We start from the raw sequence: 113,564 nt of genomic DNA, 5'->3' as shown, positions 1-113,564 counted from the left end.
GTTCCTCCTCCTCCTATATGTCATGGTGTCCTTGGACAAGACACCAACACCCCACAGTAGTGCTGTCGTCTACTGCAGCTGTCTGAACAACAATTTCCCCAAGGGATCAATAAAGTATTTCATTCTCATTATGATTGACTCATTGTGAGGACCGGTTAAAATGTCCCCACTTTGTAAAAATGTCTTCGGTCTAATGGTTAAACACACACACACACACACACACACTGTTTCACTCTGATTAAGATCACAGTGTTGACAGTGAACAAAACAGCACATAATATTGAAGCAAAATAAAAGTCTTCCTATGTGTGCACTCTGTGGTGTCACCTCCCTCACACTTATCTTTCTCTCTGTACTACACACACACACACACACACAGGATTTAAATATGTGTAGCTTGTGTTCACTGTGCAATAATATTGTTTGAATATTCTTATTATTTGCCAGTCAGAACTCCAAAGCTGCTTTTACTCCATTGGCCTCTAAAGTGTTTGTTGACTTACCAGAGGTCCACGTGGAACAGACTGTGAACCCCTTTTATTGCTTTCACACCATACTTTTAAAAACATTTTTCAACTGCTAACATACTTTGATCAACTGTTAAAAGTGCTATAAAAACTCCCTTTAATGGAAGAGAGATACCTGAGATACCTGCAGAGGAGTACAGAGAGGAGGAAGCAATGAAGTTATTCTAAAATAAAAGACTTTGAAGATGAAATGTTGTTTATTTATTGCTCTCTGTATGTTAGTATTTAGATCAGTGTACAAATTATGTCAGGGTTTGGTTCCTGAGTGAGACTTGTCAATGTGGAGGAATGAGCTTCTTTAGAGACATATACAGTCTGATGTGTAGTGTTGGTGAGATGAACTGTTTAGTTTGTGATGTGGTGGTGCTGCAGCTTAATCTCACAATATCTCTTCAGACATTAAAGAGACAGCTGTGCTTCGCTGTTCATGTTGCCATCATTCTTCATAAAGCAGTTCAACAATGTGCCACAGGAGAGCAGTACATGCTCAGTCAGGGACACAGACTACAGTGAAACATGCCTAATCTGTTACCACTGCTATTAAACTAAATCAATCTGCTCAGCTTCCTTAACTGAACTAGTGTCTTGAAAGATGAGTCAGGGATGACCTGGCCACGGTCTAAGTTCTGCCTGTAATGGATGATGCAGAGGCTGAAGACTCAGATTCTGTTTCTAACAACAACCAGCATCTTGTTTCATAATATCACAACCTGCTGGTATTACTCATGTGCTGACACCCTCAGGTAAGGGAACATGAATATTAACAAATTAATGCATGTTTTTATGCAAAAATCATCATCTTATCTCAATTCAATCATTCAGGTCTACATCCCGTCCCATCTACTGCGCTCAACCAGGGAACCACACAGGCACCACACAGTCGACACCAAGGAAAACTGTTCAGCTCAGTGACCCCGCGATGGTGGAATGAGCTGCCTATCTCTGCACGCTCAGCCACCTCACTTGCAATCTTTAAAAAACTGCTGAAAACAGAACTCTTCCGCATCTTCCTTTGAACTTAAAGAAAAAAAAACGTTTCTACCCTTTCGTTCTCACCTCTCTTGAAACAGAAACACTTTTTTGTCAGCTCTTTGCTTTGATGTTGTTTCTTCTTGACTTAGATTTTGTTTGCTTGCCTTGTTCCTCACTTGTGAATCGCTTTGGATAAAAGCGTCTGCTAAATGACTAAATGTAAATGTAAAAATCACACGTGCAAGTAATCTGTTCTATCACTTTATCATGACTTCTTTATGTTTGTGCCCCCCCCCCCCTATGTGTTTTAATGTGCTAATTCTGTTATGATACTTTTTGTCCACAGCACAGAAAAAGAGGTGATGACCTGAGAGAGTCTGATTAGGTCAATCAAGAGCTGCAAAAGGAGCAACTGCAGCCTAGGAAGTCTGTTGTTAAGCTTCAGTTTAGAGGCCACATCCAGTTTCCAGACTGTCATGGTTGCTCACAGAGACAAGTGATTAATTTAACGTGGAAAACAGCAAGCAAGTAACAGTTTTACTTTGTGCACAACATGGGCTATTTAAATTTTAACTTTATACTATAATGGGTGAAATCCACCAGAAACCAAGTGAGTGGCTGAGCAGGAGACAGGTAGAGAAGAAAATAACAGCGTTTTTCGAATTCCCCTGTTGCCTTCCAGATAATAAGCAGAAACATAAGAAGAGTGCAGATTGGCACAAAGTTGTGGTGTGTTGGGGAAAGTGGTGAGTTGTAAACTGCCTTCAGATCTGATGGGTGTTGTCATTTATGTGATAAAGGCACTAAAATTGTGTGATTGAAGAATGAGAATATGAACAGAAATAATGTGCAGTGTGCAGCAGTACACAGTATTCCTTCAGTGGGGTATTTACAAAAGTGTTTGCTGTGGAAAATCAATGTTTCTGTACTTACTTAATACGTATGTTGCTGTTTGGTTATTTACTGCTCGCCTGTTTATTCCGATAGAGGATTCTACAAGAAATGTAAGAATTTACGAGACAACACAAAACGAAGGGCCCGTCTTCAGAAGGAAAAGAAGGATGCCACGCTGGACTTAAGCCCACTTTGAAAGCCAACTACTTACAATAATGGAAAACTCAGCGGGAAAACAACACCATGAAGCCATTAGATGACAATGAATCCTTTTTGCAGGGCGTCCTGCCAGAATTAAAGAAGTCACCTCCAGACATTAAGCCTTTTATCAAATTAAAAACTCAGCAGCTGATGTTCGAGGCAGACGCTGTTGTTGATTGGTGAATAAGTCATATTGTGTTTACCTGCACAGAGTTTATTATTCACTCATGCCATGAAGAGCTGGTCTCTCCTGCCTCTCACCCAATTCCAGTGGGGATTGACTCCAGCACCCCTTGACCCTTAGAGGGACAAGCAATTAGGGTGATGGATGTGGGCCCTTTGCATTTATAGTCAAAAATGTTATTGCTGTTTTACTTTCAAAGAATGTGATGCACTAATTTACTACCTTACCTTTAAAAAGCAAACTAAAATAATTGTACAATATGAGGAAAACATTCGTTTTGTGAATTATAAATCATAAAACACTGGGTAAATCTCTTCAAACTTCTTGGCCAGTGCATCCAGGTCTTCCTGACTGATCTTCTCTAGCCCTGTCAGATTGGATGGGAATTGTCCATCAACCGTCATCTTCAGGTCTCTGCACAAATGTTCTGTGGGCTGGGCAGATGTGTGTGTGATTATTATAGGATCACTTTGAGATCACTTCTGGGAACATCCAAAAGGTTAGAAATGCCTTTATACACCTTCCATGCTTTATTCCTCACCACAAAATGTTCTTGTGGACGTCACAGTTTGGTTTTGGTCTTGAAATTGTTAAGTGTGTGTCTTTCTACGGTAAACTATGTTCAATCAATTCAGTTTACCAAAGGCTGACTTCAGTCAAGTTCTAGATTTATCTTGATAAAATCAGACAGGATGATCTAAACTAGCAGAATCACAGAAATGGTTTGAATGTGTTTGATTTGTAATAAATTTTCCAAAAAAACTAAATATTGTTGTAAATTAGTAGTAAGTTAATGAGTATAGAGGGACAATGGTGGCACCAATAGCAATTACACATAAATGTTAAAGATTCTGAGTATCTTCTGCAGCAAAGGTATGTCACACACCATAGCTGCCTGAGTAGTACAGTCTCCAAAAAAGTGCACATATGTCTAAAAATATCACATATAGTACCTATGAATTTTTTTGGTATCTTACTACCTTAATTTCATAATTACTTTATACATCACATCAAAAGGAGAACCTTTCTTTTCTTTTATTTCATTTGACTGTTTCATATTTGATTTATTCAGATGACTGTTGAAACACACGAACAGAGTTAATAAATATTAACAATAACTATTAATTATGTTTTAATAATTGTTATCAGAGACTCTGTAAAATCAAGGCCGCATACTGGAAGATAATGTCATTTTTGATTTGTACTGTGTAAACTCCACAGTCATTGAACCCTTACAGTCCTCGAAAAACCCTGACAACATGATGTCAGTGTCCTTTAATGGTTAAAACACTCTGTCCTCTGTTGCTCTTTTTCCCATTAAAGTACTTTTTTTGTTTTCATTTTTCATCATTTAATGTAAGGGTCTAAAGAGGGGGTGTAGTTGTACAGACCCTTGTGAAACTGGACTATATAAACTGAATGTGTAAACTGGTAAACACTCTTTTGCAAACTAACTTACCATTTTTTTCATGGGCACATTATGAATCCATTGGTCCCTGGACACAGACATGTAGAATAAATTAAAATCACATAAGACATCCAAAATCTGCTGAAACCAGTAACAAATCCTTTGTTAGTTCTGGGCACTACATTCTTGTCTGTGGCAAAATCTAGTAAGTCAACTGCATTTACAGAGGGAAGTCAGTGTTTTCAAAATAAAACAACTAATTTCGTTATGAAAAATAATTGGTATTAAGGAACTTTTTTCTTTTCTTGTTTCTGTATATCTGTTAAGGGGCTATAATGTGGGTTTCTGCATACAGAAGACAATGTTAGATCGAATTAGGCACACCAGGTGGAAAACCAAAAGTATGTGGACACCACAACGTTCAACTTGCGCCTGTTGATTGTGTGATTCCAGGAAGGTGAAGTGTTGTTGTTTTTCTGGGTTCAGGCTTTGCTGATGTTGAAACCTGACTGCAAGGATTTGTGTGGCTGAATGGATTAGTGAAGTCCGGTTCTGATGGTGGGTCACGAGGTCTGTACAGGCCAGTTGACTACTTCTATGTCAAACTGGGAAACATCTTTCTTTATGAAGCTTTGGCCTTGTGGATGGATGCACGCACAATTGCTTATAAGCAAAATAATATGAATTATTAAATGACTACATAGTTTGATATTAATTAGCTGTGTTCAACCACTGAGACTCTCAGAAACAATGTCTTAGAGTAAGACAATGTTTTAAAGATGGCAAACAAGTGACTGAGCTATGGCACACTGAATGTATGGATTCCATGTCCTTTTCACAACACATGGTCCAAAGCAGAACCAAACACACACAGGCACAAAGTGTTTGTTGGCAGAAAATGGCTGTGCCACTAAAAAGGAGGGTGCAACAGGTAATTATTTCATATATGACATGTCTGATTAAACATCTAGAATGTGAGGTCTTTAAATTACCCTTTGTGAACTGTTGGACCTGGTAACATTGGTAACACTTTATTGATCCCCTGAAAGTTAAATTCATGGATTTGGGACACGAGTGCTTGCTCTAAACTGGGTCTATTGTAATGCTTGTGCCACATTCTTACCTTACAGAAAGAGAATGATGGATCATTTCAGAGACAGAAGATGTGTTCTCACCTCCGCTCACCTGCCGACCTCGGCTATCTTCTTTACTCACCTGTGCCGTCGCCCTTGCCAAGCCTTGGATGCCATGTTGTTGACGTTGAGATTGACTTTAATTCCCCCTGGAAACCACCACTCACCTGCCATAGCCAGCTGATCCACTCAGAGCCCCCTTCACATTCACAATTTCCTTTTGTGACCATTTTATAACACACAACACAAAGTCAGGTTAAACTATGGGGATTGTTTGTTTTGTTCCCACTGGAAAGGTGACCTTTTCTGTGGGGCTTTTGCTTTGAAAGGCCACGCCGGAAGCTCGCGTCAGCATCACGGTGGTAGTCTTAACGTCGGCTGGATCCAACTCAACAATATTGCGATATAAAGCTGAACGCACTCCTCGGGACAAGCTAGCTGGAGCTGAGCCGACACACAGAGGATGACGGACGGCACGCTGAAAACATTCCTGTCGTCACTCACTGCCAACTAAGCTAAAAGTGAAGCGCAGACAGGCTGAATAGAGCTGATTATTTCTTATAAAGTCGAGCAGCGCAGTAGGCAGCTACGGACGGGATGCCCGGGAGCGCCATACAAACATGCTAATTTGGTAACGTTACATTTAGGGCACGCTGAAACTGATGTGGGAGGCTAAAATGGGATTCCTGCACCAGCTCCATCTATTGCTGTGGAAGAACATCTCTCTGAAGAGGAGGGGGCCGGTAAGACAGGACATTTGTCCACGGCGTGTGTGTGTGTGTGTGTGTGTGTGTGTGTGTGTGTGTTGAAGGGTCGTGTTTGGCTGTTTTGCTGCTGCATCGCCCGCGGCCGTTGTTTTTTTTGGGGGGCTAATTCTAGCAGCAAGTGTCTGTCTGCAAATGTTACCGTCACACATTAGAATAACACCGCAGTGAGCTTAAGATGAGAGTGATGATGAGGAGGAGGATGAGGAGGATGATGTCGTCCACGCAGGTCTACCGCCAGCTTGTTCTTGTCTGTGTGCTCATGCTGTCAAACAGGTTGTTGTTAATGGATGAACAACAGTTGTGTAATCTGGCTGTACTGAGCTCAGGCCTGCGCGGCGTTTATGAGCATCATCTGCACAAGATGAGCAGAAGGTGATGTTATCATAGGATTACAAGAGAAGTTAGTGTCACACTAACTGATTCATATTCACATCTAAACCTGTATAACAAGACATTTGTAATTATATATATATAAAATAAATAAATCTTATTTTTAATGTGAATAATTAATTCTCAACATGACTCAAAGTGGTCATGGGTATTGCAGTGATATGTTATTGCACTTCCATGAAGTTGGAAATCAACATTGATGCAGGAGATAGGCTGACATTTATTCCCTCATATGGGCCAAGCTTTAAAAGAGCCTACTTGTTTTTTCTCATAGTTTTGACTCCAGGTCTGATTACTTGAATTTTCTAATATTTTTACTGCCTCCCTGAGCTCATGAATTGAAGTTGCTTTATTGTCCAAGAGAACATTTGTCATCCCACGATCAATGTTTTCACTGGTTGAGAGAACAGAGATGAGGACTGCAAGATGCTGTTGAACACTCTTGGAAAAACTCTAGACAGTTGACTTTGACTTTTCCGTGTAGTAAGTACCAGTAAATTGACTTTGACACGTTAGATTGGTGAAGTGCCCCTTTGGCAACTGAACCATAACATAGAAGATATATAGTGGAGGACAGGACTCTTAAAAAACAGCTAGTGCTAGGATAAAGTTTAAAATATACAATAAAAACTGGTGTATACTTCACCAGTGTTATTACTAACTAAAAACAGGAAATGTGAAACATTTAGCAGGAACTTATTTTTAAGAGTGAGGTGCCTGTATTAAAACTAATTTGAGACTGTCCACTTCAGAAAAATTACAAATCTTCACATGTGCTGTTCGACTGTGTCAGAAATAAGATTTTTTTACAGCTCCTGCCACGACTGCTTCTTTCCAAAAGTTTGGAAGGAGTGGCAAGATGTAAGTCAAGAGTGTTAACAAATATAATGTGCCTAAAATAATACCACAAACAATTCTGATCTTTCTTGTCTTTATTGAGAACAACCATAAAAACCGCATAGTGCAAGATGAAAAAGTATTTGATCATCATTGGAGTGGCCAAGTCAGGGCTCAGACCTCAATCCAATAGAAAACCTACCTATGTCTAGCTAAAGCATTTCTGCAGGAAGAATGGGCTAAGATTCCTCCTGAACAATGTTCAGGTAGCTCTGTGTTCCACTATTGTAAGGCTCCTTGTTGGTGACCCTGACCTAACCACTCCCTTTTCTGCCTCCTTCCAGAATGCACCTGTGATATATATATAATGACTTATTTATAATGACTAAAAACAACATAAAGCAGGTGGAAACTTGGTGTACATATGCATCATTGGACACACATCCTGGATTATTTCGCTTCTGTCTCTTTTTCTGATCTGACTTGTCGTGCAATAGTCTACGCTCATGTCTCACTGGAGTGTGAACCCTACCTTGTATGATTTATTTTCTGTCATGTTTCTGCACCGCACTTCCCAGAAATCACTTGTCATCTAACCAGTTTAACCAAGAGAGAGTGCCACTGAGCCCTGACGTCAACTCCAGTGAAATATCTGTTCTGCTAGCTTCTCATTGAGGTATTCTTTGATTAAAAAAAAGTGTTTACTAAGGGATGAATTTTAACTGTCTAGCTGCTAGACAGTTAAAATTCATTTCTTGTATGGTACTGCTAGACTCTAGCAGTACCATACAAGAAAGGGAAGGCTAATTGGTATGATGCAGTGCCTACTATGAAAGTAGCTTATTATGTCCCATTGATTTTTAAATGCATTTTTAGTAATTCTATATTAAATTACTTCATTCTATATTAAAGTAGTAGCTGCATAATAACCACATCACAACATTTCTACTTCCAAATAATAATAAAATACAATCTAATTGCAGAATGTTGTAAAGAAATGTTCAGTGGCAAATGCAGTAAAGAAAAATAAACAATGGAGCACACACAAAGAAGCCTACTGTCATTGCAGCTAGTGATTTAGAAGATCATAACTGGCAAATAGCAGTGCCTAGATGGCAGTCTTACTAGGTCACACCTATTAACGCATCTGAAATATGCTTCCACACTAACAGGTAGGCACTAGGGTTATTATATAAAAAACCGTGTAGGTGGAAAACATGGGAGCTGTGAGACTATTTCAAGTCAACAGTGAAAAAACATGCTTCAAGAAAATTGGACAGCATAGTTCTGATTAGAGATGAAACTGTATGAAAATGTAATATCTTGATTATAGTGGGCAAAAGTAACATGGTTATCAGTACTCTCACAGTATTGTTACAATGTTCTGAAAATGTACTGTTACACATTGATATTATTGGTATTATTATTATTAATAATTTTCTCTCTCACATTCACACCTAAAATGTATTAGGGTATAGTATTTGGAGTATTTTAATACTGGGTGTTACACACCTTTCAAGCGAGTGTAGGTCACACATAACATGTAGAAATTAGACAATTTGCATCATTATCTTTCTCAGAAATGAAGCTGCCAGCTACACAAAACTGTGAATAATGTGTTCATGTACTGTTCTTTGGTTGTGTAAAGCTGCTTTGCGACAATGTCAATTGTAAAAAGCGCTCTACAAATAAAATTGAATTGAATAAAATCACTGACTTTATGTGATTTCATGTGTATTTTTCCAGTGTCCTGATCCTGCCCCAAACTTCCTGTCCCTGGCTTTTATTTTGACTTTCCCTGTCCGGTTTTTCTCTCTTTTCCTTCTTTCATTGTTTTTCTGTCCCTCCACACAGGGGAGTGACGTCAGGGAGGTACTTAAATAAAAGGGGAAAACACAGGTGAACAGATCAGGCAATCAGGGCAAAAAACAACCACACAATTTCCAGTGGGGAAATTTTCCGATTTCCCCACTGGACGAAACGCCCATTATTGCGAAAAAGATGCAGAGATAAATGTACAGAGGGAAATGTTAGTATCCAGGAGCAGTTGGTGCTAACATACTGAAAAGATTAGAGGAGAATGACCTTCTCTTTTCAACAGAAAAAAATGGTAAAACCCACTTATCAGTGTGTTCATTGCTGGTGTTTAGTCTGAGTATGTGACAGGCAAACTTTAATAGAATTTAATGATGGCTTTTATGCTGTAAACTGGCTATGTAGTTGGTTAACTGTTGTTGCTGCTTTATTAAAAAGGTCAAAGTTGTGTTAAGCCTGTCAAGACTTCTTTTCATTTTTCTGTTATTTGTCAGAGGCTCATTACCCGATCAACACAATACCTTCATGTTGGGCATCCTGAGTGCACTGAAACTTTATGTAATAACCCATTCTACATAACTAGCTTTTCAAGACTGTAGCAACTGTAGAAACTGTAGCAGCAAAAGCTACAGTTTGCTGGAATCAACCAGATGCAAGGATGTGCAGAGGCAGGTATTCACCCAATATCTCCCAAACTACATTGCCAGACAGACATTTGTATAATTTTTTTCTGCTGTCTGCTATACCTCCTTCGTGCCTGAATAACAGCAACCATCTGTGCACAAGCAGATTGCACCTGGCTTTCAAACATATTAAATAGCCACCACAACTGCTTTCAGCCTTGATAAACCTGTTGCATCAAATCAGGTATTACCATTATGTCCTTTATTTTGTTGAGAAACTTTTATTTTGTTGAGAAACTTTTCCAAAAGGGCAAAATCTATAATGTGTGCTATTTAGTTTATTTTAATTAATATGTGCGCAACCATAGTAGATCAATTTGCACCATTTTTTGTTGATATCAAGTAGTGGCTGGTTAGTGTGGTGGTAATATCGCTGCCTCCCATGTGGGAGACTGGGATTCAAATCCCAGCTGTGGCCTACCTCCAGTAGGGGTCCTTAGGCAGGACCTCCTCACTCTGCCCTGCCTACCCTTGTACCTTGTAATGACTTTTAAGTCGCTTTGGATAAAAGCGTCTGCTAAATGTAAATGTTAATCAAGTTTGCATATTTTTGTACAGGCAAAACTTTAGTAATTCAGCCTCTTAGTCTTTATCAGTGTGTCGAGACCTAGTCAGATTGAATTACAGTCTTGCTGTGTGCTGGGTATTCAGATACCCTACAGAGAGCTGGCAGAGAGAGTGATTTAAAATGAAGGGGAAACAAAGAAACACAACAAGGAGATGAGAAACCATTTGCAAAGGAGAGAAGAGAGGAGTGGAGTGAATAAGAAAAAAAAGAGAGTGTAAGCTTTTAGAGGCGGATGGGATGAAGGATGAAGCTGCTGACTGATACGGGAGAGTGGAAATCTGTAGCAGAAGGTTAACTGACAGCTAAATGAATTAAAAATGCTATCTGTGAAGTCTAATAGACTAGCAGCTGGTTCACTGAGGCCTGGCACAGGAGACAGGAGAGGTTATCTATAAATCCTTTGGGGTAACTGTGCTGCAGCTCAAACACAGAAACATCATCGACAGTGGCAAGACAAAGTATGTGAACCTTATGGAATTTCATGGTTTTATGCATTAATCTTCTGTCTTTATCCAAGTCAAGAGTATTAACAAATATAATTTAATATATAACAATCAATCTTGGTCTTTATTGAGTACCAAAAACACCTTATAGTGCTAGTGTCACAGCAAAAGGCTTTGTTAATGAAAAGAGAGAAGTTGTAGAATAAGAAGTGTCTTTATTGAAGGCAGGTTTATTATGGGGAGAAAACTCTGGGATCAGGTAGGAATCAGAAGATGAGGAGCGCCTCAGATGGTTCAGGAGTTCTAGGCAAAAGAATACTGTATGTCAGTAAAGCCGTTAACAGTATGAGGGCTGACAGACTCGGTACTCACAGGTAGGTGGAGGATGAGCAGAGTGAAAGCTGGACTATAAAGATGGCCGTGGAGAAATCCAAAAGGAAGGTCGGAGGTGAGAGTGATGTCACTTCCCCAAGATGACAGCTCCCACAGACAGGAATGTGTGCTTGCATGAATGCATACGGCAGAAGAATAAACTGTAACACAAGCACTGTGAGATGAGGTTAGTAGAAGTGAGATTGAGCCCTACACAGGGTTAACAGAGCCAGTCTAGAGTCATACACAGAGTAATCACAGGAATACAGAGAGGGATCGGGAAAAATTCACAATATCCAAAAGGGTGTCAGGCAAGGACAAGGTTTAGGTCATGCAGCAACTTGTTGACCCCACATTTGGCAGCAATAAACTCAACCTGGAGCTTCCTGTATCTGTGGATCAGACCTGCAAATTCTTCAGGTGGTATTTTTGTCCATTGTTCCTTGCAGAACTGTTTTAGCTCTGTCATATTCTTTGGATGTCTCATGTGTGGCTCTCTTCAAGTAATTCCATAGCATCTCAGGTCTGAGCTCTGACTTTGCCACTCCAAAAGGCGGATTTTGCTTTTCTGAACCCATTCTGTTGTGGACGTGCTTTGGTGTTTTGGGTCATTGTCCTGTACAGACATTCTCACATTATTCTGAAGAATTTTATGATACACTTGTTCCACCTGCTGTCTAGTGTCACTGTGCTCTTTCACAAACTTCAGGCATGCAGCATTGTTCTTTTTAGTAAACAGCAGCTTCCTTCATGGTGTCTTACCATAGTTCTTACTTGTTTAATGTTTGACCTACTGTAGACTCATCAACACAATTGTTACTAACTTCCAATGATGCCTTCAAATCTTTGTCTGTCTCTGTTTCTTTACCTCATTGATGAGTGCTTGTTGTGCTCTTGGGGTAATTTGATTGGCTGCCCACTTCTTGGTAGAGTACCCACAGTCCCAAAGTGTCTCCATTTGTAGATTGTTTGCTTAACTGTTGACTAGTGAATTTCTTAAGTCTTTGACATCACTTTGTAACCCTGTCCAGCTTTATGTAAGTCAACAATTCTTGATCGTAGATCCTCTGAAAGCTCCTTTTGGTGAGGTATGGTTCACATAAGCGTATTCTTCTTGTGCGGAGCAAACTCAAAACGTTTGAGTGGTTTTTGTCCAGCAAAGTAGCTCTAGTCCAAACCCCAAACTAATTTTCTTAACTCATGCTAACATTGTACTCAAATTAGCTTTTTTGAGGTTATTATTTTAACTTTTTCCTCTAGCACTATAAGGTATATTATATTATGGTTGTTCTCAATAAAGACATGAAAGATAAGATTTCTTTTGTGTTATTTTAGGCACACCATATTTGTTAATACTCTTGACTTGATAAAGATCAGATCACGGTTAATGGCAAATTAATGCAGACAACCATGAATTTCCAAAAGGTTTACATTCTCTTCTTGCCACTGTAGATGATGTTTAACTGTTTGTGTAAAGTGTGGTGGTGCTAATAATAATAGAAAATGACTCATGAAAATTAACTCATTAAAATCAAACATTGCTTTTAAGTTGTGGTTTAACAGAAGTTTTCTAAAAAACAAACTAAGGAAACTGGCCTGGACAAAAATTATGGTACTCCTAGAAAAGATGTAGAATATATTGAAATAAATAATTTGTGTGTCCTGTAATTAGCATCACAGGTTTCTTCACACTTGTAATTAGTCAGTCTGTCTATTTAAAGGGTAGAAGTAGTCTCTGTGCTGTTCATGGCGTGAACCACACTCAGCATGAATGAAAAATTGATGACAAATTGAAGAGACAGAAAATACAAATGGTAACTAAAGAACCCAGAACAATTTGCATAGAGATGATGTTAAAGGTCCAAGGTCAAGGTTCATCTGAGTCAGATCAGACCATCAGTCATGTTTAAGCCAAAGAGGACCTAATAGAAGACAACCGACAACCAAAATAGAAAACGCATTGACAAACCACAAAGCTTCTGGGAGAATGTCCTATGGACAGATGAGACCAAACTGGAACTTTAACTTCTGTTAAGCCACATCTCAAAAGCAATGTCTGATTTTCTTGAGTCAAGAGTGCATTGTGGGATTTTAAATCTATTCTCTGCTCTGTGGAGGTTGTTCGTGATGTGCTGTTTTTGTCTCTTCAAAGCTCTCACAGTCCTTCTGTCGTTGACTGTTTTTTTTAATACTGGTGTATTGAGCTTTGTAGCTGAGTACACCAGTGGTTTCTTTCTTTTTTCAAGACATTGATCTTACTCACCTTAAATTTGGATCATCTGATAAAAAGGTGGCATGTTTTATGTTGGTTAAGGTATGAAGGTGAACCTTGCATTAAAAAAGCAAAAATTCTGATCTTTCATTTTATTTTTATCTTTTGATCTTAAACCTAAATCTCTTCAGTTTAAAACAAAAAAACAACAACTTAGCCTAGCTGTTCCAGTACTTTTAGTGGGGCTGTTCCTAATGAAGATAGAAATATTTTGGCCTCTTTGTAATATTTCAATATGTCAATGCCACATCAACTGATTAATCCTCAACACCATTCATGTAATACATTTCAAATGCCAGTGTTTTATTCTATACATTGCTTGGATGGATTAATTGGGTGCTTTGAGGCAAGCTGGTCTGTCCTTCCAAAATACACCAATGATGAATCATGAAATGCATGAAATGCTCTGACCTAGATAATGGCCACTCCTCTTTAGCGCTGTGGTGTGCCATATTCAAATAAAGTATCCTCCCAGTATAAACACAATGTTTTACTGTACAGTGATTGATTTACTTTTTTCCCAAGCTGAGAATTAAAACAGGGAACCATTGTGGTTACAGAATCAAACCATGCTGTCCTTTGTGTGTAAGAAAGACCATTATATAAAATGTTGCAAAAATATTAGTTTAACCAACTCCCACTTTTAGTTTTGTCCTGAATTGACTCTTTTTAAAACTCTAATTACAAACCACTTAGTTGCTCTGTAAAACTTGGCTTATTGTTTCATACGAGCTGCTGTATCAAAGCATGAAGTAATCCAGTATTGTTCTGAAGTGTTGTATGACCATTTGAAGAACAACTATCAATGAAGAATTAATGCATTTATACCTTTCAGCTGTGCGTGTGCAAAAATGTATATTTTCATTTAGCAGTAAGAGTATATCTTTTTTTTTTTTTTTTAATATCACCAGGACACTTAGCCATAGTAAGTTTAGACACTTGCAAAACCTGTCAAAATTCTGCCTTAAGTGGCATATGTTAAGCATACATTCCAGGTAGGGAAGAGGTCGAGGAAGATAGGTGGGCCGTTACTTCAACAATTTATTTGTTTAGAACTCTGCATTACCATAGCTTAAATACCACAGCACAATATATCTTCATCAAAGTGTAACCAGGAATTTGACTGGACTTAAAATGACCGGTCCAGCTGGATTAAATGTGACTTTGATTTAAAGCAGAGGGCTTTTTCTGTTATAACATGTGTCCAGCTCAGATAAATCCTACTCACAGTCACCAAGTAGGACATCCACACAGCAAAAAGCACTTTTCATTATAGACCATTCTGTTAGAGCACAACTGCTGGCAGAAAGTCAGGGTAGTGCCCTTGGTTGCCAGTCAGTGCCAGTCAGTGATGGGCAGTAAAGCATTGCTTAGTAACACATTACAATAAAGTGATTACTTTTCAGTAACAACTAGTGTAAGGCATTACAATCTGAAATTCTGTATTTACATATTAATGTCAGAGTGTAGAGTTGTTTTGGCATGTAAGTTGACTCTCGCAGACTGATGTGGGAAATACTTATATCTATCTAGTTGTTGATTACACTTTCCAAATAGTGTTGGGGACAGGTGGAAGGTGGTAGTCACCACCAAAAGAGGAGAAATGCAAATGTTATTGGTGTGGCAAATGTGGCAAAAGTACCCATGAATACACATGTACTGTATCAGTGGCACAGGACGTGTGTGCTGTGTGCCGTATATAACACTAGGCTAGCAGTGAGGTTGTCTGCTGCAGTTTGGTTAAGGTAGTTACACAACATTTAGTGTTAATGTTTGTTAATGTTGTATTGCCTCTTTGTATCAGCTGCTGTCAGAACAGTACAAGTTGGTCTATTTATTATTTATTGTAAAACTAAAGCTTCATTATTAGGGAGGATAATGATGCAGATGGTTTAATTTTCACATGATATCATCATATTATGTTATATGTGACCTACACTCTTAGGTCACCTCCCTGCACACCTCCCTTCACACCTCCCTGGCGCATAGGTGGCCAATCGTACAATCGTGCTTGTAAACCATACATTTATCTACTATTAGTATTATATCTTCCTCTGTGTAAACAGAATGGCACGACTGCCACGGCGCGAGTGTAGCATATATGTGCATTTGCAGTGGGTGTATTTTTGGGAAAAACTACATTTCAGAGATCTGTCACTGTCAAGTCAATCTACTCCATAGCACATGGTTAAATAAATGTCTGGTGCTGCCACAGCTTGAAAGGTGTGTGTAACACCAACTATTTAAATACTCCAAATACTTTACAAATACTTCAGGTGTTTATGTGAAAGAGAATATTAATATAATGATAATAAGAATAAGAATAATAACCAATATGTATGTGTAACAGTGTTTTTTTTTATCATTTCTAGAATTTGTTAACAATACCATGATAATACTGATAACCATGATACTTTTGTCTGCTATTATTGTGATATTAAATTTTCATATCATTTTATTTCTACATGTAAGTGTGGAGAATTTGCATTTGCGGTGTTACTAATTGCGGTGAACAATTAGTAATGTGATTACTTTTATAATTGAAAATACGTACTGTGTTGCTGATCCCAAGTAACTTGTAGGGCTCAACAGTGGCAAACAGGCAGCAGTGGCGGTTGGTGCTTGAAAAAGAGGCTCAGACAGCCTATGAATTATTAAGAGCTTTTTCCTTCCTCTGGGAAAAGTCATGAGACACAGCAAGAAAGAGAGTTACCTACATCTACTAAATCTACAGATGGAAAGAAAGAAAATTTAATAATGGATAAGAAGGAAACGAGAGAGGTTCACATTCAGCTGCTTGTATTTAGGCAAAATATGCTATTGGTTCATCTACCAAACAGAAAAAAAAAACCACATAAAATAAAAAGGAGAATATTATTGGCTTATTTTATTGGCTTTATTTTCCCTGACTATAAATGTCAGGGAAAATATATTTTATTAACAAGAAATTGTAGTAGACTACCACTACAACTCGATTGCTTTCCAGACAGATTTTTAGAGGGACAAGTGGGCCATCTGAATTGAACTTGCTCATGATGCCCATGTTATCTATTGGATAGCTTGCATGACAGCAATGTTTTAACCATTTATATTATCTAATAAGTTGTTAAATTAAATAGAGAATATGCTGAAGATGATGAAGATACTGTTGTCTTCTACAGTATGTGAAATTTAAGTCAAGTGTATGTGTGTGTGCTGTGTTTTGGTCCTGCTCTTTATATCACCACCTATTAACTGTGTTTCAGTCCACCACAACATCACTTTGTGGGGTTTTAAAAACCCCCATCATTGACATGATTGTGTGTGTGTGTGCAGCTTTATAGGTTACTGTGTATTGAGCCATTTCCAATTGTGTTTAGATTAGAGTTTGGGTGGAGTACCAGCCTGAACCCGACTCGAACTCTTAGTACCAACAGGTTCCATCGGGTTCGGTTTGGGTAGCTGCACTGCAGTTTAAATAAATGGATAGGAAGCTGGGAATCAGTTAGTTAGAGGATGGACACAGCTGTGATCTCTTTTGAGAAGAGATTGTTTCTGTTTGTGTGTCTGCTGAGGTTGGGGAGGATACTGTTTGCAGATGGAAATGTAATCTTGACAGTGAGAGCAGGGGGGTGAACTGAGAAAGAAATGAAAACAAACATTTCACACACAAACCAAACAGACTGATTCACACGCTTCCCAAGCTGGGTTTTAGGATGTAGAGCTATCTGCTCATAAATACATCTTGATATCAATATTATATTGACACTTCCTATAAATTTCATTTTCAACTATTCAACTTCATTTTAAAATTTTTGCTTAAATCGCCTTTAATCGTAATAATGTTTATAATGGGATTGTACAAATAATGTCACAGTTTAGCGGTGACTTGTAGTGATAGACCTACTGTACAAGAAATTATTTTTCTATGGAAAATATAGAGTGCAGAAACAGAACAAATCAAACAGAAATAAAGCGCAAAATACACACGTAATTTATACTTCCTTTATATTTATACATTAGTCATAATTAAATTCAACAATTGTTAAATGACAAGTATTTAGCCCTTTGTAAAAAAGGCACTGTAAAGTGGAAGTGGAAGTGTTTTCTTATTAAAAGGAAGATGCTAAAATGAAAACCAATTAACTGGTTAAATGACAACATTGGGGGCAGGGTGTTAGGTTGAGCTTATTCGCAAAGACACAAGCTAATGTCTTAGCAGACAGCCTATCGTTTTGAAATATTCTGTGGCCAAGCCAGCTGGAATGACACTACGTCACGGTTCTGTCGTTTGGTCGTTTGTTAAGGCCTGTCCAGTCTGATTCTCTGGCTCAGGCCAGTTCCATGGCCCTGCCCCTAGATAACCTCACTCTCCCTAATTGTACCTGGCTTGCCTATTCATCCTATACAGAACCTTCCCACTTTTTCTGTTCACCTGACCTCTGCTCCACCAGTCCTCTCACATCTGGTTATTGTCCAGCTAGATTACTCCTCATTATACAAGACTGCCATTTTGTCTTTGCCAGATTGTGTAGTGTGCATTTTGGTTCCAGCATTCAAGTTGCTTTTCCAACCATGTCTAGTGTTTTTCCTGTATTATCCCAGTTTGATTCATTGCCCACTTTTATGGACTTAATTTGAATTGCAGGATGTTCTGCCTGCATTGTGACCCCTGTTTGGATTCTCTTTGTTGCCTTTGAACCCTTCCCGGCCTGCTTTTGATTACTCTGAATGTAAAATGTTGCTAACTCACAACTTAATGATGGAAAACACAAGGTTTTCTGATGGACTGAATCAGTATGTGGTAGTTAAAATCAACAGCTCCTGTAGCTCCTCCTCACACAGTGGAAGTCTGAGACAGTGTGGTGACACAGCGGGAATGCAGATGTCACCACTGAAGTAAAACCCTACACTTCTTACTCTAATTTGCGTGTGTACATGCATGTGTATCTGTCAACTAGCATGTAAAGAATTTGGAAGATGATAACTTTGACTGTTTTGTGTGTAGGACACATACTCAGTCACAATCACACATATGCAACTTAATGTCGTTCCTGCAGTAAACTTCAATTAAAAAACTATTCCAGAATGAAGAGTGCATCAGGGTAAGAAGAGATGTGGGTGAATTAGCACCCATCATGCCTAAAGGACAAGTCTGTGGGGACAGTACACATTAACCCCATTGAGAATGGATGTGCTGGAAGACTTTGTGCAGTGGTCTGACTCTCATCAATACAAGATCTAAAAAATAATATGAATAAATGTTGTGACATTGCAGAAGTGTATTGAAATGATGCCATGGTAAATATGTGCTGTAATCAAAGTTAAAGGCAGTTTGAATTAAATATTAGAGTGTGTAACTTTTTTTTCCGACAGGCAGTGTATGTGGAGTATACAAACTGAAGTTTTGTTTTGTCTTTGTTTCAGAACTGTTACACCCCTAAATGCCCCCTAAACAGCTTGTGACACCAAGATTTAGTGCACAGTGGACTGCTATCCCCACTGCACTTGTTCTATTGGGATGTTATTATAAGATATTTCACTCACGTCAGGTCCTCTCACTGTTTTGCTGTTAGCACACACTTATGGGTGTTTTCATGTGAGGTTGTTAAAACATAGTTGTGTTGCCGTCTGACATGCAAATAGTTATTTGCATTGCATTTCAGAAATTCAAACCAGCTCCATATTACTGGTGCTGAATTATTTTTAGAGATCAACACAGCCGTATTGTCAATCACCATGCTGCTTCCTTGCCAAATAGTCAAAACCACTATCTCCCAATAACGATAGCTAGAAGTTAGAGATTATTGAGTATGAATTTGTCCATTGCTGTCAGTAAATGTACTTTTTAAAGTTGGCCCCTTCTGCCTGGCTCAATAAAAGAGATTTGGTTGAGCAAGGTAAAGAGTGAATGAAGAGAGGAAGCAACGATAGCATGAACATGAATCAGAAATGTGTTCACACAACACTGTAGATGGATTATGTGCCTTCTCTGCTGTCCTCTCTTTGCTCAGTGTGTGTGTTTGTAACTTGCAGTCAAAGAGACAGGCACACACCTGAAACTAGATGCATGTAATGTTTATAATACCAGCGCTGTTCAAAGAGCTGTAATTCTCTACTGTGTCTTTATCTCTCCGTGCCTAAATCCTCCAAGGTAACAAGGGTTGAGAAAATTCATGTCCGCATCATGTTTATATTTGGTTTCCAGCTTGGCAAGAATATCAGCTTTATTGGACAGCAGATTTGTTACGAACAGGCTAACAAGGGGACCCAGTCGCAGTAACACAGCGAGCACAGAGTGCGCTTTCCCAAATGATTTATTAAAAAATAGAATATACACCAATTTGAAGAGCAGATAGGCAACATGCAAAGCTAGACCTACTGGGTACAACACAAAATCCTGAAAAAATCCTGACTAATACCTGCCTTATCTAGTAGGAAAAAGCAAAACAAAATCGCAGCTCCAGGCTGGAACTAACTATCTGAGAAGATAAACCAAAAAACACAGCTATAGCTTGAACTAACTAACTAGAAAACAAAATCAAAGCTAACGCTGGAACTAACTCACAGTAGGAAATCTGCCTGGACTAAAAAACGATGAAACAAACAGGCCGACTATTCTGTAGGAGTACTAGCAACCGTGATGAAAAAGCTACAGGTCGGGAAAAAGGTGAGTGGCAGGAACAAGGAACACACACCTGAAAACACACGAACCAGTTGAGACATGCCCCCGGTAAGTGAAAAGACAAAAGTAGTAAATAAAAATACAAAGGCTCTGGGGACACTGCCTCAGCTGGACGGAGGGAGGAACTGTAACAAGATTTTTGATGATAGTAATTAAAGGGATACCTTTGCTATTTTTAAATGCAGATTTACCACACAACCTGCTCCTCTGAACTCTGGGCCGAGTGACGACATATAGTAGAGTCTCTAACCCTTAGCATCCTGAAGATTTCTAAACCACAAATACATTTTTCTTTAATATTTATTATGCTTTATACTTGAACCTCAAGAAAGTAATGTATCAGAAACCATGCCATTTTAATTAGGATTATTTTCATAGCCTTTCACTGTGGAACCAAACGTCTGTTCATCTAGCGTGTACATAGATGGGAAGATCAGAACTCAGTAATTTAAACCATGTTTGTGAAACATTTAAAACCTGCATTGATATGATATACCTTTTATCCCCATGGTGTTGTTAAACAAACACAGATCAGGTTTGGCACTGTTCAGCCTCAGTGGTTTCTGAAACCCCAACCTAATTCAGCTTATTGCAGAGTCATAATCAGCCTTCTTAATAATTGAACTTCAAATGAGTGTCTGCTTAATAATGCATCAGCAGCAGGTCCTTTGTGTCACAGACATGGCTGAATGTGTGGATGTGTTCCTGCAGTGTTTGAGTGTGTGTAGCAATGTATGTAACCACTACTAGTCTTGACCCTGGCAATCTAATCTAACTTGGACTTGAACAGATGGGTTAAGATACATTTTTTTACAAATTCAACATCAGCCTCAGGGAATTTATGTAGGTCACTTTTCAGGAGAACATTCTCCATTCCACCAGACAGAGTAAGATCACCTTGTAATTTAATGTATTCTCTTTTTACTTCTCCGTGTCGCTCCCCGCCTCATCTGAACCACTTTCTGTTTTAGTCATGTGCTACTATTAGCATCTAAATTCCTGTCAAACCCTCCTTTCTTTATTACTGTATACATATACCTTCATACATATCAAAATCACCCTTGTTGTAGGCACTAATCATCAGAACATCACAGATGCTGACTTTTGCAATTATGGTTAACAGTCTGGAAGATGTCTTTTCCACTGTGAACCTGGTATTTGTTTTTCCTGAAAAGCAAGTGGAAATGTGGAGTTGTAGTCCACCAGGCCTCTATACTTGGCTCTTACAACTGCAATGTCATCTGAGAACTTTAGCACATGGCAGGACTCAGAATTGTGCTTAAAGTTAAAGATGTAAAGGGTGAAGAGGAATTGTGAGAGAACAGTCCCCTGTGGTGCTCCTGTGCTGCTGACCACCTGTTCACGCACATATTCCTGTAATACGTCTGTCAGATAATCCAGGAGGTTGTGGAGGAGTCTACTTGCATCTCCAGTGGCTTCTTTCTTCTCTTAATAGGACAGGCACTGGAGGTGAACAGGTGAACTGCAGTAGATCAAGAGGTTTTCACTCAAGGTCATCAGGAGTGGATGACTGGGAGTAGAATGCAGGCCACCCACTGAAAAAATTACCAATAGGATGATCTTGATAATTGGTAATTCTGTGTGATATAGCCTGCTGCATGACAAGGTGCAGCTAATAGGCATAGCAGTGGATGTTGTGCGCATTTCTGTAGACATCCTTTACCTTTTGCTGCTCTCCACCTGTGGCTTCTCTCATAATAGCAGCCTGAGCAATGAGTCTTGACTCTCTTGTTGCAGTTCTGTCAGTGGCTGCATTCTGAATAGAAATGGACTTGAAAAAAATGACATTGTTGTGGATATTTGGGTACTGTAACACAAGCACAGGCTGGGAGTGGGGGGAAATGTCAGTTGTCTCATCTGCCTGAATAGCAACAAAATATGTGTCTTTTTTTACTTCCTCCAGAATGTAAGCTTTCACAACTGACAGCATTCAAAAAGTTTTGTCCAGTTGTTGACGTGCTTTTAAAAACTGTAGCTGTTTTGAGGCGCTCCTCCAGCAAGAGACAACAAGATCTACTAACCCCCCGAAAAGTTATTGTCGTTAATTGATTACCAGCAAGTAATCCACAAAGATAAAGATCAAATATAACATGATTAAAGATATCTAAAATAGATGTTTGCTAGTTCAGCAGTTGAATTCTTAAGAGTGAGCCCTTCTTTTACCATTAGAGATTGTTGCACATTTGACTTTTGACTCTTCCATGTCGAAGCTGCACTTCCTGGTACTACCCTGTGCAATGGTTGTCGGGGTTGCTAAAAGGCACAGTGATGATGTCTTTTCACACAAGACAATGCCAAACCTGACATCGTAACATCTAGAACAAACTAGATCAGAAAGTGACCTGGGTTTTGCAAAATGATCTGTGTGGAGAAAGAGTCCTTGCTAATGTCCTGCATGCAAGTCTTTGAGAGCCACATCATCTTGGCTAGAGTCAACACCAGGGAACATCATAATGAAATGTGACTGGGGAAAAACCTACAGACAATTATTCACTCATTCATTCATGACTGAAACTCAATCAAAAAATCCACTTGAACAGGCACTATGCAATGAACACTGATGCTGGCGGGTATGTTGTCAAATTGCCCAGAAGAATATTTTGGTAAATAGCAGATAGAGGATTTAGTGCTGCATGGTCTTGGGGAAAGCTACAGTGATAGAGTGTTATTGTCTAGTAAATGGTCTGGATCAACAACCAAGCATTAGATAAGGACTGTTAGCAAATGCACGTTTTTTTTCTCTTTGATGGTTTTGTGAGAGTGCTCCTATGTGAAACAGACTAAGAGCATTACATTAGGAAACCCTGGTCAGACAACAATGGAAACATCTCTGTTCTCCGACACGTATTAACTGAGACATTTCAACACACTGAAGTTTTGATTCTCTGGTTCTTCTAAAAACTTGAAATTGGAGATTATTTGTATTCAAATTGAGATGCACAATTACCACTGTCTTCACAGTGTTGTTTACTTATGGATATAAACATTTGCTCGTTTATTAAAATATTCAATATTTAATCCCTAGGCGCGTGGTCAGCTCATGATTTTAATGACAAACATGTTTAGTGAAGTTAAGGGAATTGGAATGTACCCATGGTCAAAGCATTAAGCTTGGTCATTTTATTTGCCAGGGACCTAACATTTTCTATTGCGACAGCAATACAGACATTGTATTTGTTTTGTTAGTGTTGGTGTTTTTTTCTTACATTTTTTTGTACTGGCAAACGAGTGGGTGTGGGAGCAGAACTGCGGCCTCGAAACAAGGCCTTAGATGCCCACTAAACTAAGGAGAAGATGTGGGGGATGTAAGGCTTCACTCAAACAGAAAGTGACGAGTAGTAGATTAAAACCCTTTCCTCTTCCTGTTGCTACAGGAAATGTATTAAGGTGAAAAGGTCCTCCTGTGATGAGGAGTGTTAAAAGACAAGAAATAGAAAAAACACAATAATAATAAATACCTTACAGGAGCTACTGCAACGGGCAGCTATCTGTTTTTTCCAGTTCTCAAGAAATAATTTGTAATGTAGCGATATGCCTCAATACGGCAGTGGTCTACTAAAAGGACATTGACTTTCATCTAGCAATATGTACATGATAACAAACTCCTGTGAGATGTAAGTCTTTGTGTAAATCAATGATTAGAAATTGACACTGTCTCCTACTCATTTTGAATCTTCAAATCTCAAACACTGGGTCCATTGTAACTTGAAATGTTTTGAATGGCGTCACTGGTGTGCAGCACAGACGACACTCTGTAGATGATGAATAACAATGATTCTACACTGGCAGAGGCTTGTGTGCATTTGTTTGTGCCAGGGTGTGTCATATTTGCATATTTGAGGAAGTGCATGGGATTGTTAATGGATAATGCAGTGTGTTTGTATGTGTAAAAAGGTCATATTAGCACAGTTGTCCTCTATCCTCTTTGACTTGAAACTGCTTTGTGTTTACATACTATAAAACTATTTTGTTGTGTAGACTGAGTTTGCAAATTGTTTCTTCATGCATTTATGCCATTCTATCTTTACCAAATATTGGTAAAGGATAATGCACGCATTTGCCAGTACTAGAACAGAAATGGCTAAGTAGAGTTTGGTTTTGATGTTTGATTATAGTTTGTTGTGTTTCATGTTGGCTAAATACCCAGGCATGGCAACTTGTGCTATTTCATACTGAAAAAGGACAATTGCTTGGCCTTAACCTACTGCTTGTGTTACACTGTGTATGAACAGATTCTGTGAACTCTAGCAGCAAAACATCCAGAGTTCACCTTTAGGTAGTGCTACGTTGTGCAGCAAAACATAAGCTATTTATTGGACTAGACTTTACATAGAATTAATACTATTTGCACTGTGTTGTTTTTACTTTACCAGCTGAATTGAAGAGAAAATAATTGACTAAAGTGTGACTGAAATGACTATGACTAAAGCTAAATTGATAGAATTTAAATAGAAAATTCCTTTCAAAATGAACACTGGTGAGGACAGGGTTAATGAGCATCACAGAATAGTGAGAACATGTGTAAAAAAATAATATATACCGTATTTTCCGCACTATAAGGCCACCTAAAAGCCTTCAATTTTCTCAAAAGCTGACAGTGCGCCTTATAATCCGGTGCGCCTTATATATGGATCAATATTGAGTCAGTCACGCAGTAGAACATGGGAATAGACGTTTAACATTAACGAATCAATGGTGCAGAAGTGGAGACAGCAACAAGATGGCTAAATAAAGAAGACTAAACAGAGTTTCCGAGGGAACAAAGCGAGATGGAGTTGGAGGACAAACTCCTATCTATTCTTTATGTAACTGAAAGAAACTAAATTAACAAATAATACACATCGTTACACATTTTGTATGTTACACTCGCACACGCTAGCTTGACTTGAATGAAGCTAATTACAATAACACCCACACATAATTTATCACATGTAACAACTAACATACTTCTAATGACAATAAACATGTTAATACTTACAAAGACAAATGCTTTCCAAGGCACAAACGTATAAAGCACACTCAGCATATACATGAACCAGTTCGTTTTACTGTGGAAACTAAACTAGTTTAATTTACAGACAGAGAAAATACTTCAAACCTGTACTATTGAACAGAGAGTGGAAAGAGCGCTCACTCTGCAACTAATTATCTAAACTAAGATCAACTAAAATACACAACTCTCACTCTGACAAATTTTAAGAACAATACTATAATACTTTTTAACTGCCTTTGTCACAACTTGTTATTCATCTATCACTTGAACTGAAAGGCATGATGGCAATCTATTAATAAAGTTTGACCGACCTCTCTGACTGTTTTGTTGACATTCCCTTTAGCGCAGCTCCATCTAATGTTGCATAAGGCAACGCCAGCCTCTACTGTAGCGTCTATTCTATGCGCCTTATAATGCGGTGCGCCTTATATATGAAAAAAGTTTTAAAATAGGCCATTCATTGAAGGTGCGCCTTATAATGCGGTGCGCCGTATAGTGCGGAAAATACGGTACATTATTTTGTAACATGATTGTGTGTTTTGTAGTTAATGTAGTTTGTAGGGCCATTGTTGTTTGAAGGTATGTAAAAATTATGGTTTTAAAGGACCCAGACATAATGGCAGACACGCAAAATATAAAACAAGGTTCAATGTAAAAACTGGAGAAACAAGGTAGGACACAAAGTAGTAACAAAATTTGCCACAAAAATACAAAGTAACAAAAGAACACATCAGAAGAAGTGAATGAGCCCCAAAACAAAGTGACAGCCAGAAACTCTACGAAAGTAACAATGAAAACTTGAGTCAAAAACATTAAAGTAACAAGAAAAGGAGCAGCCAAAAGGGCAGATAAACAAGAACAAAGGCTGAGGTTTGGCAGAAGTTACGAGAGGTAGGGGGCAGGGTCCAAGCCAAGGCTTCAGAGCACCATGAAAACTGTATCAATACTGATGATCTGGCAAGGTGGTGTTGACTGAGTGGAACTTATAAAGGGAGACTGGTGCACAGGTGAAACAGATCTGGAGATTAAGATGAGTAAGCAGAGGGAGAACACAGGTGAGACTGATCAGGGCGACTATTGCTGAGGAGAGTGGAGAGACTGAGAGGACAGGAACAGGAAAATGGACCAACAGGGGCAGGGCCAGGCAGGCATCATGACATGGTATCTTTAAAAAATACCATATTGTAGAAAAGGAAATAGGTTACTGCTGTTATTTCAGTCTATCAGAGACATGTACAATAGTAATAGATTGTGGTTATTCAATTAGGATACAGTATACCTACAAACTGTAGCGTTTTAAACCTCACCATACTATAGGGCTCTGTGGTGCAAAACACATTTGAAAAAAGAACATTTCCAAAAACACAACTGACAACACAACTTGTGGACAGATAAGTCCCTAACACCCCAGATAATGTCTTCGAATCAAACAGAAGAACACTTGTGAGATGCAGAACAAATGAAAAGATGCTAGAACAGTGCTTAATAACTTCAGTCAAGCATGATGGAGGCAGTGTGATGGTCTGGGGGTGCTTTGGAGGTGAAGATTTGTACAGAGTGGAAGGGACCTTGAGGAAGTAAAAAGCTATCACAAGATTTTTGAAACGCTATGCCATACCCTGTGGCCAATTCTTATCCCATAGCGTGATAATGACCCAAAACTCACCTCCAAAATGTGTCAGCACATAACAATAAGTAGTCATTCGAAATTCTGACTGGTATGGAGTAGCCAGCACTGTCACTTGATCTGAACCCTATTAAGCTGTTGTGGAAGCAGCTTGACTGGAAGGTAGGGAGGAAGACTTCATTAAGCCAATCCACCTTTTGGGAGATGCTCCAGGAAGCATGGGATGAAATCTTTTCAGATTATCTTGAAAAAGTGACAGTTGGCTAGCCTAAATTCTGCCTGGCTTTAATTTCTGCATAATTTTTTTTTGAGTAAGGCAAAGTTTGAAGAACATAGTCATTATTTTCATCAAAGTAATTATTTCTAACTCTACTACTACTTTGTACAATTTTTAGTAATCCCGGTAACAGTTGAAGTTACTACAAATGGTAAAGGTCAGTTGTGACTGTTTTTATAATCAGAATACAATTCAATATTATTTTGAAAGTCTAGAAGAGCTGTGGGGTATTTTATCTTATCCCATTCGTGTGTGAGCAGTGAGAGAGCAGGCAAGGCACTTGGTTCAATTCAGATGAAGGATGTTTTAAATTATAAATCGAATTGAACTGAATTTAAAAAATGCTATGACATTGCCAAGTATTCAACAATTACATTTGTCATGTACTGATTTGGTCAGACTGTGTTGACCAATAATTGTAGCCCCACTGTACCTTTAACTGTGCGAGCCAAAATATAGTGACTACTGCATGTGAGCTGCCACTTTGCTTTGTGATATATTTCTAAGTGACTGCTGGGGTCATAAAGCAGCAATGATGCTGCTAAATGGCAGCTAACTACTTCCACACGTCCCACATCAATTCAGTTAACAAATAGTTCACATAATCATGCTTGTTAACGCTAATAGTTCTGAAACCAAACTGCTGACCTGGTCGGAGCAGCTCTGGTAACATGGCTCGTCGCTGTTCCAGCTTCTTTTCAACTCTTGTTAGGGTTCAGGCATTGCTTTTGTGTTTATAATGTCATTGTGTTTGCTTTTTAAAATGTTTTTGTATTATATGTAAACTCATGTATAAAGATAATTCCTTGTTTTACCTTTTATTCACTATAAAGTTGTACACAAATGCACACATGGTCTAAATTGTTATCTGTTAAGTGCATTTTATTCCACATTACTTTGCTATATGATGACAGTTTGACAGTTATGGACCTTTTGTGTTATAGTAAAATGTAATGCACAGGTCTGTGGTGAGCTGAAATTAGTAAAGCACCAACTGAAGCCCCTCTTTGATGATGTCCTTCTGTTTGCTATGGTGCTGTATCACACTGCGCTGATGACTCATAAAGTGAGTGTAGGCACAGTGTAAAACATGCATGAGCAAATCTTTGTGTCATGTTCTTTTTTAGCAACATCGGTTTCATCTCAAAGGGACTATTGTTGAAGGGTATTTGCAGATTATTACAACATGGGCCTTTGTATTTGTTTGTCCATTGTTCATCAGTTATTAACCAGTGTTAGATGAAATAAATAAAAAAAATAAAATAAAAGCAGCGATACCCTAATGTAGAAATACTTCCTTACAAGTAAAAGTTCTGGTTTCAAAATGTTACATAAAAGGTGCCATGTATAATATTTAGAGTGATTTATTAGCAGAAGGGCAATACAATATTACCAAGACTTCCCTCTCTCCAGACACCTCCTCCAGCTGAGAGACATTGCCCCTCCAACATATTGAGGGTCTTCCCCAGGGCCACCTCCCCAGGTAGGCATCCCAGGGAGGTGGCCACTTCAGCTGAATCCCTTTAATGTGGAGAAGCAGCGAATATTCCAAGCTCATACTGGGTAACCAAGTCCCGCACTCATCTGTAAGGGTGCGCCCAGCTGTCCTGCGTAGGAAACTCATTTAGGCTGCTAGTATACGGGCTGTAAGCCTTTTGTCATGACCCAGAGCTCATGGCTATAGCAAAAGGTAGGAACGTAGATTGACCAGTAATATCACGCTCCATCCTTCCCTCACTCATGAACAAGACCCCAAGATATTTAAACTCCTCCACTTAAGGCAGGATCTCTTCTTCAACCTCGAGAGGTCAAGCCACCATTTTCCAGTTGAGAACCATGGCCTTGGAGGTGTTGATTCTCATCCCATCCACTTCACACTCAGCTGCAAACTTCCCCAGTACACACTGAAGGTCCTGGCTTGATGAAGCAAACAGGACAACATTGTCTGCATAAAGCAGGTTTGAAATCCTGTGGTCACCAAACCAGACTCCCTCCAGCCCTGGTTGTGCCTAGAAACTCTGTCCATAAAAATAATATACAGAACCGGTGACAAAGGACAGCCCTGCCCTAGTCCAACATGCACTGGAAACAGGTGTGATATATAGACAGCAATGCAAACCAAGCTCTTACTGTAGTCATACAGGAACCAGACAACCCCTAACAGAGAGACCCAGCCCAAATATTCAGGAACAACCCCCCGCAGAATACAACGAGGGACACGGTCGAATGCCTTCTCCAAGTCCACAAACACATGTGTACTTGTTGGGCCAACCCCATGAACCCTTGGGCACCCTAGTTAGGGTATAAAGCTAGTCCAGAGTTCCGTGACCAAAAGCATTGTTCCTCCTGAATCCAAGGTTCGATCACTACTTCTCCTCTCCAGCAGTCTGGCATAGACTTTCCCAAGGAGGCTGGGTAGTGTGATGCCCTATAGTTGGAACACACCCTTCAGTCCCCCTTTTTAAAAAGTTTTAAAAAGAGGATCCACCACCCCAGTCTGCCAATGCAGTGGCAGTGTCCCCAATTGACATGCGATGCTGGAAAGGTGTGTCAGCCATGACAGCCCCACAACATTCAGAGATTTAAAGTACTCTCATCTCATTCAATCTTATTCACTTACCGACTACCTCAGTGACTTCAGCAAGCTTGACCTCTGTGCACTTGGCCTGCTGATACACATCAGCTGCCTCAGGAGTCCCATAAGCCAACTAGGCCCGGTAACACTCTTTCTTCAGCCTGAAGGCACCAAGTTCCGGGGTTGCCGCCACGACAGGCACTGGAGACCTTACGTTCACAGCTCCGAACAGTCACTTCAACAATGGGGGTGGAAAACTTAGTCCATTTGGGTCTGCCAAGTCTTTCCAGCTTTCTCCTTTGCCTAACCCCCCAGATGGGAGCTATTTGACAGCTCGACCCTTCTCTTCACCTTCGTGTTTGAGACATATGGTCATAGATCAGATGACATAATCACAAAGTTGATCACAAACAGTGAGAGACCTATCCCCTATCTGAAGTCGCAGAGAAGCGACTCTCGTCTGTCGGGGAAAATTCCATTGCATCCCTCCCCCTCCCTCCAGCCTGCTGCCTCTCACCGTGTTCAACTCCAGAGTAGAAGATGGTCCAACCTCTCTCAAGGAGCTGGGTTCCAGATCTAACCCCGACTATCTCTAGTCGGTACCGCTCAACCTCCCGCACAGGTTCAGGCTCGGGCAACATCCGTGTTACAAACCAACAAACAGGGACCGACGGGGACCAAACGGGTACAAACAAAAGTATATTTATTAACAAAAGGTCAGGGGACACAAACATTAACAAAGTATCAACATAAGAAACCCTAAACCACGGTGGAAAAAACAACTAATGAGAGCCAGAAACAGACGGACAAAGTGTCAACTGAAAACAATGCAGTAATGCAGGTAAAATATAAATTAGCAAACTAAAGACACCACGACCCGACTAACTTAAAGAACTAAACCGACAGACTAAGACCTACAAAGTAACAAATGAAAACCACTGCCGAGGGCAGGCAAACACGAGCTAATACACAAACCAAACAATACAAAGTGACAACAAAAAAGGCACTGCAGTAGCAGGCAAAAAGGCAAACTCACATGTGGGGAAACAGTCCAACAAACAAAAGAAACTTGACTAACGGACAAACCAGAGCGGATGAGGAGCACACAATACAACACAACATAACATGCGACACAACATGACGAACCAGCAGTGAACAAAGGATTGAGGGGAGCTTATAAGACAGAGGGGAACACAGGTGAGTTGAGTCAGTAATTAGTCCGGTGAAGGAGGGTGGAGAGTGGAGGAAGTCCATGTATGGGTGTGGCAGGAGGGTGAGACACAGAACCACACCAAACCAAACCAACAGACAGGGGCAGAGAGAGGAATCGTAACAATCCGTCCTTGTTTAACTTTATGTATTTGTGACTTTAATGCATTTATGTTAACTTAACAGATCCTTATTATGTTCATAGAAAATGTTAATAAGTTGCAATTACATTCCCCACAAAAACGTAATTGGTTTCAGTGGAAACATATTTTCTTGGAAACAGGATTGATATTGTACATCTGGTTAGACTGAGTTTGTCTGTCACCTTCTCAATTAAATGATGAATACCAAGCAAGGTGGCACTGTATGTAGGATGTTTTTACAATCTATTGGTATAAAAATATCAATGTAGCTTTAAAGTCTCTTGTCTACTGTAAAAGGCCTGTTTTTTTGTCGTGACACACACAAACACACACACACACAAACTTTATTATCATAATTCATGAGAGAAGGTTCAGTGAGCTCATGTGGCCTTGTTAATCACAGGACGATTAATGTGGTTACAGATGATAGCAAATTAGGTAAATGAGAGATGAGAAAGATGAGAGCTGCAGCTGCTTCAGGTGAATCTAGGAGACTGCATGATGATGTTGATGTCCGTAATGTTGGCTAAAGCGAAGAAAGAGTTGTAATATAGTGTTCAAAGTAGTTATTAAACATTGTTTATATGAAATTCAGCTTACCAGCATGTTGGTTTAGTCTATAATCGTGCCTCTAACAAGTACACAAATTTATGTTTCTTCTTCACTTGGAAATCACTTGAAATTAACTAAAATCTCTCCTCTCCTCTGCAACGTAAATGTGATTTTATGGATTTATGCATTTCCAGTTGAGAGGTTGGATAATTGAATTCTCGGCTACTGACTGTGTTGTTCCTACACTGGGAATAATGAAATAAAGAAAGTAGGGGAAGGATTACAGGCTGAGGACAAGAGAGGAACACCATTGCATGGCTGAATTACACAGCTTCTGTATTATTGTTGTAGTGATCTGACCCAAGTGTATTAGGATGTCCACCTTGAACACAAAGGGCCGTGACAAATACAGCATATACAAATGTATGGTATGGAACACTATACACCCTGTTTTAAAACTCTGGTAGCCATGAGCATATACTGCATGTTTAGAAGATTGAACATCCTTCAAACTCCCTCCCTGATCTAATGCATCTGTTTTCTGTCTTTCTTTTCCTTCTAGTGGGTGCTGGCCTTTGAGCTCTTCATTCCACTGGTCCTCTTCTTCATCCTGCTGGGACTGAGACAGAAGAAGCCAGCTATTCCTGTTAAGGAAGGTAGGTAGACATACAGTACGAAGACAAGGATGAAGAGAGCAGAGGGATGAAATATAGGAATATTTGACCTGTCAGTATGCTTGGTTTTCTTCCTTCTTTTTATGGTAATTGTTTTTAATAGGAGGATTCTGTGTAATGTAGTTTAGCAACACTAAAACTCAAAATGCAAGTCAAGAACAAAGCCTCTCAAGGTATTAAAAAAATGGCCACATTTAGTCACACAATTCAATTACTTCTACAACTTTTTTTAACATACCATATCTTTAAATAGCTCCTACATTCAATAATGCAGTGCATTACAGAAATTAAAGGTTAAATATGATGACATTCTATATTAACAACAAATCTAAAGTGCAGCCTTAAAGATCCTATTAAGAAAAAAATTATATAACAAATAGAAATAATTGCTACAGACATTTACAGGTTTAGTTGTTCAGTGCTAAGCTCTAATTGTGTTTGCTCCATTGTAACTTTGATGTAACGTAATTGAATTAGTGTCTTTTGTTTGTTACTGTGTATTTAAGAGAATTTTCACTTTTGTTGCCCTTATAGTTCCTCGCCATCTTTGGTGTACTGTAGGAATCTTCTACTTGTGACAGGCAGAAGATATACCTGCCACAGCTCAGGGGAAAAAATTTAAATTTGTCTCAAATCTACTGTAACTTTGAAAGAGTCTATACAAATTAAAAATTGTTTAAATAATATTATTCTGATAGGGTTAGATACATGGGTAAAAAGATAAAGCTCCACTTTCTGTCCTGCTGACTTTAGATGGCTACAGGGATTTAATGAAATGAAGGAGAAACATTACATACAGAATAAAGCAGCTGTCGAAAACAAGAAGAACCACACATTAATTTATATTGTGTATCAGTGGAGACTGCTTTTTTCACAGTAAGCCTAATATTTATGCAGGTGTAAACACGTCTGAAGGTACTGTAGGAGGGGTGTGTTTAAACAGTCTAAATTTTATGTTGTTTTTTCACTGTTGATCCACATTTGTTGAAAGTATTTAGTTTTCCCTCGAAGTTCCAGCTAAGTGATGCACCAGAGACAAATGTGGGTCCAGGACCGGTGCATGCCCTTCTGCCACTCCAAGCAAGATTTGCTGCCCCTCTATTTCCAGCACACCACACTGAGAAGACATAAAGGCCAAACCAAGAATATTCTTATATCTTGACAATAAACCCCTGTGTTTTTGGAGTACTTGCTCCTTCAATAATCTCAACATGCTGCAGTATTGGGGGGCAAAGGAGGAGACAGTCACTTTAATATCAGGTTAACCTAATGCACCATGCATATTAGGTGCATTAGGTTAACCTGATGCTCTGTGCTCCAAAATGTCACAAACAGAGCACAAGGCAAATTCCAATGTCAGGAAACTTCTTGAGGAGTTGAGGAGAAGGATATTTACTAAGTGGTCTGGTACCATAATATGAGGAAGAAGTAAAAAAAGAAGAAAAGTAAAAAAGTGTGTAGTGGTTTGGAGGGTAGATTGGAGTGTCTTTTGTGCTCTCCATCTTAACTTGCAGTATTTGTTGTTTTCAATACACTAAGTGAACACTGCTGACTCATGTCATAAACCACATCATAGTGTTGTTCTATTCTGTATTGTTACACAAGAAACATATTTTTGCTAAACTTCTGCTTTTTACAAAAGCATGTGATCTACATCCTAACATGTGCTGTAGTGTTTAACTTTTTGTAGACACTTTTTGTAGCTTTTTAGTATGGTGTTGTGACGTCCTTAGTTGACTTATTTTCATTCTTTATTTACTTTACAGTATATTCTTAATGGTGCCTGTAGACAACACCTAGTAAATTTGAATGATTTTTGTATTTGTTCTGTTACTTCACCTCTGTTGATCTTTGTTTTTTTTTTTCTTTGTTTCTTTTCCAACTGTGTTTCTTTCTTTTCTGTATATGATGCATGTTCTCAACATGTTGGATGGGCCAGTTTGTAAGTGTCATCATCATGTCATTTTATTCTGAAACCTGATCCTGGCAAACATGATACATTCATGAAAACATTTTGATCTCCTGGTTAACTTAACCACAGTGTGCTAATCCTGTTTTGGGTTTGTGTGTTCCTCTTTGTGTATACATTATGTGTTTGCTTAACTATGTACCTGGAACCTAGATATGTCAGTCCCTCAGCAGCTACTATGGACAAGTGCATCTTAAGAGGAAACACAAATTATTGTGAACAAGAAAGGTCTCTTCCCTTAAAGTAATGGATGTCTTAAAAAGGTGGACACAATATTTGATACATAAATGAGAATTCCGTTAACCAGTGAACCCAGACCTTATATTCTAATAAGTTTATTTATCCAGGTTGACATTTGTGCCAAATGTGAGGAAATTTCCTTAAGGCCTTCTTGAGATAAAGTGATCATAAGAAAGGGATAGATGTATGGAAAATGGATGGACAGAGTATATATGTACAGATGTATGGACAATACACTGAAAATATATAGAGATATATGCTGCTCATTGGATTGTAGTTTGAATCCTTTCCCCTTATTTTACCAAGGGAAACCTTGTCCTGCTGAGCTTCTATCCTCACATCCGACCGGAATGGTAGAACTAGATTGGATTATCTTTAGGCCGACAAGGACATGCAAAAGTGTATGCGCATGCAAACCTTTACAATGACGTCACTGCACCCAGGGCCCTAACAAGCCTGGTCTGTGTTTCTCAAATCTGGAAGGAAAGAAAATTCTTCATCTTGTTGGTGATGAACTAATTGGTTGTAGACAACCACAAACTAATCACTTTCTAATCTGCCCATGCAGCAATAATAAGCTACATAAAAGATCAAAAAGAATTTACTGTAAAAGCAAGGAGGACTCAGCACATGCTTTGTATGATGGTTACATACTGAAACAAAGTTCTAACCCAGAGCCATCAAGGTTTGGTTTAGTCTAGTTTGTTCTTCTACAGCAGGCACTCGTGTACTGCTGTAGTCCAGCAGTGGCCCCTTTGGACCAGCAGTAGCAGTAACAGCAGTAGCAACAGTGTAGTCAGAGTCAGATCAGTGTTTTTTATTTGTAAAGAAGAACCTTTTCATTGTGTACAATGAACATCTGTCTTTGTAATCTTAGATTATTCAACCTTCAGAGATAACTTTCGAGATGCGTCTATCAGTAGATTTGCATTAGCATAAATAATTAGGTTAGGCAGCCGGCATGGTCAGGATTACAAAACACAAAAAACACTGCATTCATGGTGGTGTTTTATAAATATGGCTTAATTAGGAAATGAACAGCGTCATGCTTTAGTGTCTCATGTAGTAAAGAGGGATGTTTTGTGGATCCAATTATCCAACCTGACTTTATTGCTTTAATATGCCAACATACGTCCTCCCTTTGGTGTTGAAAATCAGTGACACCACAAGATGTCTTCCATACCTCTGACTAGAACATAGCCAAACAGCAGTGCACTTTTACAATAATATAACTAAATATTACTGTGGTCTCCTTTATGTGTAGGTTCTGACTATCTTTGACTTCACATTTTACATTAACTTCAATAGAACAGACCTTTTTTGGTCAGAGTAATTCATGTTTCCTACTGTAACCTGACAATTCAGCGAGTTCACATTTTCAACATTCCTCAAGTTTTATGAGCTACTGAATGACTGAAGTACCTGGGTCTCTACTGTGTGTGTGTGATGTATGTAGGGGAGTGTGTTCCTCTCAGTCCTGACATACTGTATTTAGTCTTGAGGCACGTGTGGTGACTGAAGTCAGATTTATGATTCTCCATACTGCACTTAAACAAGCTGTTATTAAATGCCTTGAAAAGACATTCAGTTTTAGTCTACATTGACCCTTCTAGCTGCTCCATCTTCCTTCCTTTAGATGAAGGTCAGATCACATTTTATGACAAATTAATACAGAAAATCATGACATTGCCAAAAGCTCATGTACTGTTTCTTGCCACTGTATATTACACACATACAGTGTCTATAAAAAGTATCCATCCTTCTTGGATCTTCTTCCCATTAGCTCTTGAGGGTACTTCCTGTAGTGTTTTCAGTATAAGAGCGTACATCAACAGATCGTGCCTTGTACAATATATTAGCACAGCTTACCTAGAACGTACAGCGGAATAGGGGGTAAATGAATATTTCATAGGCCCTGTAATTCCTGCGTGAGCCAATATTAGAGCTCCATCATCACTGCAGACAAGCATCCTGTTTCCCACTGTTCAGAACTGATGCCAAACAGCTTTAGTCTGCCCAGATCAGCAATACACTCTGGACAGAGAGGAACACACTTTTATGTATACTAAATATGGAATAATCTGATCAGTAATTGCATTGTCACTTTTTTTAACAAGTAGGTTGCACAATATGAGTAATGTGTCATAATATGATGCTGCTGAATTTTGTCACACACAGTATGGTTTCTCGTATTTTACAAAAGTATCTAACAAGCCCTTTGTGTGTGCTGTTTCTCTGCAGTGTCCTAAAGTAAGCTGAATAATCTCTATGCTTGTATAAGAGAACTGCCACTGACTTAAAATATGCAGCCCCTGCCTGTGAGTCTGTGAAAATAACTTGGTGAACTGTTATTCATTCCATTAACTCTCACTCCATACAGCAATCTGTGTACTTAAAGCTGACTCTCTACAGCTCATGTTTCACATATTGATGAATTCTGACCTGTGACACCTTTTCTTGATGACACTGACTCGCAGCTTGCTGGTCAGAGAGGACAGATGTCAGTGAGCTCCATAGATTTTCCTACCTTATGTCTATACATATTCTGGTACCTTACAGACTTTTATTATATCATTGAATCATCACTTAATAATTGGTGGACCCTCCTTTTGACAGTAACCTACTAGTAATACACTAGTATTACTCAGTTTATGAAGTCATGAGCATAAAGTCTAAACCAGATAAAGTAAATCTGAGTAGTAGAAAATGGGGTCTCTAACTTTAAAGGCCAGTATCTAACTTTAATGTTATCAAATGGTCTATCCAATCTTCTGGGGTTTAACAGTGGGAGTGCAAGTTCTGCCAGTTCAGCTTTAGTTTCTATTCTGGGAGCACATTCATGAGCTATTCTTTCCCTTTACTTAATTGAACTTTAATAGCTTTAATATATTTAAAATAAGATGTGCTACATAAAAAATGCACATAATATCTATTGCACTTTTTAACCACACATCACCAAAGTCTGTTAAGGCATATACAAAGACAGACTTTAAGTACTGAAACCTGCATTAAGATATGCAGATGAGTGAGTTAAATTTCTCCTGGGGGTTAATCAAGCTCCTAAAGTAAGCTCTGACTTTATGTTCCTACATCTTCCTGTTCTACATATTCTTGTGGATCTTTGGAGTTTGTGAAAAACATAATTTAAAGGACAGGTTTACAGTTTTTCATGTACAGTATGTTTTAAACAAAGGGCCAGGTGGCTGTATGAATGTCAAAACAGCTTTTGTACTGCTCTAATCACTCTTGTTCATACTAGCCTTTATAAGCATTCAGCAGGTCCAAGGTCAGAGATCTATGTAGTCCAATGTAATGCAATGTGTCCACTGTGTCTAATGTCCACCAAATTTTCTCAAATGAGCACTGTGAGATTTTTCCCCCATTGCCTACATTGAAAGTGCTTTTGTGAGAAACGCACAGGGACACGGTAATAAGGACACCTGAGTGTTGTTAAGAAACACTTGAACTGTGCCTAATCTGAGTTCTTCGTTATACTAGAAACCAGTTTCTCTGCTCTTCATTTGTCAGACCTTTCTGAAATGCTCATATTAGCACTGTAACACTTTAAATCCCTGGTTCGGTGCAGACCTCAATTTTTTTGCTGGTGTGGATTTGTTTGGCTGTGATTTGATTTGGTTTGTGGTGTTTGGAGGCTTTCAAAACATGCATGACCTATACTAGAGTCTTTACTGTCCTTAAACGCAGCTGCAATTGCGTCTTCTGAGACCATGCAGACGACTGTGAACTACTGTGGTTACAGCTTGGGACCCTTAACACTAAAAGAAGCAGTTGGGTGGTTCTGTTAGTTGAGCATTAATAGAACCAACAAATATATTAAACATAGTATTAGTTTAGTTGTATTCTGTATTCCTGTAGAACTTAAAGTGGATGATGTGAGAGACAGTGTGAGCTGTAGGACAATAGGAAGTGTTTTGTGGGTGGATGTGCAGGATCCACGCACACACACACACACACACACACACACACACAAGCTAAAGCAGCACAGTAACTATGGTAACACTAGGCTATTTGCAAAATGTGAAGTTTCTTTCTTTCTGGTTGGGAGAACAATCCATCTAGCATTTATAGACATGAGGAAAAACCCATCATGAGCCATTTTTGAGCAACCAAATGATGAAAGGCCTGTGTATTCAGCATTGACATATAGGAGCCTCTCTGGCCATTAGCTGTCTTTCAGGTGGCTGTTCTAACATCTGTTTTCCTTTCCAAAGGTCTAACATAGAATCTCCCCCTCTGCTTTTTTCATTCTCATTGTCCTGTTTGATCTTCTGGTTTTTGTTTCATGACACCCCTCCTCTACACCTTGGTCCTCATCTCCCTCTTTTTCTACATCTGTAAATTCTGTATTCCCTCGCCACACTCTGCCCACCTCTGCCACATTCTTGTCTTTGGTCTGTGGTTTGTCTATTCTTTTTTGTCCCTCCTTCCCCCTGCTGTCCTCCCTCATGTCCAGCTTTTTACAGTGCAGCCCCGCTCACGTCTGCTGGCATCATTCCCATCATGCAGTCACTGTGTCCAGATGGACAGAGAGACGAGTTTGGTTTCCTGCAGTACAAGAACTCCACGTGAGTAGATGCTGTCTTATGTTTTTAGAGCAGTTGTTTGTCTTCAGTAATCTGTTTCTTTGTGTGTTACATTACTTCTGTGACAATACTGAGATCAGACTGAGGCCATATTCAAGCATACTCTGGCATTAGGGAGCAAACACAGCACCCTTATCAATGGTATAGTGCGAGCCAAGCAAGAAAGTTGACCCAGGTTTACCTTCTGGCCTGCCATTCATTTGACAAAAGTACAAAAACAAGGTATTCACTGTTTTCACTGAACAACCTGATTGTGGTTTGTAAATATAAGCAAATTTGTGAAAACTATTTTAACCTCTTAAGACCCGAGCTTTAATTTGATATGCATTTTTTATTTCTCTTTGCTATTTCGGCTTATTGGTATATAATAACTATAAAAACTAAGCATCATCTTTTCACAAATAGTTTTAGGAAGACATCATATCCTACAACAACAAATTATAACACGTTCAAAACATTTTGCATTAAAACTAGCAATGCCCTTTTCTTTACATAACTATTTGTGAAAGGCTGTGTAACAGATGTGATCAGCTAGAACGCACAATAACCCAAAATGTGATGTACACTCGTGTGTCACCAGGTCCTAAGAGGTTAATTATAAAAATATATTCAAAAATGTATTCAGGCAAGGCATTGTATGAAAAATTGTCATGCTACGTTGATGGAGATACCTACATGGGTTTGGAAATACTGCTGTCATGCTGCTGGTTCTAGAAATGCAACATAAAACTCTTCTACACAAGACACATCACACCACCACACATCAAGTCTTTCTGTTAACTTGTTCCATGAATGTTCAAGTGAATTAACAAATCACAGCTTTTAGATTGTGTTGCATTTTAGAAAACTAGAACCCAACTATACACAAATTTTATAAAGGGCTCTAGCACAATACCATGTATCACTGTTGCTGTTAACATAACCTGAAGCTGCATTACATTCTTTCCACATTTGCTTGGTTGTATCCTATTATATATAAGCTGATATAAAACATTACTCTATAAAGTGCAGTTGCAAACTGCATACTTTGCCTTATTTATTTATTCATTCAAAAATGTCTTTAAGCTTCACACTGTCTGAATAAATGCAGTATTATAAATAATCTTGCTTATTCAGTTCTTCTGTTTCACAGTAGCAGGCACACACAGTCTGCCAACTGAACTGCAGCAGCAGAACTCACCAAACTCCACAGACAGCCATGCTTTACCTTAGTTTAACTTTCAGCATGACTCCTACGAGGAATACTGAGACATTTACAGTAAATACTGCTCTGATGTTTTTGCATTCAACTCTCTGCCCTCCTCTCCTTCTTGCTTCACCCACCATTACGATCACTTCCTCACAGTTTATTTATTTATTTAATTTTGGATGTGTGAATTTTTGTGCAGAGTTATTTTAAGTCCAGGACTGTTGCCGGACTAGAAGATGGATTAACAATAATAATGTTTCTTTCATTACTGCCGTCTAGCGAACGTGTTAACATCTAAAACTGCTTTTCTTAGTGTTACCCAGCTGCTGGAACGAATCAGTGAAGTGGTTGAACAGAATCGACTCTTCACATCTGACCGACCTGGTTTGGGTCACGAGCTGGAGACCCTACAGCAGCACCTGGAGAGTCTCAGTTCCACCCCTTTACCACCAGACTACAACTTCAGTAGCAACCAAGGTCGGAGGTTTTTGTTAACTATTAATAAATTCATGGGAAGTACAATAGCTCCGATTTCTCAAACTCATTGAAATAATTTGCTCAAGTGTTTAAACAGGCAAAAAAACTTTAATCTTTTAAGTTTTAATCTTCTTTTAAACAGTTAGACATGCTTAGTCTAAACCTGTAACTATATGAGAACTTAGTTTAGAGACAGCTTTTCATATTCTGTTAGCAGACAAATACACAATTGTTTATATAACTCATAAGTTTCTGTTCCTACAATAAGAGCTGACTGCAAGGACAGAGAATCTTGTAGGTATTTAATAAGATCTAATTCATTATGACTACAAAAGTAAATGTGACAATAAATATACTCATACTTCACCTTGTTTTATGTAGAATTCTGTTAACTGTATTTTATTTCTAACAGTATGTCTCTGTCTATATGTACTCACACAAACTTACATTGTTGTATGAGAATGACTGACTAATTTGGATTTGTACGTGTTTGTGACAGAGAGTGTCAAAAGCGGTGACTGCGTGAATATCAACAGTATTTATATGTGCTAGTCGTTCTGTCCTGATGTAAGTGCTTTTCAGGCACAGAAATTCCAAAAGGTAATATTGACACTACAGGGAGACTGTAATACAAACGTTCTTATAATTTTCAGCCACTTCATGCTACTTGACTCTTTTCCTGGCCACCTACTCACCCTTTTGTTGTTACCCTGTTCCTTCCTAGTATAGACGTTTTCACCAGTGTTGAGGAATAGGCTTAGTAAAAAGAAAATGCCGAATACTAATGTCTCTCATTTGCAAGTGAAAGCGGGCAGAGATATGTATATATCTATATGGACAATATGATATATGGACAAAGTAACACAATTAGGGAATAATGACCCAGATCTTTTATCTCTTTTTCACATTTTTATCAACATATTAAAATGTGGTCCAAAAAATGTACCAGTTCACAGTACACTGCCATGGCAAATACATGCTATAAACAAAGCAAAACGTAGTTCAAGAAATTGTGAGACAAAGCAAATTTATCTGAGCTCACCTGTCAATCTTATAAAGTACACTATAGTTATCAGAAAGAGTCTTTGAGATCATGGAATAGTTTGTGGCCTTTGTTTTCAGCCTCATTGCCTGCTAAGGATTTAGAAATTTCCTGTAAACTGATGCCAGATGAACATTCCACCTGGTCTCCTGGACACACTGTATGTCCACTTTCTCTGCATCCTATCAATCAACTCTCTAGCCTACCCTGTCATAGTCCCAACATTCAAAGTTCCTACTGTCAGTCCTACACTTTTGCCTTTCCTCTTCTCTCTTTGCCTGAAACACTCCTTTCTCCTGTCATTTCCACCGGCACCCTGTAGGTTAACAGCACCGGTGGCCCGGTCCGTGACTGATCCGGTATGAAAGTCGTGTTGATGATTCGCCTGTTTGATTTGGCAAATGTTTTACATCGGATGCCCTTCCCGACACAACCCTCTTCATTTATCTAGACATGACACTGGATTGTGCCCACTTAATGGTTGCATTCAGCCAAAGCAAAGCAACACAAAACAATGGTGGTTTATGGTGCTTAACTGTACTATAAATAATATGCATGGCACCATAAAACTGCACTGTTGATCAGAGGATGTTTTAACGTTCAGACTGAACACCTTTTGGTTTGTTTGGCTGCTCAAAGCTCTTGAATAAAATATGTATTGGCTAACAGAGGTGGAGGCCTTAAACACAACCTGTCTCCTATTTATCATGCATATTTTATCAATCCCTAGAAAGATGAGGCGCAATTCACACCTGAACCAGGTTGGACACACCTAATGACCCACTTTGGGGAATAAGAGGGGTTGGCAGACTGAAGAAACTACTTGAACAAGTAGTGAAATGTTTCGACCTAACAAGAAGGAAGTCCAGTTGCCATGACTCAACTTCCAGATAACTTCACCTGGACAACTGAGAATATTCACACATACAAAGATTGTTTAATTTTCTATATTGTGTCTGTTTGCACACAGGCTTCACACTGGCCAGTGTGTTAAAGAACCAGTCAGTTTTCCAGCAATTCCTGGTTAAGAACCTTTCTCTGTCCAACTCCACAACGAGCCTGCTGCTGAACACTCCAGTCAGCATCAGAGAGGTGATTCACTGCTGCTTTATTAACATTACCATATGACAGTCCAGTAAAGGCCATTAGCTTCATTTGGGTTTGTGCAAATAAAGGCCATAACTTGATATTGTATATATATAGCTTGTTTTCAATAGCTACTAAATACAGTATACTGTAAGTCAGCTGTAGGCTGTTAAGAAGCCACTATACTCCATCAGAACTTGTTGGATAGTTCAATAGCTCTGGAACCTGACCGTCCACCACATCACCATATCACATATGTTTTTGAATTATTAATTATAATAAATATTGAAATATTAGCATTACATACATTCAGTTTGCATAACTAGTAGGTATAGTTATCACATAAATGTAGGGTGGCACACTGTATGGCATTTCCACCATTGTTCATACTTATCTCTGTGTCCTCTGTGTCCGGTAGGTGCACAGTCTTATATTTGGTACATCTCTCAGAGATGGAGACAGGACCCAAAGTTGGATTCAGGGTGCAAAGGATGCCAGACATAAAACTGAAGATAAAGTTTCTCATCTGGAGGTATGTTCATACATCTGTCCTCAAACTGCTTTTTCCCTAAATATTTCATGTATGACATAGTGTTACAAAATGACAGCCTTCCTTGTTAATCCCTTTTGCTTGGTGCAAATGTCTCACTTTACCACCACCAAAGTATGCCCAGACTATCATGCTGACTTCACTAAGCTTGACATAAGATGCCTGACACAGCGTGATATTGGAACACAGGACTACTCTTTGCTGATGATGGGCCTCTGTACATTTATTTCTGATCATTTGATAATGATGGGTAATAGAAAATCTGCTTCTCATTTAACAAGGACATTTTTAAGTGACCCCAAACGTTTTTAACACCACTGTACACTATTTTGCTATTATTACAGCTCTGCATGCTTTATTGTAATTTAATTGAACACTAATCAAGTGTGTGTTCTCCCTCATCCATAGGAGAAGCTACTGGGAGATGTACACAGTCTGGGTGGAGGTCTCATACACAAAGCCCTACGTGACCAATTGAAAGTAGCCCATAGACAGGCTCTGCTCAAATTGATGTCCCAGGCTTTGGGCCTCACTGAAGTCACAGAAAACCAGGGAAATGACCAGCAGGGCCTGAAAGAGGCAGAGGTATACTTGCTAATTCAGGCCACCTCCATGATTTACATTTACTGGATATTGTTAGATTTGGAGGTTGAAATTACTTTTTAGAGCGAGGTGCATAACTGAGTAAAAGTTTGGATTTTAACTGCCTTGGAGACACATGTTTTGACCTATTGTACCTGATTATACCTCTGCAGAAACTTCAGTGTGTGTCAGGCCATTAAAATATTTCTGTGACTTACAAAAAATACTTTTTCGATTTTTTTAGTTTTAGCAATATGTCATATTTTTTGCTTCATGATGTGGACCGTGTCAGGAAATATCCAATAACATGTGCATTTATGTTACAGAACATCTAAATGTTTACATCACTGAACTTATTTTGCACAGGGGGTCCTGGTAACTGGTGCTATGTTGGAGGCCCTCACCTGTGCGAAGGGCGGGCCTAGTGACCTCAGTGATATCCTGCTGGTGCCCGAGCAGCAACGACCCATGTTGCAGGCCTATCGCAGTGCAGTGTGCAGCGGAGGGGAGGGTCAAAGGTCTGAGCGCTTCAGGCAGATGAGCCTGGAGCTGAGAGAACAGATTAACACACAGAGTGTCACTGAGAAGGTACAGAGAAATTTTAGATCCACATTTGTATGTCATCAGGTACAAAAAACAATAATTGTAATTTAAGATACAAATCACAGTATTATGTAATGTTTTTTTCCATTCCTTTACACTTTGTGTCCCGTGGAGGCTGAACATGTGGAAAAAAATGTTCCATTACATTTATTTTTAGTAAATGGCCTGCTCTACCTACTTCAAGGGAACATTGACTAGTTTTCTCTCTTCTGCTCCTCCATCATCCTACCAGCTTCACCTGGAGCAACCCAAGTCTTTGGTTCCTCTCTCTCAGTCCCACCTCGGGGCCTTATTGAAGGACCTGGCCGATGTAGAGAGGCTTCTCAAGGATGTGGACTTGCTGTCTGGCCTGGCCCGCTTGCTGCCCAAAGGAGCCTGCACTGGTCGATCTCTGGCCTCTCCCACAAACATGACCTTGGCCCTTAACACAACCACCCCGGGCCTAAACGCAACTGACATCTCTGGAGAGGAAGAAGAGGAAGGAGCAGAGGGAAGTGGAAGAGCAGAAGGAGGAAAAGGAAAAGAGGAAGCAGTAAATCCTCGTTCTCAGTTTTCAGCGTTTGTACAACTTTGGGCCGGGCTGCAGCCAATTCTGTGTGGGAACAACAGGTGGGTGAGATTACAGAGGTGAGGTACAGCCATTTCCTTTTTTTTAAATGAACAATTGGTTAGTGACGTCGGTCGATCTTGTGTCTCAGTGAAGATGGAACTGTGACCTGCAAACAGGCCTTACATTTAGATAGTAACACTATGTAAAAAAACATGGGTTATCTGCCTGTCAGCAGCCGCCCTGGTAAAAATCTATAAAGTACATGTAAAAAGAACTTCAATTAGTGCCAGATAATGTGTCAAAGGTTTGATTTTTCAGTAGCTTAGTAGTTTAACTTACTGCTGTTGTTGTAGATCCATCACATGTTTTTGTGGCTGTGTATGTTCCTGCATTTTAGCAATTAAATGGTTGGCTAATTGATATTGTTGCTAAAACTAAGATCAACTGACTTATACTCTAATTAGACGTCTGATTATGTATCTTCAACAATGTTTAGTCCTCACTTTCTTTTGTTTTTGTCATTTTTTGTCAAAACCTTTGATATTAGATTAAAAATTAATTGAGAAATCAGTCAATAATCAGCTGAACTCAATTTTTATTTTAACAACCTTGTGACTGATAATGTACACTATATAAACTTCAGGTACTATAACTTTGCTGCCTAGTTAATAACCTTCATCCATGTTGCAGGATCATTGAGCCAGAGGCTTTGAAGCAGGGTAATATGAGTTCTCTGGGATTCACCAGCAAAGAACAGAGGAATCTGGGCCTGCTGGTTCACTTGATGACTACAAATCCCAAGATCCTCTACTCCCCCATTGGCTCCCAGGTGGATAAAGTGATTCAGAAGGTAAGTAGAGAACAGTGTTTAAAGTTTATGTGTGTGAACAGATTATTCCCATTATACTTAATGTGAAAGTTCTTTCACTTGGTTCCAATGCCATGGTAAAATGTTGAATTCATTAATACTGCACACATTGTTAGGATTTTACCTTTGTGAGCTCATATTCCAACAAGACAGACTCAGCACCATCCAGCACAACATACATAAAGCTGCAATAGCTGCAGCACCAAGGGTCAAAATTCTCATGTTCTGTTTTAACCTCTTAGAGCTCAACAATTTTTTCAAACAGCAAAGATTTGTGACAAAATCTGCTTACTGTGGTCAGTAGCTTTATAATTTTGTTAGATGTTTTTAAAGATTTATGTCTTGAGTTCAAAACAGTGGATGAGGTGAGAGGCACAGACAGAAGGCAGAAAGTACTGGTTTTGGTCAGTACTGGTTTGCATAATTCACTTACAATCAATTCAATTCACACAAAGCCACCTAATGAATCTGGCTGTGTAGCGTTTAATGCTGCTGTTAGCAGTAGCTACAGCATGTAGATCTGTTATTTCAGCAAGTGGGCTAAAGTTGGTGAAAATAGCAGCAAGTGTAAAAGATGCTCAAGTTGGAAGAGGTGAGTAAAGGAAATAAGAAAAGAATAGCGGCATATCGACAAATGTTTGAATTCATAATAAAAAAAATAACTTTTTGCACTTAGGCAAATGAAACATTTGCATTTGTTGGGAATGTGACACACTACGCCCGGGTGTGGCTCAACATCTCTGCCCAGCTCAGGACTTTTCTGGAGGAAGGCAGGCTACACAGCCACCTGGTGTGGCTACAACAGGTACACCCACATACAGTATACTTCATCTTTTGACATTACTGAGGATGTGAAAAAAATCACCTGTGCTCATGAATGTGATCCTTCTCTCGCCAGCTGTCCTCAGAACTTCAGCAGCACCCTGAATTGCTGAATGCCACAGACAGTGAACTGATGCAGAGTCTGATGGAAGGAAACTACAGTCTTCTTAACACATCCACCCTGCTGGAGCAGCTAGACACCATTGACAATGCTGCCTGCGGCTGGACACACTTTATGTCCAAGGTCAGTTTAATGTATATAAGTCGATGAACTGATCTCCCTGAACAACAGACAATTCTGTTGTGTATGTTGTAAGCAAATGATGTCAAGTGCATGGTAATGATACGTAAATGATCATTTATGTAAAGTAATGACAAGTGATCAGTCTGTCTGACGAAAGCACAAAGAAAAGATTTCCAGTGTTTTCCCTGAACAACTTGTTTTCCCACTTTGAAAAACATGGGCACTCTAGTGCACCTAGCAACTCCCCAGTCAAATCCAGCTAGAATTACTGCCTCACAGTTATGACTCCACCAACCAGTGCAATACAGCAGTTTACACCCATCTGTTCAGACTCAAATTCTAAACACTTCATACATGAGTCAGAGTAGACATTTGTGCCAAATATAATGAAATTCCCTCCAGGCATGCAAGAGGTATTGTGTCACCAAGAATGGGATAGACATAAAGTTACAGTGACCTTGACCTTTGACCTTGGCCGGTGTTGAGCTGGTGTCAGAACATGTCAACTTAACATGACATAAGATTGAAAACTAACTTCTTTAATCAGCAAACAAACAGGGCTGCTTTTTTACAAATCTTTACTGCTATCTGGGTTTTGGAATCAAACTTTCAGGTCAGTGTGGACATCTTCAAGGGCTTCCCTGACGAGGACAGCATCGTGAACTACACCCTGAACCAGGCCTACCAGGACAATGTGTCTGTTTTTGCTAGTGAGTCATCCCTTTGTCTCGTGTTATGATCAATGAAGCTTATATCATCCAACTGCAACAATCTCATTAGATATTGTTTTTTGATTTAAAAACCAACCAGCAGTGATGTTAAACTGGGGTGGCTGTGGCTCAATAGGTAGAGCAGTTGACTACCAATCACAGGATTGGTGGTTCAATTCCCGGCTGCCACGTCACATGCCAAAGTGCCCTTTGGCAAGACACTGAACCCCTAGTTGCCCCCGGTGAGTCAGGTCAGCTGCATAGCAGCTCTGCCATCAGTGTGTGTGTGTGAATGAGAAGCAATGTAAAGCGCTTTGAGTACCAGCTAGGTAGAAAAGAGCTACATAAGTGCAGACCATTTACCATTTAAAGCAGGAATTCTTTTTGGCGCAGATTTAGTCTATATACCCTTTCAGTCAAAGTAAAAGTGTATTTAATGCGCTTGTAAAACAAAAAGGTCTCCACAACTGAAACACTTGAAGCAGAAGAATCAAGTTAAGACAAAATGTGGCTGCTAAAGAACACGCTGATTGATAATGGAGGAAATATAGCTCCAACAAGCTGCAATGCTAAACAAGTGCAAATGGAGTAAACGAGTAAAAAAAGAATTCAGATCAGAATTATAGTCTAAGTAATAGGCTTTGCACAATTCATAAACAGGCTTTGAACTTATATGGTGCCAAAACCACTGGACACTGACTCTCTTTTTCTCATTAGGTGTGATTTTCCAGACTAACAAAGATGGTTCTCTGCCACCACACGTCCTTTACAAAATCAGACAAAACTCCAGCTTTACAGAGAAGACAAATGAAATCAGACGAGCCTACTGGCGTCCTGGCCCAAACACTGGGGGAAAATTCTATTTCCTCTATGGTTTTGTTTGGATCCAAGGTAAGAGACTGAAATGCAATACTTCCTGAGTGCTGGATATAGTATATTCATGATACGGGTTTGAATATGGATTTGATGTATAATTTATTTGGACATATTTTATTTCATGTTTGTAATGAGAAAAAAGCATGAACTCACTGTTTTAGTGTAGTCTGCAGATGTGTTAGACTCTGCTTTGGAGCCAGACCATAGTGTCAAATGCATTGTTTTTTGTACTAAGAAAAGCATTTATTCTGGTACATTTTTTTACCACTGTGCACTGTGAGCACCTGTGAAGATGCCAGTGCAAACTGCAGCAGAAGCACTTTCTCACAGCAAGTCATCTTTTATTCAGGAAGGGCAAGGAAGCTGCTCATCTGACAGAAAGTTGATCCACAATGATGCATCCAACGTGACAGGACACAGTCTGAGGAGTTGGCCCAGAAATTTCCAAAGCAATGCACAGTTAACATTAAAATGAGAGATTAACTGACAGGCTTGGGTAACATAAATGACAAAAATAAAACCAATTTTTTTCGCTTCACTCAGACTTGCAGACAATGACAACATACTTTTTATTTCTTTGGCAAAGAAAGTTAACAACTGTTTGCCAACACTTCTTGACGATTGTAAATTAAGCCTATCAATATAAAGAGCAGCACAAACCGCATTACAGACTCAGCGTTATGTAGGAAAATGATTTGATAGTTCACAAAAAGAATCCCTGTGATGCTGAAAATCACATCCTCCATGACAGCTTTGTGCTGAGCTATATTTTACTATTAACACCCCCTTATCCTTCAGTTATGGATTTTGGTTAATGCTGAGAAGGAGTTGCCTTTTTCGACTCTCCCCTCCCTGCACTATTAATAGCTCACTGGAAGTATTGCCAGTATTGCTATCTTTACCAGATGACCATACTTCCCAAACCTCCTCTCTCCGTCTCCCTTTCTGTGGATGAATGTAGGTTTTATTCATTCACAAACTATTTTGCATTGTAATAAAATCATGTTTCATACAAAATGGATTTGCGATTGCAGTTTAGTTGCATAGGATCATTTTAGGAGACAGGGTGACTAAATAGGCATGTGTACCACATCATCTGACAAAGTCAATATAAGGGATACAGGGATATTATGGCAGCCGTGTGATGCTATGTGTATTTGTTAGTGTGTGTTTTTATTTCTTTTTTAAATAGGCCCTGTATGGCATTTGCTATCTTTTCTTTACTTCAGTTTGTGCATTTATCATAATATGGGCTATAATTTCTGTGTGCACATGGTGCTGTGAGTGTAACTTTTTACTTAAATAGTTTCACCCAGGTACTTTGTCAAAGTTTCAGAACAGTGACCCTTGAGAATCAGGATTGGCCAACACAGGGCTAAACAATGCTCTCATTGGTTTAAAAAAAAATGAAGTCTTTAATCTGTTATGCTTGCAGTATTTTTTTTAGCCAGCTGCAGGTAGCAACTGTAAAAAACACTACAATATATCATAACATTATAAATATTAGCATCAAAGTTGATGTACAGAATATTAGCTAACAGTTACCTGTGTGTATAAACAAGCAACAATGTTATGTTTGTTTCCGATATACCCTCTCCTTTTAACTGTGGTTTGGTCTCTCTTTTATCCTTCTCTCATTCTCCACTAGACATGATAGAGAGAGCTATCATCAACACTTTTGTTGGCCATGACGTGGTGGAGCCTGGTAACTACGTCCAGATGTTCCCATACCCATGCTACACGAGAGACGAGTAAGAAATGGACTTTATACTGAGATGTTACACATATTGTGTCCTATCTTGTAATTCTGCTAAGATAGTAATGTTGAGCATGGCCCTGGGAAGATCATTTATCACTGACACATATTCTCTAATTGTAATTGTTACACATTAATTGGAGTGTCTGAAGTAAAATGCCGTGTGGTGTCAAAGTACTTTACTTGATAACTTTATTTTTTTCAGTTTTCTATTTGTGATTGAGCACATGATGCCTCTGTGCATGGTGATCTCCTGGGTATACTCAGTAGCTATGATGATACAGCATATTGTGGCTGAGAAGGAGCACCGGCTCAAAGAGGTGAGGCTCTTTGACTGTACATCTGTCAGATTTCCTCTAAATCTACAGGTTAGGGTGTTAGGCTGGTATTTAGTAATTCTTATCAAAGTGGCTCCTCCCTGACCATGGCTTGTACAGTGTTTTATTTATTACTGTTAATATTACTTTTTAATAATAGTGACAATATTTTTTTTGTAAGGATTAATTCAGCACTGAAACAAGTGCAAGACTTCTTTTTGTTTAACAAGAATTAAACTATATATTTGTGAGCTATTTTACATGACATTTATATCTTAAAAAGAGAGCTCACCTCTTTGCTGAGTGTAGATTAAATATAGAATAAAACAAACAAATGATATCAATGTGACAATTGCTGTCCCCATTCCTGCCTTCAGAACCTGTTAACACAAACATCTCAGTCACATTTGATGACAGAGTTCTCATGCCACCTGCAGGCACATTGACTGTAAGCAGGGCGTCCTTATTGCTCTGATATCACACTTAGACCTAAACCTGTCTCAGCATAAGTCTTCCCACAGTGCCAGCACTACAAATCTTTTCTTTAAATGTTGATACCATCTTTTTATATATCTATATCTATCTGTTAAAAGCATGCCTGTAGAGGTACAAATGGATAGGTGTCTTGCAGTATGTGTAAACTTTATAGTAAAGACGTATTGAAAGTTTAGTTTACCTAACACAGCAAAAACAAGAATTTGGCAAAGATGATCAGGAAGAATGTTGAATCACCCCTCCCAGAACTGCTATAGCTCAGAAATAGTATTAGGATGTCTGAATGAACAGTTTTGGACTTAGGTCATTCCACAGCATCTCTAGTGAGTTCTCTGACATGAACTCAGGGAGACGGTTTGCAGATAAACCCTAGTTAGAAGAGCAGCTTTGCAACTCATAGGTCAGCGAAGATAAGAAATGGGAAGAAACTTCCGGGGTCTAAACACTGGTGGTGGTGGCTGAGTCAGCCAAAAGAGGAAGATGGAACTGGCTGGGCTCTTCAGGATAAGGAGGTGATGGGGTGGAAGAAGTTATGTCAGTGTGAAAGGCACAATGACAGAACCAGGATGATATTTAAAGAGCTGATTGGCCTGAGGAAGCAGGTAGAATTGTTGTTGGTTAGAGATGGTAATGACCAATTGAAAGAAAGGATTTTTTTACAGTGTGGGAAAGCACTAGTGATGGAATAGATTTACTAGGGAATCCCAGCAGAAAGTGAGTTTAAAAGAATCTTCCTTATTGAACTTTTGCCAAAGATTTACATCAAGTCACAACCAAAATCAAGTCACCTTACATAGGTCAAAACCTTACAGAAGTGTAGAAGAACAACAAATTAATGCCCCTTGAGCAAGCACTAGTTGACAGTTGAGATGGAAAACTTCCTTAAACATGAGAACAAAACTCAGGGTGGGCAGCCATCTGCTTTGATGAGTTATGGTGAGTGGAGAGAGGATAGAGAAAAACCTATGGTGGACAAGTTCTAGGTGAGGGTGTAGGATGAAATAGAAACAAATTCTTGCATATAACCATCATGCCACTTTCCCAGGTGATGAAGATGATGGGTCTGAACAATGCGGTTCACTGGGTGGCTTGGTTCATCACTGGTTTTGTCCAGCTGTCCATCTCTGTCACTGCTCTCACCGCTATATTAAAGTATGGCCGGGTGTTGCTCCACAGCGACCCCTTTATCATCTGGCTCTTCCTCACCATCTATGCCGTGGCTACCATCATGTTCTGGTGAGATCTCCTAGTTCTATTAAATGACCGTGAATGTCACAACTATAACAATTATGCTACATGTTGACCCTTGTTATTGGCTTGAAAGCTTTACTGTATTGTTTATGTGTACACATGTGCGATCTGTGGCAGTTTTCCATCTGGGTCGACACAAGCTGCATTCAGGTAGTGTTGAGGATAGCAGCACTCGGAGCCCAGCACACAATTGAAGTGCGTTGAAAGAAAATGCACACAAAAGCATAAAATGTGTGACGTTTCTAAGCATGCTGCTGAAACATCTGGCAAAATGCCTTGGTGTAGACACACCATTAAATTAACCAGGTTAATAGAGTGCATATAAACCTGCTGCCTGGTTACCTCTGTAGCTGACCTCTACTGCCCATAAATACTGTTGGCCCTGAAAGACAGCCATCTTTTGTTAGTATTTAAAAATCTGTCAGGTCAATTAAACTAAATTAGAACTTAAGTATAGTTAAAGTTGAAAGAAAAAATACATGAACCTTTTGGAATTTCAGGATTTTCTGCGTTATTTGTCGTAAAATGTGATCTGATCTAAGTCAAGAGTATTAACAAATATAATGTGTCTAAAATAATAACACAAAAATTCTGGTCTTTCATGTCTGTATTGAGAACAACCATAAAACCCTCACCTTTAAATGACTTCAAAAAAAAAAACAATTGGAGTCAGGTATTAGCACACCTAGAGACTTGTTAACAAAATTAGTTTGTAGCTGTGGACTAGAGCTACTTTGACTGACAGAAAACACTCAAACTTTTTGAGTTTGCTCCGCACAATAAGAATATGTTTATGTGAGCCATGCCTCACCAAAAGAACCTCTCAGAGGATCTATAATCAAGAATTGTTTAATTATATATAGCTGGAAATGGTAACTTAGTGATGTCAAAGACTTCAGAATTTCACCAGTTAGAAAACAATCTACAAATGGAGACACATACTGAGGCCACTCTACCAAGAAGTGGGCGGCCAATCAAAATGACCCAAGCACAACAAGCACTCATCATTGAGATAAACAAACAGACACAGCCAAAAATTTAAAAGGCATCATTGAAACTGGCTAACATACTGTATGTGCTCATGAGTCTACAGTACATAAAACATTGAGCTGAAACACACAACGGATGGCTTCAAAAAAGCAAAATCTGCCTTTTGTAGTGGCCAAGTCACCTTAACCCAGTAGAGGGGTGCTAGGGAACTACTTTAAGCAACATACATGAGACTTCCAAATAATATGACAGAGGTAAAGCAGATCTGCGCGACGAATGGGCTGAAAAGGAACAATGTGGTGGTCTGAGCCACAGTTACAGGAGGCGCCGGTTGAGGTTATTGCTGCCAATAGTTTTTAAATCCACAGGTTCACATAGTTTTTCCACTAGCACTATGAGGTTTTTATGGGTGTTCTCAATAAAGACATGAAGGATCAGATTTTTTGTGTTAGTACTTTAGGCACATTATACTTGGTGCTACTCTTGGTTTAAATGAAAATCAGATCACGTTTTATGACAACTTTGTTTTTTATTGCTAGGTTAACCAAATTATACAGAACCAGTACTCACATAGATCATTTTTTGTTTGTTCTAAGAACTGTTTATTGGACCAAGCTTTGCCTAGGCCAACAGGGGGTTACTAGTATTATTTTACTCTTAATCCACAGTGTATTTTGTGAAACCATTAAATGATAAAGATACTTGTGTAACTTCTGTTTGTTTTCCAGCTTTCTAGTGTCCGTAATCTACTCTAAAGCCAAGCTGGCTTCAGCCTGTGGAGGAATCATCTACTTCCTCAGCTACGTACCCTACATGTATGTCGCCATTAGGGAGGAGGTGGCCCATGATAAGATCACTGCCTTTGAGAAATGCATTGCTGTAAGGCCTTTTCTGCTTTTTCCCAACTTATACAAACTACATTTGGAATCTCTTTGTAACAAATATTATCTCTGTCCCTTGATAAATTATTATCAAGTAATCTAGATGATGTGAAAGTGAATAAGTTCTTGCTTCGTCCGTCTCTTTTAGTCTCTGATGTCCACCACAGCCTTTGGCCTGGGTTCCAAGTATTTTGCTTTGTATGAGGTAGCTGGTGTTGGCATCCAGTGGCGAACTATTAGCCAATCACCAGTAGAAGGCGATGATTTTAACCTTGGTCTATCTATGATGATGCTCATCATCGATGCTGGTGTGTATGGTGTGCTCACCTGGTACATAGAGGCCGTGCATCCAGGTATCAAATCATTGTCCTCTGAATTACCACCATCCTGTTCTCATTTCTCTTTAGACAGATTGTATCATGTGTTTTCCCTCTTTCATAGGAATGTATGGGCTGCCTCGCCCATGGTACTTCCCTCTGCAGAGATCCTATTGGTCAGGCAGTGGGCGTGTTGAGACGTGGGATTGGCCATGGTGTGGAGGTGGGGCTGCCAGGCTCAGTGTGATGGAAGAGGATCAGGCTTGTGCAATGGACCAGCGAAGATCTGGTATAGATAAATGATGACTGGGGCTGAGGGACTGCTTGTAGACAAGATTTAAATGTTGTATACATCCACTTAACTAAGCCAAATTTGAACCAATGGTGATTTAAACTAACTTGTTAACTAGCAAACCTGGTCCATTATTCTTCCCCATGTAATGCAATGACTTAACTACTCTAAACATTCCTGTTGTCTCACATTCACGTGTTAATCAGGTCGTAGAATAATTTCTTTGTCAGTCAGAACTGGATGTTGGACCTATTCATTTGAAGTTGTTAGTTTGGCTATATTTCTGAATCTTGAATCCATAATTACTTGTAATACACTGATTATACCAGATTCAATGTGTACTGCCCTTGCAAAGGCTAAATTGTGACAACAAAAGTAGTTAGTAGTCAGGTGATATATAGTGTATGTGACCACAAAATCAGTTAAGAGAGAAGGGAGCACCTGACAAAGGTGTAAGTTAATGTAATATCTATTTTTATGTTTAATAGTGTCTTTTGTATTTCACTTATTTTCTCCTTTTTTTGTCATTGTAACCACAGAGGAGATGAGGGGCATAGAGGAGGAGCCGAGCCACCTGCCATTGGTGGTGTGTATAGATAAACTGACCAAAGTATACAAGACTGGCAGCAAACTGGCCCTGAACAAACTGAGCCTCAATCTCCATGAAAACCAGGTTGTGTCCTTCCTGGGACATAATGGTGCTGGGAAGACCACGACTATGTGAGTTGAACTAGTGTGTTTATGTTTGTGGTTGTGAAAAGTAATACTCATATATAAGGTAATGACTGAAGATTTATAATTTTACTACCTTGTTCTATCTTAAGGAGAGGTCACCCCATATCCTATGTAAAAGCCTCATCTTAAATATTTCTCTATGGAATTAGTTACTTCTGATTAAATAAGCATCCCCTCAAGTTAACTTTTTTGAGTTACTAGTGGTAATAGAAGTCGTATTTTAATAATTGTGGTTCCACTAAGAACAATAATTATTCAAAAATGCAGCAGAGGCAGACGTTTTATTAGCAGGAACTAGACTGATAAACAGTATCTGAATCTGAATGACAGTGAGGCTGATGTCAGTGAGATGAAGTGACAGAAACACAGGATCACAGGCTACATTGATTCCTGTGAATTCACTGTGCAGAAGTAGGTCATTTAATTCTTCAGTAAAGGTTGATTTAATCGCTAATAAAAGCTACTGTATAGAGGTTTAATTACTGAATGTACTTGATCAATAATAATAAATCTTTATATGGTTCCTCATGTGAGCACTGAGGTTATGTGATTCACATACTGCCCTTGGTTATTATACTGACATACAAATCTTGTTTGAATTGCCTGTTTCACTGATGCTTTTTCTACTGACGGCTGTCGGTAGTTGTGACTTGATGTAAATCTTTGGCAGGTCCATCCTGACGGGCTTGTTTCCGCCCACCTCTGGTTCTGCCACCATATATGGTCATGACATCCGCACGGAGATGGAGCGTATTCGCCAGAACCTGGGCATGTGTCCACAGCACAACGTCCTATTTGACAAGCTGAGTGTGGAGGAGCACCTGTGGTTCTATTCCAGACTCAAAGGCATGGCGGAGGAAGACATACGCAAAGAGATGGACAAGTCAGTACAAGTCAACTGCACTACACAAAGATAGTTAGATTAGTTCCAATAAACGACTTAAGATAAATAGATAAAAATAGTGTTAAAAAGTACCCTGAACCTTCTACCTGATGGCAACAATTCATATTTGCACTGAAAATAGTTTGCCATTATTTTACCTCTGGGGAGAGCAGCATAAACTACATTGTCTAGTACATTGTAGAGGTTTTTACTACACACAGTTATGATCTTATTCACTTTTTCTAACAGTATCTGAGTGTCCCACCAAGGACTCTTGGGTACATGTACCTGTTTAGTAAGTTAGAAGTGAAACTGAGCCACAGCCTTCATTTGAAATAGGGTTCTCATTTCTTTTATCCATTGAACTAGAGTGTTCTTTAAAGTTAGGATTTCCAGCTTCTCCCTCTGCTGACTGATTTTCTCAGCTGCTGGATTCCTGCTCCATCTGGTGCCTGTTGTCATGCTGTTCTTTGGCTGACTGTACCTGACTCTGGACTCAGTAGTGCTGTTTTGCTGTGCTGAGTGCTGTGTCCTTGTCTGATCAGCTTGTACGTTGTGTTTAAGTTTAACTTAGACTGTTCCAACAGATGGTAACTTCTTTCCAACAACATGGCCAAGATATGAATTTCCCTTAGCTGTTCCTGCTCCATGTTACACAGCGACAACAGGAAATTGTCACTGTGTAATCTGACTTGCTCTTGGTGTTACTTTTATGGACTCCAGCTGGTTGTCCAGTGACAACTAATGTTCTATGAGTCTGTGGTTCCAGTGTCATCTGCTATGCAGTAGTGCTCCATAGAATGTCACAGGAATACAGGAATTCCTTTAGACCTGTGGCCATCAATCTTTACACATCCTCCCTCCTCTGTAAGGGTTGGGGGCAGTGACAATTTCTTGTATATATGTATATTTATATACTGAGTTTCTCTGTATTGATGTTATTGTGTATTTGTGTTGGTGTGGATCTTTCCTGGTTGTGGTTCCCTTTCTTCCTGTCTGAGTTGAAAGCAACTGTAACAAGGCAAAACAATTTCCCTCTGGGATTAATAAAGTTTTTTGAATTGAATTGAATTGAATTGACAACTTACCCCGGGGCTGAAATCATGTTTTGCTGTATGGGGTGCTCCAAACTGATCTGACTTGGTTTCACTTGGTTTGGTTTCTTATTTTTCAATTACTTTTGAGCTTCTGTTGGTCAAACTCAACATTCCCCTGTAGAATTAGTGTATTTATTAATTTACTGTATATATTGAATCAACACATCATCAGTAGGATAAAACTAATCTGTTTCACAACATTTTAAAAGCAGCTCACATTAGAGTTCAGTTACATAGCTATAGAGCTAAACCTACTGCATAACTGTAGTTAAAGACACTTCAACACTGCTGAATGAGCAATTAACAATTTGCTTTGCTCTGTGTGCGTGTGTGTGTGTACAGGATGATTGTTGACCTGGAGTTATCCAACAAGCGTCACAGTTTGGTGCAGACTTTGTCAGGTGGGATGAAGAGGAAGTTGTCTGTGGCTATCGCCTTTGTTGGCGGCTCCAGGGCTGTCATCCTGGATGAACCCACAGCGGGGGTAGACCCCTATGCCCGCAGGGCCATCTGGGACCTTATCCTCAAGTACAAACAAGGTGAGTTAAGGCTCGATGCCAGAGGATCCCAAATGTTCTAAATACAAACCTCAAAATGTGTTTTCCTGTAACCATCTGTACCTACAGCTAAGCACACCAAGCAGATTGTCTGCATTAAAGCATATCCTTCAGTAACAAAGGACCTTTTCCACATGATTTGCCTTTGTTTGTTTTTTTGGAAGGGTTAAGCATCTGATTTGATTCCTTGAATGAAGTTAAAATAGTCTCCTTTTGTATTTAGTCTTCGCATTGTTGTTACAGATACACTTCCTGTCCTGTTTGACTCTTGGCTCTATAAGTGCAGTGCAAACCAGCTATTGAATATATGTAATGTACCTCTGCCTCAGGCCGTACAATTCTGCTGTCCACTCACCACATGGATGAAGCTGATCTTCTGGGAGACCGCATTGCCATCATCTCACATGGGAAACTCAAGTGCTGTGGCTCGCCACTATTCCTGAAGAGCACATATGGAGACGGATACAAACTGACACTGGTCAAAAAGCAGAGTGAAGGCAGAGGTGTGTTAATGTACATGTGTGCAGTTTTTCTGGATGGGTTTTATGAATGACTTTGTTTCTGTTTGCCCACCTGCTAGGCTGTTAGGCTGTCATTTGAGAAATGCACAGTAAAACTGATAGTAGGAAGAGTCAGTAGGTGTAGTATATATAATCTTCACGCTTTAACAATTCTGTCATCCACTGCTTCATCCATCCATCATGTCATGTGTTTTCCTCTCATCTGCCAGGCCAGAGCAGTCAGCTGCAGCCTCCTTCCTCTTTGTCTCCGTCCTCCTCTCAGTCACCTTGCTCGGAGGCTCGGGTCACTCAGTTCATTTGTCAGTTTGTGCCGTCCTGCCTGCTGGTGTCTGACTCCAACACTGAGCTGTCCTATGTGCTGCCTTCCGAGGCTGTCAAGAAGGGCTGCTTTGAGAGGCTGTTCCAGGTACACATACTCAAACAGACCCTGCCTGTGATGCCCTGCCAGACATCAAGTTCATTCAACATGTAGTAGAATTTTAGATAAATGCAATTTGAAGTGTGCTTTTTAAATGGCTATAGAATAAAAGAGCATTAAATATGTGAACATTATTCTTGTAGATATGCTTATATTGAACAGATAAAAGTACAGAGAGCCTTAAACAAAGATAAATTGTTACTAGGGCATGTGTGACAATTAATCATGTTAGGTTAGGTCATATTGTGAAGCCCTGTAGTGTTATTGACTCATCATTAACACAGTGAACATAATTTGACACCACTTTCTACTGTGTTTGCTCCAGGCTTTAGAGCAGAGCTTGGACAGCCTGGCCCTGACCAGTTTTGGGGTGATGGACACCACCCTGGAGGAAGTTTTTCTCAAAGTGTCTGAGGAGGACCAGTCTCTGGAGAACAGTGATGCGGGTAAGACAGTGTTTATACCCGTGTATCTAGATAATTCAACACCACCACAAGTTTTTAGCTTTGAGTCATGACTCTCTACAAAAATAGATTTCTGGAAAAAGTGCACTGTCTGCATAAAAGTTGTGGGGAAAGGTTTAGATATTTTTAGAATTCAATTTTTGGCTCCTGGCTGAGATAATGATCTTCTCTTTCTCTGTCCCTGGACAGACATGAAGGGTTCCCCAGGGGGCAGCTCAGTGGGGAAATCCTCAGTGGGGTCAGGAGACCCGAGAGTGACACAGGGTGAGACTGGACCTTCAGTGGAAAGTGAGAAGCCAGAGGTGGAGCTGAGTAACCTAGTGATGTGCTCAAAAATGAGCCAGAGCCAGTCCTCTTTGAAGTCCACCTCATCCAGTGGCTCAGTGAGGGGGGATGAAGGAGGACTCTACTCAGACTTCTATGGAGATTACTGTCCACTTTTTGACAATGGCCAGGAGTCTGACTCTGCCAGCCTGAGGGGTAAGACAACATGATGGCTGATGTGCTGTGTCAGACACTGGCTTTTCATCGTAGTCACTGACCATGACAGCTGCAACTGAGAGATGTTGGTTCATACCTTTTTTCTTTTGCTGTTCACATTGGGGTGTCAGAACATCCATAGGAGATTTGTTTCTAAAGCAGCAGTGTGTATCCTCTTTGGATTTTTTTAACTAGAAATACGCCCCTAAACTTATCAGAATGTGGAGATGTGCTTATTTGCTTGTGACAAAGGCTCACTCTTCCAAGTAATCAGAAAATTCCAATTACTTCTGCTTAGTTAGTAGTTTTAGAAGCATTCTCATTTATTATAATTTCAGAATGATGCTATGCAGAGCGTAGTGGAGTTTGCAGAGTTGCAGTTACATATTGTAGCTTTAAGTGACATGCATGAGCGATTTAATGGATTTATGTGTAGACACTATCTCTGGTTCAACTGCATCAAATCAGATCCTGTCTATAACTGTAAATGTTCTGCACTTATATAGCGCTTTTCTACCTAGCTGGTACTCAAAGCGCTTTACACTGCGTTTCATTCACCCATTCACACACACAAGCACACAAACACATAAACACTCACACCGATGGCAGAGCTGCTATGAAGCTGACCTGACTCACCAGGGGCAACTTGGGGTTCAGTATCTTGCCCAAGGACACTTTGACATGGCAGTCGGGAATCAAACCACCAATCCTATGATTGGGAGACAACTGCTCTCCCTATTGAGCCACAGCCACCCCAAACTGTCAGACATTTGAGTTTTCTTCCCATTTTGCAATTTTTCATTTGTTATTGTTGATGTTTTTCTTCACCTCCAGGAGATGCAGAGAACACCTCGTCCCCAGAGCCACAAGTCTTGGAGGGCCAGGGCAGCTTCAAATTGGAGGGTTGGTGGTTAAAGCTAAGTCAGTTTCATGGTCTTATCATCAAGAGGTTCCACTGTGCCAAGAGGAACACCAAGGGCCTCTTCTCTCAGATCCTTCTACCTGCTTTCTTTGTTTGTGTGGCCATGACCGTGGCCTTATCTGTGCCTGAGATTGGTAAGATTTTATATGTATTATTTAGAGTCCTGCTTATGGTGAATTCACACCATAATTTTGTGTATATAGGTGGAGGTGCTGAAGTTCATAAGTGTTGATAATAACCGTTAAGATATTGGGTGATTACAGTTTCCTACAGAGCTGGTTGCTGGTGGTTTTATTCTGCCCTTTTGGGGTCAATTGCCTAACAGGTTAGCTTGAAAGAAAACAAACCTGTTCAGAGTATTCAGAGCCACAGATGTAGAGCAATCACTGTAGCCAATGCAGACTATATAAAAATAGATGTAGTCAGGCATGACATTAGCCATTGGTTTGCATTGGTGCTAGTTAGTTTTCTGAAAGCACTTGTCACACTTTCCTGCTGCTATCTGCCAAACAATGAAATGTGACTGACTGGTGATTTCAGCAGCTTGCTAAATTGTGTTTCTGCTGTATGCTGTATGTATAACACACTATAAATGCCAGCCTAAAGATTTTGCATACTGACTAACAACACAGCCCCCATATAGAGGTAACATAAATCTTAATGAAACATTGCAGACAACATTTCTTAGGGACCTTAGTGTAACTTTTTAACCCTTGGCACAATCTACTGTTTCTTGTAACATAAACAGAGCTGTGAATACAGGAGCTGGAAGAAGAGCGGGCAATTGCACTTAAAGAACCTTAGACGTTGGCTTCAGCCTCCTTCTATGGTAGCTGTTGGTTTTGTTTTCAATGTGAAACCTGCATCCAGCACTTATTTCAAACAACTCCTTTAATGTTAAAGAATCTTACTGTGGTTGCATATCATTTTCAGAGCAAAAGTATATTACATTCACAGTGTGATCTATGAACAGTATGTTTAGTAGTTGATGATAGAACCAACCCACTAGCAATATAATTCCTACAAAAACAGCTTCTTTAACAGAATCTAGTTCTTGAAAACAGTGGGAGCACCTGGAATATCTAATCTCCATTTGTTCTTTGGTGAAAAGGTTGATTTGTTAGCACCAAACGGGAGTGGATTAGTGCAGCACTATTAAATTACAGCATTTAGATAATATTTGGGAACCCTTTAAAAACACTAAATAATAATCAAACTGGAAATGGTTAACCCCCTGTTTTATGATCAGGGCTCTTTTCTTATATTAACAATGCTGGTCTTTTTTTTGTTTTGTTTTGTTGTACAGGAGATTTGCCACCTCTGATCTTGTCCCCATCTCAGTTTCATAATTATACCCAACCTCGAGGGAACTTCATTCCCTATGCTAACGAAGACAGACCCCAGTACAGGTAATTATAACAATAAGGACGTTTGTTTGGCATTTCTATGCAGTATCTGTTTCTTTTGTTTTAAATCTTTAAAACACAGACATCAGACAGGGTCAGATTCAAACATGACAACTTCAAAACTGAAAGTGAATGTATGGAGCTATGGAAGATTTCTGTCTAAATTGTAACAAATCAATCACAGGAATTAAGTCAAATACTATACAAATTATTATTTAGCATTTCTTTTTATGCATTTACTGTTGATTTGGGTTTTACAAGACCCATACATATCATTAAAAACTGTATTAAGACAGAGGACAGATTAATTGACTCCCAGACTCCCTGACTTCTGTTATGGTGGGATAATTTACACCTTATCATTCTTATGTATACTGAATGTAGCACTGACCTAATTTCCCTGCATAGATATAACCAGTCAGCAGTGGATTTGTTCGAGTCTGAATGGAAAAAAGATCAGGACCCAGTGCAGAATCTAAAAGTAACATTTTTGCCCTCCTCTCTCAGGAGTAAACTGTTGCCAGACGCCAGCCCACAGAAGATTATGAACACCCTCCGTCTGCCCTCAGGCGTGGGCGCTACTTGCGTTCTGAAAACTCCCTTTAACAGCACCCTGGACCAACTTGCGCAGACCCTCAACCCCAGCGCCAACAACTCCAAGACTCTGGCTGCCCGCTACTTTGATTCCATGTGTCTGGACTCCTTCACCCAGGGTGTCCCGCTTTCTAACTTTGTACCCCCTCCTCCTTCACCAGCACCTTCAGATGACCCAGACCCTCGCTTCGAGGACAGACTGTGGAATTTCACAGTTGCTCCTCCAACCACAGTCCATGGTGATTATAGAAATATATCAGCCTGAAGTGTTGTTGTAATGTCTCATTATCTTGTATTAAAAAGCTATAACACAATAACATTTGATAAAATTTCAACACAACTTTCTCAAGAGCTTTAAGAAAGGTTTACTAATCTGCAGGTCAGGTATTATAAGCAGTTCCAGTTACCCTGTTTCTCAGTAGGACCACCTGCAAATGCCATTGTTTTTCAATCATTTAATTAAGGCACCATAGTTTTCATTCTGACAATACAGTTGGTTTCCATTTGAGTCAAGAAATCTGCTAGATTATTATTATTATTAAATCTGCCATATGTGGGCTCCTTAAAGATGTTTTTCTTAGTGTGTAATCACCCAAAATACTATTGGGTTAGTTATATTAGGTTAAAATAATTATTACTTAAGCTTTAGCTTAGTAAGCTTAAGTAAGTCCGATATTTTATTGTTTATTTAAGCAACCTCATAACTTACAAAATCAACACAATAATGCAAAAGACGCTCATTATTCACATATTTTCTTAGTAGAATTTTTTTAGTTAGTAGTATTATTGTGATGTGTGATGATAACAATTTATTGCATCCATGGCTGCCCCCGGCCGTGCTCTTCTTCTGCAATCCTCCAACTTGGAAAAATATTGCCACTAGCTGCTAATTAAAATTTGTGCTACATTTGTATGGAAACGCTGTCTGCCGTCTACTGTGAAAACACCTTTGTTTTTGTTTGCTCAGAGCCTGCGACATTCCCTCCTCCACTCCCCCTGTCAATCCATGAGCCTGTACGTTGTACCTGCTCCATGCAGGGGACAGGCTTCTCCTGTCCCAGTGGGGTGGGAGGACACCCACCCCTCATGAAAGTGGTGACAGGTGACATCCTGGTGGATATCACAGGACGCAATGTCTCTGAGTATCTGCTCTTCACATCGGACAGACTGCGGCTGCACAGGTAGGAACACTTCAGAGAATAATAACTACTTGGGGAGTTTAACAATACATACTAGAGTCATTTCATATTGGTTTAAATATGATCACTGAGGTGTGGCATATACTGCCATTACTTTGCCAGTACATCAACTAACTGTTTACTAAGCTCCAAGTAATGTAATCAGTAGTTAGCTCCACAAGTTAAGGCTCGGTAATAATGACATTTAAATATGATTCAGCATAAAGTTGTATCCTTTTAACTACTTATTTTGGTCCCAACAGATATGGTGGTCTAACGGTGGGGAACATCCAAAAATCTATCCCAGCATCCTTTGGGAGAAAAACACCTCCAATGGTTCGCAAAATTGCAGTTCGCAGCTCGGCTCAGGTGAGATCGCCCCTCTAAACTGGACATGAAGTTTTCTAACCCAGTATAAACAGTGGCTGACAGAACAGCTGACAGAACAACCTCTTGTGTCCAGGTCCTGTACAACAACAAAGGTTACCACAGCATGCCAACATATCTGAACGTCCTTAACAATGCCATCCTGCGGGCCAACCTACCTGCATCCAAGGGCAACCCTGCTGCCTATGGTAACTGCATGCTAGTTAAATGACTGGCAATGATGTTCAGTAAACTTGTAGTTGTGGACGAGCTCTTAGTTTGCTTAATATCATTTACACAATTTAAGTTGTGTGTGTGTTTTTCAGGCATTACACTGACAAACCACCCAATGAATCGAACCAGTGCGAGCCTCTCTCTGGACTACTTGTAAGTTACTCAGCAGCACTGATTGTGGCTGAAAATAACTGAGCACAGTTACTTCCCACAGCCTAAAGACAAGTTTATGTATTTGAGGGCTGAAAATTATTATGAGTTATTAATTAATAATTGTTTTTAAAAGATGAAATCCCTTGGTTTCAATTAATGGCGACATTTTGCTATAACTTGAGCAATTTTGGCAGGATTATCAGTCAGTGTGGACAGATTAATGATCACATGTTTTGTATTGGATTGTTTCCATTCCCTGTTAATGCAAATCTTTGTTTTTTATTATACTTAATCCTTCCCTCTCCAGGCTCCAGGGGACAGATGTGGTGATTGCTATCTTCATTATTGTGGCCATGTCCTTTGTACCAGCTAGCTTCGTAGTTTTCCTGGTTGCAGAGAAATCCACCAAGGCCAAACATCTGCAGTTTGTCAGCAGCTGTGACCCCGTCATCTATTGGCTAGCTAATTACATATGGGACATGGTGAGGAGTATAGATGTCTGGGACGTGTGTGAGAGTGGTTCTACAACCCCAGTTCCAAAAAATGCAATGATTTTCATATCTCATAAACCCACATTTTATTCTCAATAGCATAGAAACATATTACATGTTGAAGAAAATGAACCATTTTAAGTAAGTGTAATTTTAAAAACATGTCTCAAAACATTTCGGAGAGAGGCAACAAAAGTAATTAAGTAAAAGTAAGAGCTCAAAGAACATTTTGCAACTTATTACACATGATTACATTGCTGCATTGGTTTAGGAAGATAGTACACTGCCTGTCCTTGATTAACCTATGCAAATTGGTAAAAGGCTCCAATTGGATAATTACTGCATGGATGATTATTTTTTTAGCTGCTTTAGTCATTTAACTCTAACTGATGCAGTGAGTAGCTTCTCATTTCTTTAACAACCATGTCAGAAGACACATCCTGTGGTTGTGGAAAAAAATGTTCAGGGGGTCAAATTATTGGTATTATTGTAGTTGGTCAGGTCTAGGATCAGCAACATTGACCTGAATATACTGAATGACCAAGTTATTCTATCAAGGATTTTTTCATTTTCAGGATTCATTGGGCTCAATTTGTGAAAGAGTGGTTCAGGGAGCATGATACATCATTTTCATGCATAGCGGCCCGACTCTCCCATCATCAAAACAAGATCTTGTAGAAGAATTAGTGCATCTCGGAAATAAATGTTAAACTTATCGAAACGATGCCACAGTGCAACAAAATATTAGAGTGTGTGACAAAGAAAACCCAGGATTGTTGAAAAATTGGAATCCTGTATCAAGCAAGAATGGGACAACATTTGTTTCGGAAAACCTCAGTAACTGGTCTCATCAGTTTCCAAACGTTTAGAGACCATAAGTAAAAGAGGGGATGCTACACTGTGCTACACTGTGCTAAAAATGGCTCTGTCACTACTCTTCAGACCTTCAGATTGTTGCTGCTTTCATGGAATTTGAGTTGTAACAGATGAGAGGGTTGTGGATGTGAAATACAGTAAATGTTACAGGTTGTTCAGGTATGATCATTCTGTCAACTCATGTCTCCTCAGCTGAACTACCTGGTACCTGCCACATGCTGCGTCATTATTTTGTTTGTGTTCGACCTGCCAGCCTACACCTCCCCAACTAACTTCCCTGCTGTCCTCTCCCTCTTTCTTCTCTATGGGTAAGACATCTGACTACACATACACACACACATTGACATACACAGCCATTCTCTGGTTAAAGTTCATAACAGTGGGGTTCAGTAGTCTCAGTACTTGTTAGGGTTAAAGACTTAGTTGACCTAAATTACAAAGACATTGAATGAAATTCAGTCATTGTGAATTACTTACGCTGGAGCTACTTGACATGTCCCATTTCAGCAATAAAATATTAACAAAACATAACAGATAACAACAGTAGAAAGTATTCTTTTAAGTGCTACACAGCAATTTCTATTCCAAGATCACAGACGGGCTGTAAACACAGAACCATTATCTTTGACTTAAAAAGAGAGAACGAGAGAAGACAAGATGTTTTTCGGTATCTCCCTGCAGAAGACACTGAAGACCACATTTCTCCATGCTTTGTCTTCATTCTGATGTTTGATGGCAAACAAACTACTTTCATATGTGAAAAAACAACAGTGATAACTGTGACTTTGAATTCAAATTGTTTTGATCAGGATGAGTGCTCTTCCTTCCAGGTGGTCCATCACTCCCATCATGTACCCAGCATCCTTCTGGTTTGAGGTTCCCAGTACAGCCTATGTCTTCCTTATTGTCATCAACCTCTTCATAGGCATCACTGCAACTGTTGCTACATTCCTTCTTCAGCTCTTTGAACATGACAAGGTCAGTTTGACTCTTAGATTTGTAACCTCAGGAAAAAAAAATCAATATAGATCATTGTGCAGTAGCATCTGTAAAGAAGTAATGTTAGGATGGTTCTTCCATTTCTATTTTCTTCTACTTCAGGATCTGAAAAAAGTAAACAGTTATCTGAAGTCCTGTTTCCTCATCTTCCCCAACTACAACCTTGGCCATGGCCTCATGGAGATGGCCTACAACGAGTACATCAATGAATACTACGCTAAAATAGGTAAAGTCATCACCAAGCTGTGCTGAGAATACAAAAATATTGGGGGTGTACTTATTCTCTAAATCCATAGTTTATTTTATTCATTTTGATTTGTTTTTCATTTTTGGGGGGTTTGGGCCCTTTGAAACATGTATGAACTACACCCTGTAATGTACTGACAAGTGAGTTTGAAAGACATGTCCATTTCTGGGAATCTGTGCTTTCAGGCCAGTTTGACAAGATGAAGTCCCCATTTGAGTGGGACATTGTGACTCGAGGACTTGTTGCCATGACAGTCGAAGGCTTTGTTGGCTTCCTCATCACCATCCTCTGCCAATATAACTTCCTCAGGAAACCCCCGTGAGTGATGTGTAATTCTGTCTAAGTGTGTGAGGTGTAGGGTTTTCTGATGCTGTCCATCTGCATAAGGGATTTACACAGTCAAATCCTAACACACAGGTAAACACACAAAGTACTACAATCAGCAGAACTTACATTTAACAGTAACTGAAGGTAAAAGACGGATATAATGACAGTGATATTTTGCCTTTATTGTATAAAATATGACTTACTGAGGAGAAAAGCAATAAAAACACAGCTGAAATATATTTGTATGTGTCAAGGAGGGTGCCAGTTAGCTGCCAGCCTATACATGATGATGATGTTGATGTGGCCTGTGAAAGACGTAGAGTGCTGCGAGGAGACGCTGACAACGACATGCTGAAGATTGAGAACCTCACAAAAGTAACTTTTAGATCATGTGTTTTCTACTGTTTTCCACTAGAATGTACTAAGACACTTGACTGGTCCATTCATTTACATCGGCACACGTTCTTTTCATCTTCATCAGGTATATAAATCCAGAAAGATGGGTCGTATCCTGGCAGTAGACCGGCTGTGCCTGGGCGTCCGGCCTGGTGAGTGTTTTGGACTGCTTGGCGTGAATGGAGCCGGGAAGACCACCACTTTTAAGATGCTGACGGGGGATGAGTGCACCACAGGAGGAGAGGCCTTTATTAATGGAAACAGGTCAGTGCCAGGGAATAAATGACGTTCTGTGACTTTCAATGACTTTCAGGCTGCTGCTGGAGCCATGCAGCAGCCTGTTGCAGTTGTTCTCTTCATTGTGAGTTGTTCTCTTCATTCTGATGTATTGATGTATAAATTAAGTTATTCCCTCTCAGATCATGTTGTTTGAGAGAGCTTTTATGTCCATTTTTACCTTTGGATTCATACTTTCACTCATCGGAAAGACTGGGGTGCAGCAGCAATCCATCACCATAAAACCAGCTTTGTTTACACACGGAATCAGCTGATTTTACTAAGAATGGCTGGCGTAAAAGATCTAACTTTGTCTGGAACTTTTGACCACTGGCTGTGGTCTGTAGACCAGTCTACAGACCAGACACCCTGATGCCTTCTATATAACGCCACCCTTGCTAAGACACTTCCAACAATTACCCAGTTTGTGAGCTGTCCCACCAGGGGGGAGAGGACGCTGGATCTGTTGTATGCTAATGTTAAAGAGGCCTAAAGCTCCTCTGCCCTCCCTCCTCTTGGTAAGTCAGATCACAAACTCCTCTCAATCCTGGACAATCCCTCCCACCCACTACACAGTGTGCTGCTGAACAGAGGAGGACATTGAGCCAGAGACTGATCAACATCAAGTGCTTCACAGAACGTCAAAGGAGATCCTTTGTACCTGTGGCCATCAATCTTTACAATTCCTTCCCCCGCTGTAAGGGGAGGGGGAACTGACAATTTCTTGTCATATATCAGCTGTCATTCCACCCTGGACTATAATTATTTACCCATTTTCATTCATCTCACATTTTCTCTATGTATATATATATATGTATTTGTGTTGATGTTGATCTTTTCTGGTTGTGGTTCCCTTTCTTTCTTTCTGGTGAGAGAGCAAATATAACAAGGCAAAACAATTTCCCTCTGAATCTTGAATCTTAATTAATACAAATGGAAGAGGCCAACTGGTCTGAAACAACAAACCAACAAACCAACCAACCAACGTCTGCTGCAAAGCCTGAAAACAAAATAGTGTTTGGCTTTCCACATATGTTTGTGTAATGCAGTTACACGAGTGATTGTCTGATCCAGACAAAACAGAAATTTCATGTTGCTATGTGCATTTGTCTGAGTGAAGTCTACATTAATGGATTAACCATTCACTCATAGTGATATCAAGGAAGTCAGTGACAGTTCTTCCTCTCTCTGTGTGAATGTGTGTGTGTGTGCGCAGTATCCTGAAAGACCTGTTACGTGTTCAGCAGAGTATTGGCTACTGTCCACAGTTTGACGCCCTGTTTGACGACCTAACAGCCAGAGAACATCTGGAGCTTTACACTCGACTTCGTGGCATTCCCTGGAAGGACCGCGACAGGGTACGTCTCTCTCTCACACACATACACACACACACACACACACGCACACACACACTTCTCCTTTAGAGTGAGGATATTCATTGACATGCATTCCCTAACTATCATAACTAAAAGCCCAACCAGAACCTTTTACCTTAATCCTAACATTAATATAATTCTTAGCTTAACCTTTAAACAATCCCCCTCACACCCTGAACAGATGCATCTGTATCACAGATTGACATTACCATTTACCCCTCTCTAGGTGGTGCAGTGGGCATTAGAAAAGCTGGAGTTGTCCAAGTATGCAGACAAGCCTGCTGGCACATACAGTGGAGGAAACAAACGCAAACTCTCCACTGCTATCGCACTGATTGGATACCCTTCACTTATTTTCCTGGTAAGTTTAATACAATTGTGATTATTAATTTTTTAATTCTGATCTAATGTCTTTGCTTTTCCCGACTAATGATCTTAGAATAGGTGAAAAAAGTTCTTTAATTTATTTTTCCTAGATGGAGGAAGTTTTTTGTTTTGCCAGCATCATTTATCTAAGTTACAAGCGCAAACATTTTTTTTTTGTAAATATTTATTTTGTTTTTGTTACACAAATTTTGGCCCAAAAGTGCACCAATATACCATGTTTTGAATAGATAAGAGGGCTCAGCTAAACATGACTGAAAGTCAAGTGAGTCTGGTGACAAATGTACTTTAAACGTATTTTTTCAATTGAGGTATTTTAAATAACAAATACTAAACAAAAAAAACACTGATCTTTTTCACACCAGAAAATCAAGAAAGAAAAAAAAATCAGCAGTTCTTTGGTCATAAACAGAAGACAGAAAAAATATTTGTTTTGATATTTGTGTCTCAAGGCCTCCAAAGAGAAGCGAGACACATAACAAAGTCTTTAAACTTGGGCCAACATGCGTGAGACACACTGATCTAAGTGGTCTCTCGTAAAATACTTTCTTCATTCTTGGAAACCCAAGTCTGGAAATTAGTTTTAGAACTAGAACTAGGTGAAGAGAGAGCAGAGAGGAGAGATTGGAAGTTGAGAGGTTCCCTTGACAGTTTACTTTTCCTCCACTTATGTTCAACCACTCTTAAGCTACAGTATGTCTTTCTGTGAGCAGTTGAGGTGATTAGAGTGGTCATGATAGATTCTGATGTTAGGAGAGGGAAGGACTCGGCAGAGGGTAAAGATAAGGGAACGGAGAGTCCTCACCTGAAGCCATCAGGGAGAAGAGAGAAAGTTGCAGTGACTGGAGATAATGAAAGTAGGGCTGGGCTATGAGTGTTAGTCAAAAGACTTATCAGTATATGCAGTATATTTATGTGCATGGAAGTCAGCTGAAATGAACAGACGGGGGAAGACATGGGTAGGTAACCTGCAGCCAACCAACAAGATGGAGCGGACAGAACGCCTGTGTGTTTCGTTAGTGTTATAGGCAGGATTTATATGAAATGGATGAAACTGACAGTTCTCCTAGTGCTGGACTGGTGGAGCTAACAACACACAAGAAGTTGCCAATTGAAATTAAAAGAAATTAAACAACCATTTCACAATACAAGGCTCATTAAAGTGAAGTCACAGTTGATAGAAATCATTTCAAAAACTAATCTAATCAGGAATCCTGACCCTTCAGGAGTTAAGATGAACCGTACCTAACCAAAACAAGCTATGGAAACCGCAATAGAAGCTAGGACTGTGTATTAGCAAGACTCTGGTAATATGAAACCTGTCATGATACAGGGGTTATGATGCAATATATTGCAATACATTGCAGAACTGTAGGCAAATCCAATTGTAGGAGAGCTGTAATACTTTAAATTACACATCAGCATAAAGTATGCATAAAGTCTTTATTTGTACAATGCTGCCATCTAGCAGTCAGGGGCTTAACATAAAATCATCGAGAAGCATCGAGAAATGTAATACTGTGATACTCAAATGTATCAATATTTTTACACCTCTAAGTGGAGTAAATTGTAAATGTTGTAGAATTCCTAGCTATGCTTAAAGTTTCTAATCTAGATTCAAGATTCAAGATTTAAGATTCAAAATTAAAAAAACCTTATTCATTCCAGAGGTAAATAGTTTTGCCTTGTTACAGTTGTCCTCAACAGAGACAGAAATAAAGGGAACAACCAGGAAAGATCCACACGAACACAAATACAGAATAACATCAATACAGAGAAACTCAATGTTTATACAGAATATGTGAGAAGGATGAAAATAGATGAATGAATGGATGAATGAAAATGAAAATGAAATTCTGTGGGGTTTTCAGGATGAGCCCACCACTGGGATGGACCCAAAGGCCCGCAGATTCCTGTGGAATTTAATCCTGGACATAATTAAGACAGGACGTTCTGTAGTGCTTACATCACACAGGTGAGACGCCTTAGTTTTCACATGCACTGGGATTCTGTTGGAAAACGTACTGACTCATGTACACACTCACTGTTCTTCGCTGTGATTATTATTTATTATACTACTATACTATAACATAGTATTCTTAATATATCGTTTCATGTGGTCCTCTGCAGCATGGAGGAATGTGAGGCTTTGTGCACCAGGCTGGGCATTATGGTAAATGGCAGGTTTAAATGCCTGGGGAGCATCCAGCACCTCAAGAACAGGTCAGGACAATCAAGTTCTACATTTATGCATGCATTTTACCTAATTTGCTTAAATTAGTTTGATACTAATAGCTGACTGCATGTATCCAGCTCTGTTGCACTGTTTTTTCAACTATCAATTGTTATTTGAAATGAAAGCAATAAACACAATATTTCTAAAAAGGTAAACATACTCAAAATCACTATGAAAACACAAATATAATATGAGAGAAGGAAAGTTCAGTCACATATTTAGTTTTTCATTCTGAAGACAGTGGTCAACCATGCAGGATGACGGCCGAACTATCAGGAGCCACACCTGAGTCCATTTTCAAGAAGGATGCTAACACATCAAATTTTGCATGTAACAGAAAACAACTGATGTGACGCTGATGCTGCAGGAAGTGAACAGTGGCTTTAGACTATTTTCAGTCCTCAGCTGAAAAATAATTTAAACAGAAACCAGAGAACAGGGATCAATGAAATACTACTAAAAGAATAGTTAGGGCCACAAATATTGGAATGATTGGTTGTTTGGCATTTGGCCACTTCACATCATTACACTGAATTTGACATTTATATTTAGTCATTTGGGTTTTATCCAAAGCAACCCATGGACATGATCACATGAGTTTCCTCCAAGAAGCTTCCAGTAAAGTGTACTGTATGTACTGCTGTGTACTGTATGAATTTTATATTTATTATTGCACATGCCACGTGACCACAGTGTACCTGGTTCAAGTCTGGCTCAAAATTAATTTGGACATTTGAACCTGTTAAAAATCTATGTCGAAATCCATTATTTGTCAAAGAAGAGTCATACCCTGTAAATGCAAAGGTACTTGTTTGAATGCGGTATGTTTTAACTGTTTAAAAATGGCACAATTGAAAAATGACAATAGATACAATATACTGTATGTCTGAGGACTCCACAACTATTTGTTTGTGATACTTTAAAAAACTGCAGTAGTCATGTTATTATGATGATGCTGCAGGTTTGGGGATGGCTACATGATCACAGTGAGGACAAAGAGCAGTTCCAATGTGAAGGAGGTGGTTCGATTCTTCAACAGAAACTTCCCAGAGGCTGTGCTAAAGGTAAATCAGTGCAGCCAGCAGTAATAAATGCTGCAATACTGTTATTTTGTACATGATGAGGTATGTTGTGGTAATTCAGAATATATAATGTCATTTTTTAACTAATATGTGTTTCTAATTTAATAGTTGTAGATATTTTCTGTAAAAGTTCAGTAAATGTCTGGAAGAGATTGCACTCTCCCTCCTTAAAGCCTCATTGTCATATTTGCAGGAGCGTCACCACACCAAGGTCCAGTACCAGCTGAAGTCTGAGCGGATCTCTCTAGCTCAGGTCTTCAGTAAGATGGAGCAGGTGGTGGAGGTGCTGGGCCTCGAGGACTACTCTGTCAGTCAGACCACTCTGGACAACGTGAGTCAATGTGTAATGCCCTCTGCAGGCCTTCAGAGAAGACAACTGGAATAAATGAAATCACTGTCCTTATTTTTCCTCCCAGGTATTTGTCAACTTTGCCAAGAAGCAGAGCGACAATCTGGAGCAGCAGGAGGTGTCACCCCCGGGTGATGGACAGTCCCCCCTGCAGCACATCCTCAACCTGCTGAAGTCTCGTCCTGCCAGCACGGAGCTCAACGCTCTGATCAGCGAGGCACCAGAGGAGCTGGAGAGCGATGATGATGAAGGACTGATCAGTTTTGAGGAGGAAAGGGTGAGAGACTGACAGGCACACACACACAGGCATTTACTAAAATAAAGTATTGTACTGTTTTCCTGTGTATCAGTCACAGGTAATCCACAGATTTATTTTACAAACAAAATATGAAAAGCTAGTGTCGGGGAGCACACTGGTAGCCTCATGGTAACGGCAACAAGTTGGAGTCTGGTTTGAAACTTTTGTTTTGTGTCACACCCTCCCTCTCCCCATGTCTCCTGTCTCCTTCTCCACTGTCAATCTATCAAATAAAGGCTAAAAAATAATCTTTAAAAAAAACAGTATGATTGCTGAACTGAGGAGAACACTCCTCTCTTCCTCCTTCAAATCGACAGTGAACTTCACAGTTTGAGCTACACTTGATGGTATCCTTTTGCATCCCTATGACTGAATTGGACCAGTTCAGATAAATGATCAAATTCCCAACTTGCTACATTTGGCAAATAAGGAACTCACTAGGATATATAATAAACAAAAACCCTCACAGCTAAACACGATCCTAAAGAAATCAAAATCACAGCAGAAGCTGGAACTAACAAACGAAAACAAAACCACAGCAAATGCTGGGACAAAACCTAATACTAAACATACAAAGCTGGACCTAGAAGAAACAAAAAACGCAGCAAAATGCTGGAACAAACTACAGAGCAAACAAACTGACTAGACTAACAAAACTTACAAACCGTGGAGAACAAAGCTAGAGGTCGGGGAAAAGGTAAATGGAAGAGGCAGGAAACAAACGAGGTAGACGGTTGACACACTAGCAAATAACAAACACACAGACATGGACTTAAATACAAGACAAACTAATGATTAACAACAAACACCTGCTAAAACCCACACCTGTTGCCACTCCAATCAGCCAAGGCCTATCCCCGGAAGTCAGGGAAACAGACAGAGACCTCCGGGGACACTGCCTCAACTGGCCGGAGGAGGGAAGTGCAACACTACTGGGTTTCTAATCTGCTTTGAGTGCATGTGCAGGACACGAGGCTGCAGAAGGTGTGTGTGTAGCAGGGTGGGGTGACTGGATGAAACAGAACCATTGTAGGGAGTGATACCTCCTTGTTTTTAAGACAGGCCTGCCCTAAAATTAGAAACACAAAGTGGCCTTTAGAAGCTAATTTCTTTTCAAATTCAGACAGTTCCTAATGAGAAAGAGGGAGAAGGAATTCTTTTAAGGGATGGTCGCTCTAATGCAAGAATTTAATCGTCAATCTGCATCAACGAAGGGGATTAAATGAAGCAATGTACGTCAAACTGGAACAACCATCACTTAAAGGAGGAGGGAGCTCGGTACCAACACCTTGATTAATTCATCCTTATTAAGACGCTCCGATCATGATATAACCCCTGTGTATGTACTGTGTGTGTGTTTGGCAGGTCCAGCTCTCCTTCAGCACAGACACTCTCTGTTGAAATGAGCTTGAATTGAAAGAGCAGAGAGACAAGTCCAACGACAGAGAGGGCAAACCCGAACCCACCTCTCTTATCCCTGAAGGTCCAGGGGAAAACAGAGCTGCCCATTTTACCCTGAAGAGGACCAAAACTCTCTGCAAGTGGAATAAAGGACCAGTAGTTCAGTGTTTCAGCCTCAAATTCTTCACCCCAGGAGGGACTGGGGTGGTTCTGGTCAAGACCTCATGACCCTGCAAGTAGAGACAGAGTGACAGGAGTACTTGCATTTTGGATTGAAGACTTTTTCCTGGAATGTCTCCATATTTATTGTTTTACAGAATGTATGTCTCTAGACGGCTGATGGATACAGCAGGTTAGCTGCCATTGGTTATATAATAAAATACAAGTGTTTGACACTTGGAGTTGGTTGTACACACTTCCTGCCAAAGGGCCTGATGATGTTACGGTATCAGAACCTGCCTTGAGAGCATGCTGCGATGAAGTTGATTCCCAGTTGTAATGTAATAGTAGTCTATTTTTATGTGGCAACAAGAATGATTTATTTTGTATATTGAAGCAGTTATGGAGTGATGAGTGATGTGTTTTGCAATAACAGTTTCAGTGGAATGCGGAGGATTCAGTGAAATGCACCTTGGGAAGCTTCAGGTGTGGAGGAGCCTTTTTCTTTGAACTTGATGTTAGAGACCCAGAGGGAATGTACGTACACGGCATGGTTAATGTCCGAATGGTGCCTCCCTGTTATCGACTTGTTTTGACACTGCTCTCTTTCTACTGAATGCTCTCTTTTGTGCTTTTAACATATCATCATTTGTGGACTCAAGAAGATCCTCTATAAACCGGACACAGTGTATAATATTAATAATTACTCCAATGAAGGTCTGAAGTGAACTGTGCTAAGGTTCCCTGACAACGACTGCACTACCATCACTGTGATACTAAAAGGAACCCTCAGATCAGACTAAACTACTGTTTTAACTTGGCTAAGGTACATGTTTTATGATTTGCAGGAGTTGTTTCTGTTTAGTGAACCTGGGAGATTTCTAAATGTGCAGTGTATCCACATTTACAAAAACACAGCTCTTTCTCTCATTCTTAGCTGGCTTGTGGTTTTAACTAGTGTCCCTCATGAGTTTTGTGATCATTGAGTTGTAACATGTCCTGTCAATATAATTACTATTTCACTACTTCTCTCACAGCTAACTGCAGTTATATTTTGGCGATTATTTGGTGGCTTGTTTCCTAACTGAAGGGGTTATCATTAAAACAAAAGAAAACAAAACAATAAAAACTGACTTTCATTTCTTTCTTCTCTGAGAACATAAAGCTGAGGGACGTCAGTGACTAAAATGTTTACATTTATTTTGTAACTACACACCGACCAAAGCAAAACCTCTAATATGCAGCCAGGTTTGTACACATTAAAGACATAATGTTGATCATTTTGGATGTGTAAGTCACCACAATGGACTTTAAATGAAACAGTCAAATATGCTTAACATGTAGACTATCAGCTGTAATTTAAGGGAGTTTGGATGAACCATGCAGGAACTGGAGTCATTTTTATTCATAGTATGATATGGATAAATAAAGTTGTGTTATTTCCTCTTTAGTTCATTCACAACTAAGCAGGTTTGGAGTTGATTGTAAGTGTTTCATATGCATCGTCAATCTATTCAGTCCAAATAGCTGTCGCTACCAGTGAACAAGCCATGATTAGGCTAAAACGCCAAAACACATGCATCATTAGGAATTATCTCCCTGGTAAAGAAAAAAACAAATGTCTTTGTTATGGTCTACAGGAGATCAGAGTATGTGTGCCAATGTCAATCAACAGAAGACTTCATCAGAATAAACTACTGGTACATCCAGGCTTGTCAAAAAACAAGTCCACAGAGGTCTGGAACAGCATCAAATGGACAGCTCAGGTCTGTGGATTCCAGATTTCAGGTAGGAGGAATACAATAATGCCAGAAGTACAAATAACACACGAATGCATCCCAGTGTGAAGTCAAACAGTGAAGGCTTAATGTGCAGAGGTGCTGCAACGAGCTGAACACACTCCCATCTGATAGGTGGCGCTACAGACTTCAATTACACACGAAGAAGAAGGAGGCGGAAGAGAAGGCGGACACACACAGGACACCGGTGAACTTATAGGTGAACCTTAACAGGCTGCTGCTGTCTGGTTCATCATGCTGCTCTTTACTAAAACACTCAGTTCACACATTTGTCACCTTGCGAACACACGTTTTAATGTGCTGACGGCGCAGAGCATTAGAAACGTCTCTAACCAGGTAGTTAAACCCAAACGAACTATGTTATGTAGCTAGCTAACGTTAGCTAAGAGTAGCACGTATCAAGTTGACGCTAGTTGTTCTATCATAGTTTTAGCATAGTTCACCGACATTGAGTTTATTACCGTATAATTAAACGTTTCATGGTGTTTCAGCTCCGGAGCTTGTCTCATCTTCCGGGGGTTCGTCCGCTGACCTGTCCTCCTCCAGACAGAGTAAGTTCTGCCTCCAGACTCCAGTCACACGTTTCACACACGTATTTATTTCTGTAGATGCAGCGAAGGACACGTTAAATGCTCTTTTACAAACTGTGAGTGGATCTGCTAGGTTCCGCTACAGAAACAACACTGTATGAAGACAACTCCTACTTTCTATGTTTGACAAACAATAAGACAATGTTGGTAAAGGACAGCAAATGTCCTACCATCTGACATGTGATGTGTTCTGTAGTTTGTTTAGTTTCTGACCTCAGGTTTTGTGTGTTAGTGGTTTGAGAGCAGAGTTGGTGGTGTTAGGTGGAGGAGAAACATCCATGTGACATCACTCAGACTGGAGAAACCCAGCTCTGTGCAGATAAGGTAAGTTCACCTGCAGTTGTTTACTCCCTAAACATCAGAAGCCGGCAGTAAAAGATGACATTTACGTGTAACTTTGTGTCACTGTGTAAAAGTGAGCTGTCGGAGTCCGAGTACGAGAAGCTGGCAGATGAGACACTGGATTCTTTGGCTGAGTACTTCGAAGACCTGACAGATGAACCCTTCACTGGAGCAGACTATGATGTTGTCTTCTCTGTAAGTTAGTCTCTGGAACAACTGTACTGCTGTACACATACAGTATGTATATGGTATTTATGCTGACTAATTATATGAACAGTAGTAGTTCATGCTGCTGAGTTTTTGCTAGCGGGAGCTGTTAAATGCATTAATATATTTGCAGTACTACTTCCCAACATTTGAAAACACACTGAAATTCACTGAGTCGCTCTTCGTTTTGTAGACTTGAGCACTGACTGTACAGTAACTTATTGTAGTTGCTCTTTCACAATAGAATGTGTTTAAATGTACTGTAGTAACCTAGTTCCTACAAATTACCTTTAGAAATGCATTCAATTAAGGGAAAGAAGATGTTGCATCCTGATTGACACATAGTAAGAGAACAGGCAGAGCTTTTTCTTACAATGAGAACTTGTTCATCAGCCTTTTATCCTCTTATTTAGAATTCACAGCACGTCTTTGCCCTGCTCATGCTCACATGTTAAACACTTCTTTCAAACACATGGCAGAGAAAACTACGTCCTCTATTTCAAATCCAGATTTTCTAATAGATTTAACTTATCCAGATTACAGAAACTGGCTTTGTCATATATGATCTTTGAGAAACCTTAGTATGGTGCTACCACTACTAATCACTGAAAGAAGTGGTTAGCACAAGCTCCAGTAGCTCCAGTGTGTTCCTCTTCTAACTGATCATCTAATTTACTCAGTGGGTTCTGTAACACTCATGACAAAATAGAATGGTTTAGTGTTGTATTATTGGCCTCCTTAAAACTCTGAAGGCTGCAAGCTATTAATCATCTACCTCTAAATGTAGAACTGTATTGCTTTGCTGGAAGCACACTTTCAACTTTTAGAACTATCTTGTTGGTAGTACAGGTTAGTCGAATGTTTACAGAAACAGTCCGCCCTGAAATTAATCGAGTCGACTAGTAGAACCTCTTTGTACATCCTCATCAGCCTCTCTTATGTCCTCCCCCCGTCAACCACACTTAGAATGTTAGTGAACATTAGCCATTTATTGGACATGTCCAACTTTGTCAAAAACATTTAATAGTGTAAGAAATAGATTAATAGGAAGTGAATTAACACAGATCGAAGATAGCTGGCACAGTGAAACAGGAGAAGCGGTTACTATAATCAGGGATCATTGCCATAGGAAACTCAATGTGACCAGGTCGAGTTTTCTATAATGTATTCATGTAAGTAAGTTTCTTATGGACTGCATGTCTGTGGGACAAAAGACTGCAGAAAGGAAAACTAGCCTAAAAGTAACCTGTAAAAATCTGTTTGCATACGTAGATTTACAGTACCTCACTACAGTGCATGTAAATAAGTAACCTGAGTTACCTGATTACTTATTAAGTACTTAAACGGTGGGGGAGAGAGCCTGGTAGTGAGCCCTGTACACCGTCCATCACCCCTCTGTGAAGACATGGTTTCAGACATGGTTTGTTACCTTATTGCTTTCTTGTCAGTAGAATTGACACAGCGAGACCGATCTTCACCTTGATTTATCAGAGAGGAGATTCCACAGGGATGAAGAGGACCAGGGACCTCAAGGCCATTTAGACGTCAGATTAGTTTGATATGGTTTTTTCTTTATTTAGCAGGTCTTATTTCTGTCAGTTATGACATTTAACTCACAGTAAAATGGTTCCTCTGCCAGACACAGCTGTACACCAGAGCACACACAACAATCTGTGTAAATGTGATTGAAATGGTGGATGTAGCTTTTTCAGCTGGATTTGGAATAATTCAGTAAATGTTGAGTGAAACAGATAGGAATGATGGTTAAGACTTATTTCATTCAGCATCATATTAAATAATTTATATATTCTCAGTCATTTAAGTCGGCGACATTCAGCTGTGGAATGGCTGGTGGCAGATTCTGAAAATCAGACTGGCCTTTATCTGGTATGAACTCTGAATGTCTAGATTGTGTTTTTTTTTTTTTGCTTTTTCAAAAAAGTCAAACGTTTTGAAAAGTCTGAATTATAACGGGAAAGTGGAGGCATATGTGCACAAATTATTTTTTGCTATTCACTTTATCCATGTTTTTCTTGCACATAAACATTTGGTTTAGATCCTACATAGTTTTACAGTACATAGAGACGAGGCCTCTGTCCTTGCCTATACTATCTGAGCATCGCTGCCATGTCATGCACTCAGCAAAAGACCTGTTTACATTAGAGGGAGATTTCACTTAGCATTTAGCTATGATAGCTTTGGGCTGTGTATCTCCTGTTCACACTGGCATCACCAGTGTGTGAACTACTGTCAGATCACCGTCTCTCTGTCTTCTCGTTGCAGGCCTGATAACAACTGCATGTACAGTATAGTTAATATTTAAAGCAGTGGTAGTCCATCTAGAACAACTGATTGACTAGTGTTCTAGTCATGGCAGCTGACACCCTTTGTCAATTGGTTTCAGTGACATATTGGGCCATAAACAACACACACGCAGCAGAATGAAGAGAGCTGTGAGCTGGCCGACTTAATGAGAGACTGGAACAGCACTGCACACTGCAGACAGTCTCTGCTGGACTAAGATAGTCAGCTCTTGATTTTGATTTGAAGCTGCTGGTAAATTTGATGATTTGAAACCTTCTTTCAAGAGAAGGAAAATTAAAAAGTACGTTACCTGATACAGAGGGGTTTCAACAAACAAGGCATTAGCTAGATTAATCTAGATTCAGATTCAAAGCTTTATTTAATTAATTTAAACCACAAATACTTAATACATCACAAAATTTTGAAGCACTGTCTCGCTATGTACAGAAGAGACACAATAAAAGTAAAGCTAAAAAGAGTGCATCTGTGCTATGGTAACTGTTAAGGAACCAAAAATAGATATTGTTCCTTGCTACGTATAGTCACTAGTAGAGAATATGTAGATACTATGCAAGATGAAAATAACACTAAAGTGTAAATATATGTAGTAGGAGATGAGCTCCAATATTACATCGTTATTGTTTTCACAGTAACGGTTGTGGCTGTTTGCAGAGCCACCATATCACCACATCTGAAAGCTGCATTCCTGGCTTTCAACCTGTTGTGCAACAGTATAACATGTTCCTGCACCTATGTTTACACGTTTATATTTCATTTGTGTGGATCCAAAACATTACACACTACCTTGCTCATCACTTGGTATAGCTGTACTGTATTTTGGACTGTGGACTGAGTCCTGCTTCCAGTCTTTAAGCTGAGCTGGTCTAACCATGCCTACAGTAACCATGACTGCAGTAAGGCTGTTACTTGGACATGTTTACTGGTCCAAGTTTCTGGTTCCATTGTATAGTTACATGTATGTTTTTTTTTGGTCCACATACAGAGTGGTGTGTTGACAGTGAAGGTGGGCGGAGTCCATGGCACCTATGTCATCAACAAACAGACACCAAACAGACAGATCTGGCTGTCTTCTCCCACCAGGTAAGACCGGTGTCATATTCACAGAAACCCCACTCTGACTGTGACACATGCAACGTGTCTTTCATTTTAATCTGACCCACACATCACACATTTACAGATGGGTCACCTCTATGACCCTGAGAGAGACTGACATCTGTCTGCAGCTGTACACCTGCTCCTCAGCACCACAGCTGTTCTCTTCTGCAAAGAAGTGTCCAGACAGCTGCACAGGGAGAAGCTAAAACTCCCTCTCATGAAACTCTTATTATTCAAGTCAGGCACAGTAGGGTGTGGTCTGGCACTTAGGTGTAATAGATCTCCATCCTTCGTGTACCTGTGGCCTGTATGAGTGTCTCTTCTTTGGGTCCATGAGCTACTCTACTATTGATAAATTTGGGGCTACTTAGAAACGTCCTTGTTTTCCATTAAATCATACTATTGTAATGATATGGAATAAGAAATATAGCAAAATGAATAGGAAATACTGACAAAGATCAAGTTAGAAATTCCAGGAATAATTGCATCCTTCAGCCTTTGCTTTCATCAAAACCTCCTTTATTTGCTTCAGTTCCAGTTTTGCAGACATTCTGTGTCAGTTTCATTTCACCTCATGCTCCCTGATGCATCCTGCACAAGTTGGATCGGCTTGATGAGCACTTCTTACTGCACGTACCAAACAGTGAAGCTGCTGATCCTTATTCTGGTTTGAGCCAGTTTGTGCTTCCTGAGGGCAGTTGTACACTCAATTGTATGAGATCTAGAGTTTCTGGAAAGTTTCTCACTAATGAATAACCTTCATTTCTCAGAACAAGAGTAGACTGATGAGGTTCAAAACGGGGTTGTGTCTGGTCATTTGGAATCTGTTTCTCAGATTTCTCAGGCTGAAGCCTGAAATTCATTTGTGTATTTAAGAGTGTCTGTAAGTACTGTTACTGCAGAACTACTACCACTACTGCATGTCTGATAAAATAAATGGAAATCTAGGTTAAGGACAGGAGCAGCTGTGTGGTGTGGTTGGCCATATTGATGCTATTCTCAGAGGTGCGTAAGTCAGTTTTGCTGTGTCAGGTTAGTGTGAACAGTTCCCACAGATTAAAATAAAAGTCTGACCTCACGAAATAAACATTTCTCTGGACATAGAACATACGGCACATGTGTGTTCTCTAAATAGACTGTTTGCTCTGCTACTGTTGATAATTGACATTTATCTATATGGTCAGAGGGAAAGTCACTCTTACCTCAAAGTACAGTCATCAGTATGGAGGTGTTGAATATTGTTTGGCAAATCATTTCTAATTCATTTCCACAAATCTGAGCTGAGAACATGTGTGTGACATTTCTTTCTGGTCTTGTGTTTGCAGTGGGCCAAAGCGGTACGACTGGACAGGTAAACACTGGGTGTACACTCATGATGGAATTGGCCTCCACCAGCTGCTTTCTAAAGAGTTTTCCATCATCTTCAATAGAAACATGGACCTGTCTGACCTGACATATTCCTGAGACACCCACACCTCATAAACAAGTGTTCTATCATAGAGGAGCCAACAACACAGTACATATGTACAGCTCCACAGTATCCGCTCTGGAGGGTGGTTGTATATAATACCAGAGATCAACTGTACTGTACGTGTGTGTGTGTGTGTGTGTGTGTTCTCTGATAATGTCACACCTAAAACATGCACAGTGACAGAACAGTTCTGAACAAGCAGGACATGGAAAACACAGCAGCACATCAACACACACCACTTCAAGTTGTATATGTAGAAATACACAGTACATACATGTGAATGTTCGACATAAGCCAACCAATTATTTGTGTACAAAACAAAACGAATAAAAAGCTGAGTCAGTAATTCCAGACTTATATTTTCAAACATCTCAACTGAAACCTAGCAAAGTTTAAATAATTAAGATACACAGAAGGAGTAGTTACTGAGAAACAACCTGTTAAAAACTACTTCCTGAATAACTCCAATGATATCTAATATTTATTAGATGATGAGTTACCAAAGAACCCGCTGGATACTATCAATGAGCAGGTAAACTTGATTATGACTCCATCCATCAAACACATTAGGCCACAATGTACATGATATAAATATGTAAATATGTTTTAATAAAGCAGTTTGTATGTGGAAAGTTGGAATCTTACTGTTACATGCTGTGTTACAGCATCACTAATGCAGCAAGACGCAACTTTGATATGAACGTTTGAATGTGGGCTGAGTATGTTGATTAAAATACTTTGACAATTCTGCTGTCTGTCTTTGTTATTATGGGAGGAAACGCAAGTAATGGTCTAATAATAAGAAAAAACCTGGTGACCACTGTGGTGGATGAGTTTATCTAAGAGTGCATAAAGAGCAGCTGATGAGAATAAGGAGAGATTGTTGCTGCTTAGAGCCTCATTAAGAGTGAAGTATGAACAACTAATGAACAAAGTAGTTATTGTTTCACATGCTAAGAATTTGATATACACATAAGTTTCCTGTCCTGCAGTGATGATGATCACTGTATAGATTCTCCAGCCGCTCAACGGCGTGTATACAGCTGCTGAGAAATCATAATAACACAGAAATATCCCAGCTGCACAGGAGGACACGAGGACAGATAAAACAGGAGACATGAAAGCAGTCTAAGATAGTGATGCTGTGCTGGGGTATGACCGAGCTCCCAGAGTGTCTGAGGTGAACCCAGGAGGAACCCAGGACCCACTGCACCAGTGTAGAGTCTGACAGTGGGTTCAAAGATTTCATCCTGATATTTAATGGCACTCTGCTGTTGTCTAGTCTGTAGAGGTCTGTGAGTCCCTTCATGGATATGCCTCTCCCAGACCATCAGTGACCCAACAGCAAATCGATCATGTAGAACGTTATTACAGGCAGAATAACGTTCTCCACGGCTTCTTCAGACCCTTTTACGTCTGTCACATGTGATCAGGATGAACCTGCTCTCATCAGCGGCAGACCTAACAATTCTAGTGTTCTACGGCAAATATCAATCGAGCTCCACGGTGCCGGGCAGTGAGAACAGGACCCACCAGAGGTCTGGTGCTCAGTCCACCCTCACAAAGTCTGTTTCTGATTGTTTGGTCAGAGACATTCACACCAGTGGTCTGCTGGAGGTCATTCTAGGCTATCCCAGGCTCTGACAGTGCTCATCCTGTTCTTCCCTGCACAATGGAGCAGATACTGATCCTGTTGATGGGTTAAAGGAGTTTCCTCATTTCACTGAACTCACACTTTATTACTCTTCTGAGAGTAATATGGTGTGAAACAAGCTACAGTCATAAGAAAAGGTAATGACATTGATTGCAGTTTCTTAGTTTTCTGCATATGAAATGTGATCTGCTGAATGACTCTCTTTGTGTCATTGATTTAATTCAGCTCCTTTACTGACTAGTTCACTGCAAACGGTGGATTTTGTGTCTCTGGAGTCTTTCTCTAATAGATTTACTTTGAGGTTTAGAACCATTGTCCTGCTGCATCACCCGGCTTCGTCTGAGCTTCAGCTTGCTGACAGTCAACCTCACAGTATCCTGCAGGACACCTGGATAAACTACACTTTCTCCTGCATGATGACAAGCTGTCCAGCTCCAGACGCAGCATAATAACCCAAATCATGATGCTCCTCCACCATACTGCCACTACTGATGCATGCAGAGAACCTTTTCTATTGACATCAAAGCAGCAGCTAGGTCTGGGCACAGCCCTATGTTAAAAACCAGTGTTCACTTACTTTTTATCACCACCAGGTGGAGCTATGTGTTGTTAAGCCTTGACAAACCTCAAACCACAGACTAAATCAGCAGTGCACTTCCTTCCAGAGAGCTGTGGTGGCATCCTGCACTACACCACTGCTTCTATAGGCTGTAAACTGCAGTGTTTCATATGTGCTCTGTAATTCATTTAATAAAGTGAATACTACAAATGTGTGATCTCTGAAAGCCACTGGATGGAAATTCCTGGTTGATTGTTTCCATAGTTCTGGGACCTGCTGTTGACTGAAGGACAGATTAAAATGTAATTAAAGTTGCAACTGAGTCGGAGAGAACACTTCAAACTGCTGATTTTATCAGGACCAGGACCAGGACTCTGCACAGCCTGTTGTTCTTTCACCTTCTGTATTTAATGAAATGTTTTGTTTAAATGCTCCAGCAGCAGATCTTTGTATGATCTCTGCTTATTTAAGGAATCCATCATTTAACTGAATTTCTCTGTATCTGCTGTGCAGCTGTCCTCTGCACACTCTGAGAACTTGAACAATCTCTGATTGTATCACCGTTGTCTTGGTCTTTTGTCACAGCGTCTGCAGGACTGCTTTGATCAGGTCTCACTTCAGGTTTGTGTTGGTTACATGACATGAAACTGTAGTTTTAGTGAAATTCTGCCTCCGGTCTCTCCTTTGTGTTTTCACTCATCCTGACAGGAGACGGACACTTCTGAAACTATTCACACACCAGTGAACAAGTCAAATTAAAGCTACACAACAAGGGTGGCTGCAGATCAGCTGGATGTGTTTGTGTAAGTAACACTTTCCTTTTTCTTGGTATTGTATTGTATTGTCTATAATACAGGTTTACGAGCGGGCGTCTCCTGCCACGCTATCTACCCACGGATCACTGGTGCTGTTCAGAGTGGATCCACTCTGTGCTGGTGACGGATGAACCAGGTCACAAAAGCTTATGACGCAACCATAACACACCCAACGCTGCCCCATCATCTGACCCCTGGTGCTCATTATCCTTCCTGTAGAGCCCATGATTAGGATCATAGCACAGATAACATGCTCACTCATGATGTGTGTGTGTGTGTGTGTGTGTGTGTGTGTGTGTGTGTGTGTGTGTTCCCCTGCACCCATGTGCACGTAAGCTTATTACAGTGATTCCCTTTTTCCATGAATCCGGCAGTAATAATAAAACAGAGTTCCTGTCCACAGGATGTTTACTCATCCAGGGGCTGTGATGTGTCAACCTCCAACCAGGGTCAGGTTTGCTCCATCAACACACACACACGGCTGATACCATCCAGCACGCTGTCACTCACCAACCTCAACTCCAAACCAAGGGAAAACGTTCTTAATCTGCAATTTACAGTGAAACAAGCCTTTTGTTGCTCAAGTAAAAAAACGATTCCAGTGTCGTGCTCATTCGGTTCATTCCTCCTCATTCACGTTACCACAACACTGCCATGGAAACAGAGGTTGTTCCCAGGGTTTGATGAAGGGACTCGTGCTGTTGTTTTCAGGTGGGTTGGTTGATGAAATCCCAGCTAATGAGTTGTAAACGTTTAGCGTGTTCAGTTGAAATTGATGTGAAACTGAACAGTGGCCAACATTTCCACCAAACTAATCAAATAAATAAAAACAAAGAAAAAAAGGAGGGAGATGTGGCGGATTATCACGTTAAGCACCCAGAGGCTTAGTGCCACTATTATCCTCCTGCCATGGGATTTTCTGTGTGAATTATGTAAGAGCCATGCTTCACCACAAATCACTACATGGCTGTTTTGTCTTTTGGCTTTATTCCACCGCTCTGTCTCCTCCGTTCAGCACTCGGCTCCCAGAGAACATGCTCGACTCTTCAACGCTGCAACCAGAAACACCTAGTGACAGGAAGGGTCAGCCTAGAGGGGGGGGCAGGTGAGCGGAGGTGCTGTCACGTCCACTGACTAACTGGCAGGTGTTGCTGTGGTGCTAAGGAATCGCTGAGCGGCAACATGAAGTACAAGAAGTTCATCACCATCATGCAGGCGGCTCTCGGAGTGGCCCCCCTCAACAAGAGAGAGCTGATCCCGCCGCCACGCAAACTCTGGAAGCCTGCGCGGTGAGTTGTTGTTGTGTGCATGTATGTGTTTGTGCACGTTTGCTGTGTGAGGTCATAGTTCAGTTCAAGTTTGTAAGTTAAAATATGACACGTACAGTATCCAACAAAACAACAGCAGAATAAAATGTAACAGTGTGAAAAGGCAGTAATGTTGGATTGTTGTATTATTAGGACTTTGTCTTCATACACTCACATGGAGAGGAAATAAAATGAGATACTTGTGTACACTGGTCATGTACAGTATACTCAGATACCAGCACAGGTACCCAGGCACCCAGTTTTACTACGGTGTCTGGAGACAAATGACCTCAGTGACCCTCCATCACCCTCCATCTACACTGTCTCACATGATGATGAAATATAAATACATTTTGAAGTGAATTAAATAAATGGAAGTGAACTAATAGCAGTTTTAAATGATTCTCCTGCAGCCTTGTTTAGACTCTGTGTCACAAACAAATGTGCAGAAACTCAAGTGATCACAAATTCATTTATACAATGAATGCAGCCTTGCAGGTATCTCTGACAGGACTTCTTAGTCCCATTTTTATTTCTATACATTTCCTCTGTAATAGACCTTGAGTGTACCTCTCCAGTGACAGCTGGGATTGGTTCTAACTTGACTCTTGAGCTGTATAGATGTTAGATAAATGTTTCATCTTTAACATTAATGCAAATGCATTTTTTGTCATGACTGGAATCTAATACACACTGTCCGTCCCAAAAAATGTCACCACCTTGACTTAACTAAGCAAATAGGTAAAAGCCTCTCATTGGATAATTACTATATAGATGATTATGTTTCAGCTGCTAACAAGTTATTTAACTAACTGATGCAGTGAGTAGCTTCTCATTTTTTAAACAACTATGTCAGTAGACACATCCTGTGGTCATAAAAAGATGTTAAGGGTCAAATTATTTGCATGAATCAAGCAAAAAATAAAAAAATACTAAAATTATGTTAAGAACTGTCCAGTGGAAGACGGTCATGTGGTCTGATGAGTCCAGATTGACCCTGTTCCAGAGTGATGGGAGCATCAGGGTAAGAAGAGAGGCAGGTGAAGTGATACACCCATCATGCCTAGTGCCTACTGTACAAGCCTGTGGGGGCAGTGCTATGATCTGGGGTTGCCGCAGTTGGTTAGGTCTAGGTTCAGCATTGTTATGTGTCCAAAGAATGAGGTCCGCTGAATATACTGAATGACCAGGTTATTCCTGGATTCATCGGGCTGTAATTGTGAAAGAGTGGTGCAGGGAGCATGATACATCATCTTTTAAACCTGGTGAGACTGATGAACTCATGAGTTATGATGATGTTTGGAAAATGTCAAATAAATGTGTGTAAAGTGCCGCAGTTTGTGCTTCTGTCTTTCTGTCTTGTCCAGTCTGTTTCTCCAGCCACAGTCACCTGTACACCTGCCTCCTCATCCTCTGAGCCACAGTGGGTAAATGAACTCTCTTTATGTGCTGAATTACATTAACACAGTAAACTGTACATTTAGACCAGCATGAAAGAACCAAGCGGACAGAAAAGAACTAGAGGTGAACTAGGTCGACTGTTGCATCACCAGCAGTTGGCAGTCGTCAACTAACCATTCATCATTCAAAAAGGGAAAACTGAAGAAGACCTAAGACTGTACTCTTAAACACTGGAACCCAGGCAGCAGCATGCACCACTCCTGCTCATATACAGTTTATAGCTGCTTTTGATATTTTAATATGACATATAACTTTCAGAAAAGGTACGATAAGAAGTTGGAAATGGGACTGGAGTCCATTTATGTTTAAGATTATCTTTAAGATTTGGATTAGTAGCTAGCAGAGTGGTATCAGCTACCAACTGCCACCAACTTAACATGCTGAATCAGCAAAAAGCCCCCAGTGACACAGATTGGTCAAGTTCACCTTGCAGAGGTCACAGAACCTGCCTTTACTTTGATCTTGACCACACTGGTCTTTGATTCAGTCACGAAACAGATTTGTTGGTGTGTTTTGTGTCTAACAGGAAGATTCAGTTGTCCCTTCTATTATGTGTGTGAAAAGCAGTAAAGCAAAAGACGAGCATGTACTGTAAGTGAGCTGAGCACTAGCTGCTGGCGTGCACACACACACACACACACACACACACACACACACACACGCACGCCGGCACAGGTATTCACAGAAGTTTTGCATTCAGCAGCAGTAGCAGAGCAGCCACCCTCCTCGCTCACTCCCTCCATCACTCTGCTTTCTCCTTCTCTCCTCCTCCCTCCCACTTTGTCTCGCACTTTCTCTCTCTCTCTCTCTCTCTCTCTCTCTCTGTCTCTCTCTCTCTCCCTCAGTCGTGCTTGTTCTCCACTCTGTCAACAGCTCCTGCATCTCTCTCTATCGCTCCTGTTTTTTATCTGTATATCTCTCCGGCGTTGACATTTATCACCATGCGTCTCGGTATCTCCTCCTTCATTTCGGATATCCTGAGCACCTCCAGTAACATCTGTTTCTGCTGGACCGAGGGCAAGGTAGAGTCAAACCTCCTCCACCTCCACCGCCCTGCTACTGTGCTCTGGAGCAAGGCAGCAGCAGGGCTCAGGGCCTCTGGGGTGCTGCTGTGGGACACAGCACTTTAATTTGATTACACAATACTCCATTGGGCTGCTGGAGATACACTGTAGTGTGTGTTAAACACTTGCCGTGAGTGTGTGTGCATGTGTTGGTGTGTGTGCAGATATATGTCGTTATCGTCAAAGTTTGGCTTGTTTAGCTGTTTAGTTTTGCATTGGTTGAGTGAGTGGCTATTAAAATGAGTTTGCACTGGCACTGGTTTGTGGTATGTTGAGACAGAAACTGTATGGATGCAAATTCTAACCAGCGTCTTTAACTGATAGTGGGCGAGGCTAACAGTCAATAATTGATCAATTACTAAGAAGTTATGAAATACTGTGGTTTGAATTCAAAAGGAGTAGCCCCTGATGTGAGCCATGTTCGCCACAAGAATCAGTTTATTAGCAATTTGAAGAACCTTAACATTAGTAAACTGATCTAATATACAATAATAACCATATCATCATACCTACAAAAAGAGAGTGACGAGTGTTGTTCACTGTGGCTGCCAGAGAACAGTGCTGTGGTGTTCGTACACGCGACTCACACACTGACCACAGAAAGCCTCAGTGATGCTTTTCCTTCATTTCATGGGAAGAAGGTACATTTGTTTTAGACTTGCAGCCTTGATGGGTGGTCTGCAAACACATGTCACTGCATCTCATGAAACAGGTAGAGGCACCTAGTTAGACTGCACATTCCCATGTCTGCATCATCGGTTGATGTATTTTGAAGAGATGAAATGAATGTCGATCTGATGGAGAACATAGATTAGCTTGGCTCCAACACTAGAAGCAAGGGTAAAGCAAATCTCCAATAATTATGTAGTGACTCACAAATAAATCTGCTGCAAATATAATTCTAACTGACTCTTTCTTGATGCTCAGAATCAAAAGGATCCATGACGATCACCTGCAGTTAATGTTACTCAGTGGCTTTAAAATTAACTGCTTTAAGTATTGACTTTTTATCTAGCACTATCATCCAGTGAGACTTTGTTACCTGGTGGCATCTCCACAAGTCTCGAGCGTACCTTACATGTTAGTGCTGGCCTGCTAACACACTAAACTAAAACCTGTAAAACATTAGTACAACATAAACGTGTAAGCATGTTCACATTTAGCTCAAAGAGCTGCTGCGTTCAGGTACCGACAAAGAGAGTTTATAGACACGGCAGGTGAAGTGAATAATATTTAATGGGTTTATCTGACCTAATATCAGTCTACCTATTCTTCCAGTTGACTAGCTTCAATCTCAATACAAAGTAAATTAGGTTGAATCATTGCATAATTGCAATGTATAGTATATATATGTATTGTATAGGAATTTTGTCATTTGTGCAGCATGACCTTGTTTTAGTGCTCAGCACTACTTTCTGGGGCAGCATTGTGAAGCTCACTGTTGGTGGATGAGTCTTATTTTCAGTTGCTTGTGTGACAGTGGTGGTAAACTGCCTTTTGGGATTCTAAAATGAATGCCTCCTGGGCTCGTACCCATCCTTCTCATGTCAGTTCATTTGTGCGTGCAGTTAATGGATGTTATAAACAGGCTGACTGTAAAACAACAGTTTATTCATCCCTCTATAAGAAAGCTGTTTAAAATGCCAAGTTCCAGCAGACAACAGAGCAGATGCAGTGTGTATGGGTGTGTGATCACAGTGTCAAGAAGATAAAGAGATCACCTGCAAACAAGCTCTAAAACACTAGAAGGCTTGCAAGAGCAAACACCCCATTGCGTGGTTGTTTTTTAACCCTTGCCAGCCCTGTCGGTAGTTCCATTGTCCCTATTTACAGCACAAAACAACTCACTAGTTACATTAGCATTGTTAACCACTGTTTACTGACCAGTCAGTTTTCAAATGTAAGATAATCTTACAATGCTGACATCACATAGAGACTAATAGGAAACTCAGGCTCCATCATTTTTAGCAACAGCATGATCCATGTTGCACCAAGAACGTAAGGATGAAGCAGGCTGAAGTCACGAAAGAAAATCCAGCCAGGGTGCTTCTGTTTGTCAGAAAGATGAGTTTGCATTGATTAAGGGTAACAGACGACCTTCATCCTAGTGGAGTAGGTGCTGCTCTTTTATCTAGGAATACAGACAGGTGTTTAAGGCATGTTTGACAGACTGCTGTTCATTATAATTATATTAAACTAGTATGTACAGTGTGAGATAGATTGTATAGATTTTAAACTTTCAGAAAAAAATACCATCTCTGTAAAATCTTCATATCCTTCATATATTACATAGTTAGAATCTACTCTATAATATTGTCACTCTGATTGTTCATACCTGTTAGTCTAATAAGGTGCTGTGTTCTATACACAAGTTTAGTGACAGAGTAAATAGGGATCCCACGTCTGTAGCTCTTTTTGAGGCTCCTACTCATTTCCCAGTGTAAGTGTTGTTAGATTTTCCTCAGTAATTTTAGAGTCTGAAGACAGAGTCATATGCTGTACAGACTGGAAATCCCCTGGAGGCATTGTGATACTGGGCTACATAAATAACATTGCACATGACTTTATTGATATTGACAGATATCCTTTGGGTGCATGTCACAGAATCAGAGCTAGAGAAAGACAGACAGAGATATTTGAAGACAGACTTGGACATATATGTAACCTAACAGTGACACTGCTGCTTGATGTATTACTATGATACTGAGAGGGAGCTCATGGAGTGTGTGTGTGGGTGTGTGCGTGTGTGTTAAATTGATGACTTTATCCCAGGATTGGAGCAGTATTAGATTCAGTGCTGGGTGTCAGTGATGGAGTGCTGTGGCAGCTGCGGATCTGTCACCGATAAACCAATCAAACCCCTCTGTTCACACACAGCTGAAGGAACACATTGTCAATCCTGCACTATTTATCTGCTAGTCATTACTGTAACACAGCCCAGAGGCATCAATTCAGCCTAAGCTAAGGTGTGTCAAGGTCACCTGACAGTGAACAATGCCTTTATACTAATAGTAAAGGCAACAATGACATCAACTTTAACTTTAACATTAACCACACAAGATAAGGAAACATTTGTAGTGTATGCACTGCTGCATAGAAAGAATAGGGCTAGCTTTTCTTGGCATCACATTCCATCAAAACCAACACTAAAAAAAAAAAACACCTCATAAATACTAAGATAATTACCTTAAGCAGCTGGTCACTTAAGTTTTTATCACATATGACACACACAGGAGGAACATGCACACTGTATTTGTACTATTTTTAGTAATGGATTAAGCTGACCCGATCTCCCTGTTAGCTGTTTTTTGCATAATAATTTAGGTTTGGGATGGATTATTTTACATAAATAATAGAACATTTTCTTTCTCTCTTCCTCTCTGACAGCACATTGATGCATGCTGTGTTATGAGCAGGTTTGCAATGCCCTCTGGGCAGCAGGAGGAGAGACAGTGTAGCTAATGCGAAGTGAGTAATGGATGGAATAAACATAAAACTAAAAGGAGCGCTTTTCACATCCCCAGTGATCCATCGCATTGTGGAAACATTCCAAACTTGTTTGAATAGAGCATACAGTAAATACTGTACGTTTCTTTAACACAATGAGAGAGACCACATGTCCCACCAATGTGCACGATCAGAAGTCTAAGATGTATCTCCACTGGGGTCCTTGATATGAGAGTAAAATGTATTTACACTATGCATTTTAAGGTGCATTTTATTCTTTTATTCATTTTATTCTTTTCAGACCTATGATTAAAGCTGCAAAAATGGGGCTGTGAAGCCTATACAGTTTAAAAATAGAGTATATTTTCAATAACAAAAAAAAAACTTTTATTGTCTACAAGTCAAATAATAAATGAAATTATAAAAAATAAAAATAGAAATATAATAATAATAAAATGGTGTAATGAGACAGAGCCCACAGTGATGGATAACCAGTAACATCACTGAAGCACATGCAAGACAATGATTATTTAACAGCTGACTACCATGTGTCAAAGGGTCCAAAAAACAGCACAAAAGTGTTTGTTTTTTAAGCCTAATAAAAATATATATAGTATATGTGCAGGTTAATGATATTCTTTGTGATTAGTGCATTGTTTCACACTGTTTGACATGTTAGACATTAAGAATTTGATACATGTGATACATATTTTCTCATGGAGAAAATATGTATCATATATTACATATCTAAAATATGTAAATAATTAGCAGAAGCAGGATGTGAGTAACATGTTTAAACTCTGCCATGAGTCCAATGAATGACACCAGCCAGCACTACCAGAGTTTTTTTTTAATGTACTTGTCTTATGTTGCATCATTATGGTACGTTTGATCTGATGCTAAATTTAAGAGTGAATACTGTTAATATGCTTAAAAAAGAAGTCTCTGTTGTGCTTTAGTTAGCTAAGCTGCTAGCCTAAAAATGAGTACAACGCCTGCACAGGAACTGTGGAAGAGTCGTAACAGTGGTGATGACCTTATAGACGTTCATCGATAAAGATAAGCAGTTAATGTCCTGTAATGCTTCATGCTAAAGTAAGCTACGTAAACAACAATCGTCCCATCCTGTCCAATTCTGTCACATGATCAATGCAGTTTCTTGACAGATAACATAACGTTATGCTACAGAAGGTAATTGGATTCATCCATCCATCCATTTTTCTTAACCGCTTGTCCACTCAGCCATCATCATCTGTCACCCTGGACAGGTCGCCAGTCCATCGCACACAGAAAGGCACCCTGTGCTAATCACTACACCACGGTGCCTCTCCCCCAATTTAATGCTATTGAATTCATTTTTATTTGTATAGCACCAAATCATCTCAAGGTGTTACAGTGTTTAGGGTAAATGTAGAGAGGGTGTCTGCCTCCAGAACCTGAACTGGGAGCTGGTTCCACAGGAGAGGGGCTTGATAACTAAAGACTCTGTCTCCCATTCTACATTTGGAAACTGTAGGAACCACAAGTAAACCTGCAGTCTGAGAACGGAGAGTTCTGCTTGGAAGATAAGGAAGTATGAGTTATCTCCTACCTTAACTATTGTCTTTAGTTATTTACAAAGTGTGAGCTGAGTCTTTGCACCTTGTTGCAGAGTGTAGCTCACAGCGGCCACTGAGACAGTGAGAGTGTTTCTCTGTGCAGTGAAGGCTGTTTGTACCAGCACAGTGACACAGAAGACTGAAGATGGAAGGAACGGAAGGGGGTGTCATTTTTATTTTATGCGTGTGTGTGTGTGTGTGCGTGTGCATGCAGCATTAACCATGGGTGGCTGGGTCCATATTTCTTATTCTAATCAGTGCTGTCCTGTTGGGGCTATCACCCAGCTCTTTTGCAGATTAATGTTCCTTTATCGATCTATCCATTTGGCAGTGAGGATAGACGACACCCTAAGGTGACCAACAAGCTACATCCACTATCTCTCCTTGACCGTTTACACACTAGAATAATACTGCCACATATACAGTTATACCTCATAGGAAGAGTGTAGTGCTGCCAATACGGGACAATCAGTGGTTAATTCAGAGTTAATGAACTAATCATCTTCCAGTGACTCATTAATATCTCATCTTCTAGTCTCATCTCTACTACCTCATATTGTCTACTGCTTGGTATTTGATTCATAGAGTGAAAAAGTGATAATGTAGTAATCATGACTTAAACAGCCTCTTCTATCTATTGCCCATGTAACTGCACTCAGTAACTTAACTGTAAGGTACCTGATGAGACATATCATTTTTAATATAATGCCAATTATTCAAATATAGTGAGTGATTAAAATTTGAACTGAACAGTACAACAGTAAATACAGAACATGTTTTTTTTCTGGCTTTTCTTCTTTTCTTTTATTGGTTCATTCTAAAATAAAACTCTACTGTAGGTCTGAGACTACAGTACAGCTACTCACACCAACCTCGAACATTAAAACTAGCAATTAGAACTAATGATTAAACTAGAAAGAATAAATCAGAATAACATCCATTCATTAGCCTATTAAGAGTGACTATTCAATCCCAGCTGTCACTGGGCGAGATCTGGGTAGACCCTGGTCACGTCTGCCAGTCTATAACAGTGCTGACATATAGAGACAAACATTCACACCTATGAGCAATTTAGAGTTTAAGAGATGAATTCGATTTTTTAAATCTTTGTAGCTTCGAGGCAACAGTGCTAACCACTAAACAGCTGTGCTGCCCACAGTGCAACATTATCCTCCTAAACAAACACAGGTTAACTTATTGTCTTCTGTCCACTGCTGATACTTTAAAGCCTGATTATTCTACACCGGATGTTGATTTAATTCTGTCGGTAGTAGCTCAGATCACTACTTATATTTTGCTAAATTATTAGAATCATTTGGCTCCATTATCCGGCACACAGAGTATGATGTGTATGTGGCAGCTTTATGCTATTGTAAAGTTTTGAATTACTGTACCAAGTGAATGATGCCTTGATCCATCAGAAACCAGCTGCCATGGCTGACTGTGGCAGAAACATTCAAGGGAGCACATCCTGGAACAGACAGCAGAGATATAGATAGCCTTTATAAAGCCCAGCACAAGGAAGACATTAAAATTCCAGGAAACTTAAGTCTAGCAACTTTAAAATAAAAGAAGTTCTGAGTGACGACTGTCATTGTCATAGAAAAGCTTAATAGCAGTGAGACATATTAGAGCAGTGTCCAACACTGCTGCTTTGGATTCAGCTTCAGTCCAAATTGGTTTGAACCTGATCTAACTCGGGAAGCTTTGCACTATTTATGCTCAATATAGCAGCTGTCAGTCATTGAACAGAACATAGACAGGGATCTCGTAAAATATTCAGGAGCCCCACAGTCCTGAATATTTAGTCCCAGAAATGTTTTTAATGTTCGTGACATTTTGAAAAGTAACCGTGAGGGTGTGGTCTGAAAATCGTGAATGCAGCAGAATCAAAACACAAAATCAGCATCTGAAGAACACACAAGAATTCAGTCATAACAGCAGAGTCAGAACATGGCATCATTCTGTCAAGGTCAGAAGAACTGCCAAACAGGTCTACAGCAGCCACTGCCAATCAAAGACCCGTCTCTGTTGCCCCTTTCTCTTGAAATTCGTAAAACAGCTGAATGGATATAACCATGTAAGGCTATGACATTTAGAGTCTATCTGTCTAAAGGCTACAGGCAGCACTGCAGCCCATGATCTTACACAAACCTCTCATAGGGAACCTTTACATTCACTGCTGCTAATGACTCCGAAGGGAGAGAGAGAGAGAGTCAAGGAGAGGTTATCAGAAATGGGATGTTTACACCGAAACAGGGTGAGGATGAGTCAGTAGGGGCAAGGATGATGAAGATGAAGATTTACTTTCGAGCTAGGTCAGTTGACAGGGTCAGCTCCAACAGCAGGTAAGGATTTAGTCTTTTTAGATCAAGGACATGTGATGAGGATGACCAAGTGAATGATAGTATCTGAAACACTAGCTACAGTACAGTGTGTGTGTGTGTGTGTGTGTGTGTGTGTGTGTGTGTGTGTGTGTGTGTGTGTGTGTGTGTGTGTGTGTGTGTGCAATGGCATGGTTCATTGAAGAGTTTTAACAGAACAGCAGTGATGCTCTATGGCACAGGTTGATGTCTTCTTGTAGTTTCAATCTGATGTGTTGTGTTTTGACATCATCAGCTACAGGGTTTAAAGGATGCTAGCACAGGTACCATTTTGATGACTTTCTGAAATCTCCTGCTATCATCATTTCACCTTTGTTCTCCACATTTTTTATTTGTCCCCTAAAAAACCCTAACCCTAACTGCAACAGCAAAAAGATTTGACATGAAACGGGAATGCAACCAGAGGGATTGGGATATGTTGACAATTAATTATTAATATCATTCATTCAAATGGCAGGTTGCAAGTATGTTGAAACTAAACAGTATTCATATGTCAGCATATGTCTGGTCTTCCTCCTCGTTATGTCCAGTTGCCATAACGTCACCTGGGTGACTAAGAATCCTTGTTAATGTTTCTCACTATTCCTCCATTACCTGACCCTCTCATTTAAAATTTTATTTAAGAATTCTGCTCTGTTCCAATCTCGTTCGCAGTTTGAATTAAAAAGCAGCACAGTGTTTGACCTGTCTGGCTGCCTCCATTTCATTATAAAGGAAGAGCAGTAGAGAATAGTGCCGACTCATCTCACAACTTACAGATCCTTACCCGCAGTTCACATGTGCTGATCTAAACCATTCACACTCACACAGTGTGAATATACCCACTGCCTCCTTTTGACACATGCTGATACCAGGCACACAAACCTAAGAGCTGCTGATGCCACACACACTTGTTTACATGGAAGATCACGCTCAAGCAAATTTTTTGCCATCTTGACACATTTTCAACAGTAGCACTGACACATGAGCCGAAAATAAAAGACTGCGTTGACCCAGTGATTCTTTTCCAGCAGGAGGGGTCACCTCTTCCCTGGCTTCCCCCTACCATCCTGTCCTCTACTCCCCCTCACTGCACTCTGCTGTCAGTCAACAACACAATGCAGTTAAAGTCACAGAGGATTAAAAGGCCAATAAGTAGATTCATTCTGTCTGATTCCACAAATGACTGAAATGTATTGTATGTAAACCTGTGGAGAGCTTGCTACACTACACACACTCTTTTTTGCATTGTCACACACACACATTTTGACTTTGAATGTGCATGCACAGTCTGGTACTGTGGTATTCAATTAAAATCTCTAAATCTTAAAATCTATAATAGTCTTTGCTAGTCCAAGTCACCCAAATCTAATCTCATGGCTATAGTGAGTATTCTGTTACATTGGTATATCTGAGGAATTATACAGTAAGCATGTACTACATTATCATCACTCCATTATCTATTAGCATACAGCATCTCAACTGATTTGTTAATCACATGATCACAGACAGACTATTGCAATGCAATATGAAAACAGAAAACTAATTATATAACTGTTATTATAACTATGGAAATTTTTAATGTACACATGGGATACACAGCAAAAATAGTTAATAATATAAAAGTCAATATAAATACTGCAACAGCTTTAAGTTGTTATATATATTTATTTTATTTTATTTTATTTTATTTTATTTTATTTTATTTTATTTTATTTTATTTTATTTTATTTTGGCTTACTCACTAATATTGACTTAATTTAAATGAAAAAAATGCTTAGATAAAATGCATGACTTTTATTAAAGTGAAAAAACACAACTATGGAAGAAAGAAGACACAAAGTTAACAACATGTAATGTCGGCACATCAGCGGAGAGAGGAGAGGAGCTCAGTGTATCAGTAGAGGTCCCCGAGCAAACGAACCTATATCAGCATAACTAAGAGATGGTTCAGAGTCACCTGATCCATCTCTAACTATAAGCTTTATAAAAAAGGAAAGTTTTAAGTCTAGTCTTAAACATAGAGAGGTAAGATGAAGATAAGATGGAGCCTGATTATTAAGGGATTTATAAGTGAAGAGAAGAATTTTAAATTCAATTCTGGATTTAACAGGGAGCCAATGGAGAGAAGCTAACGTTGGAGAAATATGATCTCTCTTACTAATTCCAGTCCAATCATATAGTCTTTTATCAATGGAGCCAAACTGAACCTTTAATAACAGTGTTCTTAAGAAGTTAGTGTAAGTCTTGGTTTAGTAAATAGATGACTTAACTCAGAGCGGCTGGAGCATAATGACACTTCTGATTTAGTGGTAGGTGAGTTTACACCATACCATCAAGAGAAACAACATCAAACTAGACTACCTGTCTTTTTTTGTAAGGCGTCTTTCCTCTGTACTTGACGTTTATGTATTAGCTAACATACCATAAACATCTCCTCGTCTTTGCACTTTTCTTTTCCTGTACCTGTGTCTCATGCTTTCCACCTTTATTCTGTGTCTCCCTTTGTCCTATCCCTTTTCTTTTTCCTGCTTCTTGTCCGGCATGTGCTCACAGAGTCAGAGGTGCTGTGTGTGTGTGTGTGTGTGTGTGTGTGTGTGTGTACATCTCCTGCAGCAGTGTTAATTAGTGGAGGCCAGATGGATGAGGTGATGGCGTGTTTCTGTACCCTCTGCAACGCCACTCCCACTGTTATCCAGCATGTGCTGACACACACACACACACATACACACACACACACACACACACACACACACACACACACACACACACACACACACACACACACACACACATACAGGCTTACATAATACAAACACAGTGCAGTGCAGATGTGCCCTTATCTACATTTAAATCTATTTTGGGGTAAAATTAAAATGTTCTGCTATTTGTCTGCAGATGATTAGATTGCACAGCTGTTGTCATTTGAAATCTTTGACTTTTCAACTCAGTTTCCTTCCTTTCTTTTTACTCCTCTTGCTATTTCTGGTGTCTCAGTATAGTGTATTTTTGGTAGCGGTTCAAAGGGTGATTGTGTTATAAGACAGGAAGATAAATCGCTAGATGTCTGCATCACAGCCATTTTTCAAACCTTTCCAAGAATAATGTGAGCAGCAACGAATGAAAAGAAACCGATTTAGAGAGCTAGAGAGAGAAAGAGAGAGTGTCTGAGAAAGGTGGAGACGGAGGTAAGGTGAGGTTTCAATATTCATGATGTTACTGAGACGCACTGCAGTAGTCTCTCTCCCTCTCTCTTTCTCTCTTATTCTTCCTCTCCACTCCTCCACTCCTGTGTTCAGCTTCCTCAGCAAGTTGCTACTATTCCATAAGCCCCCCATCCCCCCACTCAACCCCACACACCCACACACACACACACACACATATACACTGACACAGTGACCTTGACAGACAGCAGAGGAGCAGGCTGGAGGCAGTAGTAGCTCTTTGACTCTTAATCACTGATTCAGGATCAGGACAAGCACTTCTTAGCATAAGCAGTATAATTACAAGGTCAGATCTGAAGCAGTGAGGTGCAGCGTGTTGTTGTGTCACTACAGTGTGTAACAGAACCTCTGCAGCACTTTGGGTAGCCACTACATATGCAGAGTGACCCAGGCCTAGTCTTTATTTAGAAAATATGGGATCCTACAGCAGGGAGGTATTCACAGATGGATTTATGGATCCAGCAACCACAACATAACTGTAATGCAGTACAAAAAGTGCAATGCTTTCATGGCACACTGAGCAGTTTCATGTAGGAACAAGCCATAGATAAGTGTAGTGGGTTTTATCAGACAGCCAGTGAAAGTTCTGTATAAAAGTGTATCACTGTTTAAATGGTCACAAAAATAATGTGTGGAAACTTTGAGCAGCGATGAAGAAAGTCACAGATTGAACTATCACTCAAACTATTTCATTAAAAATCAGGCCGGATGATAATGATATTAATATTATCTAAGTACTGTGTCATCCTTATATGACCATAATATATAATGACTAGTTTACCTACACAGGTCACACTCAATAGTACAAGCTTTATTTTTTAACTAGTATATGTCATGCCATTTAGACACAGAGCAGTCAGCAGTGACTGATTTATTAAACTAGGCTCAGCTAAAGCACCTGAAACAATCACTGATTTTTGAACATACATTTAAAAATCCAGCTCACTCAGGTCTGTTAGACCTGTGCTAATATTTCTATCTAACTAAAACCTCCAAAAGCTTTTCCAGTTTATAGAACTCCTCAATATGAGACCCCAGGGAGATTCCAGAGCAGCAGCTGATTTGTAAAGGTTTCTATCTCAGCCTCTGGTTCCAGTGGAGGTCGAAGCTACTACCAAAATGATGTGAATGACCTTACAGATGTGAGAAATGAGCAGCCTAAATCACAGACACTTTGTGAATGAATATGAGATTTTGGAAATGTAGAGAGAGCAGGTTTAACCTGAGGTTTGCTGACAGCTGCTTTTACAGGACGCAGCACACCAACATGGTGTGTGTGTGTGTGCGTGTGTGTAGGAGAGAGAGAAAGAGACGGGAGATCTCTTGAACACAGACACACCTGTAGCTTAATATTGCCCTCTGCTGGTAACGGAGTGTGGAGTGAGGACAGTTAGAACATAGCATTTCATACTGTGAAGGAGCTAGCTCTGGACAGGAACATGTACTCATGCTGAGTTTACCATGCATGCATACCTAAAGTAAAAGGCAGTGATTTTTCTGTATTACATACCCCAGTGCTGTGCAGCTCTGAAAGCTAATTAAAGTCCCTTTATTCTTTCCTGTGATTCTCTGACAGGATTCATACACCCATGATCTGTAATAATAGTACTAATAATGGCATACTTTATTGATCCCCTTGGAGAAATTGTTGGATCACAGCACTACTACCGGGTTTTGGTGTCAAGACACTTTTCATAACATGACCAACTACCAACTGAGATGCATGCCACCCCAACCAAACTCAAGAATTCTTCATTATATTATCCATCCTTCATTATACTGTGTGCACCTCAGCAAGAGGGTTGATTTTACATTAGTGTATCTCTACTTTGTTGTTATGAAAGTGTTAATTCTGCACTAGATCTGTTCTTTAAAAATCTAAAGTGTTTTCTGATAGTGCAGCAGTAAATTAGCTTGCTGTATCTGACTGTAGTGGTGCATCTGAAATTCTGGTGCAGGTAGCTGCATGCATGTGTGAGTTAGCACACTGTAATGCGCAGCTCTGCATAAAGTTGTGACACTCATAGAATGTCCTCATAAACTCTGGACAGTGGATGATCATGGTTTATGGGGATCTTTGATTAAACAATCAAGTTTAAACAATTGAAATTCTTTGTTCTTTAAGGGACTGTTGTATGTCAGTGCTTGGTATTTAAATCTTGATGGGGATACTTGGACCTGCATGGAGATCAGCTATAATCTCTAGCTCCTTTGAAATGTCAATGTTTTTGTTTATGTAATTAATTCAGGGGCATATTTACCACTACAACAGGCACGTGATGACCTGTCTTTCTCAGTGTTGCCACTTCTGCAATGAATACTTTGACTGTGGCTTAGTTAGATGCTACAGCACATGCTCAACCTTTAAATGCAAGCAAAATTCCTCCTGATTAGTCATCTCCCATATATACACAATATACCTGTTTTTGGCTTTGTCTGATCTCTCCAGTGGCTTTCCCTGTCACCTGATCCAACCAACTCAGTTTTCAGCCTTCAGAATATTTAATACAAACTGTATGATGTTACACTCTGTTAAGAGGAAACATGAAAACAGAGTCCTCTGAAACCAGAGAAGATAGTTTAGGTTCAGAGTGGAAAGCTAAATTAAATTATACTTTTTCTTCTTCTAAAAATACTTTTCTAAAGATGCCATTTCCCAGACCAAACAGTTTTGTGATGACAAACTCTGTTACACCTGCACCATGTTGCATTACCCCATATGTTTGCTAGTTGTGTCATAGTTTTCTCAGGCCTGCCATTTTATTCTAGCTATGATTTAGTTTTGTCAAAATTAAACTCCATTCACCTGGTGAATTATTCCATTATACCATTATTCCGCCTCTCACTTGGGATACTGTGCCTTTTGTTAGTCCTGGTTAGCCCCTGTTTATTTCTGGTTGAGTTGGCTGTCTGATCACATACACTAACAAGTGGTGTGACTGTGTTCTTACTCTTTTAGGTCTTTCTTTAGGACACATTGTCCTCCCTTCACATTCTACAATCCTCTCTCATTCGTTCTATCCACTGATGCCACTATCATTATTTTTTCACGTCTTCCTTTCTGCTTGTGTGTCTGTAAGCACTTATGATACATTTCAGTGTCAGAGGTGGAGCTACTGTGAACGTATGTCTAACACATACACAGTAGCTCATGGAACGTAAATACTGCTAAATAAAAACTTAAAACTCTCTCACAGACACACGCACCAACAGGCAACTATATATTTTGTATCTAAGTTGTGTCTGTCACTTTGTATGAGTTCATGCATAATTGCATCCTTTGTACGTGTGTGTGTGTGTGTGTGTGTGTTATTATTGCGATGCAAGAAAACTTGAAGAAGTGTGATTGTGCATTGACTTGTAGTGGATGTGCATATATATGTGAATACACATAAGTAGAATATGGCAGATTTTGTTGTATTTCCGTCTATTTTAGGTGTTTACACTGTTTTTTTATTGTCACTTTTTGTGCAAAGTTGCTGCTTTTGATCAGTCATGGTTAGAACAGTAACGCATAAGCTAGCCTGATAATCAGATTATCAGACTGACTTTCCCTTTTGTTTGCACTTCATTATTCAGTCTGTTAGGCAGTGCTTCACTGGGATAAAAGCTGGTGGAGTATGGAGATAAATGAAGGTCAAATGTGTCGTTAATTTGAAAGACATAAAAGAATCAGATTCAAATGTAAGTCAGATGCATTTTCAGAAGAATAAAAATGTATGGTTGTTATTAAAAATATTTTTAGATTTTCTTTAGTTACAGTTTACAATACTTTTTTGCAGGCACAGATATATACACTCCCCTCCAAAAGTAAGTTAGAAAAGTGAGGTCAGTTCTTTTATTTTTGTAGACTGAAAACATTTAGGTTAGCTGAATATGAGACAGCACAGATTTCTGTGAATTTCATGGTTTTCTGTGATCTGATCTTCATCAAACATGATGTATTAATGCAGAAAACCACACAATTCTAAAAGGTTGAGATGCTTTTTCTTGCCACTTACTTGGACAATTGTTAAAATTAGTCCAAAAATGGAGATGCTGGTCAGTGGTAGACACCTACTTATTATACACATATACACTTATTATACATACACACACCAAAATGACAACAACACTGTCCCCTAAAAAATATATTTAAGACACAATGACACTTAGATATCTAATTAACATAACACTGATGTCATTAGTTTTTTAATGGATTCTGTCTGTAGCAACGTAATGAATGAATGAATCATTAATATGTTCAAAATGTGGTTCATCTGACACAAAATGTGCTGTATTTTGTGTTGTTTAATGTATGGAGATGTACATATGATCAAATAAAAGCTGAAATTCCAAACTTTAATATTTATTGCTTGAGCTTAAACCCAAATTTCAAAATCAAAACACATTATCCTTGATGTTCCAATCTTCCTCCTTTTGCGCAGAATCACAGGTCATCAAAGAATGAAAACAGATCAGCTGTATTGTTTGTGTCCTTTACACATTTATAGTTTTTTCTTTTCTTTGTTTTTGTTTTTTTGTTTTTAGTTTTTTTTTTTTTGATGTACAGTAGCTAGTAGTAATACAGGGTTCAGAATGTAAGTTTACCTGTTTCTTCATCATCATGTTAAGGATCACAGGCAGACTGGGGTTTTAACAGGATTTAAATGAACTGTAAAATACATGGGTTTTGTGTTTGTCGAGCTTGGGAACACAACTGTGAAAGATATGGTGAATAAAAGCATTGTGGTCAGAGCATTCAGAACGAATACAGTTTCCAAATTGACCTCTGTCTTTCTGACTATGTGAAAGGTTTTATCAATGTGACCTGATTATGGAGAAACGTATCTTACCTACAATACTAGAAGAGGTCCTGGTCCAAGATTGAAAATACTGACTTGAGATTGAGACATGACACCAAAACCAAAAAATAGTGGGGAAACTTCAAAGTGAAGTCTGGATTAAAATTCTTATCTGATTCTTTCCTCCAAGACCTCTTGTAAAAATCCTGAACTACAGAACCAACCTTTGCGATAAACTCGTTCCTGTTCCTCAAGCTCTCTTCTTTACATGCTGTGTCCGGTTGTATGATGCTCTGTTTGATTTGATGCATTATATGTCTTTGTTCCACTATGTTTGTGTATGTGTGTGTGTAGCATTAAGTCAGAGAGAGTGCTGACCCTGGTGTTTCCTTGTAGGGACTGGTACAGCTCAGAGGTGTATGTGCTGAGGCACTTGGATGGCTTAAACACACACTGCCTGCACTCCCAGCAGCCTCACACTCTATGTGTGTGTATGACTCCCTGTCGTCACCAGGTATTCCACCAACACACTCAACTGCTCCTAATGTCATGGATGTACCACTCATTACTGTAGGTCAGATTTCCACACAAACGGCAAGCCAGGTGATTTAGGTGAAGGGCTGCAACTCTACCTCTGGTTTTGCTATTGCTGCTACTGCTTAACGTTTAGTATATCCCACATACTGTAATTCCATAAATCATTAAAACTGTTATTTTTTTCTTTACCTCCCATATTTCTATTGTTTAGAATCAGTCAAAAGAAAGGGCTCATTTTAATTAATTAATTTTTTATTTATATATAATATTTATATTATAATATTATTTATATTATATATATATATTATAATATTTTCTGGCAGAGAAAAATAACAAAAATTTATTTAGAAGGATATTTGGGCACAGAAAAATGATCAAATCGAATTTGTATGTTAAACTTTACTTGGAAAAAATGCTCTTAGCAGCAATAACAGCCTGACAAATCTGTGACATTCTACTCAGTTTTCGCAGACATTCGGGAGTGATTTCCTCATAGCTCTGCTATGCTTTCTGGGCAGTGTTCCTGAAGGTTCTTCCACACCAGCTCCATAGGCTTTATTTAACCTGACCAAGCCATCACTGAGAGTATTCCAGCAGATATTTTCAAACAGATAAACATTATGCAACCAGGAAAAATGCCTGGGGTCACTGCCTTCCTGCAAAAGTGGTACCTGATTTGGGATGTCTCCATCCACAGGCTTTACTGATGGTGCTAGAAAGGCATATATTATTTTTTATGAACTCTGCATCTGAGCTCTTTACTGTTCGTTTTTTGCTTGGATCTAAACACCTAATGTGTGGACTTCAACCAGTCATCTACAGCCCACTGCTACCTTTTCTATTTATTTGCCAAATTTAGCAGAGATTTATTTTTCATGGCAACTCAACAGATCTAAGTCTCTTACACACATGTGCACAGTGCGGTCTGTCCTACTTTATTCAATGATGCAGCCAGTTAAGGAGCAGTGCAGAGCACTCTTTCTCTTCTTCAAAGTAATATTTTGTGATGAGGCACAAATGTGTATGCACAAGTGTATTGTGAAATTGAAGATGTCAAAAACCACCAGGACTCTTCTTAGAGTCAGCCACCCAGCCACTGTGTAACTGGACTCGAAGGGCTCAGGGGTCACTCTAAAAGATCTTCAGAAGTCCTCTTCAGGAAGGGGTGAACCTGGCAAAAGGACTGACATCTCAGTAACACTCCATGCATTAGGCTTTAATGGTAGAGTGGTTAGACACAAGTCTCCTCAAAGCTGGAGTGTGGCAGCAGCATATAAAGGACTCTGAGAGCATGTGGACAAAGACTCTTTGGTGTGGTTTGTGGGGTCAGCATTATGCTAAGGAGAGGCTTCTCATCAGTAGGGACAGAATTGAGAGAAGGATGAGGACAATCATACCTACTGACAATTCAGAGGCACTAATAAATCAAACGTGCATGTTTTTGGATTATGGGAGGAAACTGGCAGAGGTGGGTAGAGTAGCCAACTGTACTTCAAAATAATATTACTCAAGTAGAGGTAACAAGTAGTCATCCAAAATATTACTCAAGTAATTCACTATATAATAAACAAATAGTTTCACACGGGACACAGTGACGCTACATCATTTCTGTAACTACTTATCCAGTAGAACAAATTTAAGAAACTTTTAGTTTTAGCCTCTAGCTGATTTGCTAATTAAACATGCTAACATTGCAACATTAAATGAAACAGCTAAACTTACCGCGACATGTTTCCTCAGATTAAACGTTGAGTTTTAGACGCTGAAATGTCTGTGTCTCTTTTATCAGACAGAGAAGACACCGCATGACGAAGCTGTTCATTGTCCTTGTGTGTAATGAAACGAACTTTTAAAACAAACTGGTCCAGAGCTGTCATCAGGACAAATAGTGGACAGCATGTTACAAGATTTTCTGTCTCATATTACTGGCTTTACTCTTCAATAAGAGTAAATAAGCTTCAATAGCCAATTAATTTGGGTCATTTTACCCAAATGACAAAAACCTTACCTTACTTCCCTAAAATGCTATTAGTTGGGTTTTGTCTAGATTTTGTGATATGTTAGAATTCTTTCTCAATGCCCAATATTTTGCAGGTGAATGGAAATAATTGTTGAACTACTGACAGGGAAAGAGGGAAGACCACATTTCAAGAGACAATTTTACCATTGTGTCTCTTTTTTTACTTATTCTTTATTATTGTTTCATTATTTTGTGATTTTTAAATTATGTTGTGCATTTCATGAACTGAAGCTGCAAATCATGGGTTCGGCTTTAGATAGAGAGTTGCTGTGCCTATTGGATTGTAACTCAAAGACTAAAGAGAGCAGGAAAAAGCTTCAGCATCAGGAAGACATTTGAATCAGATTTGGCACCAACAACCTCAAGGAAGTTCTTCCTGTAGCTCTGGATTAGACCTGCATAATGTCCAGGAAGAACTTTAGACCGTTTTTCATCACAGAACTAGTTCAGGACATATTCTTAGAAAGTTTGGTGTGAACAGCTCTCTTCAAATCATTCCAAAGCATCTCTATTGAGTTTACAGTGGCAAGAAAAAGTGTATGAACCCTTTGGGATTACGTGGAGTTTTGCATGAATTGGTCATAAAATGTGCTCTGATCTTCATCTAACTCACAACAATACAAAAACACAGTCTGCTGAAAATAATAGTACACAAACATTATATGTTTTCATGTTTTTATTGCACATAACATGTAAACATTCACAGTGCAGGGTGGAAAAGGTATGTGAACCCCTAGCCTAATGACTTCTCCAAGAGCTAATTGGAGCCAGGAGTGAGCCAACCTAAAAACACACACCAGTTTTGGGTTTACTGTTGCCACTTTCCCTAGGCGTGGTCGTACTGTAAAGATGACTGCAAGAGCACAGCGCAACATGCTGAATGAGGTAAAGAAGCATCCTAGAGTGTCGGCTAAAGACTTACAGAAATCTCTGGCACATGCTAACATTTTTGTTGACACATCTACAATAAGGAAAACATTAAACATAAATGGAGTACATGGGGGGACACCATGGAGGAAGCCATTACTGTCCAAAAAAAAATATTCCAGCACATTTGAAGTTTGTGAAAGAGCACGTGGATGTTCCGCAATACTACTGGCAAAATATTCTGTGGACAGATGAAACCAAAATTGAGTTGTTTGGAAAAAACACACAATACTATGTGTGGAGAAAAAAAAGGCACAGCACACCAACATCAAAACCTCATCCCCACTGTAAAACATGGCAGAGGGAGCATCATGGTTTGGGGCTGCTTTGCTGCCTCAGGGCCTGGACGGATTGTTGTCATTGATGGAAAAATGAATTCCAGAGTTTATCAAGACATTTTGTAAGAAAACGTAAAACCATCTGTCCCCAACTGAAGTTCCACAGAGGATGGGTGATGCAACAGGACAATGATCCAAAGTATACAAGTAATTCAACAAAAGAATAGCTTCAACAGAACAAAATACGCCTTCTGGAGTGGCCCAGTCAGAGTCCTGACCTCAACCCGATTAAAATGCTGTGGCATAAACTTAAAAGAGCCATTCACACCAGACATCCCAAGAATATTGCTACACTGAAACAGTTTTCCAAAATTACTGCCAAATTGCTGCCAAAGACGGGTCAACCAGTTAAGTCCAAAGGTTCACATACTTTTTCCAGCCTGCACTGTGAATGTTTACATGTTATTTTCAATAAAAACATGAAAACATGTAATGTTTGTGTACTATTATTTTCAGCAGACTGTGTTTTTGTATTGTTGTGAGTTAGATGAAGGTCGGAGCACATTTTATGACTAATTCATGCAAAACTCCACGTAATCCCAAAAGGTTCACTTGTCACCGTTTGGAGTAGGCAGACAAGGATCTTGAGGATCATCCTCTGTTTTAGATTCAAATAGTCTAAATAGTTCTGTTGTCTCTGGACTGGTACAGGTTTTGTTCCAGCATCTTGCAGTTTTGTTCCAGGTTCATGAAGTTATAACAGGACCATCTGTGGCAAAGGTCATCATGGGAGCACACCCTGTGTTGAATGTTACAGTCTTGATGACTTCATCATCAGTGAACTCTGAATGTTTTAGTACATTTTTATATCTTTACTTCTCATCACAAAAAGCTACAATATTTGACTGTTCTTGCAGCTGTGCAGCCTTATATGTAAAAAGCTGTGATGCACTCTTTGTTCTGACAGCTTTTGACTGATGGTCAGCATTACATTTTCACATGATGATCCCTGCTGCCACACCATATTAAAACCCTCATGTAACTCTTGTGACTGATCGGTGTAGCCACTCTGACACTACCACAGCTCCAATTGCTTTAACCCTTTCTTGCATAGTGGTCACTAAAGTGGACAGCTATTCAAAAGCTCTTCCCTTGTATATGCATAGGTTGGGGTTAGTAGAGCCATGGAAAATATTTCTCTCTCTCTCTTTTTGTAGAAAAGAAAAAAATCTGTCAGCGGCTAGGTTCAACATTTATGAAAAGTATTAAAATATGTTAAAATATGAGAAAACATTTTTTTATTTCATAGCTTTCACACAGTATAGAATTTTCTGCTATTGGTTTGTTAAATACATGTTTTTTTTAATTAAAAAGTCAAATACATAATTTCTTTTGTAACTGCATGAAAAATAGTTTCATAAAAAAATTGCATTGCATTGTTTATTTCATGCCTAGAGAGGAATAAAAACACTCATAATTCATGCATAAAGGGCTTAATGTAACATGAAAGCTGCAAGTCAGCTGCATTCTCAATTGCCGAACGATAATTAAAGGTAATAAACTGTGCTGCTTATAGACAAACTGTGCTTTTATTTTCACCTCTACTTTCCTCCTTGTCTTTTTTTTCACCACTACCCACCTGCATTTTATATATTAAGGTATTTTATGTGCCCTTTGAGAGAACATAGCATAGCTTTTCTTTGACATGAAAGTTATACAGTTAAAATAGTTAACAGTTAATTATTACAGTAATAGTAGTAATTTTATTTTAGTTCATTACAAAATGTCACAGCTAGTTTAAGACTGGGCTTGTGTAAAAATTGCTCCATACATATTGTTGTGCCAGCAGGTTACTATGGCATTAGGGTGGCAGTGGCTCAGTTCATAGCTCTAGTTTCAGGGTCAGTAGTTTAATTCCTGGTTTATCTTGGGTGCATATCATGGTGTCCTGGGATAAGAAACCAAAACCCAGTAGTAGCGTTAACATACAATGTCTCACAACTGTCAGAAAACAATTGCCCCAAGCAGATCAATAAGGTATGTCATTATTATTACTATAATGGTTACATAACCTCTAGCAGCCATAGTAATTTATCATGAGCAAAGGGCAAAGGAAAAAGTTGGTGACAGATTATAGAGCAAATAGGTCAGTGTTAGGAGGTAGGAGTAGATGTGTACGTCAGAAAACATAGGATTTTACTACTAAAGAAGGTTCTACATTGTGAATCATTGTCGAACTTTTTTTAATTTTTTTTATTTAGCATTATTTTAACTTGTATCACTTATTGTAAACCACAACAAAAAAATCTAAATTCAAGATGGATCAGATGATAGAGTAGGGACAAGCAACCTGTGTGGCTACCTAGCTCAGAGGACTTGTTGGATAGTTAACACATCTTTATACCTGTAGCTGAGGTTGTACTGGTGTGTTAGTACACGTGTCATCATAAAGGACCATGCTGATATAAACCTGTACTTTATCTGTGTGTTTGGGTTTTATCTCCCTGCAAACACTGATTGTCATCTTCTGCTCCCTCTTGCTCACCTTTCTTCTCTCCTTCTTGTCCTTATTTCCATTTGAATCCGAACCAACACAAACCTACTTTCTTTCATGCTTAACTTGCATTTTCAGCAAATATAAGAAAGCTAAATTTGTACCACAGCTTGTTGCTACTTGTGTCTTATTAACTAGGACAAGTACTTTTGAGCTACAATGTAGCAGCTACTGTGTTTGTGGCCATGCAAAAAAAGTGCTGTTGTCTGTCTGAAGCCAAGGCAGATGTAGTGGGATATTTTATTGTTTTGTTGGTGCACAATTTCCACAAGTAAGGTCACTTGAGCCAGTATTGTTTGAGTCTGAAGTCTGAAGTCTGCAAGTTAGTCAAGTTAAAGAAACAACAACTTAGGTCTGTGACTTAAGAAAACACTATTATGGTTTTAATGAAAATCTCCTATTTAATAAGAATGCAGAGTTGTAACTCAACAGTCTGACAATGTGTATATCATGGACGTGTGTGTGCAGTTATTTAATAGCTTCCTGGTGTCAAATGCTCATGATTTAATCGAAATAAACACAATTGATGGTTGTGTGTAATGGGGCTGTGCTGTGACTCAGCACATCTAAAATCAGAGGCTGCATGGATTTAATGAAGTGAAGCACAGTGGAGCAAAAATGTAGCTGAGGTACTGTCAGAATAAATCCTGTTAAATGATAAAGGTCAAGGTATGCCACAAACGAAAAGCAACAATGGAAAGAGGCAGTATGAAAGATGTTTATGTGTGAGGGAGGGGATTTCAGGGGAAAAGCTGGTAAAGGCCTACTGTACTGTGGACCACCATTAGATCTATTTTTGTTATGCTACAGTGATCATATATATTTAACCTTCAGTTTTTACATTAGAACAACTAGAAACTCAAAAAGTGGTTTCCTGGCTGCTCTCCTTCCACAAAGAACATTCCTTATCAAGCTACTTGGACTGTGGAACGATCAGCTTCATCCAGATGAAGCTGCCAGGTCCTTGCTGGACTTATTCTGGTCTCTCAAATAAGAAACTCTAAAAAAAACCTCTCATCAGATTTTGACAGGTCTTGCACTCCTATTTTTGTCCTCTCCATATTGCTCTACAGGTCAGGTCAATCAATAGTTTTGTGTTTTTAATGTATTTTATAGTTGTATTCTAATAAAGACACTACAAAATAAATATATATATATGGTCATCATATCATTGCCAAAACAATAAATGTAATGTTGGCCTGAGACCTCTGCACAGTACTGTAAATGAGTGTCTAGAGAGTGGCAGGGGGACAGAGGCAGGACCAGAATAGGACAAATAAACAGCGCTGACATGAGCACAGAGAGTTCATAGACTAGAAGAGTTAC

The 113,564-nt window shown here is 39.6% G+C and overlaps 2 protein-coding genes across 3 annotated transcripts; both read left to right on the top strand.

The window, feature by feature from the left end:
- Positions 1-5,700: 5,700 nt before the first annotated feature.
- On the top strand, positions 5,701-76,932 carry abca2 (ATP-binding cassette, sub-family A (ABC1), member 2). Of its 2 annotated transcripts, XM_026342242.1 has the most exons (50): positions 5,701-6,062; positions 32,090-32,183; positions 34,141-34,143; positions 38,885-38,996; positions 40,517-40,680; positions 42,693-42,814; positions 43,227-43,340; positions 43,767-43,943; positions 44,307-44,528; positions 44,776-45,152; positions 45,784-45,943; positions 46,638-46,766; positions 46,860-47,027; positions 47,641-47,737; positions 48,455-48,628; positions 50,262-50,364; positions 50,575-50,689; positions 52,227-52,417; positions 54,151-54,301; positions 54,452-54,656; positions 54,745-54,909; positions 55,452-55,632; positions 56,318-56,530; positions 57,970-58,166; positions 58,514-58,687; positions 58,915-59,111; positions 59,449-59,569; positions 59,777-60,067; positions 60,902-61,123; positions 62,296-62,398; positions 62,903-63,228; positions 63,957-64,170; positions 64,431-64,536; positions 64,631-64,742; positions 64,860-64,920; positions 65,228-65,402; positions 66,480-66,595; positions 67,118-67,265; positions 67,389-67,512; positions 67,719-67,851; positions 68,115-68,235; positions 68,342-68,520; positions 69,749-69,890; positions 70,135-70,269; positions 72,164-72,267; positions 72,423-72,515; positions 73,490-73,592; positions 73,804-73,941; positions 74,027-74,236; positions 75,623-76,932. In XM_026342242.1, exons 1-50 carry the CDS (start codon positions 5,982-5,984, stop codon positions 75,656-75,658), a joined length of 7,599 nt encoding a protein of 2,532 aa, XP_026198027.1. In that variant the 5' UTR covers positions 5,701-5,981; the 3' UTR covers positions 75,659-76,932. The 2 variants fall into 2 exon arrangements, with proteins under 2 accessions (XP_026198027.1, XP_026198028.1); XM_026342243.1 differs by lacking the exon at positions 34,141-34,143.
- Positions 76,933-77,776: 844 nt separating this feature from the next.
- fxn (frataxin) lies at positions 77,777-84,383 on the top strand. Its single transcript, XM_026342234.1, has 6 exons — positions 77,777-77,952; positions 78,108-78,167; positions 78,439-78,530; positions 78,623-78,743; positions 82,063-82,160; positions 83,501-84,383. The coding sequence occupies exons 1-6, from the start codon at positions 77,851-77,853 to the stop codon at positions 83,637-83,639; spliced, it is 612 nt and encodes a 203-aa protein (XP_026198019.1). The 5' UTR covers positions 77,777-77,850; the 3' UTR covers positions 83,640-84,383.
- Positions 84,384-113,564: the final 29,181 nt, after the last annotated feature.

The sequence above is a fragment of the Anabas testudineus genome, chromosome 9 (assembly GCF_900324465.2).
Source record: "Anabas testudineus chromosome 9, fAnaTes1.2, whole genome shotgun sequence".
Lineage (NCBI taxonomy): Eukaryota > Metazoa > Chordata > Actinopteri > Anabantiformes > Anabantidae > Anabas > Anabas testudineus.
The sequence above is the reverse complement of the archived record's forward strand: the minus strand, read 5'-3'. Positions and strand labels throughout refer to the sequence as shown.

What these genes read in the sequence shown, in the direction of transcription:
- abca2 (XM_026342242.1), top strand. Translation starts at nt 5,982, where the DNA reads ATGTGGGAGGCTAAAATGGGATTCCTGCACCAGCTCCATCTATTGCTG. An exon ending in AGGAGCACCGGCTCAAAGAG is followed by an intron (nt 50,690 to 52,226) that starts GTGAGGCTCTTT and finishes CCACTTTCCCAG; the next exon opens with GTGATGAAGATGATGGGTCT. An exon ending in AGCTCTTTGAACATGACAAG is followed by an intron (nt 67,266 to 67,388) that starts GTCAGTTTGACT and finishes CTTCTACTTCAG; the next exon opens with GATCTGAAAAAAGTAAACAG.
- fxn (XM_026342234.1), top strand. Translation starts at nt 77,851, where the DNA reads ATGCTGCTCTTTACTAAAACACTCAGTTCACACATTTGTCACCTTGCG. An exon ending in TTAGAAACGTCTCTAACCAG is followed by an intron (nt 77,953 to 78,107) that starts GTAGTTAAACCC and finishes ATGGTGTTTCAG; the next exon opens with CTCCGGAGCTTGTCTCATCT. An exon ending in CCTGTCCTCCTCCAGACAGA is followed by an intron (nt 78,168 to 78,438) that starts GTAAGTTCTGCC and finishes TTTGTGTGTTAG; the next exon opens with TGGTTTGAGAGCAGAGTTGG.